Source organism: Equus quagga, chromosome 20 (genome assembly GCF_021613505.1).
Source record: "Equus quagga isolate Etosha38 chromosome 20, UCLA_HA_Equagga_1.0, whole genome shotgun sequence".
Lineage (NCBI taxonomy): Eukaryota > Metazoa > Chordata > Mammalia > Perissodactyla > Equidae > Equus > Equus quagga.
Genome location: NC_060286.1, coordinates 14,559,589 through 14,703,767, shown reverse-complemented (window position 1 = coordinate 14,703,767; position 144,179 = coordinate 14,559,589). Strand labels below are relative to the sequence as shown.

At 45.1% G+C, this 144,179-nt stretch overlaps 4 protein-coding genes across 4 annotated transcripts in view; 2 read left to right on the top strand and 2 right to left on the bottom strand.

Annotated features, from left to right (window-relative positions):
* The window catches only part of LOC124230831 (coiled-coil domain-containing protein 177), a 2,109-nt gene extending 1,193 nt beyond the window's left edge, over nt 1-916 (top strand). Inside the window, exon 1 of the mRNA XM_046647224.1 lies at nt 1-916. This exon is cut by the window's left edge and continues 1,193 nt beyond it. Within this exon, the coding sequence (XP_046503180.1) occupies nt 1-916 (916 nt within the window).
* Nucleotides 917-33,421: 32,505 nt separating this feature from the next.
* Nucleotides 33,422-60,341, bottom strand: LOC124230679 (pleckstrin homology domain-containing family D member 1). The gene is made up of 13 exons (XM_046646936.1): nt 60,009-60,341; nt 49,856-49,949; nt 49,420-49,509; nt 49,114-49,190; nt 48,195-48,286; nt 47,141-47,193; nt 41,108-41,202; nt 39,295-39,388; nt 37,655-37,833; nt 36,975-37,107; nt 36,450-36,594; nt 35,957-36,106; nt 33,422-35,645 (listed from the first exon to the last, which is right to left on the bottom strand). Exons 1-13 carry the CDS (start codon nt 60,155-60,157, stop codon nt 35,476-35,478), a joined length of 1,521 nt encoding a protein of 506 aa, XP_046502892.1. The 5' UTR covers nt 60,158-60,341; the 3' UTR covers nt 33,422-35,475.
* A 10,067-nt stretch (nt 60,342-70,408) lies between these two features.
* LOC124230917 (zinc transporter ZIP9) lies at nt 70,409-120,642 on the bottom strand. The gene is made up of 7 exons (XM_046647452.1): nt 119,854-120,642; nt 101,337-101,445; nt 84,751-84,948; nt 77,976-78,044; nt 76,928-77,013; nt 76,278-76,412; nt 70,409-74,416 (listed from the first exon to the last, which is right to left on the bottom strand). The coding sequence occupies exons 1-7, from the start codon at nt 119,947-119,949 to the stop codon at nt 74,186-74,188; spliced, it is 924 nt and encodes a 307-aa protein (XP_046503408.1). The 5' UTR covers nt 119,950-120,642; the 3' UTR covers nt 70,409-74,185.
* Nucleotides 120,643-121,018: 376 nt separating this feature from the next.
* On the top strand, nt 121,019-139,374 carry LOC124230682 (enhancer of rudimentary homolog). The gene is made up of 4 exons (XM_046646941.1): nt 121,019-121,109; nt 124,649-124,736; nt 130,627-130,747; nt 138,876-139,374. Exons 1-4 carry the CDS (start codon nt 121,107-121,109, stop codon nt 138,976-138,978), a joined length of 315 nt encoding a protein of 104 aa, XP_046502897.1. The 5' UTR covers nt 121,019-121,106; the 3' UTR covers nt 138,979-139,374.
* The last annotated feature ends 4,805 nt before the right edge of the window (nt 139,375-144,179 follow it).

Here is a 144,179-nt window from a genome sequence, read left to right as displayed (position 1 = left end):
CGGCCGCCGGGGCCGCGAGGAGCGAGAGGCGGCGCGGCGGCGGCAGCGGCAGTGCGAGCGCAGCGAGGAGCGGCGGCGGGAGCTGGCTGAGCGCCAGGGCCTGCTGCGGCGCGAGCGGGCGGAGCGCGCGGCCCGGGAGGACCGGCTGCGTAAGCTGCAGCAGGAGCAGAACCTGAAGCAGCGGGAGGAGGGCCTGCAGGAAGGGCGGGAGCGCGCGGAGCAGGTCCGCAGGGAGCGCGCCCAGCGCGCAGCCCGCGCCAAGCAGCGGCAGGAGGGCCAGCTACAGCGGGAGAAGCGGGAGCTGAGCCGGGCCGAGCGGGCTCGCCACGAGGCGCTGCTGCAAGGCCGGGCCCGGCAGGAGCACGAGGAGCGAGAGGGCCTGCGGAGCTCCCTGGAGGCCAGTTTGGGCCGCGCGCAGGAGAACTACGAGCAGTTGGTGGAGCAGCGCACCCGGGAGCTGCGGGAGCGGGCCCGGCGGGAGGAGCTGCAGGGCCGGCGGGCCAAGGAGGCTGCCGAGCGCAAAGAGCGGGAGCATCAGGCACACCTGGAGGCGCTAGCCCGGGCAGGGGAGCGGCGGCTGCAGCACGCGGCGCAGGCGGCCGAGGAGGCGGTGCAGCAGAAGGCACGGCGCGTGGGCCAGAGCCGGTTGGAGAAGGAGCGGACCCAGCGTGCCAACAAGGAGAAGGTGGAGAGGGACGAAGACTGCCGCCGGCAGGAGCTGCTCCAAGCCATCGGGCGCAAGCTGGAGCGCAGCGAGCAGCTGTCGCGGGAGCGACGTAGCGCGCTGGAGAGCGCACGCTCCACAGCCCGGGCCTCCTTCCACGTGCGCGAGAAGGTGCGAGAGGAGACCAACACGCGCTCCTTTGACCGCATGGTACGCGAGGCCCAGCTGCAGGCCAGCCTGGACCGCAAATGACCGCAGCCCTGCGCTGGCCAGACAGCCGCGCTCAGCCCGGGCGCCTCCCTTGACTACTTTGCCCAGACTGTGGGAGTCCCCCGGCCCAGCACCGTGGCCCGCCAGGCTTCTAACCAATGAGGCGTTGAAAGGATGGATGTGCCAGACCTGTCAGTCCGCCGCCTTTGTTTTTAAAAACTTACTTTGTAGAAGACGTAGCACAATCTGACCACATCCCCCCTTGGTGGCTCTCGCACTGGCCCTTACCAAGCTCCCCTCTGTGTCTTTTGGGTTGGAATAGAAAAGAGCTGGGAGAAAGGGGCTGGGTCGGGAGTGGGGGGAGGGCCCCCGGAGGCTAGAGAGTGCAGAGGTGATTGTCCCCTTCTGCAGCGGTCACCCCAGTCGCCTTTCCCACCTTGGTGTCTCTGACTGTGGTCACTGCAGCTAAGGAGGCATATCCCCGGCTTACCTCGGGCTCTTAAAGCAGGGCAAGTTGCACAAGGCTTGGAGGGCTTGCAGAAAAGTACAACCCTCCCAAGGTGTTAGGCCACAAGTGACCCGAAAAGCTGTTGATCTTTGTGCGGTTGACTTTTAGTCTGCCACGTGAACAAATTCTTGTCTTAGTTCTGGTAGTTTTTCGTTCGTTCCTAGGTGTTCTAGTTAGACAATCATACGCAAATACTGATCAATTTGTATTTTTTTCTCCCTCCTTATTCTCCCATGTGACCCAAGAAACCGGTGGATTTGGTGGTGCTGTTTAGCTTTAGTGAAAGGCCCCAGCCCGGGGGAAGGTGGGTCCCTGAGGCAGCAGTGTTCCACCGGGTCACACTTTCTTACAGGGTAGTTTCAGGGGCAGTGGTGTCTGACACCCACCTTCCGGTGTGGAGCCCACTCCTCGCAGGCAGCAGCCATGCCTTAAGAAGCAGAGCTACCTGATGTGCCTGCCCGGGCCAAGCCTGCCTAGTTCTCCACCCTGGACGCCGTCCTGAGGGTGGGCCCCAGAGAGTTTGGAGTGCAGGATTCCCTCTGTGAAGGAATCGTCACCACCGCTCCCGGGGCCATTTCCTGTGGTGGCTCAAGAGCTGGAATGGCCTCTTTGCTGTTGAGAGTTGTGCTCGTTATTGTTGGTAGTGTGGCTTCTCCTCCTCCCCTCCCCCATGTGACGAAAAAGGGAGTCTCCCCCTTAAATGCCTGGTTCCCTCTCACCGATGACTGAAAGGATTTAATTGGTCTCTCCATGCCTCACCTTCCCCATTAGCCAGATGGAGCCATCAGTACTCTTCTGGTACCTTGAGGTCTCCTGGATCCAAAGCACCACCTCAGTATTATTTGCTGGTCTTCTTTGTGCCTTTCTTGACCTGGAGTTGGGAGGCAGGAGGGCTGCTGTTGGCCTAGGCTATTTCTGGGAATAAGGATTCTTAGCATTGGAAGTGTCGGTGCTTCATGAACAGATGGTCATTTAGCCTCTAGGGGAAAAGACTTACAAGGCCAGGTCACTCCCTGGTCCCAAAAGTCCTGTTCGGTTGTCTTCAGGCAACTTTAGCCCTTAGAGTGCTCCCCTTCCGTGAAGCCAAAATCAGCCCCCAGCCATATCCACCCAGTGACTCTGCCTTCAGCAAGGAAGGTGGAAGTAAGACATTACTTTTTACATTAAACCAGGATCAGGAAATAAAGGTTACCAAAAAAAAAAGAGAATCAGGGTAGACAACTACTATACGAGACGTATTTCATGTATATTCTGCTGGGCAGAATTGTTCCTAAAATGTTTGGTAATACACACACATCCACTCCATCAGCACCCCTGCTCCCCAATCACATGCCAGCAGGTACAAGCGTGTAGAAGGAAACAGTGCTTAGGTGTCACACTGCAGAGGTTGCAAAACCGGGAAGGAGCTGTGCCAGGGTTTGTTTCTTGAATGGGTGAATTTTTCCCTGGTCAGTAACCAGTTTGTCAGTGATCTGTAGTAATTGTCATTGTCTGTGAGTCAGGGGCATTTCACTGAAAAGTTAATGTGGTCCTGGTTCTTATCTTGTGGTTCCTGATTTGCTACAGGGCTTTTGAAGCCTGAATAGAAAGTTCTGCTTAAAACTACTGACCTCCAAAGTATATGCATTCATTTGAGAGGGACACAATCTGGCGTTTTGGATAAGGTGCTGTAGGTACATAGGTGACCTTCCCTGGTTCTCTGTTCGGTTTGTTTTCTGACTTCCTGAGTGAGTTTGGGTAGATCACCTCTCTGGACCTTGGTTTCGCCCCCCGTAGAAAGGCGATCGTGGTCTCCGCCCTCCCTCTCACACCAACACTGTGAGGATGAGTCAGAATCAAAGTGGTGCTCCCAGTTCCCTGACTTTGGAACTGCCGGTGCAATCGGTATAAACAGAAAGGACCCTGTGACTGTACTGTCTAGAGAGTGTAACGTACTGTCGTGACCTAGCGCAGAAAGGAATGGCCTTGAAAAGCACATTGCAGATCATAGGGTCAGATGTGATGCTAAGATTCAAGTCTGAACATCACCAAATTAGAGGTTTGTGCTTAGAGAACAGCACTATGTAAAGTAAAAAACTTTTGGATTCTTTAAAAAATCCATATAGCTAAGTGGAATTGAAACAAAAACAGAAGCGAAACCTGGTAAAGACTGGTTCCTCCAAATTTCAGATCATCCTCTAGAATATAGACCCATCTCTAAGTTCTAGGATAATTGGTCATGTTGCTTTTTGAGGAGGAGCAATTTCTAGAATCCTTTGTTGGCCCTTTTATTTATATTCTTCTCTTTGAAGTGATGCCAGAGAGGAAAAGTGTTTCTTATTCCGAAATGCAGCAAGAGAAAATTAGAGGGGTGGGGGCAGTGGGGATGACAGATGGAGAAAGCCTTGCTTCTCCTGATGTGAACATTCTCACAAGTACCTGGAATCTGCGCACCAGGCTGGAAGTTTTCTTACCGTCCAGGAGATTGCAGTCTTGAAATGGCCACAGGCATTCACGTTTGCCCTCTGGGAACCTGCTCTTGCTCAGAGAAGGGAGAAGGTGAAGTGGGGTGAGGAGGCATGGGAAGCGTTGGAAGAACTTTAGTTTGATTCATTACCAAGGAAACAAGCAGAACAAAACCGTTTCAGGGGGAATCGTCGGTGAAGCTAGCCCCGTGTCCTGCTCAGGCCATGACCAATGCCTACAGCACACCTGAACTGGAAGATGGAAGTTTCCTTTTGGAAGCACACAAACTGAGTCTTCAGTGGGAGCAGTAAGCAGGATTCGCCAAAGGTGAAGAGTCCGTGAGGTCGTGAAGGCGTATGTGAATGCAGTTTGTGTTCGGGCCATTCTGTGAAGCTCACCTCTTATCGTTCCTTCTCCTTCAAAAAGTCCATGGAAACAGAGGGGTGACCGACTCTACATAAGGGGCTCTATCTTTTTTACCATTGAATCCTCTGTAGTCCATGATTTAGCCCCTGCCATATGGTAAGCACATGAATACTGAATGGAGAAAGGGATCGACGACGGATGGATGATGGACAAATGAATGGTAACCAGAGGGAATCTGTATAGAATAGATCGGGTGGGCAGGCCTTGATTCATTTGACAAATTTGTATTGAGTGTCTGCTCTGTACCAGGCACTGCTCTTGGTCCTGGGAAGACGGAGTCTCTCTGATCATTGACCCTGGGGACCAGTTATGCTGCAATGTCATGAGCAGATGCCTTTATTTCCCCACTGGGCTTAACTACCTTCCCACGCTGGTTTCCATGCACATGCAGACCTGATGGTCCTTCAAGCACAAACTTCAAGACTTTTCAGGTTCCTGGGCACACGCCATCCTCCAACCAACCATCATTTAGTCATGTTGTTCTCTTTCCCTTGGAGGAGGCTTGACTAATCAGGTCAAACTCATAAGGTCATGTACTTAATCAGCTTTAAATTACAGTAAAAAGAGAGAGAGAGATTAATTACCTCCAAGGGCATTATTTGTCCTGCCTTTAATGGATGCAGTGTCAATAATGATTGTTGACCTAGAGAACTGAGCCTCAGGCTGTGCAGAGTCCCAGATCACCAAAACAGGGTACCCACTCCATCATTTGACTGTTCTTGCTGAGACAAGAAACTCATTTCTGAAGCATTCCCAGTTTTAAAGCCCCAACAAAAAGAGATTTGTGATCGATCCTAACTCGATGAGAAAGTTTAGTGAATCAGAATATCCCACTTCTTAAGACATCCAGGTGGTGGAGGTCACCCACAGGTGGCTATGTGGACTTGCCTTTTCTCCACCGTATGACTCCATCTCCACCCTGCACATCCCAGAGAGACGTTCGGCAGAGGAGCATAAGGAAAGCTGGCATTTCTTGACACATCTGGAAAGGGACTTTCAGGAACCTGGCAGATAACTCTCAGTTCTGGAAATGTTGTTCAGGCCTTATATGTGACACTTTGGCTTTGGGTGTCTGAGGCAGAACCTGCAGTATTACTCCTGATCACATGCTTTAGTTACATGACTCTGGACAGAAGAGCGCTTCGTCTGCTCACATATGTGCTCTGCTCCATGGAGTTCTGGTGCTCTCTCTACATGCGCCTCCTCACAGCCCCGTGCAGACCCCCACACGCCCCAGCCCTTCATACTGTCCCTGCTGCCACTTGGGCTTCACCTAGGTTAGGGCTGGGACAGAGGGTGGAGTTGGTAGAAGGGGAGGGTGGTTTTTCTCAGAGGAACACTGGTCTTCACTGTTTGCAGTATTGTTACTTCCTGATTCATGAAACACTGTCATGTCCTACGTGAGCACAGAAACCTAGTCCAAAGTGATTTTGAAGTCTTCCTGCCTGTCTTCCTCTCCACCAGTATAGTACTGACGGCATGTTTTTGTGTCAGATGCTTGCACAGTTCACGGGATTGTCAAAAAGATGATCCAGATCTACTCCTTGTTTGAGTGTGCATGTGCATACACACACACACACGTCCACATACGTGCACACACACACACGCTCCTACTGATCCCAGCATCAGCATTCTAACAGAGGGAAGGAAACTGTAGCCATCTGATTCTTCCAGGGAAGGATAAGTGCTGGGAAAATTGAGCTGCCCCTTGGTGGGGGTCCATTGATTGCATCTACCTCCAGCCCCAAGTCTGCTCCAGGCTCTGGCCTGTAAGTGTGGTGTCCATGTTTCCCAAATCCGTCATTGAGCCACGTGGATGACAGAGGGTTTTCATACTGCCACTACATTTCTCCTTCTGCCTACGTAGTGTGAGAGACTGACTGGGAAATGGAATTTGGATGCCAAAATGTTGACATTCGGAACATTTCAGTGTGACAGAATGACTGATATCTACAAAGTTTTGAAAATCAAGTCCATGTGGTTAGGCTTCAAGGCAAAGCATTTGGCAAAGGAGCAAGCGTCTTGACTTATTCAAACTATTACCTACTGTTCCACACGCCCCTCTTGCCATCTGTAAAATGGGGACAGTAAATCCTACTTGGTGGGGACTTGTGAAATGAGTTACTGCTTGGGCAGCAGCGCAGTCCCTGGTACATAGCACTCAATTTGTGGATACTGTGATTCTGAACTTGGGAGGGTGGTAAAGGAAGGGATGGGGTAGTTGGACTTCAGCCAGGTGGTCCTGGTGGACTAGGCTTGGATGGCAGCCCTTTGCGGTTGTCCGTGTCCCTTGCTGTGTGGCAATCCCTCAGCCATTCCAAGGAAGGGGCCCTGGAATTACGGTTCTCCAGGAATGTGAAATTGTCTAGGTTTGGGGGAGGGGAAGGGATTACCTTGTTCACCAAATGTTTGGCAATAAAATTGACATCTGATATCATCTTTGAAATTTTAAGACTTCCTAAATGATAACTAAAATGACAGAATGCTTTAAAATTTGTACATATTTCTTGGGGAAAAGAGAGTGTGTTTCTGTCCTGGTGAGACTTAAGTTCTACGGTAGCATCTTTAGCAGAGAACCAAGTGGGCGAGGTTGTGGGAGAAGCACTGTCCTGGGGTGCTGTGGTACTGCACCACGTGGCACCTGGCAGGAATTCTGGGCCAGGCAGCCATCTCTGCTCTGGCCACATGGGAGTGAGGAAGAAGGCCTGGGATAAGCCCAATCTGGGGGAGTGCTGATGGGCTCCCTGTAGGAACAGATTGGAGCAGGAAGGAGAGAGGAGGGTGTGCATTAGCATTGCTTCGTCCTCAACAGATGGCTTTCTCTGAGAAGGCTCAGAAAATGCCCCGATCTCCTTTCCTGCCTCCCTGGCCCTGCAGACAGCTGCACAGAGGTTAGCTGCAGGACTAGATTTAGAGAAGTCTATTCCCCACTCTGGGCATGTATCAATGCAGAGGTGCTGAGCAGGCCAACTGGCTGTGCTGGCTCCCACTCTGCACCAGGAAGTGGGGATGAAGAGGGTGGCAAGCTGCTGAGAGTTCTCCTGCCTTGTCACCTTTCTTCTGCCCTTGGATATCCTACAGGGAGGCCCCAGGGGACCTTGGAGGCCTCCTGAGCCCTCAGAAAAATAGTAGAGCAGGGAGTGTGCCTCCCAGGAACATCTGCTTGGTTGGAGAGAACCAGCAGGGTGAGCAAAATGCATAGGCAAAGGCAACATTTGCTACTGCTGAGACTGCAGGAGAGGTGACAGCTGATGCTTGCTAAGCCCTTACACGGTGCAGCCGCCTGTCTGAAGCATTTAATCCTCACAAGATCTCCATGAGGCAGGTACAGCTATCATTCCCATTTTACAGGTGATAAAATTGAGGCACTGGATTTAAGTGACTTGCCCAAGGTCACACAGCTAATGTTGGGCAGAACTGGGCTTGGACTCAGTCAGTCTGGCTGTATAGCAAATGCTGGTAACTAGTATGTTGTCGCTTCTTGAGAATCAGTGGGAAAGATATTCTTTGACAAAAGGGCCCCTCTGGAGTCTTCCAGTGCCAGCCATTTGAATCACTACCCTCTACACCCTTGTGTAAGCCCTGCGGGGAGAAAGCTCAGAACTCGTCTGGACTGGGTGGGTCCTGCGGGCACTCGGGGTGAACTTGAGGCTCACTGCCCAGAGAAAAGATGAGGGACTCTTGTCCTAACCCTAAAGCTTACCCCAGCTGGGATGGTGCATGGCCTGGAGCAGAGGTCCTCCAAGGGTAGTCCTGGGCTAGCAGGATCGGCATCAGACATTCTGGGGATGGGACCCTGTGATCTGTGTTTTTTTGTTTGTTTGTTTGTTTTTTGCTTTATCTCCCCAAATCCCCCCGGTACATAGTTGTATATCCTAGTTGCTGGTCCTTCTAGTTGTGGCATGTGGGACGCTGCCTCAACATGCCCTGATGAGTGGTGCCATGTCCGCGCCCAGGATCCGAACCAGCGAAACCCTGGGCCGCTGCAGCAGAGTGCGCGAACCTAACCGCTGGGCCACGGGGCTGGCCCCCTGATCTGTGTTTTTAACGAGCCCTCCAGGTGGTTCTGATGTGGCTTCAGTTTGAGAACCACTGCTCTAGAATTGTGCTTTCCACTTCAGCAGTCCCTAACCACATATGCCAATTTAAATTTAAATCAGTCAAATTTAAGTAAAGCTAAAAATTCGGCTCCTCGTTTACACTAGCCACATTTCAAGTGTTCAACAGCCCCATGCAGCTGGTGGCCACCGTTTTGGACAGCACAGATACAGAACATGTCCATCGTCACAGAAAGTTCCGTTGGGCAGCACTGCTCTGGAACCTTGCTTCACCAGCGTGTGGTCCACAGACCAGCAGCACTGGCATCACCTGGGGGGTGGTTAGAAATGAAGAACTCAGGCCCCGCCCCCCAGACCTTTTGATTCAGAGTCTGCTTTTTGCAAGGTCCCCAAGTGATTTGTGCTGCTCTTTAAAGTTTGAGAACCACTGCTCTAGAAGGCAGGCCCAAGTCAAGTTCATGTTGCGTGTGGTTAACACCCATTGGTAGATTCTCCCTACTGCCTTGCCTCCTTGTTCCTTGGCACTTCTTTCCTTGCTGGCAAATATGTGTCATTTGGGGCTAGGCTTGCAATTCCTAGGCCACTAGATCATGACATTTCAGAGCTCAAAGGGAAGTTAGACACCATCCATCCCTCTATCCATTTGAATCATATGAATAAGTCCCTTATCCTGACCAAAAACTAAGCTGGAGTTTCCCCCTCTCGACACTCACTCATTCTGATCTTATTGGGGTGGTTGCAGGTGTCAAAGACTTGGCTTCCCAACTCCCCCTAAGTATGTCGTTTTCTGGAAGACTACATCCTGTCGAAGGCAGGGAGAAAAAAGCTACCCATTAGAGCAGTTTAACAAAAATCTCCCCTTGCCCTCTCCATCTCCGGGCTGTCCGCTGCCTGTTTTGTTTTCTGGGTGTTGCCTGTGCTCAGTAATCCCAGTTATAACTGGCTACTCCTTCCTCATACATAGGTAAGTGCTTGTTTTCATTATCATGTGAAGCCGGGGGTTGCATGAGAAAGCCTGGTGGTTCACCTGTTTCCTTCCCGCAAAAGGGGGTCCGCTAGGGTGGACTTAACCCCACCGGATACACATATGTCCTTTACCAGACTAGCCATTCTGGCTTCTTGCCTGAGATTCACAACAGAAGGCTCTTAAGAGTGAAGCAGTTTAATTGCTTAGTATGGCCCTGCCAAAAGCTCTGGCTTTCCATTTCATAGTGTGTCTCTGTTGCCGTAGGCAGGTCAAGAATTCTGCCTGGACTGTCACTTCCACTAAAAGAAGTGGAGACAAATGACAGAGAGGGACGGAAGTGAGCTTCTTTGGGAAGGGAAAGGGTTGATTTATGAAGGGTTATTAAAATAAGTAAAAGCACCATTATGTTCAAGAAAGAAGAAAATGCAGTGACGGCATAGAAATAAAGGAAGGGAATAAGGAGAGGGAAAGGCTGGGGGATACTAGGCTGAAACTATAGACAGGAAAATTCAGGCAGGATATATATCTTGTGAGTCTGAGCACAGCTACATAAGTCAATGCTCAACAGAGGAATAAGAGGCCCCTCACCGGAGCCATCTTAAGGCAGCTGAAGCAAGATGCAGGGAGGAGAAAGGAGAGAGCAGCCTTCTTAGAAACTGATAGTTGCTATTAAGGTCCTGACTCAAAATATGTTCATAGTCTCTAGATGTCAGATCTACATACACAAGGGTAGGCAAGTTGACTTGAAGGGGCTTTCCAAAAGTCGCCAAAACTCCCAGCAAAAAGAATGTACAAGTAACGAAAACATAAAGTTTCTTATGCTCACGATTAAACCAGTTAACGAATCCTTGGAATCCACTGGAAGGTACTTTGGGATATCTCTTCTTTCTGTGGGCACTAGAATGGATCTAGTTTCGACCTTAAGCAGCAGAAAAAGTGTACAAAGCTGAGGGGAAAGGCAGCAGGCTTTGTAACTCTGAGCGCGCGACTGGTAGCAGGTACGTCATTGGGAAGGTGAAGACTTGAAATGTACAAGAGTGCTAGAATTTAAAATGATTTAGAAGGTAATGGATTCCATTTATTGGGCAAGAGAAAATCTGTTACTGGTTTTCTTTACTGTTATCATCTAATCCTGAAGTAAGGTGCCAGATTGCACTGAAGCTTTCAATGAGGCTGAACGATATGGAATTGTTGGTACTCAACTGTTTTTTGACCTACAAAGCAGCAGACAACAGGGTGACTGGTGCCCTAAATGGGCTGTCTGAAGCCCCTGAAGGAACTGGGGGTGGGACTAGGAGGGAGGTGCCCAGATGGCTGAGCATCCAAGTCTCATGAGGAAGGAGATGTCCTTTAAGGAGCTGGCACAGATAGGTCAAGGGCAGCCTGCCAGTGTGTGCGGGCAAAGGGCAGCTTTTCTGACTGCATAAAGCGTAAATTTATGTGAGTGCTTCTAAATGGGAGTCCACTTGGCCTTCCCCCATAGATTGGGCTGCACGGCAGTTCATTTCCGTAGAATCTGCAAACTTTTCTGCAGAGGCTGTGGCCCTCTGTCTGATGCACACTCCTGGGAGTCCTGCAGCGAGCAAGTTGATCAGCACACTGCTGCCTGCCCAGAATACCAAACAGCAGACGGCAGTGCAGGCTCCCGTCCCTCTGCCACAGCCAGCTACCCTGGCACCAGCTCTGCCCTCCAAGAGCCCTTTCTCTCCCTCCACTGTGGCTTTTGTACAAACCCACTTGTTTCCAGGTGGCAGAAATACACCCGCAATCCAACAATATGTTCCTAAAACCTTCTCCATGACAACCCAGGGCCATGAGCAGGCTGCCAGCTCCAAGCTAGCCAGAGAACGGCTCTAGGGGCAGACGGCATAGAGACAGAGCACAAGGCAGCTGGGGATGCCAAAATTCTGCTTTGCTGTAAGGCAGTTTGGGGGCTAACGCCCCAAATTCTGGGGAAGCCATAAGCACGTGTCCGCAGGTGCCCAACCAACTGTGACCATTCTTGAACCCTGACTTCAGCACAGAAGCCAAATAGTCCAGCGCAGCTTGAACTTCCTTTTTTTGTAAGATCTTTTGCAGCTGAACAAGAGGACAGGCATCGTGAGAATCCAGCAAAGAAGGACCTGGGTTTCTATATGGGCTGCTGGTGCTTTGTGATTGGACAAATTCTTTCTAAATCTCAAGCGCTGTCCAGATGGTGTGTCTCACTGATGTCACCTCCCCCTACCCGCCCATATCACCCTCAGCCCCAGCTGTTCTCACTGTGGCCAGAGCCTAAGACCCAGGGCCTCTACTTTCCTCGCTAATATTTAATGACAATGTGAACCTTGGGGCAGAATGACGGGCACAGCGGAGGTGGCTGCTGGAGACCCAGCATCCACAGAGAAGCCTCCTAGGAGAAAGCTGGTTGTTGGGAGTGAGGGGGGTCATCAATAAAAATTATAAACAAGAGAGAAAGCCAAGGCAGCATGGCAGGGGTATATCTGTGATGTGGAAAGAGGGGTGAAGACCGGAGGCAAACCAGATGGCACTGATTCCCCTGCCCAACTCTGTCCTTTGCTTTAGCTTCTTTTTTTTTTTTTTTTTTGAGGAAGATTAATCCTGAGCTAACTACTGCCAATCCTCCTCTTTTTGCTGAGGAAGACTGGCCCTGAGCTAACATCCATGCCCATCTTCCTCTACTTTATATGTGGGATGCCCACCATAGCACGGCTTTTGCCAAGTGGTGCCATGTCCGCACCTGGGATCTGAACCAGCAAACCCCAGGCCGCCGAAGCGGAACGTGCGCACTTAACTGCTGCACCACCGGGCCGACCCCTGCTTTAGTTTCTTTATGGCTAATCCACGGGCGGGACCTCCAGCCTCCGGGCAGCCTTACGTGGGGAGCCAGGTGCTTCCCCTGCCTTGCTCACACGGCACCCCTCCCCAGCCTTCAGCCCACCCTTCAGCCCACCTGTTTACACAGAGCCCTCTCCACTGCTGTGGTGGTTCAATGGTTTGGTTTCAAAACAAGGAGTACTCAAGGCTCTGAACGCTGACCTGGGATCAGAAGGACACATGTGTTAGAGGCATTGAAATCAGACCATTTTCCACCAGTCAGAGCATCAAACAAACCCAAAATCAGGGAACCTTGAGCCCTGATCCCCATTCTCCTGGAGTTTTCAAATAGGGTCAGGGCTCCCTCCCTCTCCATTCAACCCTACTCTTTTGATGGGGCCAGTGCTGAGGCTCCTGCTCTGACGTCAACACCAGCCCTTGCTGCAGGGTTGAGGCGGGGAGGGGGCATCTCCTTTGGATTGCTTCCTGTGGTCACTTACTTTCCACACAAAGAGAGTGAGTTGACAAGGGGGTGCCACACGCACGTCAGCTTTGGCTCTGGGGTAGTGTATGGCTGCGGCTACTCTATGTCATAGTGCGTTCCTTTTATCTCCTAACTTACAGGACTGGCTACGTAACTCGCAGGTGCCCAGTGCAAAATGAAAATGCATGACCTCTCATTCAAATGTTATTAGCAATTTCGAGACAGCTACCAAGAAAGCATGGAGCCAAGCATAGGACCCTTCTAAGTGCAGGACCCATGTGACCACACAGGTTGCACCCCATGAAGCCAGCTCTGCCAAACACCAGGAGAGAGGGTTTCTGGAGTTTTTAACTTTGAGTGATTAGGACTTTTACAGTTGCCAAACCAGACTCATATTAGACAAAAGAAAGAAACTTAGGCCCCCTATTTTGTTGTTTTTCTTTTTCTAATTCTCTTTCAGATCCTTCCTTGCCCGTGAGTACAAGGGTTGGGAAGTGTATTTTGATGACCATCAGACACGGGCGGTGGGACCCAGCCTTTCCCAAAGTGGGAGAACCGGGCTTCTGCCCATTTCACTGAGGATCAGCCCTCTTGCAAAATTCGTGTGGTGGTTAAACCTGCAGAGTCAGACACACGTGGCCTTTGGGTCTCCTTGGGCAAATTACATAATTTCTCTGAGACTCAGTTTCCTCCCCTGTAAGGTGGGGACAATCATGGTACCTACGTCACAGGTCGTTGTGAGGATTAAATGAAATAAACTATGCAGAGAGGCTGGCACAGTGCCTGGCACCTACCATATACTCAATAAATAGCTTTTATTATTAATCTCATTGTTATTTCTTTTTAAGTAGATGGTTCTAAAAGTTGAGCTCTGTTGAAACAGAGGTAACCATGAGCTGAACTATTTCTCTTAATTTTACTCTCAGAGAGAAAGTGCTGGAAGGGATGTGGAGAGCCTGACTGGAGGTATCCATGTTCAACCCAAATCACAGACCCTAACAGTCCTTAAGGATGGGGTCTCTGACCCTTGACTGGGCTCCTGAGGTGTCCCCCCCAAAGCTGAATAAAGGCAGTTCTCTTCCCAATTCTCAGACAAAATTAAGTCAAAGCATAAAACTGCTAGTCTTAGATTTCCCCGGTGATGTTTTTCTTAAGACCCTGGTGCGTGCTTCTGGATGTCTTTGCTGGAATGTTGTATGCTATGATGACCATATAAAACCAACAATTATTGAGTAAAGTTTAAGACCACAAAGATTCATGACTTCCATGTGCTTCGTCACCTGAACACATGTGAGTAAGGTGAACATGAACTTTGGAACAGTGACTATGCATTCACATTAGCTACCGTGAACCCACGAGGGGTGAGCAGAGGGGACAAGTGGCCTCAGACGACTCCCCTGTTTGAGGCTTATTTGAGGGGGGCCTCCCCTCCTACCCCACCTCCCAGTGCTCCACCAGGAAGGAAATCTGAGCAAGGCCCTTCAGAGTCTGGGCCCTAGGAAGCTCAGCCCTTTAGGATGAAATATAAAAGGTGGGTGGTGTATCCCCAAATGCACAGGACTCTGGTTCAAACCCCAGGGACAGTTAAGCCACCATAATCTCTTGGTCACGGGAGAGGACATGCCTGAGACAAACGTGGGGTCTGAATCCCCCGATCTGAGGTGGTAGGCTCCTTCTCCAAAGCACCAGTCTCATTCTTTTTAGGCTAAAGGCTACAGCCCCCTGCTCTGGGCCAAACTCAGCCCCTAAAGACCTGCTTACACCCCGGGCTGAGGGGCACCGGGAGTTTTTAATTTTGAGAGCGGCTCCTGTGAGCCCTCAGGAGAGCTGATGCAGTTTCTGAGCCTCCTGGGCAGGGGGGTCACAACTGTCACATTTGGAAGCTGGCTTGGGAATGTGGATGATGCTGTGCATTCGGTCCACAGAGCCAAGGCTGATGGATGGGGAGGCAGGCAGACCATGCTCTTCTGAACCCTCAGGCTGCGATGAGAGCCGCTGTCTGCACAAAGAACCCCAAGGAAGGGTCTGGCAAAAGAGAAGGAAGCGCTCATAAAAAGCAGCAGCATCTAACTGCTGCCAAGGCCAATGGTCTTGAGAAGTGTCTTCAAGGAATGGCTGGCGGGGGGCCCGAGCCCAGCTTCCAGAGTCGGCTGCCAAGGCCTCGGTCCACTGCACAGTGCATTGTCGCCGCTACGGAGTGACCAGAGAAATCCAGCAGGACTGCCTGTCCCAGATTTGTAAACAGACCTCTATAATTGTATATAAGTTGAAAACAAATTATAAAAGAGTTTGCACACCTTTTCCAATTAAATTTAATGTATGGGTTTTCTCCCCCCCTTTATCAAGAGACTCTATTTTTACCCAAGTTTTCAAGGCAAAAATAATCTAGTGAGGGTAACTCCTGCTACACTTCACAGACCTAATCAAAACACTGCCGGGTCTCATGCTGGGGTGGAGCTCTCCTGATAACAGGGGTCTTATGGAAATATACTCCCACCCCGTGGCATCTGGCATTGGGCTGTGCTTTGGCCATAGTCAACAAGCCCCCTTAGGGAGCACTTGTTTCCAGGGTGTGGCCTGGCCGACGGGAGGTGGAAGAAAGCCCTGGGTGTGTCTGGAGAAGAACGGGAGCTGTTCTTCAGCTCTTGCTTGGGATTAAGCCCATGGTGCTTAAGATCCCTTTAGGCAAGAATCGGGCAGTTTGCAAGCATATGGCACTACCACTGATTTATTCAGCATTTGCTAAGTGCCTGCTGTATTCCAGATGCTGAGAGAACAAGGGCAGATGAGCTGATGGTCCATGTGGCAAGGTGCTCCCAGTCTGCTGGGCTTGCAGTCTTTGTAGGACACTATGATGCGTGCTTCAGAGAGGACATGGGAGGGTCAGAGACACTTCCTAGGGGAAGTGACCTGTAAGCCGAGGCCCAAGGGATGAGCAGAAGGCTGAGAAGAGGCATATTTTTCTCTTGCATAATAGTTCATGGGCAGGGAGGTGGTCCAGGCTGGGTAGATGGTCCCACGTCAAAGGTTGTCCAGGGTCCAGCTTCCTTCTATCTTACCTTGCCATCTCCTAGGGTGTTTTCCTCATTTGCATGATCAAAGCTAACCCACCAGCACCACTGCCACATTCCAAGAAAAAAGAGGACACGGAAGGCAAACAATTTCCTTTTGTAGAAGTTGCATTCATCCCTTTTCTTTACATCTCACTGGCTGGAACTTAGTCATATGGCCACTGCTGGCTGTAAGGGAGGCTAGAGAATGTGGTCTCTGGCTGGTAGCCATACATCAAGCTAAAACTAAGAGGGAAGAGAGGGAGAATGGGCACTAGTGGACAATTAGAAGTCTCTGTCACAGCAGGAAGAGAATGGAATAGCATATACCACAGTCAAGGGCAAAAAGCAAAAGAAATTACAATGGAGAGGGATGTGCTAAGCACTATACTAAGTACCTTATCTACGTTATTTCATTTAAACCTCACAACCCTATAAATAGGGAGTGTTATTGTTTTCATTTTACAGAAGAGGAAAGTGAAGATCAGAGAGATTAGGTGATTTTCCCAAGGTCACAGCTATAATGGTGAAGCCAAGATATTAATCTAAGTCCACTCAGCTCCAGACCCGCTGGTTCTTCCATGAGGCTACACTTCTTCTCTGTAAAGTCAGCTTGAAGGTACAGGAGGATGTGGGAGACTCCAGGAGTCACTGGCAGAATGGTGCCAACAGTGGTGCCCTGCAGGGAATGAATGAACACTTTGCAGGCAAATCCAAGAAGCAGCAGCTGATGAGATAAAGCCAACCTTTTGTGTGTGTGTGTGAGGAAGGTTGTCCCTGAGTTGACGTCTGTGCCAATCTTCCTCTGTTTTTTTTGCATGTGGGACGCCACCACAGAATGGCTTGATGAGCGATGTGTAGGTCCGCGCCCCAGATCCAAGCCTGTGAACCCCAGGCCACTGAAGCATGCAAACTTAACCACTATGCCACCAGGCCGGCACCAAAGCCAACCATTTTTTGAGACTAAGTGAATCAAAGTTCAGATTCCGCTTTGAAGCCAAATCATCCCACGTAGTTGAATCTGAGAACTTTAAGACACTCGGATGTGAGGATGATGTTGATCCCCAAACTGATCAGCAGGATGGCTACCCACAGGCATCCAGTTGGACCCCACCCAAAGCAGGAGCCCCTCCCGCAGCAGGCTGATGGTTGCTCATCGTTGCCAACTCAGACACTTCCCGCGCTGGGGAGCTCACCAGCTCCAGCCAGTGTCTCTGTCAGAAAACTCTGGCTACCCTGGTCCCCATCGGAGTGGTCCAGCTGAGAAAGAAATGGATTCCACACAGGTGTAGAGGTTGGGCGAGGCCTAGCTATCTGTTGGTGTGTTTAATCCACCAGTCCACAGATTGAAGAGTTAACAGAGACCAGGGTTCCATCCACCAAAGGCCGAGGCTATGTGAATCCCAACACAGAGCACTTCTCCTCACTGTGCTTGTCCTGGGGCCTCATGAGATGGAGCCCCTAAACTGGCTGATTTCTGACCTTCATGGATGTTAGGTGTGTTCATTAATCCTTTCACTCGTAGCCTCACAATCACAACCTTGAAGAAAAATCACTCCAAAATTTGCAATAGATTTGGTCTATGAATAATTCAGCACAGCTCATGACTCAGGGGAAGTATTTGGTTTCTGACGCTTCTCAACCTACAGGAGACAGTAGATGGCACGCTGCAGGGGTGCATCTGCTTAGTTTTGAGTGAATGGATGGGAGGAAGGAGGGGGGACGCAAGGATAAAAGGAAGCGGGAGAGAAGGCGGGAGGAAAGTTAGATATAGAACCCGTTTCCTCCTTCAAGCGATCTTAGGAGCTCTCAAGGACGTTAGCTCATGCTGGGTAACAGGCTCTGGGGAAAGAGCTGAGGTCACATTGTGGGAGCTGTCTCGGTGACAGGCCACCCTGCCCGCAAGGGCAGCTGCAGGAGGGTAACCACTGAGCGTGGAGCTTGTCCACTGTGGGGTCGTGAACCCGAGTGGGAACCCGGAACTGATGTGGATCAAGGCTCCCCAGGGAGAGAAGCCCAAGGTGTCCTGGCCTACATGCCCATCTGTAGGACCCGATTCATAGCTAAAGTTATACGACCACACAATAACCAGACCCCATCTGCACTGATACCATTTTAATGACTTTTTACCTCATCTTTCCTTTGTCTAGTAAAAATAAGTCACGTACCCACGTCTTGTAAATTTAGCCCTAACCCTCAACACCTTGCAGCTCTTCACTGCCCATGGGTCCTGTCTCCATGCTATTCTCTGAATAAAATAGCACTACTACCAGACCTTGAGAGTCCAAGAAATTTTTCTTTTGACTCCTTGGCTCGCTAAGCCAGCATCAGAACAAGTGTGCACATCTCCTCCCAGAATGCCCAAGGTTGCACCATCCCCTCATTTTGGCTTGGCATTGTCTCAAGGCTAGAAGTAGTAAAAGGAAAGAGATGGGGCTTGGGTCCAAAGGCTGAGTCCCAGCCCCAGGTCTACGTTTCGTGGGAGTGGGAATTTGGGCAGGTCACTAGTGCGTGGTGTGAGCGGAGTGAGGACAGGGTAATGGTCTCTGGCTGGAGACCCTGTATCCTCCAATCCTATCACATCCCAGGGCAGCCAAATGCAAACTCTTCATTACCGAAGTTTGTTGGCCTGGTGGTCGAAGTCGCCCCATGAAAGGGACTCCTTAATGCAGGCTGAGGGCTCACTTAAGGAGTCTATTTTTCTTCTCTCAAATCACGTAGTATCCCATAAGACACTCCCATAGTAAGGAAAAGTGAGTCCCAGGAAAAGCATGCCAAGGGAAAGTGAGCAACAATTTCTGTCCAAGACCCAGACAAAGCAGGTCCAATCCACACACCTCACGTTCACTCAGAGAGAGAAGTCAGTCTACGGACATGAAGAGCCCAAGGAAGCACATGTAGGCCTAGCATTACGTCCTTCCCCAGGCGTCGACCACTCCTGGCATCATCCTGTTCCTTAGGGATGGGAGAGGAGGGTGGACCGCGCTAGGCGGAATGAGATTGCAAGCTTCTCTTGAAGCCAAGCACTCTCTGACCTCTGTTTCTTCATCTTTAAGATGGAAATTGTAAAAGCACCAGCCTTCTTTCCTCATGGGGTGACTGGGGGGTAAACGGAGGCAATGGAGGTGAAAGTATGTAATCAACAGCAAGGAGCTGCACAACATAGGTTCTCATTGTTGGGGCCGCCAGTCCTCATTTCAGTTAAGTCCTCGCTGGACTGGAGATGGATAGTGAGCATATCCTGGCTGCAGCAGCTCCCTAGAGGGGCACACTGTGAAATACAGTCCCAGCCTACAAGCCGCCTAAATGCTCATTGGGAACAAACACACTCCTGCCACACCCTGAGGACCAATAGTTGATGGAAGACAATCCGGTTCACCGCTGCAGCCGGAGGGCTGTATGCGGGTACCATGATTGTTTTAGAAGAGTCCCACGACCTCCGATCAGGCACCTGGCATCCTCCACTCCTTGGTGGGGTCACCACAACTCCAAGCCTGGTCCTTAACTCTGCAGTTCCCAAACTCTTTCAGAAACTGATCCACCCTGAGAAAGAAGTTCATGTCAGCCAGCCCCCCGCTCCAGATGCCAATGCAGTCTTTACAATGGAAAAGCACCCTTCATTTGCTCAGAGACACATCCTTCTGAGATGGCATAAACCGATTCAGGGGACACAGTGAGAGACCAGAAGGTTTCTCTGTAAAAAGAGTGAAACCAGAGAGTGCTGGACAACCTCACAGGGCATCAACTGTTGCGTCGTGATTGCCTCCCATACACTTCTCATCCAGAGTCTGTTTCTCTTGGTTATCTTAGGAACCCTGGGGCCTCACGTGCATTGGAACAGTCACTCTCCTGACAGTCTGCCTCTCCTTTTTCTGTCTTCCATGAACCATTCCACCAGGAAAACGCACAGCAAGTTAGATGGCACTTTACCTGGTGCGGTGCACACATCAGACACTGGCATCCCTGGTAAGACTTACAGTGAGTCATCTCTCCAAGAACCACCCCACCCCAGACTTCCAGCCCCAAGGAACCGCAGTTCCTTCTGTGATGGGCCACGCTGCTGCCACTGTCCCAAGGACCAACTCTATCCTTCATGGGAAACTCCATCCCTCACACTTACCAGCAAACCATCTCTTCAACTCTGATTCCCAACATTTATAAACTCAGAGCTCACCCACAAAGATTCAGTCAAGCTGTACTACCTGTGGTTTGAATGACAAAAATGCTGGATCACGATGATGATGATGATCAGTTTAAATTATACTAGAATACTGGATGTATTTTCAAACTCGGCTCTACCCGGCCCACAGGCTGACACCCTACCCCCTCCCAGCAGAATGTTCCCTTCCACTCCCACTTTGTGGTGAATCACTGTTTGGGGGTGACCCCCTCAAACGACTCTTCTCACTTGTGCAACAGCAAATCAATTCCACAAGCATTAGGAGGGCCAGGCTCTGTGCTGATCTCACCAGCCTGCTTGTGGGTGGAGCTGGGTGGGTGAGGCAAATTTTCAGAAGAAATAATTAGCACAAAAGAGTGATTTGTTTTTTTTATTTTGTTTTCAAGTTCTGAGGGTAGATCTGGGGGTGAGGGGAGGTCCCTTACTGAATATAGGAAGATCCATTCAGCTATAGAAGGGGAGATAAGGACTCTCCATAGGGAAACTAGGGGAGGGTGCCTGCCGCCCTGTGGCTGGACCACTCGGTGCCACGAAGGGAGAGGTAAGGGGCGCCAGGCCCGGCCTCTTCGTGGCTCTGCCGCTCCAGTCTAAACAAAGAGCAGCTTTCTCTCAGCGCATATTCCTCCAGGGGACCCTTTGCGGCTTCTGCCTCACTCACAAGGCAGACAAGAGCCTGGATTCTCAAACTACTGGTGTCCCTTTCCAGCAGCATTGGGAGGACAGGTGGAGCATTTCTGGAAGTTTTCTCATTATTAATTATCCTGTGATGCCCCCAAGGCTTTGTCTCTGCTGCAAGTGAGATGAGTCGTGAGCATCACCAATGCTGCGTGATTCACGGGAAAGAGTGAGGCTGTTTGCCCGTGGGTTGTTTTCCTGTGGGTCTGCACAGAGCCACACTCTGGGACTAGTGTGGGGTGCAGGGAGCTGGGAAGGCTGAACGACGCTCCTCTGGCCTGAGTAGGTAAGGAGATAATGTCCTCAGGCAGGGACAGGCCAGGGAATGGGAGTGGGGAGGCTGACAAGCCAGGGATCGATCCACAGGGAGGGGGAGCTGCGAGGCAATGCCCCTCATGGAGTATATCAGAATGGGGCATAGTGGGGAAGGAAACCTCAGAGGCATTTGTCCTGTCCCTGCAAGCTGGAAATCAGACAATGATCAAAGCCAGAACTTTTAGCTCATGTCTCAGATGTGTGTGCATACTTTAAAAAAAGAAGTCAAAGATTTGGAAGCATTGAAAAACTCTAGGTCACAGCATAACAATCTTGGAGAGTAGGCTGGGAATTGGACCTTGTAAGGAGGTAACAATGATGAGATCACAAACTTGCCCCCAGGAACCTACAAAAGTGGTCTCCAGTTATCAATCTTTGTTTTGTCCTCCCTTGAGAATGCTGGCTCTGAGCATATGAACCTTGTTCGCAGTCTCTCTAGCAGGCTTCTCCTGTTGTTGGGGTGTCCCAGGGTCAGACCTTCGTCCTGACCCTTCTCTCACTCCCTTGATGATCTCGTCTTGTCTCATGGCTTTTAATACCATGGGATGACTCCCAAGTTTACACTTCCATCCCGGATGTCTCTCTCAACACCAGGCTTATATGTTCCATGAGCTACCTGACATTTCCACTTGGAGAGTTAGCAGACATCTCAAGCTCAACATATCCAAAACTGAAACACTTGGTCCTTTCCCCTAAACCTGCTCTACCTGCAGCCTTCCCCGTCTCAACTGATGGCAACTCCACTCTTCTCATTGCCCAAACCAAAGTCTTAGAGTCATCCTGACTCTTGTCTTGCTCTCACACTCCATGTCCAATTTGTTAGGAAATCCTGTGGGCTCTCCCTTCCAAATGATACAGACTCTGACCATTTCTCACCACCTCCGTTCTTATCACCCTGGTCCAAGCCACCATCATTCCTTAACTGGATTTCTGCAGAGCTTCCTAATAGGTCTTCCTGCGGCTACCCTTCCCCCCGTGGTCTAGTCTCAATACAGTAGCAGGTGGTCATTTTAAACAGAGCTGGATCATGGCATCCTTCTACTCACCCCCCTGCAGTGGCTCCCATGTCTCTCAGAGAAAAAGCCAAAGTCCTTACACGGCCCACGAAGCCCTGCAGGCTCTGGTCCCATCAATTCTCTAACCTTACCTCTTACACTGTCCCCTTGCTCATCCCACTCCAGCCACACTGGCCTCCCTGCCATTCCGCCAACGTGCGGGCACATTCCTGCCCCCAGGGTCTTTGCTGTAGCCATTTCGTTGCCTGGGATGCTCTTCCTCCAGATGTTCCCTCACCTCCTTTAATTTTATCCTCAAATGTCACTTTCTCAGTGAGGTTTGTTAGAGACTGAATTGTGTCCCCCCCAAATTTGCATGCTGAAGCCCTAATCCCCAACGTGATGGTATTTGGAGATGGGGCCTATAAGGAGATAATAAAGGTTAAGTGACATTATGAAGGCGGGGCCTGAATCCCATAGGGCTGCTGTCCTTTTTGGAAGAGGAAGAGACACCAGCGCTCTCTTCCTGCGCGCACACAAAGAGGTCAGGTGAGCACACAGCAAGATGGCGGCCACCTGCAAGGACAGAGAAGAGGCCTCAGAATGAAACCTACCTTTCTGGCGCCTTGAGCTTGGACTTCCCAGGCTCCAGAACTATGAGAAAGACCCCCAGTCTGTGGCATCTTGTTATGGCAGCCCGAGCAGATGGAGACAATGCCCACCTGGGGCATGACGGCCACTGCCCTGCCTTCCTGGGGCCCCCAAACTTACCTCACTCTACTTCTTCTATTTACTACAGCCCTTAGAGCCTTTTAATGTATTATATAATTTAGTGTTTTCTTCTATTTATTGTTTACTGTCTGTCTCCCTTGGTAGAACATAAGCTCCACGAGGCCAGGGGTTTTGTTGACTAATGCATCCAAGTGCCTAGAACAGTGCCAAGTACGTTTATCAAATCTGTGTCAGATGAAGGAATGAATCACCATTCTCCAAGCTGTGAAAGGAACCAAGGAAAGGGGCTTTCATTTATCTTAGTCTGCTCGTGTCTAAGGGCAAGCAGCCCAACCTGGCAGGGATGGCCAGACGGGCTGAGCAGAGACTTGGCTGGGGCCTCAGGCACTGAGAGGCGAAAGTGTGGCTCAAGAGGCTCAAGGCAAGGCTACTCCCTTGGTACTCTCCTCGTCTGAGAGTCACACAGACAGGAGGAGTTGTCACACTGTGTTTAAAGAAAGAGCTCACATTCTCCTGTGGAAGCAGGAAGACAGTCCGAGCACAGAGCATGTGCCAAGGCACAGAGGCATGAAGCCACCGGGAACAGAGATCTGCAAGGAGGGTGAGTGGAGGAGTGACAGCTGAACAGCAAGCCCAGAGAAGGCAGGATCGTGAGGACAAGGAATGTCAAGCTAAGGTACTTGAACTTTATCAGAAGCCGCTGAGGGACTTCAGTGGGGAAGCAACCTGATGGGATTGACCTGTTGGAAGGATCACGGGGGCAGCATGGAAGAGAAGAAGCCCGAGGCTGGGAGACCATAGGGCAGGATGTTTCACCAGCCCTCTGTGCTTCATGGCAGTATATTTTCATCTTGTGCACTCTGTGAGAAACCTTAAGTGTGGAAACACACATCTTTCCGTGCACATCCCCTAAGAGCCACGCAGGCAGAGCTAGCGCCAGCGCTCCCTGCAGCCTCAGGGAGGAAAACCCAGACTCAACCCCACACCCCCCTACTCAGAATGAGATGGACCCAAATAGCTGGGCTTTGTCTTTCTTTGACTCTTAGCAAGAGAGGGACCCATCTACAGGCAAATATCGTTCAAAACATTCCAGCCCCAGTCTTTTCCTTAAGACTCGCCCGGCAGACTGTTGCCATGACAACCATTGCTGACCCATCCTTCAGGAAGCTGCCGGAGCCCAGGGAGGATGCGGTCCTGCTTCAGCCTCTGCTCCTCAACATTGCTCACACCAAGTTACAACAGTCCTGGCAGGTTGCACTTCATACACACACACACACGCACACACACACTCCCACAAACACCCTCCTCCGCAGCTATCCTCAGCACACGTTCTTCCCACCCCGCTCTGTACTGATGGATTGCCTGGGCAATGACAGATCTGCATTCTCCCCACTCACGACAGTGACACAACCAAGTGGTGGGCATATGACCTGAGCTGCAGGACCGATTCACTCCCTGGGATGAATACAAGGACCCTCAGGATAGGAGCTCTCTCTTTCCTCTAGGGTGCCACACCGGGGCTGCCGTGGCCCTATCCTCTCTCAGATGTTTGCAGGGGGAGAGGAAGGTCGACATACACAGAGAAACAAAGACAAACAGTGAGGGAGCCAGCACCCTGGTTGCAGAATCCCCAGTTCTGAGGCCTGTGGCTAATACTTGGATTCAGAATCCTTCCCAGCCTTGTAAGACAATATGTCCTGTCATCACAACCAGAAATGTCCTGGCAGGCCCTCCTTCTTTCCAAGGGAATTTTTCTCAGTTACCTGCCATCCGCCTTTTGGGCCCCACCTGAAGAAATTGCTTCCTCTCTCTGTGCCTCAAGTTGCATGCCTCTGAAATGGAGAGAATGCATCCATTCCCAACCGCTCTGCACTCTAGGATCTATTAGAGGGGCAAGAGAAGACGGCAAAGGTTTAAAGGCCCCGAAACTCAGGGATATGCCGCAGGATTCAGCAAATGACAGACGTGGTTCATGCTGAAGAGGTGTGGAGCCACAGAAAGGAGCCAGTCCACAAAGGAAACAACCCTGGCCTGAGCAGGGGAGACAAAGCTGCATGGCCCTGGCATACGGGCTCCTCCTGGTACTCCCAGCCAAGGTTGGGCGCTGCCAACGAAGTACGCATTCACTTGCCACACAGGATGAGAGAGCAGCTACGGCCCCAGATTTCCCCCCTTTCTCAAGGATTTTCCACTAATATTAGGCCTGTTCCTCACCATGACTTAAAGGCTTTACCCCGAATACCAAATGGAACAAGCCCCACTGTGTGTCTGTATATGTGTGTGTGTGTGTGTGTGTGTGTGTGTGTGTGTCTGGGGAGGAGAAGGAGAGGCTTTCAAACAAGTGGCTTAGAAATGTCAAATCAGATGTAGTGAGCGTGAGCAAGACCACCCTTGTTCACTCAAGGAGCATTCGGGGGTCCCTCCCAGCTGCAGACTCCGTACTCTCCTCATCAACACAACCTAGTGTTTGTATAAAGCTTTACAATCACAAAGCTCTCCCCTTACTTCCGTTCCCTGGACCCTCTCAACAGCCTGTGAGGTAGTGAGGGCAGATGTTAGGGCTACGTTGACATTTGAGGAATGTCCATTTACAACTGAGGAATCCGATGCCCAGAAACGTTAAGTGATTTGCCCAAGGTCACACAGCTTGTAATTGGTGAAACACCAGTTCCTCTGCGGGCCTTCCGTTGCTCTGTCCTGTATCCTGGAAGCTGGAGCCCCGCATTCCGAGTCACCAGCACATACTCTACCGAGAAAACCACTCCCTTCTGGCCCCTCAGAGCGGGCAGATTGGTGGCGTCAGCAGTGCTGTGTGATGGGGCTGTTCAGGGCCTCCTGACAAATATCTTCTGCCCCACAATAGCTCAAGTAGAGATTCATGGTTTAGGATAAGCACCATAGACTCCACCAACCCATTAAAACTAGGTCTATTAGTGACACATGGAGCTAATATTCTGAGCCAAGAACACCTTCCTATTCAGCGATGTGTCTGGTATTGGGACTGCATCCCCAGACAGACTGGGGTGGGATGAGCAGGTTGGTGTTTTTGTTTCCTTTTCTTTGGGGAGGCCCTGGGCTGCTGGACTCTCCCCTACTTCCACCTGTTGCTTACAGTGTGTGGCACAGACTGCTGGCTGCTCATCAACATCCATATTCACCTTTTTTCCTGGGTGCTCAGCCAGACTACATTTCCCAGATTCCCCTGCCAGGGATGTGGCCATGTGACTGAGTTTCAACCAATTAGATGAGAACAGAGGTGCTCTGGGCCACTTCCAAGCACAATGAAAAGGGGAAATCCTTGTGAATGGCTGGAGACTATGACCTCAGAGCAACTTTGGAAGCTTTCAGTTGATAAAAAGTGGCCGTCATATAGGTCCCTGAATGACATGCATAGGACTCTCCACAGTGAACCTGTGCAAACAACCAGGGTTTTGTCTTGTTCACTGTCATCTCCACAGCAGAACAGTCTTGGCACATAGTACATATCATTTAACTTAAGACATCACTGAGTATAAGGCATACCATTGTTTTATGGACTACTAAGAAATAAAACATGCTGCCAATTAAACTAGGCCACTACACTTTCACCCAGAATTTTTATTTTACACTTACAGAAAGAGCTCTTTTAGATTCAGTTAGTCATAGGTTTTCATCATAAATCACTCGTGCATAATAAAATGGGAAGGAGAAGTGAAATAAGTGGGCTAAGGTATTTACAGAACTTCCTCTCATTCCGAATCTGACTCCTCTCCCTTTGACTGAGAGTGACAATGACCATCTTTTTCACACACTGCCATCCTTTGAGGCATCAAGAATGTTGATGATGTGGCATTTCTCAAAAGGATCCATAGAAGAGCCAAGTGTCATACATGCTGGGCTCTTAGCAAGCTTCACAATTTTGTGGATCCAGGCATAGCACAAGTGATGCCAAACCTGTCTGATCCACCACCTCCCCCACAACCATTTCGGTCTTACTTGTTAAGAGCATGCTCCATAAGTATTTTGGGATTTTTTTTGTTTTTTGCCAAGCTATTGACACTCATTCTATACATTTTGATACCGGGATTTTGGATGTCTGCAAAGGCGATGACAACCCCATCAAGATTGCCATATAGGGGGCTGGCCCTGTGGCCAAGTGGTTAAGTTCACCCCCTCCGCTTCAGTAGCCCAGGATTTCACTGGTTTGGATCCTGGGTGCAGACATGGCACTGCTCATCAAGCCATGCTGAGGCAGCGTCCCACATGAATATACACTATCCCACTAGAATATACAACTATGTCCTGGGGGGCTTTGGGGAGAAGGAAAAAAAAAAGATTGGCAACAGATGTTAGCTCAGGGCCAATCTTTAAAAAAAGATTGCTGTGTGGCCAGCAGAAATCAAAACATGCCATCAATTTAAGACACATCCCAATTTCAGAGATTTTGAGTTGTAGGGGAGAAAATGTGTCACAGAGTTTTTAAAAATATGATTCTAGGTTCTCGATAAATATTTGTTGAATGAATGAGTAGATGAATTCCAGTTCCCAGTCTGCAATTGAAAAATGCTTTGACTTCCTTAGGAAAAGGCCTGCAGACTTTGGGGATCACACAACTCTGAAAAAGCAAAGGTGACTATCGATTAGGTAGCTCTTATTTGAAAATAACAGAAAACCCAATCAAAATGGCCTAAACAATAAGGAAAGATAAATTAGTTCACATAACAAGAAGTCCTAAAATAGGGAAGAGCTCATGCTGGTCAACTCAGTGAGGACCAAGGCTTCTCGCCATCTTTCTGTCAGTGACCCTAGGCACAGCGACTCGGTCCTCAGGCCAGCTGCCCTCACGGCCACAAGGTGGCTGCCTTAGTGCTAGGTGTCATATCCAGACATGAAATGTCCAGTGGAGGTAAAGGGCCTGTACCCTCTATGACTCTTTTTAAAAGTGAGAAACCCTGTCCCAGAAGTGCCCCGCAGACTTCTCACCTCACTGGCCAGCCTGGGTTGCATGCCCACCCCTCAAGCAATCTCCTGCAGAGCAATGTGATCACCAGAACTGGAGGAGGGTGTTGAGAGCGCCTAGTTCCACACTCTCCTTTTACAAAAGCTGCCTGTCTCTCAGGATTAACCCCTGGCTCTGCAGGACCACCCAGATTCCCAGCCCAGGGCTTCCCATTGGCTGCCTCCTCTCTGAGAGGACACTTCTGTTCCGGGGACACTGGACTGGCAGAGCATGGGGAAGGGCAAGGCAATATGAAGGTCAAGTGACTGCCAGCCTAGAAGTGGTTGGAGGCAGCGAGAAAAGGCCTGGTTGCTTTGCAAAGTCCTTAGGATGAGAAGCTCTAACCCTCAGGCCCTGCTACTTTAAACTAGCCAGCCTTTCAGAAAGGAAGAATTCTTGAATTCTTGGGAGACTGCCAGTTACCAAGCAGCTGAGTCAATCTCTTGGGAACCCATAATAGAAAAGATCTGAGTGGAGATTCTTGGGGCCTAGAACATGGAGGAGCTCAACATATTTGTGAAAGGGAGGAAGGAAGGGAGGGAGGAATGAAGGAAGAAAACTCAATAAAAATAATTTACATGTTTACTATGATTATTTACATATTTACATATACATATTTACATATTTACATATGCTAGAAAGAAGACTGGCCTTGAGCTCAAATTCCTGAACCTCCACTTAGAAGCTGTGTGACCTTGGGCAAGTCCCTTAACCTCTGTGGGTTTCACTTTTCTGTAAAACAGGAAGAGGGATGTTGTGAAGACAAAAAAGAGAAATCAACGTGCAAGCTCACGGTAGATAACAGAATCTTAATATATGATGGTTGAAGTGGAGATTTTTGTTTCATATCTTAAAGGAGAAAACAACTGGGAGATTCAACACCAAAAATGCAGAATCTCGGCAGTGCCACAAAGCCCTCCCTTTTGTCTGGAGCCTCCGCTGACTTTCTCAGACAGATTAGCTGGCCCCACTCAGAGTGTGCTGCCATCTGCTGGGAAGAAGGAGAAAGTGACACCAAAGCATTCCTTAACCATCAAGAGGAGCGGCCTGAACTTCCCCTCAGCCGTGGCTCTCTCATCCTTTACTACCACAGGCCGGGCCCTCCCCACTGGCCAACAGAAAAATTAGATTTCAACCAGTCTTTCCTTTTCTTTTTCTTTTTTCGTGTGTTGAGGAAGATTTGCCCTGAGCTAACATCTGTGCCAATCTTCCTCTATTTTAAATGTGGGTTTCCAACACAGCATGGCTGACAAGAGACGTAGGTTTACACCTGGGATCCGAATCCATGAACCCAGGCCACCGAAGCAGAGCACACCAAACTTAACCACTACACCACAGGGCCAGCCCCCAACCAATTTTTCTTTTTAAAAGTAAGTGATAGGATATTACTACATTCAGTCTTAAAAAGGAAGGAAATTCAGAAGTAGGCCCCTGCTCGCCCACTGCCCAGGATCCGCAAGCTGCGCAACCACGAGCTCCACCATCCCATTAGAAGAAAAGTTGCTGTTCAGTCCACAAAGGCGTGTGCCATAAAAGAGTAGGAGACACTCCCAGGGAGTGGCAGTGCCCATTTGGACTTTCACAGTCAGAGATGGCGGCAAAGGATGGAGGAGACCGAAGAAATACATCAGAAACCTAAAAGTAAAAGCACCACTGAGTGTGTTGCTAGCCATCCTTTGTCGCAGGCACTGACGAGTGGGCCAAGCCAGCAGGCAGTATCATCGAAAGCTGCTGAGCCTTGGTCTGCTCATCCAGTATATGCAAGATACTGGCAACATTATCAGCAAGCGATGGCTTGGATGCACAGCCACCAGAACGCCTATAGGAAAGCCATAGAATCTTATTTCAGTTCCCCATGGTACTTCCCTTCGGCAGCTCTTTCCCAAAGCTCTCATGCTAACGAGGGTGGATCTCCTCAGTCCTTCTATGACCATCATTCAGCATCCCAGGGCTCCGGATGCAATTATTCACATTCTAGAAGGTCTGGGCAGCATCCGCATGACAGCACAAGAGAAGACCAAACTTGGTCCGCAGAGGAGGAGGTGGAGACCGAGTCAGATGGGGGTGTGGAATGCGACGTGAGCAACATGGAGATCACGGAGGAGCTCCGCCAGTACTTCGCAGAGACCGAGAGGCACAGGGAAGAGCGCTGTCTCTGCGTGCTTCCTTTCCTTGCCCCGCCTTCCACGTTGTTTTCTTCCCTAATCTCTAACATTATTTTAGAACTCCTCAGCAATGTTCCAGATCCAATCGTAAGACTGGAAAAGGTATGGTGATATTGCACCTCAATTATATTGGTTTCCAGAGTAGTTTTAATACAGGACTTATTTTTAGTTCTAGAACAAAGCTTATCCTAATACTGCCTCTGCCATTTACTGAAGGTTAGACACCACCAGATGGGGTGTGTGCATGCGTGCATGAGTTCCCTAATCTACACAGCAGTCCCTCGAGGTATTAAATCCATTTTACAGATGTGGAAAGTGAGCCTTCAGAAAGTGAATTGACTGGTTCCGTGGTACACAACTAGTAATTTCCTCTTAGGGTTCAAACCAAAGTCTGTCTGACTCCAATTCCTGTGCTTGTTCCTCTAGCACAAACTCAGGGATTAGGTTTTGTCCCTAAGACTGCTAGGTTCCTAAAATCCTGCTGCCAGCTCACCGGTCCACAGCTCGGAGACTGCACGGCGCTCTAGAGCTACCAGATCGTGAATATCAAGCTCCCTTCTGAGTAGAGAGCCCCGCGAACCTAAACAGAATAACAAAATGCCTGGTATTCAAACCTTTCCAGTTCGATCCCGCATTGAAACTCTGTCCCCGGACGTAGAGAATTGTGAGAATGGTCTTCTGTCTGCAGTGGGAAAGCAGTTTTCTTCTTGTACTGTCTTACTAACTTGCTATGAAGAACTAGAACTGCTTTGTGTGCTCTCCTTGCTATTAAGATTCACCAGCCCCTTTACACTGTCAGAGTCTCTAACAGATATGCCTTTCTCCTTCTTACAACCAGTATCCAGTCTCCATGCTGTTTTTATTGAGCTCTAATTATATGATATTTTACCTAGAATTTTCTAATAAACAGAAACATAGACTCCTGGGGAAAAAAAAAAAAAAAACGGAAGGAAATTCTGACATAGGCTACAACATGGATGAGACTTGGGGACATTCTGCTCAGTAAAATAAGCCAGTCACTAAAAAGACAAATGTTGCATGATACCACATTTATGAGTTATCTAAAATAGGCAAATTCACAGAGACGGAAGGTAGAACGGGGGTTGCCAGGGGCTGGGAGGAGCAGTTTAACGGGTGTAGAGCTTCAGTTTTGCAGGATGGGGAGTTCTGGAGACTGGCTGCACAGCAATGCGAACATACTCAACGCTGCTGAACTCTGCACTCAAAAATGGTGACTTTTATATTGTGCACACTTTACCACGATGAAAAAACAACAGTAAGTGATAGGGTAATAAGCACACGATAGGTGCTTGACTTCATGCAATAGAATCACAATAAATATGTGTTGAATGAAGATGGAAAGAAGTGGTGCTGACCGATGGTCTCAGACGCCAGGGTGGACATGAGAATGGACGTCTCTGCTTCCCCAGGAAAGCCTTCCAAGCGGCCATAATTAGTCGCAGTTATCTTTTCCTTACAGTGATAAACTCAGTTATTTCTCCTGTTCTCATCTCAAAACTAAAATTTTCCCTTTTCATCCCATGTGACAACGGCATGGCACCGAGTTCAACCTGAGCCCGAATGTTCTCCCTGGGAACTGTGTCTTCTCCATCAGCACTGGCAGCCGCAGCCACATTTCTGTTGATTCCAGGGCCACGAGTTCCACACAGAACTTCAGAACTGCACAGGCTTTGAGCAGCCTCCTGAGAGGCTCATAAGAGATGTATCTCCTACCTAGTAAAAAAATATATAAAACATTTTAAATAGTGACTTTCCAAAAGCCACAGAGCTGGTCAGCAGCAAAGCTGAGGCCTGTGCTTTCCCCTTAGGGCCCCCTCTCTGACCCCGGGCAGCAGCAGGAGGGCGTGGGGCCACCTCCTCCCCTGAGCTTCTTGTCGACAGGTCCCTGCTCTGCTGGAGGAAAGGCTCTCCTTGTGGTCAGCGACCCTCAAGGCCCGGCAGCCATAGTTTCTGCCAGGACAGAAGGGCAGGTTGAGTCTGTTCACTGCAGGACTCCCTGGCCCGAGGCAGGTGTCAGAGCCTGCAGGGGAAGCACAGCAGGGCGCAAAGAGAGCACGAGTCCCAAAGGCACCATCACCGGCAGCCGGCTCTGCCACTGCCCGGAAACTCCCAGAACCCCCAAGGCGCAGCCTTCTGCTCACCCCAACTTCCTCACCTCATCATTGAGTCTCACCCAGAGGCAAACCAGAGGGACACAGAGAGCCAAACCGTATTTAAACATTGGATGACAGCTGCAGGTAGAATTCACCACAAGGGGGTTTCGTTTAGTGAGACCCCCAACCCCCAGGATTCCTGGGCTTGGAGTGCTTCCGACACTTCCGCTGGAGGCCTTTACCCAACAGGGTGGAGAGGGAAGTTGTTTCTGGGTCAGAGGAGCTGGTAGCCATGAGTGGAAGCCCAAGTCTAGGGAGGGGAAGGGGAGATGGGGTGTGCAAGGAGTCAGAACGGAACCTGGAACACTGCACCCATCCACACCCACTTAGAAGTTTGGACAACCAGTTTCTCCCAGTTGCTTTGGATGCTGGGAGCGGGTCTGTTTTTAAGCAGCAAAAACAACCCCTGGATCCACTCCCAAAGCCTTGCTAAGCACACGACTTCACCCTTGCTCACCAGGGGGTGAGATAAGAGAAGTCAGCAGCTTCCCCCTGAGTCAAAGCCACCGGGGTTCTGACTTTTGGGAGCCCTTGAGGAGCCCTTGCAGTGGCCTAGAGTCTCAGTAGCTTCACCCTGGCTGTCGCAGAAGCACAAGGTTCCCAAGGGGCTGCTGGCCTTTATCTGAGGGCTCCAGAGCGCTCCTTTGTCTGGTGGGTTTAATAACTACCTTCCAGTCATGCCGAATCTGACCCCCCTGGGCTGGCTCCCTGAGACTTGAGTGAGTTTCTGTTCCTCCATCATCATCATCATTCCTTGTGGACTCTGAATTTCACCCGGACACCTGCTGTCTAGCATGCGGAGCCAGGTGGGATAGGATGAGTGGGGGGCAAGAATTACATCCCCCAGAGACAAATACAGGCAGTGGCTCCTTCCCAGGGGCTGGGAGCTTGGGAGTGGGTCAGAACCCGAGTGTTTCACAGATCTCGTGCTTCATCCATTAGCATGTCATTGGGGAAAAGCATTTCAACCCGGATGACCACGGAGCTATCATCCAAACTGGGACACTTATGACAGCAAAAGGGGGAGCCATTAATAATGTTGCTGAGAACCAGCACAAACCAGGACAGTCCTGGGCATGATATAGATCATCCATCCCATGAGGAAACAAACAAACCAAATAGGAGGGGAATCCAGTCATTACCACTTCTCGCCCTCCCTTCTATGATTATGAAACAAAAGCATAAACCTCTCCTCATCAGGGCAGGTCAAACTGTCAATTTCCGGTGGGGATGCTGACATTAAATGGCCATAAAACCAGGCATCCTTTGTCTCCCTGAGGATATTCCAGTCGGCTCTGTCCCTTGGGTCAGCGCTCAAATCAGAAGAAAATCCAGCTGATAGTCCTTGTCACATGGGGACAGCGAGGACCTCAGGGCCAGAACAGATTTTTCAGTTAATTATTAAGAAGCCGCTCCCAGGAGGGGCAGCAGCGGGGAGCGCTTCCTGGTGTGTAGAGAAAGGCAGGCGCACGTGAGAATACAGGCGGGCAATTCTGTAATTCCACGTTTTGCCTGCAGAGGGCAACATCTCTCTAGCAATGACCACACCACAAGCGAGACTGCAGGAAAGAGATTTAATTGGCCAAGAAACAAGGGTTTTGTTTAAAAAAAAAATCAGATCAATATATTTCCAGTAAGCAATTTCCACCCCTTCATTTTTATATAGAGATGTTGCTTTTTTCTATTTACAGTGTACATAGTGAGTTTTTAACAAATAAATACTTACAGATTGGTCAACTGGTTAAAGATAACCTGACTTGGCTGAGGCATGGAAAATACAGGATGAAATAGGAGAAAAGGAACCAGGGATTGGTGAATGCACATGGAAAAGCACTTTCCTTTCTGGTTAATAGCTTGCTCAGGAAAAAAAAATGCATTTGAAAATTTCCAAAAGATCTTTCTCCAAGAGCAAACTATTATTAATCTAATTCTTTAAAAAGAAACAAAAAATAAAACAGTAATTGGTTTTATAAATCTTCCCCTTCATTTCAAAGTCCATCCTACACACATTAGATCAACGAGTTCCGGCTTTACGCAGATTTCTACATGTTTAAAGCTTTTAGATTTAGATTCATCCCTCTCAGATGCATTGATTCTGAGGCGCCTCCCCCCTTGCCCCTCCTAGACTCCGCAGAGACTGGCTGAAGCCAGCAAAGTTCACCCACCACTGAGAAGGGACCGTGGAGATTAGTGTCACCAGGCAGCCCTGAGCCCACAGGCGGGCAGCCCCGCATGGTGGCTGGCCCCGCAGTAGACACGCACGCGCTTTAAGTCAGCAACACTCCTCTTCCCACAGAACAGGCGGCAGGCCCCCAGGGGCCTCTGCTGGGACTTGCCCTGCAGCCATCTGTCCAGCTCTCAGACTGGGCTCCTCGCTCAGCTTTCCAAGCAGCAGAGAATCAGCACCTTTAATACCACCAGTGTCCCTGAGCACCCTGATCCCAGGTAGACCCCTTTTCTGGGGAGACAAACAGACTCAGGCAGCTTCAGAGGGAGGAATTCAAGGGAGAAGAGCAGGGCTGTCTGTCCGTTCACAGGTGGGGAACACCCCCTTGCCCTCAGCCTCCCACAGGGTGGTCTTCCACACAAGCTGCACAGAGGCGTTTCAGCTTCCCCCTGAAGACATGGAGCCAACCAATGGCTACTGGTCTTGTCACAGGTCCAGGCCCCCATCTTCCAGGTTCATGGTCACACTGCCTCCCTGGGTAAAGCCTCTTCAGGGAGAGGGGGCAGCAAGGCAATGGAAGCAGGGGCAGCTGAGAGGGAGACATCTGTGAGCCCACGGACCAGCAGGGCCACTATAGCCAAAGGGAGTTGCCTTGCTGCCTAACCAGAGGATGATGCAGGAGCCAGGAGCACCTTCGTCCACTCCCTGACTTGCTACGTGTCCTCTGGGGGAGCCCTCAGCATCGCTGCTGGCCCCAGCTCCCATCCAGGGCCCTAGGTACATATGCAGGAGGGATGCGGGGTTGGGGGGGGTCACACCACCCCCATAGGGTGCTGAGGCTGCAGGTGGGTGAGCTCACCCGAGGAGGGGAGTGAGCAGGTGGTCCCACGCCAAGGCCCAACCTCAGGAAAGGTGGTACCCTGGTGAGTGTGGTGTGCAGAGAGCCCAGAAGCTGCTGTGCTAGTTCCCTTCTTCCCTGCCCCACGATGTGGTCAAGGTGAGGGGCCTTGGCTGAGGGATGTCCATGGGTCTCTGAAGCAAAGAGAGGGTTAGGAACCCCAGGGGATGCAGGGGTCAAGGTGGGGAGGGGAGGCCTTCACACATGAGGATGGGCAGTGTCAGAGTGACAGAGAGGTACAGTGGGCTCCGCTCCACAGAGGGCCATGGACCCTGCCCACCCCACTTGCCAACCAGAAAAAGTCCCACATACAGCTAGGCCCCTTCCTCTCCTCACCGTGACAACCAGGCAGCACCCAGCTTGGGCCGACACAGGCCCAGTGTAGACCCAAGGGTAGGGTCTGGGGTGGGGATGAGGGAGGTGGCCTCCCTGTCCTTTGAGGGTGAGGCTGGCCCCCAGGTGGCGCTCTGGCCCAGAAGAGAGCGGAGAGGAGCCAGGTAAGAGTCAGGCCTGCCCCTCCCCGGCCCCCACGGTGGAAAGACTTTGGATGCAGGGGAGGAGAGCCCCTCACTTCCCGCCCCGGGGAAGCACTGAGGCTGGTCCAGGCTGCGTGGCCATGATATGGTAGATGGATTCCCGGAAGCGCTGGTCTCGGCTGAGCCGCTTGGCTACCTCCTTCAGCTCCTCTATGTTGTTGGCTTCCAGCTGGGAGGTCATGAAGGACTGGGACGGCTTCACTGGGGAGACAGTGGCCCCACTGGCCCATGAACAGCCCTCCCTCCACTAAGGCGTGGGCCTGTCCCCAACTCCCGCCCACCTCCCTCGCTCCCCCATCCTACATACTGCTGAGCTTCTCCCAGCCCCTTCCCATCCATGGGCTCCCATAACTCAGGGAGAAGCCCAAGGCTGGTGGAGCCAGGTTCAAGGCCGCGCTGTGGGCCTCAGAGCTGGGCCAGCCCTTCCCACTCCCCACCCTGCCCTCTTCCTGCCTTGTCACCAATGGCCTGTGACCATCCCCACCCCCCAGGGCACGCGAACAGCCACTCACTGTCATTCCAGGAGGTGCTGGACCGGCGCCGGTGGAAGCGGCAGCTCTTGATGCGACGAGTGGCGGCCTTGTGGATGTACACGGAGTTCTTCATGATGACAGGCATCTTGGCCTCCAGCTCCGCGTTCCGGATGCACTCCTCGAAGAACCCTGCAGCCGAAGGTTGACTGCATCCTCCCCTCCAGCCCCTCGTGCCCGCCCCTCCCAAGGACACTTGTAGGGTTGAGTGGGAAAGAGCTGAGCCCATCCCTCGGGAGAGCAGAGCCGCCTGCTGAAGGGGGCAGAACAACAGGCTTCCCCCCCACGCCCACCCCAGCTCAACAGCCAAAAGGAAGCCGTGCCAAGGAGATGCCTGCGGGCAAGAGTCTGGAGAAGAAACGCCATCTCGGCGGATCACCTATTGCACACCAGGCCCTGTGTGGGGCTCCAGAGCCTGGACCCTGGCAAGGCTGAGCTCCAGGGCTGAGGGCCAGGCACAGAGGGCAGGGCTTACTTTTCAGATGGCTCACATCAGCCCGCATCCTCTCCTCCTTCTCCTTGTTCCGCACCTTGGAGTTGAGCCCTTGTTCCAGGCTCCGCAAGGCGCCCTCTGCCTCCCGCAGACGCCTCTCCAGGTCCATGCGGACCTTCACCTCAGCCTGAGGAGAGAGGACAGGAGAGGGACGTGGGTCCTGGGGTGCAGTTGCCATCTTCCCTGGAAACCTTCCCTGGTCACCCCTGGCTCGAACGGGCTTTCTGGCCTCTAGACTTGGATGGAAGTTACCACATCCTGCCTCGTGTCTTATGCCCTCAACCAGATGGCCTGGACGCTGCCCTGCACCGGGCAGGTGTCTAGCAATGATGCCCCACCAAAGTGGCAGGCAGTGAGCTTCCCCTTGTGGGGGCTCCATCGCCTGCACCTGGCTGGTCGGATTGGCAGAGATAATTCAGGTAGCTGCCCAGGAAAGTGCAGGGATGTGAGGGACGACTCCAGGTGAGGGGAGGTCCCTGAGCACAAGCTGCTTCCAGGAGCCAGCACCTTGAGCTCCCGCTCGGCCTGCTGCTTCTGCGCCGTCAGCTCCTGCAGCGAGTTCTGCAGTGCCTGGGACTGGCTGGAGTAGAACTCGCGCTCCTCCTCCAGGGCCCGCGAGCGCTCCTCGTTCTCCTTCATCCTGCCCGGGCAGAAGAGGCCCTCACTCAGTGAGGGGATTTCCAGTGGGAGGGCAGCCCCTCGTAGAGACCTGGCTGGAGAAATCCTGAGACCAGGCTTCAGAAGCCCCGGAACTTCCTGGGTCCTGGCATCCAGGTGATGAGAGGGGTGGTGTGGCCAGTGAGGGGAGCCCCAAGGGTACAGTCAGAAGACCAGAGTCCTGGGCTCAGATCTTGCTAGTCCTGTGACTGCAGGAAAGCCCTGAAACCCATGCAAGGCTCAGTTTCCTTGTGTGTAAAGAGGGGCTAAGAGGACCTGCCCGTGTGCCAAAAGGCATTGTTAGATGGACCCAATGTCTGTATGGCTCACACCATTGCAAGAGAGGATTATCAAGTCAGCTTTGGGTAGTGAAAGTTCTCTTCCCGTTTGCCTAGTGAGGAAACTGAATCCTAGGCAAAAGGAAGTGAGTGACCTATCTGGTCAATGCCAACTCAAACCCAAGAGTCCAGTTCAAGGAAAGTGACCAAACCCCAAAGCCGATCATGGACTCAGGTTCCAGGCAACCTCACCGCTTCTCTGCCAGGAGCTTCTCCTCCAAGAGCTGCTGCATCTTCTCCTCGATCTGCTTCAGGTTGCTATGGAGACCCCCCCTGGGAGGGGGCTGCTCGTTCTGATTGGCCAGTGTCTGCAGCTGGTTCTCATTCTCCTCCAGCATTTCCAGAGTTTTCTTCTTCTCTATGGAGAGCTCCTGGCATAGAGAGAGGGAAAGAACGGAGAGAAGGAAGAAAAAGCCTAATTACTTCACCATGGCTGCCCTCACTTCCTTTCAGTTCTAGAAAATGATGCCCTCCTCTCCCAGTTCTCTATGAGGGACACCTGAAATGTCTGCATTCTTCCCTTGAGGTAAAAGGCCGACTAAGGTCTCCTTCCTCACAAGGAGGCAAGGTTACTCCTCCATCGAGGGAGTCAGGGAGGAGCCCAGCGCAGCTTCCAGTGGAGGTGGTACATATCACAACCGGAGCCCAAGGGCCCAGGGCACCATGACCTTCTGGGGTCCTTGTTCCTCCAGGGGTGAGTGAGGTAGTGTGTTGGGCTTGTGTGAAAAGCACCCAACAGGAAGCAGCCTGAGAGCAGATTCAGACATTCTCCCCACTTATCAGACTGGGATCTTGCACTACCCAGAAGCCCTGGAGTTGAAACTATCCATGAGAACCACCTCCCATGATGTGAGACAGGAAAAAAATAAACAAATAAAGGCACCAGGAACAAAGCGCCAGTCAGTCGAGGGAGAAGAGAGACCCTTGCAGTTTGCAAGGCAGCTCATGAATTCAGTAAGCATCACTCATCCCCTACGACGTGCCAGGCTGGCTGTGGGTGCTGGGCTGGGAGAGACCTTAAGACAGTTTAGTGAAGTCCAGTGTGGGAACCACAACCTAGTGCGTTAAGTGCCAAACATACATAGAGGGTGCCACGGGAGCCCAGGGCTCAGAGCAAATCCTGCCTAGAAGAGTCAGGGAAGCTTGACCAAGGTGATGCTCGAGCTGTCTCGAAAGGATGGAAGTTCTCCAGGCAGAGAAGAGGAGGAAGGACATTCTGTGTAGAAGGAACAGCGTGGGTAAAGGCGCGGAGGAGAAAGAGCTTGGCTCCCTCGGCCTGTGAGCTCTGCGGTTGGAGGAGGGGTTGGGTGTCTGTGTCAGGACAGAGGGGCAGCAGAGGGTGAGAGGGTGCGAGGAGAGGAGAGGCTGGGGCCCGAGTTTGCCCTTGCCTGCCATACTAAGGAGTTTGCACTGTGTCCTGGACACACGCCACCTCCTCCTCCCCCTCGCAGTCTGGGTGGTTTCAAATGGAGGTGACCTGGAATTGATTTCCCCTCATGCTCAGTTTCAACCACACGCAGCTAAGTGAATGAGCCACAGGAAGGACGTGGTAGGTGGCCCTGACTCCCCCAGTCAGTATTCTATCTGGTATAAAAATATAAGCACTGAAGAAGGTGGGTTTCCTGAGGCCAAAACTTGAATTTGCCCTTCTGGGTCCCTCATGTGTCGGCTGGAATTCCCAACGGTCCACAGAGAAGAGACCCTTCAGATCAGTGCCCCTTGGTGTCCCGTTCCCCTTCAGGTATCCTTCTGGGGAAACACTGTTGGAAAAAAGTGTCACGTGCCCCAACCAACCAGTGCCCCCGCCGACCAGCCCGCCAGCAGCCCCTCACCTCCAGCGTCTGCTGCAAGGACTCCGTGAGGTGCCTCAGCTCCTTTTTCTCTTGCTCTACACCCTTGAGGCATCTTGCAGTTAGTTCCAGCTCCCTGTGGGGACAGAGGGTTGGGTATGGCAGTGCCCACCCCTCTCAGTCCCCTTTGAACACAGAATATCTTCTGCTTCGCCTCCTGATCTGGCTCAGAGGGGTCCAAAGAAGCCCAGCCCCACCACATGGCTGGGTCCTGACAGCAGCTCTAAGGGCCTGGGGCTGACAGAAGGAGATCCCAGCCAAGTGGGTTTGAAGTCACTTGCTCCAGGCACACATGCATCTGTCAGTCGGGATAAAGCCAGGATCCCCCCCAGGCAGAGAGAAGCACTGAGAAACAAAGGGGCCCAGGCCTCACCCCATCTTCCCTGGACAGCCCCTGCTAGAACCCACACTCACTGACGAAGGCCACAGCTGAGGCCCTTCTCTGGGCTGACAGCCTCCATGCTGCATTCTCACCAAGCCTGGGCCACCTCAGGACTTTACACTCGGTTTCCCCTCCTCCTGCCTTTCCCTTCTCCTGCCATTTCTTCCAACTCCTACCTATCCTTCAAGGCCCAGCTCAAGATAGCCTCTGTTCAAGCCCACAAGGATCACGCATATATCTTAACTCCTGTAACACAGGGAGTCTGCACTATGCCTCCTAGCACGTGATTATATGTTACTGTGTTGATGTTTCCTGGGTGTGAGTCCGGTTTTCCTCACCAGATCCTCAAGGGGAGGGCTTATCTTCTATTCCAGTCTCTGGCACAATTCTGGAAGTGAGCAGGAGCTTGGCTATTTACTTGGTAAGATCCACTGAGCTTCCCCTCCCCCAAAACACATGTCTAATGACTTCCTTCTATAAGGTTGTTGCAAGAAAACTCTTTCTGGGCCATCACTACTGATCAGTAGTGATGACAATGATGATGATGACGATGACAACCACCACTACCAGCAGTACGCAGAGCGGTGGCCTCCAAATTCCTGGATAGGCTGTATCAGAATGTCCAGGGGTGCTTTTTTTTTCTTAAAGATTGGCACCTGAGCTGACATCTGTTGCCAATCTTTTTTTTTTTTTCTTCTTCTTCTCCCCAAAGCCCCCCAGTACCTAGTTGTATATTCTAGTTGTAGGTCCTTCTGGCTCTGCTATGTGGGATGCCACCTGAGCATGGTCTGACAAGCAATGCTAGGTGCACGCCCAGGACCTGAACCAGCAAAACCCTGGGCCTCTGAAGTGCAGCGCATGAACCTAACTACCTGGCCATACGGCCGGCCCCAGAACTTTTTAAAATATAGATTTCTGGGCCCTACCTTCAGGAGATTTTAATTCTGTTAGATGAATATAATGTGCAACTGGGTTTGCAAACCATACATGGGACCAAAGATCCCAAGGGACTTCATTAGCCAGAGTGGGAAGGGCCTGTGCAGGAAAGACAGGGAATGTTGGGGGCTTGGCTAACGGCACCTGCCGAGCAGCTGGGTCCTGTCTGCCCAGGTAAGGAAGGTTTGATGGAGGCACGAGGTGCTTGCTGCTTGGGGGGATGTCTGGCTGCACCTGCCATGCCTTGTGCTCCAGTGGGCAGAAGTGGCCCATTTGTGTGGGGTCTACAGCTTTTTCTGGGCAGACCCCAAGGCCTGGAGCATTGGGAAGATAGACCCAAACCAAGTCTTCAAGCAGTGAACATCTCCCGGGCAGAGGCCTCTCCAGACCTGACCCGGACTGTGGATGTATGGCAGTATGCTACTGCCCTAACTAGGTGACCTTTCTCACACTCCCCTTCCGGGGCACCACCACCACCTCTTGATCTGCTCCTGCTCCACTCTCAGCTCCTGCACGACCTCCTCGAACTGCTGCTTCTCAGCCTCCAGCACCTGGTTAAGGCGCTCAAGCTCCTGAAGAGAATCAGAGAGGAAGAGAAGAGTCAAAGGCAGCAGAGGGTCCCTGAGGTCAGGAACCCCCACTCCAACCCAGGGGATCCTCTGGGATCCAGTCTGGGGCACATGCTGGACCAGACTTGGAATTAAATCCTGAGGAGCCCTGGCCCCAATGACACACAGTCTCAACAAAACTGAAGTCTGTGATGAACTGGGCTCATTTAAAATACACTTATCAGGCTGAAGCCAAGACTTAGAATTGATCCTATTATTTCCTTCAGCTGGATGTGATGATAATTCTGAATGTCTACTCCGCTGGGTGACTCCAGTCCCTCATACCCTAAGGCGTGTTGGCTGGCCCTCAAGCCCTGGGGGAAAAAGTGGTGCGTGTGTATTTCCATTAAAGAGCCCTGGAGTGACATCTGTTAGAAGTGGCAAAGAAAAGCCATTCCCAACCCCAAAGTCAGGGTATAAGGACTCTTTGTTCTTAAGGCATCTGGGAAGCAAAGAACCACTGGCTGTAGCTTCCCCTGGGCTTGGCCCCAAGGGAACAGGAGATCCAGAAAAGCCAGGACGGGCTGGCCCAGGGGACCAGATCAGTCCCTTCAGGAATGCTGGCAAGCACAAATGTTTTCCCAGCAGGTATGTGACCTCCAGGGCTCCTGTTTGGGTTCAGTAGCAGCTGGTGTTGGGGGTACTCTTCAAGTGAAGCTTGGCTAGAAGCTTTTTGGTGACAACTGCTTTGTCCCTCCACATTTTATACTGGGGGAGGATATTATTTCTAGATCCACTTTCTTTCTCATCTTCTAGCTCCAAATTGCACTCTCGTTTTTCACCCAGGGGCTTTGTTCTCAAGGATAATGGAAACCCTGCCAGGGAGCGGGGCTGCCTGTAGGGAGAAGTTGCCACTGGCTTTGAGGTGACACAGAGAAGGGATGAAACCCAAAGGAAACGAGAGTCTGGTTTCAAACCCCATGCCCTCCATCCCTAAACTTCTTACCCCCAAAGCTGCTATCTCTTTTCCTTCTAATCCTTATTGGCACTTGTGGCGTGGCTCACTAACGGTCGCCACTAGCGCTGTTGGCATTCTGATGCACCTCCTGGCACACAGTGTACCTGCGAAAGCTGGGTGGGCCCATGGGACTGGCTAAGGCCAATGGATTGTGAGCAGAAGGGTGTCACTTCCAGGCACACATCTTTAACAGACAGGGAGTGGCATGTTACATCCCTTTCCCCTACCATGGCAGCTCGTGTTGCTGCGAACAGTGGAGGCCGTGTCAGCCTGATCTCTGAGGAAGGAGACGTGGAGCAGAGCCCCCAGCTGACCTATGTAGCTAAGGGACAAATAGACCTTTGCTGTTCAAAGTCACTAGTACTTTGGGGTTGTGTGTTATTGCAGTAGGCATAGCAGTATATAGACATAATATAAATATAATTAAAATTTTATTCTGATAGACCTCCCCCTTCTTAATGAAAGAAAAGTTCAGAGCTTCAAAAAGTTTGAAAACCTCTATTTTAATACATTCTCAACACACGGTATTGCTGCTGCTGATAAACCTCTCTGTGGCCTCAGATTTGAGAAACCTGACTTATTTCCTCCCTCTGGTGGCCTCTGCCTGCTGTGGCAGGGCTGTTCAGGGGACTGGGGAATTAGGAGCTGCAGCCACCCCTGGGCTTAGATTGAAAAATCACAAGGGCACCTGGCTCTTTAGGCACCTGGCTTCCGCTGCTTCAGAACAGATCACTCAAGACCCAGTCGAGGACACCATCCCACAACCTTGGCTTCTCCACCTTGGAGAGCCCCTTTCTCCAACACTCCAACTTGCAAATATTTCCCTTTGCTTGCTGTTCCACTGGGATTATATTTTTGCAATTGAAAATGGGAGAAAGTAAATGACTAAACCCCTGGAAATGTCCATACGCTGCTGGTGGGAGTGTAAACAGGTAGGAACTTTCTGGAAAGCAATTTGGCAATAGGCATCAGGAGTCTTAAAAGTTCTTGACCTTTGAGTCAGTAATTCCGTGTACAGGAATCTATCTACAGAAAAGATTAGAAAAGTAGCCCAAGATTTATGTAGCCCAAGATTTATGTACGAGGACATTCACTGTGGCATAATTTATAATAATGAAAACAGCCTAGATGTCCAAAAATAGAAAATTAGTTAAAGGAAACATCACATATGATGAATCAGTACATGGTCATTAAAACTGATGTTTTCGAAGAACATTGAATGACATGGAAAATTGCTGAAGGTACAATGTTAATGAAGATATAATAAAAAAGGCTGTAAAACTGGATATCTGATACAATCCTATTAGGTTTATAATATATATAAGAATAATACATATTTTTTAAAGACTGAAAAGAAAAACAACACATAGTTGACAGTAGTTGTCCGTCAATTGTGGAATTAAGGACAAAGTTTGGTTTCTAGGTTTTCTACAAAGAGCATGATTTCTTCCATTAGTAAAAAGGTTATATATTAGAGGAAAAAGAAAGAGACTCTCTCTCCTCGTTGCTCACTTCTTTTCCTCCTTTCATTTCACCTGTGTGACTCTTAAATAGGCTGATGTCCAGGTGCAGCCTGAGAGTATGCATTAGAGTGGAATCCACAACCCATAAAGCTGGAGCAGCTAGAACCTTCTGTTCCTCCAGCCCAGGGTGGTATAAGCGTTTGTTAGCAACCCCGCCACAGACCGAGGTCAGCCCAGACCTGCTGCAGCTGAAGCCTTTCTCCGCCATAGGCGCTGGTTCTTCTGACTCTTGGACCATTGCGGGAGTATAAGGTTGGAAAGAAGTCACTAGAAGGCAAATTCCAGCTCAACAAAAGGGCTTTCAAATAATGGAGCAGTAACGCATAGGATACCTCTGGAGGGAGTGAGTGCCTATCCCAGAATCAGGATCAACGTCTGTCAGAGAGGTCAGCAAAGAGCCTCACCTCGAAGAGGAAGGTGCTTTCCAACTCCAGGCATCTGTGTTCTGACCGGGAGCACCCTAGGTGGCAAGGGTCCTGGCTGGCTGGCCCTGGGCGTTTCTGATTTCCCAAGTGCCTGGCCACGTGCAAGGCTGAGCTGTCACAATTCAGCCAGAAAGGGAAAGGTAGGCAGGCTGTCCTCCTTCAGGGCATGAGAGAGCTGAGGCCCCAGGGAGCCAGGCATACCTGAGGGAGCTGCACCCAAGGACGGGCAGGGTCTGCTGGCACCAGGCAAATGAGCCCAGGGTGGCTCTCCCTGCACTCTGCTTGTGCCCTAGGAGTCCCAGGCCCTTTCTGCCATATGGAGGACGTCAGGGCTGCACCCTCCCAGAGTGCATATCTGCATGGGCCTTGCCCATCCACAAACACTCCCCTGCATTCTATTTCAGTGAGCCTCACAGTGACCCAGGCGCTCAGCAGGCACAGCCGGTATTGTTATCAGAGCATCACAGATGGAGAAGCTGAAGCTCAAGAGGTTAACTCGCCCAAGGCCACACATCAGTGATTAGACTCCAGTGTGGGTCTCTGGGTCCCAGACCCCGAGTCTTCCTTTAGGCCAGGCTGCCTCTTAGAGAGCAGAGAATCTTCATCTTATCGCTGGGCCATTGCAGCAAGTGCCTTTCCAAGTGGCCCAAGGCACACCCAGACAATATCTGTGACCTGGGGTGAAGAGGGAAAAGGCGCAGGAAACATACAGACCCATACTATGGATGAGCAAGTTAAGGAAGGAGAAACCTGGACAGAATGACTCAGTGAGTTCTCTTCCTGGTCTAGAGCAGGCAGCTGACACAGGAATGTGAACCGGGGCACCATCCTCTCCCTCCTGCCCGCCCAGAGCAGCCTTCACCGCTGGTACCAGCCGGGCCCGAGTGAGTCTCTCTCTCACATCTCGTACCCGAAATACCAGGGAGTTCACAGCTGACAGGACTGCCCCTTCAACGTGCTACGGCTTTAAGCAAGGTCTCCTCTGTCCTCATTTCCTGGCTAAAGACCTAGATAGAGTGTCTAAATTTTCCTCCAGCTGACTGCTGCCCCAGATTTAGCCTCTCTGATGGATAAGTCTGTCTCTCTCCCTGCCCGTGGCGGTGTCTGTCACTCCATGCCATCCCCTGGCTTCCTGAATTATCCGTCTTTAAGTTGCTGACAACCCACCAGAAGTCTCACTTCTCAAAATGTACAGAACCATACGAAGAAAATGCCAAAACTCTACCGTGGGACCTAGAATTCTAGCCTGGAGTCACGGGGGCCCTACACGGCTAGGTGGAAGACGGCTCAGAGCTGGCATCACGCAAATCCTCAAATCCACGCAATCCTAATGCAAACCCTCAATAGGTTTTGGGTTTTGTTTTCTGTTTGTTTTGGTTTGGGATTTTTGTTGTTGTTAATTGACAAAATGATTCTGAAGTCCAGCTGGAAGAATAAATGGGCAAGAATATCTGATAACATTTTGGGAGAAGAAAAATGAGGGTGGATTGTCCTATTGGATTAAAATCAAAATGGGATATAAAATTACAAGAATCAAAAATGTTCGTTCGGGTCCAGCCCTATGGCCAAGTGGTTAAGTTCGTGTGCTCCACTTTGGCGGCCGGGGGTTTCACCGGTTCCAATTCTGCTCGTCAGGCCACGCTGAGGCGGCACCCCACACAGCACAGCCACAAAGACCTACAACTAGAATCTACAGCTATGTACTGGGGGGCTTTGGGGAGAACAAACAAACAAACGACTGGCAGCAGATGTTAGCTCAGGGTCAATCTTTAAAAAAAAAATGTTCACTCCTTGAGTCCTTCCACAAACGTTTATCAAGCACTCCTACTGGGCCAGGCACTGGGAATGTGGGGTACTACGGGCACACGCCGCTTTTTGACTGGAGGGCCTGTTTCAGAGCCCTGAGAGGGCGGTTGGGAGGGTGAGGAACTAGCAAGAGCCAAGTGGGAGAGGCTGGCTGAGGCAAGGCTGATGGGCCAGGCCTGTGCCTCACGGGGGAGAGGACAAGGAAAAGCAACTGGGCAGAGAGAAGGGGCCTCCCTCTGAGGGCACCTCTGGGCAAGCCACTCTGCAGCTTTGGGCCTCAGGCAGTTCACAGGCAGGATGGGTCCATAATCAATAACATGATGGTAATACTAACAAATGCAGATACTCATTAATCACGTGCTGTGTGCCAAGCACTTTCTATGTAACATCTCACTTAATCCTCACAATATCCCTAACAAGATGGGTTCTATTCTTATCCTCTTTGTTCATGTGAGACTATTGATGTTCAGAGAGGTTACGTAACTTGCCCAATGTCACACAGCTAGAAGTAGTGATGCTCCAATACAAACAGGCAACCTGGCTCCAGAGTCCATACCACTAACCCCTACCCTACCCTGCCCTTCAGGGGAGGTAATGACTCACAACAGGCAAGGTGCAAATGCTGCATGGAGATTCCAAATGAAGTAGACTGCAGAGGCTCCCCACCCTCAAATGAGGCAAGGTCTCCTTTACCCCACGGGCTGCCTCAGGCCAAAGCTCGGCCCCCTTGGGACTTGTATTATTGGTATTTAGAGAATAAATGAACCCTGGAGATCATCCAACCCCATCACCCTTATGGATCAGAAGCCCCTCTGGGGATAATAGAGGCCATCACAGCCTCCTGTGAACTTCACCAGCGGCAAGCAGCTCATTGCCTACTGACACAGCTTCTAAGATTTTTGGATGGCTCGCTCTCTAGAAAGTGGTCACCTACCCCTTTTACTTTCCCCCCCAAGGACTGGCAAGGAGAAATACACTTCTTGCCAAGAAGCTACAGCAAGTCCTAAGTACTATCACCTCATTGGCCTGCATGCTCAGCCCATCTGATTTTCCGGCACATTCTCTGGGTGCCCAGCTTTCCTACATCATTCCCTAATGCCAGAAACACAAGCCAGTGCACCCTGGCTGTGAAGGGGCCCACAGCGCGGGGCTGGGGGACAGCAATTCTGAGCGGCCCCAGTGGCACCTACCTCTCTCTGCTCCCTCTGAAGGCAGAGTTCTTCGGTCTCTTCCATCAGTTTGTCTGCCAAAGCGAGCACACACACACTCTCTCACGAAAAGCTCTCTCCAGATCCAGTCCTGAGGGGGTTGGTGCCGCGGTAACTGCTGTCACCCTCAGCATCTCCCAAGGAAGAGGTCGGCACTGCCAGGCCCAGGCCATCCCCGGGCTTCCTGGGGATGGAAGCTGCCATGCTGGCCTGAGCTGCCACTCTCCTTTTCCAGCCCTGTCCCTGCTTTGAGCATTCACAAGGCAAAGACAGCCTCACCCTTGGGAGCTCAAGTGCATCTCTGCACCACCCAGGGGTGCTGGTAGCCTCTGCACTGGTCTGGCTAGTGTAGCAGGGGGCAGGTCCTGGGGGGAGCAAGGTGTCTGGAGCAGGTAGAGGGGAACCAGTTGTGGGTCCCCGAGTGTCTAAGGAGGCAGCAGGGAGAGGGTCCTGGCAAAACAACAGACCCCCAGACTCCCCTTCTTCTTTCCCACACAGCACATTTCCCGGCCAGTCAGGGGCCCAGGGGCCTGGAACCTTGTGGTCAGGTTTAAAGTGGACTGGGGGTGGTAGCTGGGGGCAAGTCCAAAATCTGGGGGCTCAGGGCAGGACAACAAGATCAACTCCATCTAAGGAACCCTTACTGCATGCCTGACACCAGTGCTGACAGGCATTGTCTCATTTAACCTGGTCCCACACCACCTCTAAAAGCAGGGACTAGTTTTGGCTCCATTTTAAGGATGAAGAAATTGAGGCTTAGAGATGCCCAGCTGGGAGAAGACATAGGCAGCCGACAGGGAAGTGGCAAAGCTGGGTCAGAGCCCAGGCTGCTAACAACCAGGCTCTCCTGCCGCAGGTCGCACTGGCCCAAAGGACATTTATCATACCACAAAGCCCTCCGGGCTCCAAGCTGGTGTCTGGCTCTCGTAGCCTGGTAAGCCCAACCCGAGACACCCCCACCCGTGCTCCAACAAGCCCCTGGCCTGCCATGCTACCCTCAGGGAATCTCAGCCTCCAGCCCATCTCTCCTGCCAACCTAAGTACTCCTGCTTCTCCTTGGCCAACTGCAGCCCCTGGGCCTCCAGGCTTTTGATCATGGCTTCTCCCAGCTGGGCGTTCTTCCAGGTCCTGCGGAGGGAGGGCAGATGGGAAGAGGAGAGAAGAGGAAGAAACACAAAATCATTAAAACAGAAGGGCAGAGGAGAAAGAAGGTGCATGTTTGGTATTCGCCATCCTTTCTCCTCCAGAATCCCAGCTTGCACTCGCTCTGGCACCCATGGCTCCAGGCACCCCACCAGCATCGCTCAGTTACAGCCCCTGTAGGCCAGCTCTGGCCACAAAGTGGGCCACTGCGGGCTGGGCCCACAGCGCTTTTGGAGCAGCGAAGAGACTGCTTCCCGGGCTGCTTTCTACACCACCGAATGCCCACCACCTGGCGCAAGGCCTGGCTTGGGTCGCGCATTCAGTGTTATTTGTTGAACTATAAGCACAACCCAGCTTGAATAGGCAGGCGCCAGGCCAGGGGTTTACGTGCAGGACTGTGTCGGGCTGGAGGTGTCTGTGATCGGGACCCTGACTTACAAAGCACTACTCTGGTCTGTGCTGGGATTAATTATGGGCCTGGGGAGGTGAGACGGGTGTCATCAGGCAGCCAAATCCTACTAGTGATGCTGGATTCACTCCCACAAGTTGGAGACAAATGGTGTCAACGTCTGCCACCTGTGACCCTAGGCAAGCGAAGCTCACTTAGGAGACCCCCCACAGGTGCTCTAAACCTGGCCTATCTCCTCTTGCCCACCCTAACCGACTCCCCCCACCCCCGCCCCCACCTTTTCTTGGAGTCCTCAGTGCCCGCCGGGCTTCCAGCAGAGGGGCAGGGATGGCAGGGTTGGCCCAGCCCACACTCCGTTCCCCTCTGGACCCGCAGGCTGCCCCTCCTGCCTGTGGGCACTTACACCTTCCCAGACTCCTGCAGCATCTCCAGCCACTGGGTCTGCTCGAACTCCGACTCAGCAGCCAGCAAGATGTTCCCCTGCCAGGAAGAGGAGGCACGGGTGTACCTGAGAGGAGGCCACTTCAAGGATGACAGAGGCGGTCCCAGGCCTCTGCAGGCCCAGCTTTGCTCTCCCACCCCACATCCCTAAAGCACTGACACCCCTCCCAGGCCAGGCCACTGAAGGGGTTGCCCCCAGGGACCTGGGTGTCCCAGAGAAGCTAGTCTGCCCCTGCTGAGCCCAGGCTGAGGGGAGAGGCTTACTCACGTGGAAGTCCTGGTGGGAGATTTTCATGGCGTAGGGCATGCTGGGCTCTTCTTTGGCCTCCACCAGGCAGCCCCCCAGAGGGATGACACCCTAAGAAAGAACCAGAATGGGCAGCCCCCACCCAACCCAGCCCAGGTTACTGAAGGCCTCTGGGAGCCCTCAGCCAAAGCCACGTCCTGCCAAGGGCCCCGGGCTGTAAGCCAGGCCAGAACGGACTCCCAGAGGGGAGAGGCAGGGCTGGGGCAGGACCTGCGGCCCAGGAGGATGGGCGCCCAGCCCAGAGGGGCAGGGAGTCTTGTGCCCCAAGAGGGATTTGTTCTCCAGATTCCCTTCTAGACCAGAGCAATAAGAGACGGCCCCCTGCCCTCACAGGATACCATCCCCCTTGTCCCCACTAGGCCCTTCCCCACTGTGGCCCTGGGAGAGGTCGCCTCACCTTAGGATGTATATTGAAGTATTTATTGGTTTCAAAGCTCTTTTTTTCACTCTCAGAGTAGTAAAGAAGAAAGCTCTCTTTGATGATGAAAAACCTACAGCAGGTGGTGGGGAAGGAGGGCAACCAGGAGAGAAGGGTTAGGCTTCTCAGGGCAACAAGAGGACCTGGGGGGGCCCTGCACTCACTGGGGAGCCCAAGGGGATGCCAGCTCAGACTCCTCACCAACACACATGCCACATCTGGGCAAAGGCCTCAGCTGGCCAGCTGCCAGGCAGCCCAACCCTCGCATGAGTGGGCAGCTGAAGTGGGAGGCCCACAAGTGGCTTCCAGGTCTGGCTGCCTCCATTGCCCTGAACTGCCACCCTCGGCCAAAAAGGGCATCTGTGGTCCTTCCCCACAGGTGTCTTCAGCCCCTTGAGACATTATCTCCAGTCCATTAGAGTCTACGCCAGGAGGCATGGAAGCAGGGAAAGAAGACATGAGATTCCAAGATGGGACTTCTGACAAGTAATCACAAAGGCTAGTAACTGAGTGATATTTGGGTACCAGGCTGGTGAGGCCGGGCCTGCAGCCTGCATGTGACACCTGCATTCCCTTTTGTCTCAGACTGCCCCCAGCCTCCTTCTGGGACTCAGGTCTAACTTAGGATTTCTGGGACATTGGTACTTTCTGTTGGGGAGACGACAGCCTTGATGCCAACATGTGGAACACCTGGACCCACCCTGGGGACCCTCACAGGACTAATGATTGGAGCTGACTAGGATATGACACCGGGTGCATCTCCAGGGGAAGAGCCAATTGGGCCTCAAAGCCCCAAGGCTCAGGGACACCCAGGGTGGCTGGCTCCTTCCTCCCAGTGCCCTGCTAATGCCACTGTCATAGCGATGGGACTGGGGGAGTGGAAGCAGTGGTGCGCTGGAGCTGACTCAGATGGGCTCACAGGAGCCCACAGTGTGACTCTCTCCTCTGCTCTGTATTCAGCGACCTCGTGTTGGTAACTCGATCAGTCGTAGTGGGAGTATTTACACCATGAAAAGCATCAAAGGCTGCAAAACACTGCTCCCCTCCTCACCAAGGGAGCCGGTTGTTAGCCATTTACCAGCACACCATTGGTTAGATGTGGCCTCTTGTAAGGGGCTTGAAAAGTTGTTGGTGGGCATCACAAAGTCAGTGAATCTCTGAAGGTTTCACAAGCCATGTGACATTTCCTGAGGCCACAGCTGCTGCGGGGAGGGTCCCAGGGACTGCTGACAGCTGCTGTCTCTCCCCAAGAAAGTGAAGCTCAGCTTTGTGTTTGGTGTGAGCCCCATGCCAACCCACACTCTTCATTTGCACCCACCCTCTCGGCCCAGATACGGAATGGAGCGGTGGACCTCACAGGTGACTTCCTGCTAATGCCACCTCTTCCCACAGGCCTTTCTGCCCCCCATGGAGGAAGAGCACATGAATACCACCTTCTACAGAACTGTGGGGACAGTCTGGGCCCCCTGGCACCTGACCTCTGTCCACCTTCTCAGCTTTCCTGCCACCTCTGTCCTCCAGCCTCTCCGCTCCTGGTGAACACTGAGCTCCCTGCCTCCCACCTCACCACGTTTCCAGGATCCTGCAAAGGAGATGGTCTAGTTCTCCGTGGAAGGCCCTCCTCCTCGCTCCTCATCTGCCTGAACCCTTCTCGCATGGTGACCAGCCCAGCATACACTGCCCTCTGAGCCCCTCCTGCACTTGTTGACTGGGCCATGCACTCGGCACTTAGTGTCACTGTCACAGCCCATGGGCTTATCTTGTCCCAAAGGGCTCCTAGGCTCCTGGAGGGGGGGAACAACCCCTTAGTCCTGTGGGCGAGGGAGATTTCCCCTACCTGTTTCAGGGGACCATCACAGAGTAGTTGAGAGCACAAGCTTTGGCATCAGAGAGGCCCACCATAACCCAGCTGGGGGGCCATGGGCAAGTAAGCTCACCTCTCTGAGCCTCGGTTTATTTGTCTGTAGAATGGGGGTGATAGCACCGACTTCACGGGGTCATTGTGAGGCTGAAATGAGATTGTGCTCATCCCTCCACCAGTTTGCAGAGCACCAAGGACAGGGTGAGCAGTGCGGCCCCGTGGTCTGAGTACGACACATCACCCCAGGGAACTGTGAGACGGGCTGCCTCCCGGGCCTCCTCCTCCTCTTCCAGTGGTTTCTGAGATCTGCTATGGACTTAACTGTGTCCCCCAAATTCATATGTTGAAGCCTTAACCCCCCCATGTAACTGTGTCTGGAGATAGGATCTTTAGGAAATAATTATAAGGTTAAATGAGGTCAAAAGAATGGGGCCCTAACCCAATAGGACTATGGCCTTGTAAGAAGAGGAAGCACTCTCTCGTGCTCTCTCTCTCACTCTCTCGTGCTCTCTCTCTCTCTGCCATGTGAGGACACAAGGAGAAGGCAGCTGTCTGCAAACCAGGCTGAGAGCCCTTGACAGAACCTGACCACGCCGGCACCCTGATCTCAGACTGCCAGCCTCCAGAACAGTGAGGAATGAATTTCCACTGTTTAAGCCACCCGGTTTGTGGCGCTTTGTCATGGGAGCCCGAGCTGACTCAGACAAACCCCTCCTTGCCTTCCTGACACCTCTGGAGGCCCCTCCCCATTCAGGGCAAAGCACTGTGCCCGGGCCTGGGGGTGGGGGGAGTCTGCCATTGACTCTGGGGTCAAACAACCCCTGCCTCAAGACACAGCCTCACGCGAGCTCCCAGCCTGGCTGAGCCTCCCTTGCCAAGCCCCTCTATAAAATGGGGGTGCAAATATCTGTCTCTGGGGGCTGCTGTGAGAATCCATTCACTGACTCCACAAATAATTGCTGCCCTTCTGCTCTGTGCCAGATCACGTTCTAGGTGCTGAGGACAGAGTGTGGACAGGAGACACAAATGCTATCCTCACAGAGCTTACACTCAAGTGAACCTGTGTACTGGGGAGGTGGATGGTAAATAAACACCATTTACCAGAGGCTGATCAATGCCATGGAAGGTGAGTGATGGGTGAGGGGCAGGTGGGGAGATTTTGATGTTAAACAGGGTGGCCATGGACAGTCTGATTAAGAAGTCGACAATTTGAGGAGACGGAAGGTGTTCCAGGCAGAGGAGGTGCAGGTGCAAAGGCCCTGGGGTGGGAAATGTGACTGGCTCTGGTGGCTGTGGCAGAGGGAACCAGGCAGAAAGCAGCTGGGCCAGGCTGTGGAAGGCCCTGTGGGATCCTGTAATAATAGTAATGATAAAGCTAATGTTTAGTTAGCACTTACCTCAACCCATGCCTTATTCCAAGCAGTTAATGCATTTAACACTCACAATTATCCTGTGAGGCAGGTGCTGTCTGCATTTTATATGGGCAGAAATGAAGCAGAAAGTGACATGAGTGGCTGAAAGTCATACTGCTAGTTGACAGAGGCTGGTTTTTCTCTGAGTAAGAGAGACAGCTACTAGAGGGTTTTTAGCAGGAGCGACCTGATCCGACTCACATGGCAAAAGGCTCAGCTGGCTGCTGTGCTGAGAACAGACTGTCGGCAGCAAAGGCGGGGGATCCTTTAGGGGCTGTGACCACAAAACAGGGCAAGAGAAGATCTGGTGGGTCAAGGCATATAAAGTCCTCAGCACTTGTCTGGCACACGGATGTGTCCCCATATGTCACGCCCTTCCTCCTCTTGCCCTCTGAAGGAGGGCAGCCTTTGCTCCCTGCCGGCTAGGCTTCAGCAGCCCTCGGGGCCCCGTGGGCTGCAGGGATCCTGAGGTCCCACACGCCATGCATGCCAAGACCGGCCCAGCTCCTGCTGTTCTCAGCTTGGTCTGGGCGGGGGTGGGGGTCCAGGGAGGGGAGCTGCACAGACCTGGAGGAGGAGAGCAACTCCCTAGGCTGGCAGGGATGAGCATCCCCCCACAAAGGGCACACTTCTAGGACCCAGAAGGCCGGCGGTGCATAGGAATCTGTCTCGGGGACCTTCCACTGCTCCAGCTGACAATATCAGCTTCTCCACAGATGGGGGCGCAGGACCTGAGTGCCCCCACAGAGAAGGTCACTTCCTCTTCCTGCCCCTTCCTGCAAAGTCCCCGTGCTCCCAGCAGCTCTCGTTCTGACTGCAGGTCAGGGGCCATCTCCTTCCGGGCCCTGCGGGGTTGGGCTGGCTGTGCAGGGGCTGGAGAGTCACGGTTTCCTTGGCTGTTCTTGGGTGTCGTGCTAAGTGCTCACCATGTATTAGAGTATTTGATCCATGTAGCTATCCTGGCAGGTAGGGCTTTCTGCTCCCATTTAAAGATGGGGAAACTGAGGCTTAGAGGGGAAGCAGTGTGTGCCAGGTCACCCAGCTAGGGCAGAGATGGAGCTGGGATTGGGACCCATGGGCTTTGAAGAATGAATAGGAGAATCTTAGGAATCTGGGAGGAAGTGGAAGGGGGAGATGCATGCCAGAGAGAAGGAACAGGATATGCAAAGAATAGTGTGTTCAAGGCAAAGGGGCAAATTAGAGTTACTGGTGATAATAGAGTCATCGGTTATTGCTGATAAAAACCAGCAGGGCTTCCTGAATAATTAGACAAGGAAGGGGGAGCAGAGTCCAGGATGACATGAAGGCCAGGACTCCAGCTTAGGTGACAAGGTGGACACAGGTGCCATCCAACAGGAACTAGGGATGGGTTTTCCTACGCTTTGCCTGCACGTTTACGGCCCTCCTCAGAGCCCTGGAGGCAACAAGGGCTCCACCAGAGCTTAAGGGTCAACACCGGCCTCACAATCGGTCCAGCTGGAAGGAAGGGAAAATGCTCCTGAACCCCACAGGAACCTTCTAAGGTGGGTGGGTCCTGTTAAAGAAAGGCGCATGCCCTCTGCTGAGCTCCTTCAGGTTTGGAGATGCAAAAGCCAAGTTTGGGAGTCAGGGCTGGAAAGGGCCTCGCATCAGAGTGAGAGAAATTTAGAGCTGGGGAAATCCTGGAGGGCAGTGGGGAGGAGGGGGTTGGGAGAGTGCAGAGGACAGAGGATCCAGGGAAGGTGCAAGAGTCTGGGTCCTACAGTGTCGAGACAGTGGTGAAGAATCCCACCCCTGGTGGTGGCAGGATGGGGTGCCTGGAAGGCGTGAGAAACGGAGGCCACACTTAGTTAGCAGGTGTTTGCACTTCCGGGATCTCAATGCCTCCTCCATGCTCCTCTTCGCCAAATCTTCCCTTCACACAGTCTACTAGACTCACAAATACCTTGCGTGAGAGGCTGCTATGTCTACATATGTGGCAGTGGGGAAGGGTCGGGAGGAGACAGGAACGAGCTGAGTTCCCCATCTGGTTGTACAACAAGGACCGCCTACGGTGGACAGCAAGTTGATCCATCAACAAGGAAACAAGAGCGTAGAGCCTCTTGGGGATGAGCAGAAACCCTGGGGCAGGTTTCAGACTTCCTAGGGATGTGGGATTCGACCTTGGGCCAAACTTACCTCACTCTGAAGAGGGCATGAGGACCAGGGGGGACGTGGGAGCTATACACGGGTTACATTTCGTAGAAGGGTGGGACACCCAGCCTGGCTGCCCCTTCTTCCCCTGCACAAACTTCCCGAATAGGACCAGCACCTGGTCTCGCTGATCCCTGAGCCCCTTGGGTACTGAGAAGGGGGGTGGGGGCAAGTCCTGGAGCCAGGGAAGGACAGGCATCAGGAGTGGCTTTTTCAGAAGTGGCAGAAGGAAGGCTGAAATGACACAGCCCCCAGTGTGTCCCTTTCTGTGCATTCTGAGTGGTCTGATATGCTCAGGGAATGCTCATCCTGCCATTTGCCACTTGTCTGGCATTACATCTGAGAGGGTCAGACCCCAGGAATCTGACCTGTGACGTGTAGGAGTGATGACAAGTTAGAGTTTATGCAGAGATCCTCAAGTCCAAAGGAGTGAAAAAATATGTTAGAATTCTTCAAACAATATAGCAAAGATAAGCTGAATATGTAAAACAGATAAGAGTGCAGAGGCTCTGGGTGAAGTGGGTGCCCTGCTGGGAGCCCCCCCACTCCCTAACCCTTCAGTAGAGTCAGGGCACCTCAAGAATCACCCATGGAACACTGTTTAAATACCACCATCTGATCACTCCTGCTTTGTAGGGGACACACTGCCAGTCAGCAAGATGAGACTGCCACGCCTGGCCTGGGTCCTGCAGCTGGTCAGTGGCAGAGCAGGACCAGAGAACTCAGAGCACCTGCCTCTAAGCCCAGGTCCACTTTCCACCACAGCCACAGCTGCTCTCAAAAGAAGCGGCTTTATTATTCCCGAGTCCTGGATAAAAGGAGGCTGAACCACCAGCAGGGGCTTTGCTTGAGGTGTGGTCCCCTGGAGGGGAGACTCGTTTTCAAACAGGACAGCAACAGCCGCTGAGGACAGTTCCCGGGGTGCTGGAAGAGTGGCTTGTTTGCACAATTAACTCACTCAACTTCAGCTGGTTGGTCCAGGTGACTCATCCTATGATCCCAGTGAAGCCTGCATTCCTGAGTGTTGTTTCATTGTATGGCTGTGATCCAGAGATTCTGGCCATGTCCTCAACCTCAGGACTCAGTGTAAGCTCGATGCCACCACCTCAGGAGGGGCAGGGGGTGATGGACAGAGGGATCTGGGGAGAACCCTCAGCTGCCACCCATCCACCACCTACCAGCAAATGCTGTCACTCTAAAAGAAGTTGGAGAACACAAGGTGATTATAAAAAGGGGCCTGCAGGCATCCGCCGGCAGTGATAAAGCAAGTAGCAACGCTTATAAAGCAAGTAGCTACTTGCTACTTGCTGTGCTGGGGGCTCACGTTACACAGCCAGCTGTGGGGAATGCTATGTGAGCCAGAAAGTGAGACCAAATCCCGGGGTCACCAGGTGAGGTGCCTGCAGGTGACATGCTAGGCTCTTCCCCTTGGCCCTCTAGGATAGCTGGATGTTGCAGTGTCACCTCTAGGAAACGGTGCTCAGGGCCAAAGATGAAACTCCCAGACCCAAATCCCTGGGGAAAGAATGTCTCCCCAAATCTTTTTGGTAAGGTGGCCACCAAACTGCTCAGACCGTCTCTCCACATGGGCGCCGGTTGCAGCCTGAGACTTGGGAAATGCAGTCAGTCACTGTCTCCACGGCTCCCTGGCACTTAGTGGACACTGAATCTTATCTCCCTGACGCAGGGACCCACCGGTGTTCCATGAGAGTGAACTGCTGCTGGGCTGGGCTCAGGCCCCACTGGCCACCTTATGGGGAGTGGGACAAGGAGTGTAGAAGTCCCTGGCTGGGTGCCCCTCATCAGCGGCTCTGGCTTTGGGAGTTGTTCAGAAGGGACCTGGGAGAGGGACGAGAATGCTGGAGGAAGAATTAAACCCTGGGAAAGCGTTGGTCTGGCTGCCAGACCAGCCCCACCATGGGGCAGACACGGCCGAGGCTGAGACACTCTGCTCCTCGCCTCCTTGTCTCCAAGCTGCCCAGGTCTTTGCCCACAGCACCTGGGTCTCCACTGCTCACAGGCTCCAGGGAGGGCGGAGTCACCAACCTCACCCTCTAGACACCTCTCCCACATCCTCTCATCTCTGCCAAGTAATGTTTCTGATTTCTTTCCCCTTTTGTTGCCCCTGGAGAAAAAGCTGACCCTTTAAGCTCAAGGTCACCTTCCCGCCCCAGGACAGCAGGGTTGGAGGCGGACACTCTGAGACAGACCCCGAGTGGAAGAGGTTTTATAGAACCCCAGCGGCCACAGCCGGTTCCATCCGGCCATTCATCATTTATGCAGCACAGGGCGTCTTTCCCGGCCCCTCTCCTAAGCACCCCGGCCAGGGCATCGATCGCACTAATGGCAAGGCTCCGCAGTGGCGGGCCTGAGCTGCCCCCTCCCCAAGCCTTCCTGGGGCCGCCAATTAGCTGAGGTCCAGAGACTGCATTTCACAAATGGGGAACTGGGGCCCAGGGGGCCTTGCTGGAAAGTGAGAGGAGGCTAAGCTTAGCATCATGCCCCCCTAACCCCCAGACCCTCTCTGGCTGGCTTTGTCACTGACCCAAGGCTAAATCGTGTGTGTGTGTGTGTGTGTGTGTGTGTATTCCCAGAACTGTGAACATGGACAGTGGCCCAGAGTGGGCCAGTGGGACGTTAGTACTTTCCTGAGCCCAGGGGAGGGTGAGTCTTTGAACAGCGGCGGCTCCAGAATTCTTGTAAAGGAAGGGAACAGAGGTGACCCTCTCCTGGGAAGCAGACTGTGTATTGCAGAGCATGTACACTGTTCTTAGATTGGATGTTGTTTTGAGTGGCTGTGGGGGCTACTGAGGGAGATTCTTGGGGTGGGGGGTGCTAGCTCTCCAAGCTCCCCCCACCAGCCCCACACCAGCCCCACACCCACTGTGCTGTCCCCTGGGAGCCTTTGCCCCCGACACCTCCCAGCCTGGAATCAACTGTCCATGCAGGGGCCAGGTCCTCACAACTGTGGGTGAGGAGGGCTAGGGGACAAACTCTGGGGGTCACAAGCCTGTCACATTTACTAGGGATGCAGTCAGGTGAAGAAGCCTGGCAGAAGTCTTGGATGACAAGACCCAGAGGCGATACCCAGGACAGCAGCAAGACCCAACGGAGAAGGAGCGTCTGCCTGGAGCAGTTAAGGCATAAGTGGTGGCGGGGGAAGAAGGACATCCTCCTAACGGCACTCAAACTTACAAGCAGCCTTCCCACCTGACTCGAGGGCCCTGGTAGAGCTGAGGCTGCTCCTGAGGCTGCAGTTCAGACAGCACCACCCTGGAAGCACCTCGAAAGATGCTCTCCACACTGCCGCAGGCTTCCATCTAGGGGGTCAGAGATAAGCCTACCTTTGGAGGAAATCGAGGAACCTATATCCCATTAAATCCCAGAAAGAAACCAGGCAGAACTAAGAAAAATATGTGTTATGTCAACAGCTATGTAAAATGTGACACACCCTCCACAGCTCCATTTGTCTTGGGGCCTTGTAGAAATATTAAATTATTCATCAGAACACAACATCGGAACCAACCAGTACCACATCCCTGTGATCTGTGGTCTGGGAACATTTGAGGCCCCCTGCTCAGGGGCAGACTTACAGGGAGGGATGGGAGGGATGGGCAGGGGCGCCCCTCCGGGGAGAGAACGGATCAGGCTCTGAGTTCTACCGGCCATTCCAGTAGCAAATCTCAGAACCGAGATTGGCTTAAAGGTGAAAATTGTCCAGAAGGTGGCCCATAGCACCTGAACCAGCAGTGGGAGCTTCCTGCAAGTTTCTGGTTTGAGTTCCCTCTTCCTCCAATAGCTTCCAAGCCCACTTAGAGGCCAGAAGTGGCTACTGACGTCTGGGGAGTTGCCTTTGAGTTGGGGACCAGGAAGTTGGTGCTGAAAGAGGGGCTCAGGCTGCTGTGACCCTCCCCACCAGCCCCTCCAACGGATCACTCCTGGGTCCGGACCATTTGTCCCCTCCCCAACTGCCCTCAGTCTCTGCCCGGTCCCCACCCAGCTTAGTCCCTTCATTCCTTTCCGGCTTCTCTGCCTGAAGCACTTCTTCCGGCACAGATTTTTCTAAAAGTATTTCAAGGGACAGTTGGAGGAGTTGCCAACATCACTCTGCCAAGGTTGGGCACAGACCTTTCCTGGCCCTCCCTCCCCTGGCCTGAGCCTTTCAGGAGGGCCAGAGGCCCAGCAGGCTCAGTGTACCGGTTGGGGGGCGGGTAGGACACCCGAGCCCTGCCTCTAAGCCCGCTCCTCGTGGCCTGGGGGAGGGGGGGCTCGTGTAGACGATGGAATTGGCAATAGGGGTCCCAGGAGAACGTCTTTGGCTGGAGACGGGGCTTCTCCCCCCGCGGCAGTCTGGCCCAACCTGCCCTAGCTGGTCTCCCACCACGGCCACGATCTCTTCAGCCCACACCCAACCTCCTCACTGGGACTTAGGTCCATTCCCCAGAGTATTCACCACCACCCCTAGGCCAGTGGTCCCGCCCCAGCTCAACCAGCCCTCTGGCAGAGATGCCCCCAGCCCAGGATGGGATCCACATCTTCCAGGGGACGTCAGCGGAGAGTGAAATGGGGCGAGGCCAAGGTCACAAAGGAAGGCAGAGGCAGCACGGTGACTGAAGGGGTGTTAGGGGGTCCTTAGGCCCTGGGCTCCCTCCCTGGGGTCCTCACCCGGCGCGGGAGGCGCACTCACCGCCGCGACCACTTGGCGGACGGCCTCCCGAAGGGCCGCTTCCACAGCACGCCGTAGAGCTGCACTTTGGTGCTGATGTCCAGCGCGTCCGAGTCAGCCTGCTCCAGGGACGGCGAAGGCGACACTGAGTTGGACTTGGACGTGAACATCGTGCCTCAGCGGAGCTGCACCCGGCCCGGCCCACCCGCCCCCCGGGGCCGGCACGGACGCGGGGCTCCGGGGGAGGCTGCGGGAGGCGGCGGCGGCTCGGGGCGCCGTCGGGGCGCGTCCCAGCCGGCGGAGACGCGGGGAGGCCGGGGCCGGGAGCGCGGCGCCGAGGGGGCGCGGGGCGCGCAGCCTGCGGCTCGGGCCGGGATTGAGACGGGCCCAGGGGGAACTCGGCCGGGAGGGCGGCTCAGCCTGCAGCCGGCAGCATCTCCCCCCCTCCCCGCGACAGCCCCAATTCTGGTGGCCCCGATTGGCTGGGAGGGGCAGGTGAGCCAGCGGAGGCCGGCCGCGAACGCCAATCAGTGCAGGCGCCGGCTGGAGGGCCGGGCTCCGTGCGTCCGGAAGGCCCCGGCGGGTCGCCCTGCCCCGGGTTGCGGCCACAGCACTTCCCCACCCCCACCCTCGCGTCCATCTCTCCCCCGGGTTCCCCCGCGTCTGCCGCGCCTACAGCGATACTGGGGACACGTCTGCTTTGTGATGGGCTTGGAGTCTCTCCTGCAGATCCCTTTGGGTGGGGGAGAGCAAGGAGCAAGTGTTTGGTGTCAGACAGCCGGGCTTCGAGTCCCACCTCAGTCCTGACATAGCTCCATGAGGCTGCGGTGAGCCTCTCACCTGTCAAGCGGAGATGTCTGCACCTCCTTGGGCGAGGGGGTGGCCCGGTGAGACTTCGGTAAGTCCCGGAGCGCCCGCCCCGAGAGGAGGCTGCGCCGGGGCCGGCGGCCGCTGCCCGCCCCTCCCCGCCCCCTCAGGTGGGTTTCACTTTGCGCCGCCGCTGCCTCGCCCGGATCGGATTTCTTTCCCCAGAACTTGGCCGTCTGCGTCGGCATTTGGCGCTGGGTGCCAACCCCGAGCTGTCAGCGCAGTGCGCGGCTGTGATTTATCTCGTGCTCCCTGGGGCCGGGCGCTCCATCCGCTTCCGCTCCTCTCGAAGGCTCCAGGTGACCCGCTCACTTCAGGCGGGAGCAGATGTCTGTCCAGCCCCTGGGGACCGCCCGCCGAAAGGCTCTTAGCACGGCTGCCCACCGGCACCGCTCCAAAGGCGAGAAAGTGAGTTGGCGCAGAAAGAGGCAGCCGGCCGGACCGGCCGCAGTCACCCTTTCGCAGGCTGAGGAGCCGCCGGGCATCCCCGGGCGGTCAGGGTTCAGCTGCGCCCCCGGGAAAACCGCTGTAACACAGCGTCTCTGATTCCTCACGTGTAAGATGAAGTCGAATGGAAACAGTAGTTTGCAAATGGGTAGCCTGAGAACCAGATCAGTTTATATACCTCATTAACTTGCCCAAGTGAAAACATGAGGCGTAATTAATATATAATAAAATGCACAGATGTTAAGTATGTATTTATTTGATGAGTGTATACACAAGCAAGATGCAGAACGTTTCCATTGCCCCAGAGAGTTCCCTCATGCTCCTGTCTGGTCAGCTCTCCATCCCCATCTCTCCCAGACAACCACTTTCTAACTCTTCTCAGCATTTGCATGCCTTTTTAAAATTTTAAATTTTAATGCCGAAATGGCATTCTCCACAGAGTCACCTCACTCACTTACTACCTGCCTGGCTCCTCTTTGTAGGATTTGATCCTCACTAGATGCTTCCCCAGGCCTTCCTAGGTCTAACATTTTAGGAGTCTAGGGGCCTCCCAAGGGGCTCTCAAACTCTGGCACACTTCCACTAAACGACTCTGGGCTTCCCAAATCCAGGCACATCTCCTCGGTACTCTCCGTCCAAAGGGACCCATCTGAATTCCCTCGCGCTCCCCATGACTCACGTGCCCCTGCAGAACCTCTCAGGCCCACCTTCACACAGGGCCCGGGGTCCGCCAGGTGGGAGGAGACAGGACTAGGAGGATGCACTCATGGGTAGAGTGCAAAGTGGACATTTCACTCATTGTTTGGTTATTTTTGACACATGTTCTAATGCTTGGAAAATTTCCCACTTTAGGAGTCCTGTTTTTCCCAGATGGAAGCTAGAAAACTGGTGTTAGAAGCCTGTGATGTGGAGTTCTCTGGTCAGGGGTACCAGGAAAGAGTTGCAGGTGACAACATGTAAGGAAAACGAGTGCACAGGCATCAGTTTCTCAAGGGAAGGTGGTGGTACCAAAGGCATCTGACGCGTTTTGGGGGGCAGCTGTGGCTGCGAGCTTGCGTTCCCAATGCAGCAAGCAGGGCTTGCATGGCTGCAGTGGCAGGAACAGGCAGATGGCTCCTGGCAGCACACAAATGGCAGCATTGAGTGCTCTGTGGCAGCAGCGCCCTCTCCAGGTCGCTTCTGCAGCCTGGTTTTGGATTGCATTCCTGGAAGCTTCACCTCGGGTCAGGCCTGGCTCTTTGGCCCTGCCAATATCCTTTTAATAAATTAATTCCTCTTTTGCTTAATCAGGTCAGTACCAGCTTTGGTTGCTTGTGATGAAGAACTAGTGATGAGCTCGCGAGCCAGAGGTGGGAGAAAGGCAGGGCACCTACAATAGTTTTTAAGGATGGCCTCGCCAAGGAGAAGGGCTGTGTGAGCCCAGATGGTTCCTGGGAAAAGTTCGGTGTCTTCACTGGAAGAAATACAGCTCACATTTTGTCAGTGGTAAGGAGTAACCAATCTTTGCCCATTCCCCCTGCATGCAGGACATCTGAACAGGCCTTAGCTAATGATGGCTAAGGCTGGGTGGAAAGACTGCCTTCAGACAACCAGCGTGAGTTTGATGGCTTTCTGGAGACCTAACTGGCTTCTGCTTCCCTCCACTAACCAGTCCAGATCATGCCAAGTCAGCCTTGGAGAAGCCGTTTCTGCTTCCATTGTGTTCTCTGCCCCAGCTGTTGGGAGTGCTGAATGCCTGGCAGACAGTTCTGCGGAAGACAAAACAAGCCGGCTGCCGATCCAGTGCCCTAGACCGAGTATGGGCCAGGGCCGCCCAGTCTTATCAGGAGTGAAGGGAGACCAGTCGGGGTGGAAACTCAAGGTCCTGAGGGCCCTACATGCTCAGACACAGAGCTGATATTCCAAATATCTAGTTTACATCTTATCTATTTCATTTAATGTTTGAGACAGCCCCAACGAGGTACATATTATTTTTAGTTTTCCAGATGAGAAAAATGAAGTTCAAAAAAGTTGTCTCCTTAAGATCACTCAGCCGGTCATTTCCTGGAACAGGATAGGCCCTCAAGTATGTGTTGAATGAGGGAAAGTGGCAGGATTGAGATACTTGATTTGATCCGATCCCTGAGCTCATACCCAGCACACTGCCAGGTGACGTGTAGTCTGGGAAAATGCAGATCTTTCTTTCAGTCTTTCCCTTTTTTTTTCTAGTAATTTCTCTCAATTGCCAACTCACCCAAGGCTCAAAGTCCCTACAGAACTGAAGATGCAATTCTACTTGCAATATAAAATTCCAGCCTCTCAGCTGTGTTCAGGAATACACTTCTAATAATGAGCATACATTTTCTTTTTCTTACAGTTTTTTTGAGGAAGATTAGCCCTGAGCTAACATCTGCTGCCAATCCTCCTCTTTTTGCTGAGGAAGACTGACCCTGAGCTAACATCCGTGCCTATCTTCCTCTACCTTATATAGGGGATGCCTGCCACAGCATAGCTTGACAAGTGGTGCATAGGTCCACACCTGGGATCTGAACTGAACCCAGGGCCGCTGAAGCAGAACATGCGAACTTAAACACTCCTCCACCAGGCCGGCCACCTTCTTCTTACAGTTTTTTTTTTCTCCAGCTTTATCGAGGTATGATTGACAAGTAAAAATTATATATATGTATTTAGGCTGTACAACATGTTTTTTTTAAGGTTACAGTGTGATGATTTAATATATGTACATTGGGAAATGCTTACCATAATCAAGCTGGTTACCACATCCATCACCTCACATAGCTTTTTTTTGTCTGTTGTGAGAATACTTAAGATCTGCTCTCTTAGCAAATTTCAAGTGTACAATACAGTATTGTTAACTGTACATTAGATCCCCAGAAGTTATTCATCTTACAACTGAAAGTTTGTCCCCTTTGACCAGCGTGTCCCCAATTCCCCCACCTCCCTGCCCCTGGGAACCACCATTCTACTTTCTGGTTCTATGAATTTGACTGTTTAGATTCCGCATTTATAAGTGAGATCACACAGTGTTTGTCTTTCTGTGTCTGGCTTATTTCACTTAGCACAATGTCCTCCAGGTTCATCCATGTTGTTGCGAATGGCAGAATTTCCTTCTTTTTTATGGTTAAATAATATTGCATTGTGTGTGTGTATATATATATACAGCACATTTTCTTTATCCATTCATCCATCAATGGGCACTTAGGTTGTTTCCATGTGTTAGCTATTGTAAATAATGCTGCAATGATCATAGGAGTGCATACATCTCTTCAAGATATTGGTTTCATTTCCTTTGGATAAATACCCAGAAGTGGAGTTGCTGAATCATATGGTAGTTCTACTTTTAATTTTTTGAGGAACCTCCATGCTGTTTTCCATAGTAGCTGCACCAATTTACATTCCCAACAGTGCACAAGGGCTCCCTTTTCTCCACATCCTTGTCAGCACTTATCTCTTGTCTTTGTCCTGATAGCCGTCCTAACAGGTGTGAAGTGATATTTCACTGTGGTTTTGATTTGCATTTCCCTGGTTAATGATGCCAAGCACCTTTTCATGTACCTGTTGGCCATTTGTATGTCGTCTTTGGAAATATGTCTATTCAGGTCATTTGCCCATTTTCTAATCAGGTTACTTGTGTTTTTATTATTGAGTTGTATGAGTTCCTTATATATTTTGGATATTAACCCCTTATCAGATAAATGGTTTGCAAATATTTTCTCCCATTTTGTAGGTCTTTTCATTTTGTTGATTGTTTCCTTTTCTGTACAAAAGAACATACATTTCCATAATATTGCTTTTATCCATAGTCCACAGGCTCATGTGGTCACCATGGTCCCATGAAACAAGTATCAGCATGGCCATCTTATGACTAGCCTATGGTAGTCAAATGTGTGAGTAATGACCGGGGTCCAGCTCTCTGATCCTACACTTCAGCTAGAGTGAGCCAGATACAGAGTCTTACTTAACTCTCTCCTCTTCCTCAGCCAGGAATGGGCAGGAAGACATTCTTAGATAGGAAACAGTGACAAGGGTCTCCCTGGAGTCACACCCTGATTGGGCCTCAATAGCTCCCAGCAACCTGGACGAGAGTGGCTCTTCCCACAGTGCCATCTCCTCAGCCCCCAGCCCTCTCTGTCCCTGACCCCACTCTCAGGCAGGCTGGCCATGCTGGTGCCAAGTGAAGGAGCCAGGAACACTCCTGCTGTAGGTTCCCTGAGCTGTCCTGACACCTGGATCAGTCTGGTGGCTGGGCCCAGCACATGTATCCCTATAGGGCCAAGCAGCAGAAGAGGCAGACAGATCTGGGCTCCAGGCCAGGCCATGCTGCAGCATCAAATCTCTTCCACAGAACCTCTCTCTCTCCTCCAACTCTAATTCCATCACTCAGACTCCAGGATTCCACAGGCTATGGTCCCAATTCAGCCGCAACTGCACACTCCTCTTCGTCCATCTGGACATTTGCCATCCTTCCACTCTGGCACGTGTCTGCCTTGTTTGGAGTTTTTCTCTATTTGTTTATGTCCCTTCCAGACTGTGAGCTCCTTGAGGACGGACTCCAGGGCATACAGGAGGAGCTCGACAAATGCTCACTGTCTTGATGTGTCTTCACTCAGTTTCTTCTTTGAGTCTGACACTCAAACGGAGACTGACCTCTTAGGCCCTCAGCTTCCCCTCATCTATAAAACAGAATCTGGGGGCTGGCTGAGAATGTACGTGAAAGCAATCTTTAGAGGCGGACTTGTCACCCGCTCTTTGTGTTAAGATGGCTTACATCCAGGCTCTGCCATTAGCTGTGTGAACTAAGGACAATCACTGGACTTCTCTGGGCCTCCCGACTTGCTTCATGTAGTCCTCTCCCACTTGGACTATGCAGCAGCCTTTTTAGATGGCTCTCTCCGCCTACAGCAGGATCCCCCACAGAATCTCAGCTTGCCACCATCACTCGTGTGACCTTTCCAAGGCCCAAAGCTGATCACGTGAGCTTCCTATTTCAAACCCTTGGTAGGGTCTCCATTCCTTTGACGCCAGTTCCCAACTCCTGATCTTTGACTCTAACACTCTCCACAACCTGGTCCTGGATTTGACCGGGCCCACCCTGTTGCTTTCCCACACACTCTCTACTCAGCCACACTGGTTCTAATATTCTGAGAAGCCAGCGGGCGTTTTCATATCTTCTTTTTACTTGTTGCTCCCACAGTCTAGAATGCTTTCCTTCTTATCTTTCCAAAGTTCTTCAAGATTCAGTCAAATGACTCTTCTTTTGTGAAGGCTTTTCTGATGCCACTCCCTCCTCTTCTGAGGACTGAAACACTTACCTCTGTTTACTGAATGGTATTCCACTTTGACTGCATTTCTCAAGGCCAGGGGTGGGTCTTGGGCTCCTTTACCAGTTGCAGGGCTTGGCTGCTCCCAGGGAACCCGAGAAGGAGGGGAGGTGGAGTAGAGGGCACTGCAGGTAGGTTCAAAGCCAGTAGGCCAAAGGACTATGGGGATGGGGGAGCCAAGGGAGAGCATGTGCTGGCACAGACCAACTGCCCTATCTCAGGCAGTCCCACATTTGAGATGTCCTGAGACAGGGAGTCCCTTGCACTAGACTAGATAATTCTGTTACCAGCAGCGTCAACCTCTTGCTAGGCTTCTGCTCTCTCTCTGCCCAATAACTGCTTACACCCAAGGTTGCCAATGGAGAAGTGTTTCTGGGGGTGGCCCAAGGACCTTGCTGCCCTGCCAGCCTGCCAGCCACTTCACAGCACTAACACGGGCTCTTGGCATCCAAGGGCATCGCTGTGGGCAGCACACTGCTCAGAAATACTGAAGGTGTTCGGTGCTCCCCCTTGTGGGTGATGTGTGGATTAAAATGTAGACACCAATTTGGCTTCTAAGAGCAAGTATAATATTTCATTGGGGGCAGGGGGTTGTGCTCAGTCTAGCCAACAAGCCCATAGCGATTTGTTGTTACAATCTCACACACTCTCTTAGAACATCTGAATGACAGACATGGTGCTGGTTTCTCATCTAGAACAGAATTAGCAATTCATTGGACCAGTTGCCAGGGGCTCCGGCTTTACTCAATGAAAAGATGTTGGGCAAGTTACTCTGAAACCCTTGTGGCTTCATATATTAAAAAGGGTCCCTCCTAACTCCCAGCATCAAGATATCCTTGGAGTATTTTATCCAGATCCAACAGCATGTTCTTTTCTGGTTTATCAAAACACGGAAGGCAGGGACAGAAGAAAACATATCACAGGTTCTACTCACATTCCTGCCTGCCCCACCCCCCACCCTCTGCACAGGGGAAGACCCAATTCACACAGGGGCTGGAGGGTTGGAAGGAAACAAGAGGTGGAGGGTGGAGGTTTTGGTGAGACAGTGATAATAGAGGTCTGAGCACACAGAGGAAGATAGAGAACGGGGACACTTCCTGTTCCAGGGCATGTCCCCTTAAATAAACCAGAAAGCAGAGGGTACAGGAGTGTTGGGGAGGGAGAACCAAAGGATAGAAGGAAGACTGGGCATCCCTCCCAGGCCAGGTCAGGTGCTCTGTATGTAACTGTAACACAGATGTTCAGAAGAGGAAAGAAGGGTGTCCTTGGGCCCCAGCCAGGAAGCGGGGGAGACAAGCAGGGATGAGGGAGGGAGGAAGTCACCAAGCTCCACCTTGAGGTGCGAGAGGAGCCACTAGATGTGGAAACTGCAGACTGTCACATGCATGAGTCATCATGTGGTAACAGGAACTCAGAGGCCAGGCCAGGACTACACCTGGGAAGGGACCTTGGTTGAGGCAAGGCCAAATTCTCTGTAGAATTTTAAATCTGGAAACTTAGACGTCATCTAGGGAACCAACATGTCTTGCACACCACCTGTTGCCTCCCCTCTCCTTCAGCCAGTGGCACCTTCTGTGCAGAGTTCATTCTGTGGTCCACCAAGCCTTTGCCCACATAGGTCCTTCTGCTCAGAGAACCCTTCCCACCTTCTTCACTAGCTCATTCTGCTCTGCCTTTGAATTCAGTGCAGGTCCCATCTCCTTCTAGATGCTCTCCCTGAGCCCTACTCTGCATCCTTGCCCCTAAGTGTTTTCTAAGCACCCTGCACTTGTCTCCCAGTATTTTCCTCACTACTGGCAATTGTGTTTTCTTGTTTGCATCCCTCACTGAACCACAAGCTCTTTAAGGACTGGAATTGACCCTTACTCCCTTGTACACTCAGCACCTAGGAGTACCAGGTACATAGGCAGAGCTCAGCTGCTGAATGAAGAGATGAGTGGAGAAGCGGGGCTCAGCTTACTTCCAGTTCCCCCCTCTGGAGAACATAGGATCTATACTGTCCTGCACCAGACAGCCCTTTAAGTATCTGATGATGGTTATCAATTCTGCCCCCAAGAGCATCCCAGACATAGATAAACAACCCAGTGCCTTCCAAGCATCCTCAAATGTCCTGGCTTCCCATCCCTCTCCACCGGGCTCCCTCCTCTGATGGCTTTTGAATGTCCCGATCCCTTATAAAGGAGGCAATCAGAGGGGGACATGTGATTTCACTCACATTCCTATCCCAAATTGATAGAACGGGGCAATGGCCAACACTGCAAAGGAAATGGGGCCCAGACTTTCAGATCCCTAAATCAGTCTCATAGTACCTTACTACTGTTAGTTAGTCCTGGATTAGTAACCTGAACCCAGTTAACTTCCCACCTGCACACTTAGTCCCATGCCCAGACTCCCAACCTCTTCGTTGACTCCCAAGCAGCCCTCACCTCAGGGTGAGACAAAGGTGGAGCCACACAAAGGTAGCAGCTGGTTCTGCCAGGGATCAGGGCAGCCACTGGGGACAGTGCAGATGAGAAAAAAGAGCCCCTTCAGGGCAGACCAATTCCTTTAACATATATTTATTGAGGACCTTGCTTCCTGGAACTTATATTTTATCAGGGAAGAGGGAAAAAGTAAAGACATCTATTATAAAGCAGATGAAAACGTGATCAGTGTACAGAAAGAGAAAGAGAACAGGGTAACAAGCATTGGGGTGGGGGTGGGGCAGATTACAATTTTAAATGAGGTGATCACAAGAGGCCTAGTTGAAGGAGACCGGACCAGACCTGAAGGAAGGGAGGAAACTGGGAGAAGGGCATTCTAGACCTAAGGACAAGATACAAGGTTGCTTATTTCTCACATTATAAAAACTACACTGTAGGATGCAGCTCTAGTGTATAAGAATCAGAAACAAAACTAAACAGAATAAGGATTACTGGCTTTTTCGGTTAAACCTACTTATCCACATTTTGATTTATATACATTTTGATCTCAGGGCAGCAGGATGAAAGGGCTGTTAATACCGCTGGCTTCCTAAGACTTCACAGTCCACTGCTCAAGGCAAAGGAGGGAGGAGGCGCTCACCGGAAGGCTTGTGGAAGAGGTGCAGGATCATAAACACCATGTCCTTTTGGCCTATTTTCTTCTTTACGAGAGAGGTTTTCAGGAAACATGTAACACTCCAGGCACAATCTTTGTAACTGGCTATATCCCATGTGATACACATTGAAAACAAGCACAAAGTGGACCAGGAATAAATAATGAAATCTAATGACTAAACATACAAACTATACATTTAAGTGATATACCACAGTATATAACACTTAACTGCAGAGAAGTCAAAAATGGGCTCCAGTACTAAAGTCCACAGAGGGTGAAAACATTCATTAAATTTAGATTGCATTTCTATTGAAATCTCTATTCCAGGGTCAGTTGTTTATAACCTCTATATACTCATAGAGCAGTTCTGCCCTTTGAAATGAATCCACTGTGATTGGGATCTGTTGCCTGCTCGCCTCTTTTCTGGGAGCAGAGCGACCTTCACAAATAACATTTGCTAACAATGGCAATGCAAAAATCCCATCAATGAATTGGTATCCTTTGGGGCAGACGGTGTATGAGTCCTGAGTCTCCCCTTCTCCTTTCCTTCCCTCCTTCCCTAAAGGATGTGCATATAGTGGGTACATCGTTCCTCTGCCCTTCAAAGCTTTTCCTTACCTTTTCTGATATTCAAACGTGGGTCAAGTCTGGTCGTCTAACAGAAGAATGAACTGCCGAGAGGGTAAGTAATGAGCCACCAACACAAGGTATGCACTAATAAAAATTTAATATCAGAAAACAAATCAGAAAACAGCAAAAACATTTTTTAACCGTTCACAATTAAAGTGGAAAGAGACAAAATTATAAGGCAGCCATCCATGGAATGATTTCATGTGTTTACAAAGGATCCAGGAAAAGAGACATTTAAAATCACTGTTCAGGCTACTGAACCAGGGGAACTGCAGTGTTATCCCACAAAACTTCCAACTTGCTAGAAGATGCTATCAGAAAAAAAAAATCAAAGCCAATCTCCTTCTGTTAGGCTGGGCCTATCTAGAGAATTCCTTATGGTTGTCTTGTCCTTTCCTACGAGTCACAAATTTCTCTCAGGTCTCCTGAGGTGAATTGAGATGTCTCAGGTACAAAGGGGTTCCATCATTGGTCTTAATTTCACAGCATCTCCAACAGTGCTCTTTGGGTGATGTGGACCACTCTGTATCAGCAGAAATTTTCTAATGCAAGGAAGGTTCCCCTGTGGAACACCTACAGAGGTTCTCACCTCGCCCTGCAGCAGTTCTGGGATGAATCTGGTCATTATTCTTAGTCCCCCAAGAGGCCCAGGGGCCCCACAGGCAGGAACATTCTTTGAGGGCTTGTGCCCTTGACAATACAGTTCCCATGTTCAGTTCCTAGCTACCATGTGTCTGAGGGGCTTAATACACTCCAATGCTGGTGTGTCCTCCTAGTTCTAATCCTTGAAAAAGAGAAAAACCAGGCAGCGACACTTAGAAATAGGCTGGTAAGAACATACAATTACCTTTCCTCCTTTCTACAAAGAACTGACCACTCAACACGGCCACCTCTCTCTTTTTTCTTATGATTCAAAATACAGGAACAGGGCCAATGGGGTTGTTTTGAATAGGGAAATAAAAAGGTGAGGGGAAGAGAAAACACATGGCCTCTACAGGTGGCACCTTTTCCAACTTGCTCCACTCCAGTGCAGAACCTTTGCCAAAGAAAGAAATTTGGCAGCAGCGCACCCAGAAAAGCCATCGGATCTGGAACATGGCTGCTTCAGGGAAATGGGGACTGATAAGCAATGTGCTGGAGAATGTGAGGGCAATGGATCAGGAGTTTTTTTCAACTTAATTTGCCACTTAAGAGAATACTCAGACTCTGAAGAAAGTCTATCCCTACCAAGGAAAGAGAGTCAAATTGCAATTAAGATTAACTTTGGTATGAGGAAGGAAGGACCATGCTTTTCATCATCAACTGCATCTCTTTGGTAGCCAATAATTCCATTTGTAATCACGGCAGCAACTTAAGTATTGCCAATGTTTTCAAAGGTGTGAGAGCATTAAGGCATCCACATCTAAGAAGGTGCTTTTAAACAAGAGGAAAAGGGAACTGAACTGTGTCAGTAACTGACCACCAATGTGGCCTGTCCTGGAACACTGCCCACCATGCCCAAGCTCTTCCCCCATGAAGGAGGCCTCTGCCATGCTGCTCGGGTGCCTCCTGCCTGAAGATGCATTTGAGCCCTATGAGATTAGATGAGTATGGCTATTTCTGCCTGCTGACCAGGAGAGGAGTGAGTAGTTCCTGAGGCAGCAGTTTTAAAATCAGGGAAAGCCCACAGTTTCGGAGAGCTGATAGGTCTTGAAAGTTTTGCTTGTTAATATGAGGTTGAGAGGGGAAGGCAAATTTGGAAATTAGATGGTTCAATCCTCGCCAGAGTTCAAGGCCCTACCCAGCAAGATATTCTAGCCAAACTCTTAAGGGATGGCAAGGCACTGCTGAAAGAGGCTTTGGCCAGTAGAACAAATGTCTGATCACTGCACACACGATATGATAGAAAGTGCTACTATCCAAACTAAACCAGACACTAAGATGTGCTGTTTATTTAACAAAGTCAATTTCCAGGGAGAATCAAGGCAATCCTGTCATTCTGAAGGACCAGATGAAACCTCATGACTGTCCTCAGGGCTGTTAATGGGAAAGTCACTTAGACTTTCCACCCTGTACCTTCCCTTGGTCTTCCTACTGTATGCCGTGGGTGCCAGCCACTACACAAAACCGTGCCCTATTGATGCTACTTTGGTCTACAGCCAGCAGAGGGCTTGTGAGTTCTACTTCCATAGCTGCTGACTTGGTGACAAATCTAGGAAGGAAATAAATCGTAGGCATGCTGGCTTATGCGTCACATGAAACCTTTTACAAACTCCTAAATGCTCTGCTCTGAAGAAAATAGTCCTGGTTCCCTCTTTATGTAACGTGTTTTGAAATGGTACAGAAAATCAAAATAAATTAATAATACAATATTACACGCATTTGATAACACAAAGTTTACGGGGATTTTGGCAAATATGGAAAAATTATCTTAGTTTGTTTAACACTTTTACTATCTCAATTGTTTAAATTACCAGAATATTAGTGATTGTGTCATCTCACACATGAGGAAGTGATGTTTTAAGGGCTGAACAAAGCTGCATTTGACACAAAGATAACTTCATTGAAGGGAATAAAGAATAGAGACAATATCATCTTCACCATCACAGTTCAAGAAGTGGTTGTCCTTATGAGAATTCAACTCACACAAATATTAACATCGCCCCCAGCAGTAAGCAGCAAATTGTAGGGAGGTGGGGCTAGAGGGAAAAGTTAGGAGATAAGCATGGAAAAGAAAAGATGAAGACACGAGACATGATTTCAATAAGCTTTAAATCAGCAGGCAAACACTTCCCGTTTGTGATATATCTTGACTTTCTTTACTGCTACAGGTGCTTACGTGACGCTGACCTAGCACTCCCCAACGGACACCACATATTTTGCCAGAGGGACTGCTGATCTGCTAAGATAAATACTTAAAAAGAAAAAAAGGACAACATAGGTTTTGGTAATCTTACCTTCAAAAATGTTACTACAAAGATGGCATTAACTATCGAAATTCATTTAAAATTTAACACCCCTTAATTTCCAAAGATACTTTGGGATCTGACTGTTCTGGAAGGAAAGCCTAGGCCTGAACCTACTAGAACTTGGCTCCACTGTAAGAATGTGTTGGAGGCAGGTATTCTGCCAAGGAAAACTTAAAAAGAAATGCTACAAAATACCAGTCACCTCTTTAGAAGCTAGTCCCCCTCTGTGGCTCCACGTGATGGAATTGCAGGCTCCCTTTAGAGAGGTGCGTGCAGAAGGAGGTGTTTAAGTCTCTCGAGACATGCCTCGTCAATGGACATCTCACTCAAGTATAAAGTCAGTTTTCAATGTGTCTTGCCGTCATTTTCTTGACTCTAGCCCCAAATTTACCACAATTATCTTTAGCATCTAAGATAGTAGGCATTATGACCTTCTATCAAGGGATGTGGCATAGATGCTAAAGCACCGGTCTTACATGGTGAGAACCACATTAAAATCAAGAAAGAAAGTGGCAAAGCCTCTAAACTACGAAAGAGATTGAGCTTAATAACAGAACACTGTATTTTCATAATTACTATTTCATTGTGAGTATGAAGTTCTCCACTTTTCCTTAAACTAAATTCCATCTTCCCTGAGAATAGGGTTAAGAGAAACATCAAAACTCAAAATGCCAAGGGCCTTTTAAAAGACAATACAACGGAATGTCTGTATCCAATCTCAACGTGTTGCTTCTACTCTAAAACCTTTCCATTACTCCAGGTTTTAATCTCACCTCCCTCCGGACTCCAGGAATACAGGTGAGACGGGCAAGGCGAGCCAAGAGACTGAGGATGTGAGCAGCTATCACGTGCCAGCTGTTCTCACTGGATGGCAAACGGCCATGGACTGAGGCTGGAACCTGAACGTTTAATGCTGGTGTCCTACTGACAGGATGAGTGGGATGAGGCAACCCAGAACCAGAGCTGCCACCTCCAGGCGGCTGAGGCCTCTCCCTCCAGTGGCGTCGGGTTTGTGGCTGTGCCCGATTCCGCCCACCTCAGGGAGGACGTGTACTGTGGCAACATAAAGAAATGTCCCGGCAGAGAAAAGCATGGCCACTCCAGTGGCATTGACCTCTGAAAGCGCTTCTTTACTGCTCTGTGAATTAAGAGAGAGAGAGAGAGAGAAAGAAAGAAGAAAAATTAAGTCAAGTAAAATTCAGGGTCAGGAAGAAGTCCCAATAAAAACCACTCGATATTCACAACTGGAGCCATCTGGGACACTGGGGACATCTTGAAATCAGAGCAATTTTGTTATTCATGGGAAGTTTCCAAATAAGTTTCAGACTATTGGTGATGTACACAATTGCTTTTTCAAACAAACTTCGAGTCTGGTTTAACAGGTTTGGTCTGTATTATTCTTAAGATGGAATCAACAGCATTATTAATGCAGGTATTAAATTTCACACATTCATTTACTTAGTCTACTAATATTTAACAAACATTGTCTAAGTACTAGGCTCTAAGCCAGTGCTTGAGATACATGGTAATGATGATGCAGTACCTGCCCTCACAGAGCTTAGAAATATCTCATAAGCTAATCTTTAAACAACTAATTTCAACTTTTTCTATTTAAAAAGTGGACCTATGGACTAACACAATTAGTTAATATTTGAAGAAAAGAATATGCCATAAATGTACCATGTAACTGTATGCCTCCAGAATTATCATGCCTTCCTGCTAAAAGTTCTAAAAACTTACACTGATCCATGGAGTGCTAAATAGAGTAATACTTAAAAAGGACTACATAATGCTCACTGACTGAAAGAAGATAAGGCTTTTCAGGTGAACAGAAAGGGTTTTATAACACCCCATTTGTTAGCAATCCAGATCAACACACCCTTGACGGAAAGGAGCTTAACCATTAACCATGTCATTTCTCATCTGTTCCTTTAAATACAAGTCTTACTAGATCAAATATGAATCGAATGACACTCAGAAGAATCAATGACCTTGAGAGAGGGTATGGGGGAAAGCAGTTCCCACAAACTAGCCCTGAAACAGAGGGGTTCTAAGATTTTCCTCCTGTCACCTGTCAGTTGACATTTAAGTACAACGGGGATGGTTGTTGCCAGGAGCTGCAGCCTTAATAGACAGAATTGCAAGGCAGGGAATGGTCCAGCATGAAGAACAGGGAAGAATGCCCAGGCTCTGAGCTGACAGATGACACTGCTGTCTCAGGTGTGAAGCCATGTTCCGTGCAATGATAAAGAACTGGATATTTAATGTTCAGTGATATGAGAGCTGGGAGCAGAATCTGAGTCTGAGCTGAATACAGACACCTCTGCTCATCCTTTACTCCTCTCAAAGCTGCTGCATGCTTGTCACCCATGCTGCATGTGCCTATTTAAACATTACAGACGTATTATTATGACTTAGTATGCATCTGTCAAAATTAGCATGTCTGGTTAGGTTTAAGTTACATTATTTTAAAGATCACATATTTGTGGAAATATTTTTGGAACTGATGGGGAAGTTCTTGAATTAAATGAATAACGAAATGCTTTAAATTTATGAAGGGAATTGACCTGGAACTAAGACATTTACCTTGTGATGGGTTTTTACTCCAAATTTTATTTTGAGTTTTGTTTTTCTCTGAAGGGCAAGATTCAGCCTGAGCTAACATCCGTTGCCAGTCTTCCTCTTTTTTTTCTCCTTCCCCAAAGCCCCAGTGCATGGTTGTACATCCTAGTTGTAAGTCTTTCTAGTTCTTCTACGTGAGCCACCGCCATAGCACGGCAACTGACAGACAGGTGGTGTGGTTCTGCAATGGTGAAGTGAACCTGGGCCGCCGAAGTAGTAAGCAGTGAACTTTAACCACTAGGCCATCAGGGCTGGCTCTTGAGTTCGAGGGGGTAATTTAATTGAAAAATTCAACACAAGAAGCCATAAGATGTAGGAGATCACAAAAGAATGAGTGAGACATTTGTCTAGATAAGCTAGGAATGAGTCAGACTTACCTTACTTAGTCCTAAGTATGTCACCATGGACATAACTGGTGCTGCCAGGGCAAAGACCAGTAAGTGCTTTCTGATTCGATTCCGCTCCAGGCCAGCATGCATTAAGAAGGAAACCAGCCCAAAAGCAGCTGGTGCCTAGAAAAGAATAATTAGCCCTTATTATTACTCCAGAAGTATGGATTGCTTCTATACTACGAAGTACATGTCATTTGACTGAATTCTTATATAAAAAAGCCAGGCATAGTACCCAGACTGAGTTCTGCCTTTTAGGAATTGATGTTCTAAGCTAAGAAAATATCCTACTTGTATGTGTGTGTTTTTTGGATAGTAGGAAAAGAAAAGTAGACAAGAAAAGAGTGTAAGAAAAGAGAAATGTTTATGAACAAAAATTACTATGAAATAGAGAAATCTGTAGAGAATTTAACAGTTTGAGTATATGACCATAAAAAAATAAAACCTCTTCAAGTAAAAGTTTAAGAAAATGGTAGCAAAAAACCCAGCTATGAACAGATTTATTCAACTGTCTAAAATGAAGAGCAATTATGAAAATAACTAAAAAAATTTTCCCATTCTAGAAAAATGTTAATGACCAGGGCAATTTTAATTATGAATATATTCAGTATCAAATCTTACACGGAAATTTTGCTTACCTTATGTAGCATTATTGCTACAAACACAATTAACTGGACGCTGGTCTGTGAAGTAGAAGCTGCTGCTCCCAAAGCAACACCGTCAGCTAAATTTGGAAAAAGAGAAACATGAGACTATAAATAATAACAACTATAACTGTAGTGGTGGAGTGCGTGTGCTTTAAAGTCGGGTGGAGCTGGATTTGACTTTGGGAAGGTTATTTGACCTCTCTGAACCTTGGCCTTCTCATCTCTAAAATGGGTTCAATAAAGCATGTATTCTTAGGGTTTTCATGAAGGTTAAATGAGATAACGTATGTAAAGAGTTTACCACCTGGCCCAGAATATTCAATATGTCAAATATTATTGTTGTTGTTGGTACTGGAAAAAGTATGATGCTCAAAAATCCACTGATTAATCAAATTATAACAACAGAAATATCAAAGAATTTCCAAGGAAACATCTCTGAATCTTGCAGATGAAAAAACAAAATCAGGACACCAGGACTCTGTGTAACCAGGTTATGATCTAAGGCATACCCAATCAGCAATGAGGAGACTCCCGCTGTCTGCCGCCTACCTCTGCACTTGGAGCGCACACTGGGCACCAGGGCTCCTCCAGATGGAGCTCCAGGGCAGAGGTGAGCAAACTGCTTCTTAAAGGGCCAGATAGGAAATATTCTAGGCTTTGCAGGCCATTTGGTCTCTTGCAACTACTCAACTCTGCCATTATTGTGCAAAAGCAGCCACGGATAATAGTTAAACAAGTGGGCATGGCTGTGTTCCAGTAAAACTTAATGGATGCTGAAATTTGAATTTCATGTAATTTTCATGTGCCACAACACAGCCTTTTTTTTCCATCCATTAACAAATACAAAAATCATTCTTAGCTTGCAAACCCGTGATACTGAGTAGGCCAGGGCTTATACTTGTGCCAGAGCACTTCATTAAGCAAGCCTTTCCCCCAGGCCGGCCTGAGAGCATTTCATCTGGATGGTCCCTGTGATGTGAACACTAAGCCTCCCACTGTGCGACAGAAAAGAAAGGGTTCCACTGCCATACAACCCTACCTGCAGCATGGACGACCAGACCCAGCGTGGTGGTGATTTTGGAATTGCTAGGCCTTGCTGTTTCTGGATCTGAAGTGAAAATAAGCAAGTCAGTCATTAAGTAATGTGAAACAGAAACTGTCAGAGCACTGACCTGGAGGGGGAAGAATTCTTTGAAAGCTCTCAAAGGAGCAGATTATTATTTTCCTCCCTATTGTCTTTTTTTTCTTCTGCTTCAAACACTTAGAAGATTCCCCTGTCCTAAAGAGTGGGCAAGAGGGAACTCCTCATTTGACCCAGCCTTCCCTGAACAGACAATATGTAACCCCAACTGCCTCAGAGCCCTTAACCCTCGACCTCTCCATGGAAAGTGCTCTCTGGCCTCTGATCCCTTCTCTCCAGACCAATCTAATTGTCATTGCCTACCTGCTCCTCTTCCCCAGCATCCTGCAACTTTATCTTTAGTCTAACATCAAAATGTCGGTCACGTTTGCCCTTCTCCATTTTATTGCCACCTTTCTAACCCACATTTTCATCAACTCAAACCTTAATTAGCAATTGGCTCACAACTCCTTTCCCTTTACTCTCTTTTCTCCCTACTCTAACTCACCTTTCATGGCCTTGTCTCAGTCATCTTTCTGAACTGCCACCCTTCTGTTGTGTCAGTTAACTAGTTAAGAATCTGCTGCTTTTCAAATTCAGTCCAAACTCCTCTATTCGGTAGGTTCCTAAGTGCCTTATCAACTGGTATCATCATTTTTCTCACTAGCCAATCCAGTTAAACTAGTTTCTTTAACATCCTCTAACAAAACATTCTCACTCTCCTCAAATCTCCTCACCCCTAAATCTTGGCATGTACTGAACTCCTCAGCTCATCAATCCAAAACCTAGACATTTTGTTCAAAGTCTAATTCTAGGATCACTCCTCTCAAGAAAGAATCAAAGATTAATTCCAGGTCAAAACAATTCTTCCCTTGGCAAGAAACGAAGAGCTCTCTGTGCAGCCTCTACATGCTGCTTCAAGCTTTCTTCTGCAGCACCACTTTACAGAGATAAAACTCTTTTCACTTAAACGTCTTATACCTCCCAATTGACTGTAAACTATACAGAATTACACTTTCTACTTCTACTCGTTTTTCACATGTCTTACAGAATGTAGCACAGCACTGGGCACCCTAATAGTTGCTTAATAAATTCTTGTCAGAGAGTGAAAAAAGCTATTATTTGTTTGTATTATATGACTGTTACAGCTATTAGAGGAAATACACAAGCAATAAATAACGTCCAAACAATGTAAAGTTAAAAGATGTGGACATCAAAATGCCAGGTGAAATGACAGATGGACGTCAGTCAAGTAAATTCTGAAGGTTTTCATCTTCTTGAGGAGCCCAGAACACAGAAGGAATGGTTTACAATGGAAAAAGCATATACAAGTAAAGTAACATTATCTTTTTACTAATAAAATTTATCTTCTAATTAAAACACTGCAAGGAAGGGATGCTAAAGCCCCTAAGTGCGCTGAGACAACAAATATTTCAGTATCACCCCAAACTGGGAAGAACAATCCTATTACACTGTGTGACAAGCTCGTTTTGGCTTTTCTGCATACACAGCCTTGTGGTCTAGTTACAAGTAGCACCTTAAGTAAAAATTAGAGGTTTTAAAATTAAAGTACAGTTTTTATAAATGTATAGGAAAAGATTATACTTTGGAATAAATTTAATAAATGAATTAACTTTACTGATATTTAATAATACATAAAAACCTGCAGATAACAGGTAAAGCCAGGTCATCCGATACATGAAAGTCAGCAAAAACAGTGACCTCAGAGACAAAAGAGGAGGAAGAATAAAGGAACACATGCTACATTTAAGTCTTTGTGTAGGATTACAGGACACTAACGGGCCTATAAATGCATTTTAAATGGAAACTGAGAAGAATCGCAAGAAAAATGTCATCGAGGCCACTGTGGGCAACTATGTAATGCAGCTGTAGTCAGATACCATCCAACAGAGAGTGCTTCTTATTCGCTATTTGGAATAAAGCACAAAAATTGAAGCTTTTACTTCTAAATCAGTTTTCTAAGATAAGACTTTGTTAGTAAAAACAAAAACTGTCTACGGAAAAAAATGGAAAAGAAATAGTAAATGAAAGGAGATTAAAAACCTTTCTAGACCAAGGGTATTTTTTGTTTTGTTTAAGCTTAATTCCACGATTTTTAAAAAACCTTTTATTTGGAAGGAATTTCAAATTTTCAGAAAAGTTGCAAGAATAGTTCAAAAAACATTCATATACCCTTTTCTCAGAATGACCTAGTGTATATAACATTTTGCCCCATTTGCTTTATCATTTGTACTCATGTTCTCTCCTTCTCCATCCACACCACACAAACGCACATACATAGATACTTTTTCTCATACTTAGAAGAAATTGCCTACGTCATAATTCTTTATCCCTAGATACCTCAGTGTGTATTTCCTATGAGAAAGGATCTTTCCCTACATAATCACACTACAGTGATCAACTTCAGTAAATTTGACACCGATGCTTTTTTTCTAATCTCTCTTGCATATTCTAATCTTCTCAATGGCCAAGAATGTCTTTCAGAGCAGTCTTCCTATCCAGCAAGGATCCAGTCTAGGACCCTATATTCCACTTAGTTGTACCTCTTCAGTCTCCTTTAATCTGGAACGTTTTCTCTGCCTTTGACTTTTGTGACATTGGGATCTCTGAAGAACATATCGCTCTCCCTGCGCCTTTCTTGTCTTTTAATAGAATGATCCTTCCTTTTGGGTTTGTCTGATGTGTCGCGTTCTTAGACGGAATATCACACAGGCGATGCCTCTCAGATCTCACATCCAGGAGGCACAGCATGCACATCTGCTGCTCACTAGTAGTGTGAATTTTGGATTATATCCTGGACACTGTGAATGTTATCTTACAGATACTCTGGATTCTATTATATTCCTCCAAAGAGTGGTGATTTTTTGTTTTGCTTTAAGTAACCTGGTTCGGCTTAAATGGGAAACTGTTTTTTGGGCAGCTGCTCAAATCTCTTTGGTTCTTTTATCTTTAGCTGAGCTGCCTGGAGCCTGCCCACGAAAGCATGGTTTGGGACTCAGCCAGAGACGTCTGCAGTTTATACACAGAATTTGGGGCTGAGTCTTCCTGCCTCTCTCCTTTCTAAGATTCTCCCTTCACTTTCCGGTAGTTACTCTGAACTCTGTCTTCTGGTTCCTCAGGCCAGAAAGACTGGGTTTTCTATCAGAGTTTTTGCTACTCCACAGGCCACTGACTGCTAAAAGCAGTAACAATAGGAAACTCATCCTGTTCCATGTATTGACTCCCCTCCCGAATTTGCCTGCTTTAGGCCACTCTCCAGTATCTTTAGGTAGTGGTTTTTAAATTTTGTCCAGAGTTTATAGTTATCTGTAAGGAGGTTGGTCTGACAGGAACTTACTTTCCCACACCAAAAGTTGAGGGCCAATGACATTAATTTTGACCAAGGTACTGTCTAATTTCTTCATTTAGTTACTTCTCTTCCTTTGCAACTAACAAGCAAATAAAATTTACCCCTAGATTTAACATTTATTGATCATTCTTGCCTGAGCCAATTTTTACTATGAATGTTGCTAAAATGATTTTCCAACTCCAGAATTCTTTCCACATTTGCCAGCCGGCATGTAGCATTCTACTGTAAGCAAGTGCCCTCCTGTTTTCTTTTATCTTTCTCTCTCTCTCATATGGATGTGCTCATTGATTCCCATTTTTTCAATGGTTTACACTTCATTACTAGTCTTAATTATTTTGGTGCTCAAATTGTCCTAGACCTGGTCAGTGGGAACCCCTTCAAGCTGGTTCTTGTATCCTGTGACATGTTTCCATCTTCTTCCTTCCTTCCTACTTTTTTTTGAGCACTAGATGTTCCAAGCTCATTTTGTACTTACCCTGCCCCTGTCCTGGAATCAGCCGTTTCTCTGAAGAGCCCTGGTATGATCATTGCTAATGGGGCGTCTTTGCTTCTAGACCCTTTCTGCAGTCAGAGCTAGGACATACATACACAGATATATAAACACATATGTACACATATACATTTTAGAAATCATGTGTCCAATAGCTCCAATTCCAAACCATCCCTACAAGGGATCTTTCTTGTCCTCTCCCATTCCATATCTGCATGTCCCTCATTCCACAGTGAGAACTGTGGTTCTACCAACATCAACACACTGACTCACTGCTCAATCCTACAGTACATCTAAAAATCTAAAAAAGAATTGCTCTGCCCATACCAGTACAAAAAGCAAAGCCTGCTATAAAGAGCTCAGTATTTGTTTATTCTTCCACAATCCCACCCAAGACTAAAGGTACACAGTCAAATACTACATTCATAAGTTACTTGAATTAGTTGTTTTTATAAATCCCCTTCAGTGTGATTGTGTTATATTTTTGAAATATAGTTCTTCTGTTTTAGCTATTTCCCCCATTCTTGTCTATTTCATTTTATTTTTTGATTATGGAGAAGATTAATGTGTTTCTAAAAGTCAAAACTATATCATCAAAAAGGCATCCCAGGAAGTGTCATGCCGTCCTAAAACCCTTCTGCCCTATCATACCCTCAGCTCTCCCCCACTGCTTACAGGTAACCAATTTTTTTTTCCAGCTGATCCTTCTTATGTTTCTTTTTTGTAAAGATAAGCAGTATACACACACACACACACACACGTTTTCTTATTTCTCCTTCTTTCTTACACAAAATATAGTATACGACAGATGCTTATTTATATTTTTGCTCTTTTTCACCTAACAATATCTCCTGAACATCTCTCCCTCTCAGTTCACAGAGATGTGAATCCTGATTCTTTTTCATAGCCACATAGAACTCCACTATATGTACACACTACAGTTCATTCAAGCAATCTCCACGACTGGACATTTAAGTGGTTTTACAATGATAAATAATGCTGCACTGAAAAATCTTGTGCATACGTATTTTCATGTTGGAGCCATATTATCAGAATACATTCCTAGAAGTGGGATTTTTGGGTCAAAGGGTAAACACATATGTAGTTTTGTCAGCTATTATCAAATTCTCCTCCACAGGGGCTCTACCATTTTGCATTCCCAGAGCAATATAAGAGAGTGTCTGGTTCACCACAGCTTTGCCAATAGAAGGTATTGTCAAGCTTTTGAATTTTTGCCTATCTGACAGGTGAGAAATGGCATCTCAGAGGAATTTTGATTGGCATTCTTCTTATTTTAAATGCAAGTGAACATCTTTTCATAAGTTTAAGGACCATTTTTATATCTTTTTATGAACTATCTGTTCATGTCTTTTGACTACTTTTCTACAGATTTTTTTCCGAACATCAAGGATTCCTAATCTGGGGTCCACCAGGAGAACACAGGTAGAGTGCAGGGGTATGTAACCTTAACTTGAACAAAAAATGCATTTTTATTTTTACTAACCTCTAGCTGAAATTTAGCATTTCCTTTAATTATGAATGCAGACAATAAACCACAGGTAATATTAGCACAACCTATACTTTACTGCTGATAGAAACCAGAAAATTTCATATTATTTTACAGTTGTTATGGCTATCTTGAGAGAGATAGATTATTGCTGTCACTCATCACTACTTTAAATTAAGGGCTTACAGAACCGCTGCCAAACTGCATGATTAGTCTTCCTGTCTGTAGATGCTCATCTGATGGAGTTGGGAAACTATCAGGCAACTCTGCACCTCACAATCATTCAGCCACCAAACAGTATAAGTCATGGGATCTCCCACTGGGACCAAGATATCTATGCTGTTTTCCAGTAGTTCCTATCTGCAAAATTCTCTGTCAATGTATTTGAAAAGAGACACCTACAAACCCCTACGTCTAGTAGAATTCTTTAAAATTTGTTTCTATCACGATGACATCAAAGTTATATCATGGATCAGAATCCTTTTTTATTTACCATAAACCATATCAAAGATGTTAATTAACCTGGCCAAAGATGAATTCATCGATCTGAAGACAAAAAAGTTACTATGACTAGAGTTAAATTCAAAAAGTCTTGGAGAATTCTAGTTGTCCTTGGGAGAAGCTTATCTTTCCTTGGAAAACAAGCCATGAATGTGTTTAAGTATACTTGTAAGAAAATATCTTTGTGAATCAGAATTTTCTACACTAGTTACCATCAAAACAAAAATCCAAATCAACCGAATGTTCAACTTGACCCTCTGTTACCTTGTTAAAGCCAATTTACTATTTAATATTCTTAGCAGTCAAGCTAAGCAACAACAGCTGTCATAGTGATGTCCTAAAAAATAAAATTTAACTCTACCTTGCTTATGATTTAAAAATATTATCTCATTATTTAATTCACTGATAAAGAAGATATACACTACTATATCACAACTTTGTTTTAATGTTTTGGTAACTCTCTTTCATAACTGGTATTCTCTGTAATCGTAAATACTATGCATTACTTATTTAAAAACATTATTCCAATAAAAGGTCCATAGGCTACCTACCTAAGGGCTCCATGGCACAAACAGGGTTAAGAACTTCTGCTCTAGGCTCTCAATCAAATGCTAACAGCTTTAAGATAACCGGGCAATAACCCAATTAACATTCTCTTGTGCCACATGTCACTAGTTCCCCCAACAGAACAGAATGTCAGAACCTGAGAAAGACAAGAGTTGTAGCACTAAATAAGGCCATTGATAAATACTGAATTATTTAATCATTTGTGACTTTATAAACTGCAAATTTATTGTACTGCCCAGAAAGGCTTGGAACCACTTACCATCAGTAGAATGCACATGGGAGCTGCCAATCTGGTCCACCAGCAACATGAAAACGAAGCCCAGTACGAGGGAAACACCGATGTAGGCATGCAGTTGTGTGTGGTCATGGCTGTGCTCAAGTTCATGGGAAACTGGTATTTCTGCTACTTTCTCTGATGCAATCACTTTCTGTGTTTCACTTGCTTGGTGATGTTTTCCTAGAGTAGAATGAACCATAAAGAGAAAATGTGCTTTCCCCCTTAAAACATCTTCATGTAGAAGCTTCCATTCCTTTGTATTGCAAGCTCTATTCACTTCACTGCAAAATCATCCACTTCATATATTGTAATCCAGTCAATCATAAACTCCTTCAACTTAAAGTTCATGATGGAAAAATTCCCAAGTGCCTTCTAGTTTTGGCATGAAGACCTTTTAACTGCCTGTTATTCCTAAAACCTAGGAAGTGGAAGCAAATCACCAAGCAAGTCATATTCCCAGGGGATATTATCCCCAGATCCCCCTTTCTATATAGAAATTGCAAATAAAGAGCAAACTGAGCATAAAATTGTTAGTTTTAAAAAATACCAGGGGGCAATCACTAACTAGAAACCAAAAGGGTAGTGCAGTTTAAAAGAGGCATATCCTTCAGTCTAAATTCAGTTCTAGAAATATCATGACTGTTGGGAAATTCTGAATAACAGTAAACGATACCTGGCCAGGTAATACTACTAGTTTATATTCACATATTTGACACTCAAAGCGTAAATGCTTCAAGGCCAGAATTCTTATCTTTGCTGTCTTTCATGAATAATGTACTACACATTTAACATTTATAATTAGATTAAGCTATTTTTTTAAAAAAACCTTTGACCAAAGAAATTGCACAAGCCTGTTGTAATATTGTAGACTCTGCCTTAAGTCTTTAAAAGTCATCTTTGAGGGGCACAAAGCACATGCCATCTGAAGATAATAACAACTCATATATTTTTCTAATTGCTGAAAGATTTTTTTGGTTTGTTTCCATAGCTTTTTTTTTAAAACCTATTTTTAACGTGGTAAAATATACATAAAATTCACCTACCATTTTAACCATTTTAAGTGTATGGTTCTGTGGCATTAAGTACTTTCACATTGTTCTGCAACCATCACCACCATTCATCTCCAGAATTTTTCATCATCCCAAAGGAATTTGTTAATCTGAAGATTTTTTTCTAATAGTGATTTCACTTGTTTTTTTAGCTAAATGTCTAAATCGCTCTTTAAAAAAAAACAACTTTATTGAGGTATAATTTACATACAATAAAACACAATGAGTTTTCACAAATGTAAAAACTCTAGTAAATACCACTAAGGTCAAGATATAGTATATTTAAATATTCCAGAAAAGTTCTCCTGGGTTCCTCTGAAGTCAACATGTCACTCCTGGTCCCAGGCAAGCACTGATGTGCTTTTTGTCCCCAGAAACTTTTCCTTTGTCTAAGATTTCGTATAAATGGAACCATACAGTACAGACTCTTTTGTGTCAGGCTTCTTTTGCTCAGCATAATGTTCTGAGATATCTATGCTTTGCATGTACCAGTAGTTTGTTCCTCTTTTTTGCTGAGGAGTGTTCCATTGTATGGATATATTACAATTTGTTTATCCTTTCATCTGCTGATGGACATTTGGGTTATTTCCAATTTTGGTCTATTATAAATAAAGCTGCTGGGAACATTTAGGTCCATGTCTTTCTGTGGATATATGTTTTCTTTTCCCTCAGGTAAATAAATATCTAGGATCAGAGTTGATGAGTTGTGTATATGTGCAACTTTATAAAAAACTCTCAAACTGTTTTCCAAAGTGGTTGTACCATTTTACATATCCAACAGCAATGTATGAGAGTGCCGGGTGCTCCATACCATTGTCAACATTTGATATTATGAGGCTTTTAAATTTTAACCATTTTTACATACTTGATCGTGTCATCTGTAAACAGTTTTATTTCTTTCCAATCTTTATGCCTTTTCTTTCTTTTTCTGGCCTTACTGCAGGCTGGAATCTGGCTGGGGACCCCAAGGGCGATGGTAACTACAAGAGGCTGAGAGGAGACAGACAGGCTTTTTTCCCAAGGTTAGGCATCTTACTTGTAGGTTTTTCAAATATGCCCTTTCTCAGAATGGAAGTTTCCTTCCTTCCTAATTTGCTGAGAATTTTTTAATGAATGGGAATTCAATTTCGTCGAATGCTTTTCTGTACCTGCTAAGGATGATAAAATGGTTTTTCTACTTTATTTGATCAATCCAATAAATTAAATTGGGTTTTGGATATTAATCCAACCCCTGCTTTGCACTTCTGGGATATGCCATTTGGTCAAAATGTATTATCCTTTTTACGTATTGCTGGATTCAATTTGCTAACATTTGGTAAAGAACTGTTATATCTACATTCATGAGGGATATGTGCCTATAACTTTTTTCTCGTAATATCTCTGAGTTACACCGGCATCTTAAAATGAGATGGAGTGCTCCTCCAAGAGATAGAAAAGACCTCCTCTAGCCAATTAATTTTCATTTTATTAATTTAAACAAGGTCTATGAATATCAGCAGTTATTTTGATGTTAATGGTAATATAAGTAGTTTATGAAATTGCTGAAATGAGATTTATGACAATGTTTTTTAAACTTTTAAAACCATGACTCATAGTAAAAAAATAAATTTTATATGATGATCTAGTAAACACACATACATATGAAAAACTAAATTAAAAATTTCACAAAATAGTCCTTGACCTTACAACGGTTACAATGCACTCTTCTATTTCTTTCTCTCTTTCCCCCTCCCTCGCACTCTTTTTAAATGCTGGTCACAAGTCCAACTCACTACATTTATTTCAAGACCCACTGAGTTGCTACCTCCAATGTGAGAGCACTACTGGAGGTAAAGAGAGACTCAGAGGAAGAAATGGATGATTTTGGAATAAGGGGCATATTCTGGAGCCTAGGCTGCAGTGGTCAACTGAAGAGAGGTGAATGCTAGACAGGCCAAGGAGAAAAAAGTGGGCAGGTTGTATGTGCCCACCCTGTCCCGCATGCAAGCAAAATTGTCAGCAGTAAGGATTTACAGCCAAAGAACTGAGTGAAAGCTCAGAGATGAAAAATAATTGCTTAAGAGAGAAGCAGTCTAAGAATCTTGAATCAGTAATGTTGGACAATTAAAATGTAACCTCACGGTACCATGAATGTGTTTATAGTTTGGAAAAATCATTGAGCTATACACTGCCAATATATGTACTTTTCTGTGTGTATGACATATACTTTCAATAAAAATCAATAAACTCAAAATGCAGTACTCTGATGCTCAATACTGAGATGGTAGAACTCATCATTTTTCCAGTAGGTCTTCTTTGTGCACTGGGAGAAGAGTTTAGCATAGCCTTAAGAATATGAAATAAATGAAGTAAAATATGTGATTTTCTCTAGAGAAAAGGCAATTTTGGGTGTGCTTCCATAATATACAGAACCACAATTTAATTTTTCACATTTATAGATGTTAAGAAGCTATCCATGTGAAGTAAATCAGAATTTTGGTAGCTACAATTTTCAACACTATTGAGAAAGATGCTACTGGAGAGGATTTGAATCATTACCTTTTCATAAGGTACCCCCTTAACATTTAACAAACTGGGCTCCTGTCTCTGCCTCTGCCTACACTCAGTATGAGTTAATGAATCCATGGGCCTTCCATGCTGCTTCTCCTAGATAACACCTTGTCCTTCGAGACTCAGCTCATAAGTCCCCTCCTCCTTGAGATTTTCTGTGTCCTCATCCCCTCATGCATACACAGCACATGGGATGTTTCTCTATCATAGGTCTTATCTCTCTACATTATAATTCAGACATCAGAAAACAACAATACATGGGTCGGTGGCTGCTTTTGTAAATAAAAGCTGCATGGGAACACAGCCATGCTCATCTGTTCATGGACTGTCTATGGCTGCTTTCATGCTACAGAGTCGAGTAATTGCAACAGAAACCATACTGCCCACAAAGCCTAAAATATTTACTATCTGGCCCTTTACAGAAAAAAATTGCCAACCCTTGCTGTCATTGATTGTCAATTTATTCATTTTCCATTGGCTGTGAATTCTTGAAGGCAGGGGCTATATCTTAGATCTCTGAACTGCTAAAAATCAATATTAATACACCCACTCTTCCTTCTACTCTGGACATAAAACTCAACCTAGCAAAAACTAGGATCTCAAAAACCAGCTATTTAATTAAAATACATTAAGTTGTGCATGCATGTATGTTACTCATGCACGACAGAGCTTTCAGGTTATTAGGGCTGTTTCACTCAGGGCACTGGTTGGTAATTCACCAGCTGAGACATGTTCCATGTCACACTCCCTGCTGCAAAGCACACAAACCAGTGATGTTATCATTGGACATCGCACATCAGACATATATTTCTCACACCACTAACAGAGTGTTCAGATCATCATTATGAACTTGATGCTTTCCCTAGACAGTCATACAGGAGTCTTTCCAGTAAGTTCTATCAGTATGGTAGGTGGCCTTCCCGTCACAGACACATATGTTAAATTAAATGAAACAGAATCAGTTTACCCCTTGAAGAGATTCTTTGGAGCTCTTCCTTCAGATAAATACATACTTCTATAAAGGAATCAAACCTTCAGGTAATCTGACTTTGTTTTGAGGTGATCTTCCAGCTTTGATTTTTATGTTTTTGGCTTTTGTTGATTGTTTTTAATTTCTTAACTTCTACTCAAAGCTTATAACCTTTATAGCTCTCTATCATATACTTTTTTTTTTCTGGCAAAGACCAACAGTTCTTTACACTTGACACGTGTTTTCAGTAATAATTATGAAAACTTCTACTTAATTATGATATATTCTGTTTCTCACATAAAAAAGAAAACTTGATCATAGTCAAATGCACAAAGCTGACATTTTGAAGAAATGTTAACAAATCTTTGATCAAAATATTACTGTGTTTCTGAAAGAAAAAAATCTATTATAAGTTAGGAAACTAGATTTCTTTAGCAGATAAACAGTGCGTTGGTGATGTTAAATTCCTGACAGTGTACACCATGTAGCAGAGTCTCATTAAGAGTGTAGCTTCAGAATAAGACTGCCTGTGTTCAAACTCTGGTCCTGACACACTGGCTGAGTACCTTGGACAAGTTATTCAACCTCTTTGTGGCTCAATTTCCTCATGGACAAAATGGTGCCTGCCTCAGAAGGTTGTTGTGATGATTAGAGAACATATGTGAAGAGTTTCACGTAATACCTGGTATATGGTAAGTGCTCACCAAATGTTCAAGAACATAGTTATATATTAAATAGAATTAACCTGGTAGATCCATTTTCAAACCTCTTACGTTAAATATTTGACCTGACTATCTGGTCAGATACAATACTGCGCAATAAAACAATGCTGGGAGAAAGGGAGAGGAGGGAGCAGGGAAAAAGCAGAGACCAGACATTTTAGCAGACAAAATAAGTAGAAGAGATAGGCCTTACTAGTCCACGATCGTTCATGTTTCAGAATCCTGAGAATAAAGTATAACAAGAGTTTTAAAGAGCTCTGCTTTTATTAATGAATGACAGGACAAGTGTTAAAAATAACAGCAGATTTAACCCTCTCCTTTTACTTAGATGTAGAGCAAAAAATGAGAGAGAAAGACGTAAGATTCTTCTCTAAAGAATCTGATACATGGCATTCTCAGACAAATTAGTAGGATAATCTATATTGAATCATTCTTGATGACAGTTTTGATGATTACCCCAACAGATATGAATATATCACATTTATATTTAGGTCTTTGACCCAATAGCCTGCCTTCCTAAACATACCAATTCTCATGTTCCAGAGAATTATGGTGCTTTCAAATTTTAGTTCCATGGTAAACAAGGACTGTAGTACTCAATAAACTATGTTCTTAAAACTTGTTTCTATAGAAAGACAGTTTTCTCATATGAATGCTGATAATCATCTAATTCCAGTGATTTTAGAACTATAATTAAGGAGAGTATGTGAGAGGTTCCCTTTTACATGAATTAGTATTTAATAACGCTCATTAAAGTGTCAGGGCACTCACCATGGTATACTGAGCTCTAAAAAAAAAATCTGTTAATTATCATAATTATAAAGTCCATAGAAGAACTAAAACATAGGCTGTAACATGTAAACAAACTCCTTTCTTGAAGTTTAGAGAAAAGTTGGTATGATTTACAATAAAGAAAGAGAGGGAAAGGGTGAGGGGAGAAAAAGATAACGTAGCAGAAACTAAAGGGAAGTGTCTAAGCTCACTGGTAGGAAGAGAGATGTGGAAAATCTAGAGACAGCTTAGTTTAAAGCTAATATCACGGCTGAGCTACCTCAAAAAATTTTTAATAAAGTGGGTATTAACACTTTACTTTATAAAAAGAATAATGGGACTTCTGGTGCTGGCCAAGATGGAGTAAACCCACTATAGCCTCAATCACACACTAATTACAACAAGAACTCTGGAGGAAACACACAAAGAACCACCACCTGAGCATACAAAGAGTAAACAATAGCAAAAGGAGAGAGGGCAGCAAAAACTTCAAAAGAAAGCCTGTCCTTCTGGCCAGAAGACCAGGAAGAGGGCTGCTGAGAGGTGTTGGTACAGAAGGAAGCTTCCTCTTTTTTCTTTTTCTTTCCTGCTCTTTTTTCTTTCCCAGCCCTGCCTTGAAGGCAGTCTCAGTTGCAGAACAACACAGGCAGTTAAAATCCCAAGAGAAACTCCATCTTTCTGGCCAGAGTAACTGGAAAATGGGCCCCAGTGGTCTGAAAAGTATGAGGGGAAATGAGGATATTCTGTTCTTTTCTCCTGTCACTTTGCCCTCAAGGCAGCCCAAGTTACACAGAACTATGCAGTGACAGCACAGGCAGATAAAACTCCTAGAGAAACTCCACCTTTCTGGCCAGTGGACCAGGTAAAGGGTCCCCTGGAAGCCAGAGAGTGTGAGAGGAATACTGGAGAGGAAAGAGCCAAGTGGGGTTCCCCTAATCTTGTGTATCAATGGCACAAGTCCCAGATTCATCCCTGAACTCTACAGGGACAGGACATACCCAAAGCAGCATTGCAGAGGCTTTGAAAACTAAACTAAAATTGGAACCATCACCCAAAAAAGGCAACACAGAATTGTCAGTCTGAACCCAACCTGGTTAACTGCCTGCTAAAACAAAACAAATAAACATTCTCCAGAGGATTTTGAGAGGACCCAAAGTCCCAAATTATAACACTAAAAATACCCAATAAACAATTCAAAATTACTTGCCACACAAAGAAACAGGAAAACCTGACCAACTATCAAGAGAAAAGACAATCAACCCAAACCCAAGAAAACTCAGATACTGGAATACTCAAAAGACTTTCAAGCAGCTATTATAACTATGTTCTCTGGAGTAAAGGTAAATACACTTGAAATGAATGGATGTCATCTGAAGAAGCAGAAACTATAAAAAGGAACCAAGTGGAAATTTTAGAACTGAAAAATATAATATCTGAAACAGTACGTTCACTGGATGGGCTCAATAGCAGAATAAAGATGACAGAGGAAAGAAACAATGAACTTAGTTACAATGGCAGAGTTGAACAGTACCAACAGAGATCACATGGCTCACAAAGTCTAAAATATTTAGTATCTGACTCTTTACGGAAAATGTTTGCTGACCCCTGGTCTAAACATACCAATTAGAAGACAGATCAGATTTTAAAAACATGATCTAATCGTAGGCTGTTTACAAGAAATCCATATTAAATGTAACAAATGACATATGTAGGTTAAAAGTAAATGGATGGAAAAAGATATACCATGTAAACACTGATCAAAAGAAAACTGGTGTGGCTATGTGAATATGAGATAAAGAAGACTTGGGAACAAGGAACGTTACCAGGGATAAAGAGAGACATTATACAATGATGAAAAGGATCTGTTCATCAACACGACACAGCAATCCTAAATGTGTAGGCAACTAGCCAAAGAGCTTCAATATGCATAAAGCAAAAGAGAAATCAATGAAATAGAAAGGAGAAAAATCAATAGAAAAAAAAGTCAATGAAATCAAACATGGTTCTTTGAAAAAAATAAAAAGGCATTGCTACAAACATTAAACGGATAATAAAAGTTTACTACGAACAAACTTATGCCCTATCAGGCTTTCAGTGGATTTCTCAGCAGAAACCTTACAGGCTAGGAGAGAGTGGAATGATACATTCAAAATTCTCAAAGATAAAAACTTTCAGCGAAGAATACTCTATCCAGTGACAATATCCTTCAGATACGATGGAGAAATAAAAACTTTCCCAGATAAACAAAAGCTGAGGGAGTTCATCACCACAAGATTCCCCAGCCCTCACACGAAGTGATTAAGATGGTTTTCATACCTGAAAAAAAAAGAGAAAGGGTTTACACCACCTTGATCAAGGAGATAAATAGGCAGACAAAATCAGAAAATTGCAGCTCTCTATCAGAATAGGTGAGCAAACAATTATAACATTAAAGATAAAGGGAAGGAAAATATAAAAAATAAATATAATCTCATCATTTTAACCACAAATTCACAACACAAGATGAAATAAGTTGTGATAACAACAACGTAGAAGGGGAAGAGGAAAGGGAGGGAAACTGTTTAGGCTAAGGAGATAAGAGGCTATCAGAAAATGGACTATCTCCTCTGCGAGATTTTTTATATAAACCTCATGGTAACCACCAAACAAATAATCAGAACAGATACACAAACGATAAATAAAGAGAAAACTGAGAAAACCATCACAGAGAACTACCAAACTGAATTGGTAGTCCAAAATACATGGGACGAGAAACAAAGGGAAATACAGAACAACCAAAAATTGAGTCATAAAACAGCAGCATTAAGCCCTCATATATCAATGATCACTCTAAATGTAAATGGATTGGATTCTCCAACCAAAAGACATAGAGCAGCAGGATGGATTAAAAAACAAGACCCAACAATACGCTGCCTCCAGGTATCTTGCCATCGTAAAGATACGATGTGTCTTTAGAGCACATCTCAGCTCTAAAGACAAACACAGGCTCAGAGTTAAGTGATGGAAGATGATACTCCAAGCTAATAGCAAAGAAGAGAAAACAGGTGTTGCTATACTTATATCAGGCAAAGCAGATTTCAAGATAGAACAGGCAATCAGAGACAAAGAGAGGCAGTATATAATGATAAAAGGGACACTCCACCAAGAAGACATAACACTTATAAACATATATGCACCCAACACAGGAGCACCAAAGTACATAAAGCACCTATTAACAAACCTAAAAGGAGATATGAGCAACAACACAATAACAGTAGTGGATCTTAACATTCCAGTTAAGTCAATGGATAGATCAACCAGACAGAAAGTCAACAAGGAAATAGTGGATTTAAATGAAAACCTAGACCAGGTGAACTTAATAGATATATACAGAAACACTCCATCCAAAAAGAGCATAATACACATTCTTCTCAAGTGCACGTGGAACATTCTGAAGGATAGAGCATAGGATGGGAAACAAGGCAAGCCTCAATAAGTTTAAGAAGATTGAAATCCTATCAAGCATCTTTTCCGATCATAATGCTATGAAACTAGAAATCAACTACAAGAAAACAGCTGGGAAAGTGACAAATATAGGAGACTAAACAACATGCTACTGAACAAGCAATGGATCATAGAAGAAATTAAAGGAGAAATCAAAAAATATCTGGAGACAAATGAAAATGAAAATACATCATACCAACTCATATGGGATGCAGTAAAGCAGTCCTAAGAGGGAAATTCATAGCAATACAGGCCCACTTTAAAAAACAAGAAAAATCTCAAATAAGCAATCTTAAACTACACCTAACAGAATTAGAAAAAGAACAAAGCCCAAAGACAGCAGAAGGAGGGAAATAATAAAAATTAGAGCAGAAAAAAATGAAATTGAAACAAAGAAAAAAAAACAGTAGAAAGGGTCAATGAAACTAAGAGTTGGTTCTCTGAGAATATAAACAAACTTGACAAATCCTTAGCCAGACTAAGAAAAAGAGAGAGAAGACTCAAATAAGTAAAATTAGAAATGAAAGAGGAGAACTTACAACAGATACCACAGAAACATAAAGGATTATAAGAGAAAACAGTGAAAAACTATATGCCAACAAATTGGACAATCTAGAAGAAATGGATAAATTCTTAGACCCATACAACCTCATAAAACTGAATCAAGAAGAAATAGAGAATCTGAATAGACCAATCACAAGTAAAGAGATTGAAACAGTAATCAAAAACTTCCCCAAAAATAAAAGTCCAGGACCAGATGGCTTCTCTGGAGAATTCTACCAAACATTTAAAGAAGTTATTTTAATATCTACCCTTCTCAAACTATTCCAAAAAACTGAGGAAGGCAGAACACTTCCTAACACATTCTATGAGGTCAACATCATCCTGATCCCAAAGCCAGACAAGGACAACACAAGGAAAATTACAGGCCAATACCACAGAAGAACATAGATGCAAAAATCCTCAAGAAAATATTGGCAAACCAAACACAGCAATACACTAAAAAGATCACACATCATGATCAATGGGATTTATACCAGGGACACAGGGATGGTTCAACACCAGCAAATCAATCAATGTGATACACCACATTAACAAAAGGATGAATAAAAACCACATGATTATCTCAATAGATGCAGAGAAAGCATTTGACAGGATCCAACACCCATTTATGATAAAAACTCTTAATAAAATGGGTAAAGAAGGAAAGTACCTCAACATAATAAAGGCCATATATGACAAACCCACAGCCAACATCATACTCAATGAGGGAAAACTGAAAGCCATCCCTCTGAGAACAGGAACAAGACAAGGGTGTTCACTCTCGTCACTCTTATTCAACATAGTACTGGAGGTTTTGGCCAGAGCATTAGGCAAGAAAAAGAAATAAAAGGAATCCAAATAGGCAATCAAGAAGTGAAACTCTCGCTGTTTGCAGACAACATGATCTTATATATAGAAAACCCTAAAGAACCCATCAGAAAACTATTAGAAATAATCAACAAATACGGCAAAGTGGCAGGGTACGAAATCAACTAACAAAAGTCCACTGCATTTCTATGCTCTAATAATGAACTAAAAGAAAGAGAACTCAAGAATACAATCCCATTTACAACCACAACAAAAAGAATATAATATCTAGGAATAAATTTAACCAAGGAAGTGACAGACCTATACAATGAAAACTATAAGACATTATTGAAAGAAATGGATGATGACCTAAAGAAATGGAAAGATATTCCACGCACATAGATCAGGAGAATAAATATAGTTAAAATGTCCATATTACATAAAGCAATCTACAGATTCAGTGCAATCCTAATCAGAATCCCAATGACATTCTTCACAGAAATAGAACAAAAATGCTAAAATTCATAATGGGGAAATGAAAGACCCTGAATAGCTAAAACAATCCTGAGAAAAAAGAATAAAGCCGGAGGCATCACAATCCCTGACTTCAAAATATATTACAAAGCTATAGTAATCAAAACAGTATGGTACCGGTACAAAAACAGACACAGAGATCAATGGAACAGAACTGAAAGCCCAGAAATAAGACCACACATCTATGGACAGCTAATCTTTGACAAAGGAGCTAAGAACATACAATGGAGAAAGGAAAGTCTCTTCAATAAACAGTGTTTGGGAAACTGGACAGCCACATGCAACAGAATGAAAGTACACCATTATCTTTCGCCATACACAAAAGTTAACTCAAAATGGACCAAAGAGTTGAAGGTAAGACCTGAAACCATAACACTCCTAGAAGAAAATATAGGCAATACACTCTTTGACATCAGTCTTAGAAGGATCTTTTAAAATATCATGTCTACTTAGATGAGGAAAATAAAAGAAAAAATAAACAAGTGGGAGTTCATCAGACTAAAGAGCTTCCAAAAGGCAAAGAAAACCAGGACAAAATGAAAAGACAACCAACCAACCGGGAGAAAATATTTGTAAAATCATACATCCGACAAGGGGTTAATTTCCAAAATATATAAAGAACTCAAGTCAACAACAAAAAAACAAACTATATGATAAAAAAACGGGCAGACGATATGAGTAGACATTTTTCTAAAGAAGATATGCAGATGGCCAATAGGCACATGAAAAGATGCTCAACATCACTAATCATCAGGGAAATGCAAATCGAAACTATCCTGAGATATCACTGTACATCTGTTAGAATGGCTATAATCACCAAGACAAAAACTAAATGTTGGAGAGGATGTGGAGAAAAGGGAACCCTCATACACTGCTGGTGGAAATGCAAACTGGTGCAGCCACTGTGGAAAACAGTATGGAGATTTCCCAAAAAATTAAAAATAGAAACACCATATGACCCAGCTATCCCACTACTGGGTATTTATCCAAAGAACCTGAAATCAACAATTCAAAGAGACTTATACACCGCTTTGTTTATTGCAGCATTATTCACAATAGCCAAGACGTGGAAGCAACCCAAGTGCCCATCGACTGGTGAATGGATAAAGAAGATGTGGTATATATATAAAATGGAATACTACTCAGCCATAAACAAGGACAAAATCATCCCATTTGCAATAACATGGATGGACTTTGAGGGCATTATGTTAAGCAAAATAAGCGAGACAGAAAAAGACAAATATCATATGATTTCACTCATATGTGGAAGACAATACATGGATAAAGAGAACAGTTCAGTGGTTACCAGAAGGGAAGGGGGTTGAGTGGTGGGCATAGGGGTAAAGGGGCACATATATATGGTGATTGACAAATAATGATGTACAACTGTAATCTCACAATGTTATAAACTATTATGATCTCAATAAAAAAAAAAAAAAGGCAGACGTGAAATAGAGAATAAAAGCCCAGTGATGGTAAACATGAAGTTACAAAACTTAAATTACCTTAATACCCAGAGTTAGAAAACTTCTAATACAGGATAAAGAAGTGCACTTAAAATTATTTGACTTAAGATACTTGAAAGCTGCGAGAATCCATCTCAAAAACATGAACAGTATTGTACTATCTGGAATTTTATGTTTTACTTCATGTTACTTTATGTAAAAGAAACTTTTAGAAATTACAATTTAATAAAATGTGAAAAAAAATTAAAAACTACTCTGTGAAAGACACTGTTAAGAGAATAAAAAGACAAGCCACAGACTAGATGAAAATATTTGCAGGTCACATATCTGATAAAGGACTTGTATCCAGAATATATAAAGAACTCTCCAAACTCAATAATAAGAAAACTCAATTTAAAAAATGGTAGGGGCTGGTCCCGTGGCCGAGTGGTTAAGTTTTCGTGCTCTACTTCGGCGGCCCAGGGTTTTGCTGGTTCGGATCCTGTGTGCGGATATGGCACCGCTCATTAGGCCATGCTGAAGCAGCGTCCCACGTATCACAACTAGAAGGACCCACAACTAAAAACATACAACTATGTACCATGGGGTTTGGGGACAAAAAGCAGGGAAAAAAAAAGAAAGAAGATTGGCAACAGTTGTTAGCTCAGGTGCCAATCTTTAAAAAAAAAGGGGGGTAAAATATCTGGTTTCACCAAACAACATACAACAATGGCAGTCAAATGCAGGAAAAGATGTTCAACATCATTAGCCATTAGGAAACTGCAAATTAAAATCACACTGAGATACCACTACTCACCTATTAGAATGACTGAAATAAAAAACTAGCAAAACAGACAACACCAAGTGCTGTCTCAAGGAAGAGAAATCAACTAGAATTCTCATATATTACTGATGGGAATGCAAAATGGTACAGCCAGTATGCAAACAAGTTTGGCAATCTCTTATGAAGTGAAACACACACTTACCTATATGACCCAGCAATTCTACTTACAGGTATGCAAAAGAAATAAAAACTCATGTTCACACAAAAACCTGTACACAAATGTTTATAGTAACTTTATTCATAACCACCAAAACTGGAAACAACCCATACGTCTTTTTAACTAGTGAAGGAATAAAGAAACTGTGGTTCATCCAAACAAGGGAAGACTACTCAGAGCTATAAAGGTACAAACCATTGACACACAGAACCATATGATTACTCTCAAATGCATCATGCTAAGCGAAGAAGCCAGACCCAAAGGCTACAAGATTACATTTACATGACATTCAGAAAAGGCAAAACTATGGGGACAGAGAAGAGACGAGTGGTTGACAAAGGCTGGAGTGGAGGAAACGTCTGACTACAAAGGGGCAGCATGAGGGAACGTTTTTGGTGTGACGGAACTGTTCCGTATTTGAATTGCAGTGCTGATAACATGACTATGCATTTGTCAAAACCTGCAGATGTGTATACCAAAAAGAGTTAGTGTAAGATATATACATGAAAATAATAAAAAATTTAAATAATGGCTTAGAACTGGAGACTAATCTATGATGAAAGGTTAAAGAGACTGTAACGCTTATTTTTAGAAAAGCAGGTTGTTGTTTTTTTTCTGCTTTATCTCCCCAAACCCCCCCTGTACACAGTTGTATATCTTAGTTGCATGTCCTTCTAGTTGTGGGATGTGGGACGCCATCTCAACGTGGCCTGATGAGCCGTGCTATGTCCGCACCCAGGATCTGAACCCTGGGCCGCCGCAGCAGAGCGCGCGAACTTAACCACTCAGCCACGGAGCCGGCCCCGAAAAGCAAGCTTATAAAGCACACTGTATCTGTTTTCAAATGAGTCTGCAAAATTATTTTGGGCCAAAACCAAGAAAACTGAAAATAAAGGAACGCAATCCAACATACAGTAGCTAAATTTAACCTTAAAATTATACCTGAGATATATGTGAATTATATCTCAGTAAAACTTATTAAAAGAAAAAACAAAACAATACTTGAAGCACTTCTTCCTTCTACCTCAGTGTTTCTCAAACTTGTCTGATAAGCATCGTTTGACAACTTGTTGAAAATAGATACTCCCAGGCCTCTTCCCCGAGACTCTGATTCCAGTAGTCTAGGTTGGGAGCCAGGAAATTATACTTTTAAAATGCACCCCGCCCTCAAGGAACTTTTATTATCAGACAAGTTTAGAAAACAATTGCTACCCATAGTTCTTTCTTAGCTACAATGCCAAGAAAACAATTTTAATTGTCTATTTAGTCTCGGTGTGAATGTTTTCTAGTATACCAGGATAGTGATCTCTACAGTGGAATAATCACACCCAGAAAAATTCAGGACAATCCACCGAGATCTGAAAGAAAATACTAACCTATATACGTTTACGTTAAATCTCATAATTCAAAAGTTTCTATTTTAGGAGTGTGTTTTATAATATACACAGTAAACCAGTACAATAGTGCATGTATGTCTTTTTTCCCCCAACAGGATGTGTGATCAAAAAAGAGTGGAAACTACTGCTTTAAAGGATCCTGATTTATTATTTTTTCCCATTAAAGCTGATCAATCCTCAGCCTCTGTCCTATTTTGCAATGAGACCCTGACAATCCTCAAATATAACATCTGCCACCACTCTCTGCCTACCAAACTCCATTATGCTCATATTCACACCCAAGCACAGGCGCATCATCACTCTGGATAAAGGACACAGTTCCTTTCCCCTACTGAGATCTGAAAATCTATTTACAGCCATGTGTCGCTTGACGAGGACAAGTCCCGAGAAATGCATCATTAGGCAATTTCGTCATTGTGTGTACACCACAGAGGGTACTTACATAAACCTAGACGGTATAGCCTACTACACACCTAGGCTGTATGGTACTAATCCTATAGGACCACCTCTATACGCAGTCCTTCGCTAACAGAAATGTTCTTATGCAGCACGTGACTGTATTACATTGTAGCTAGTAAGAAATTTGGAAAGTGCCTACCTCTTTATACTATTCTTAAAGTCCAGTAGACTCTTGGCATTTGAAGATTCAGCTCACCAATTTAAGAGCTGCGGTTTCAATCCTTCACAGGTATCTGTGAAGTTTCATGAGAAGGAATAATCTGATTTTGCTGAGTCACAAATTTGAATCAAGTATGCTTTTAAGCTGGTGTGAAGGATCAAATTATTTCACAGGTGAGTGAACCAAGCTGATAGCCCAGCATCTACCCTCACACAGCTACACTGTTCTCCACTTGTTTTTATTAGGGTCAGGAGAGGCCTCTTTAATTTTTTAGTTATCCTTTACTGTAGGGGTCCTCACAAAGTTTACTATAAAGAATCCATATGTATCTATCTATTTTTTCAATTAAACAATACTAAAAACATAATCACTATAGTGTAGGATCTGGGCAGTTTTTGAGTGGGCAACAAAAAAGGACTATCATACATAGAAAGACTGGAATTCATGCATTATTGCAAATAAATCTTAAGTTGTATTCATGACTTGGGGCATTCAATTCACAAACTGCTAAGGATGTGTTCAATGTCAAAGATGCCAAGAGATATGTTTTAAGAACTTTTCTCTGGGTAGAATTCTATGGCAAACATAAGCCGTGTTCAGAAAAAACACCACCAAGTTTGTCCTTTCAACCCTCCATGTCAATAACATATCTCAAAGAAGGCCCTTCTCTCTCTCACCCTCGAGAATATCTTCATAAAGTGCATGTACTCCTTCCGGCACAATGACAGCCAGTGCAGTTCCACAGAGAAGGCCGGCACCCAAAACAGTCACCAGCTTTAGTCGCTCCTGGAATGAAAACATAAGAAGCTGTTGAGAAAATTGATGAATGAATGGGAAAAAGTTTCTGAAGTATCTGTAATCAAGATTGTGAGCTGCATCATTTGTGAAACCAAAATCTACAATGGCCAGTGAAGTTGAAAAAGGGTCAGCTTCATGAATAATTAATGCCAATTAAAAAGAGGAGATGCCATTTTTAAATTTACCAGATTGGCAATGATGTGGGAAAACTTGTCTCCTATGCATGATAGGGAAGAAATGAGCACACTTGTCTAACACTGGAAGGAATGTGAGTTGTTGCAACCTATCGGGACCACAATTTGGCAATTCAGATTTAAAGCCTCAAAAATGTGAATTCTTTGATCCAGCAATTTCACTTGTAGAAATTCATCCTAAGAAAAAAAGAAAGAACTATGCAAAGATGACCACTGCATTTATTAAGAGTGCAAACCTGAAAATAACCTAAAGGTCCAAGAAAGGGGATTGGCTAAATAACTTATAATCCTTCATCACAGTACCACAACTCTCAGCCATTAAAAATTATGATATAGGTCTATTCACGGATTTAGAAAGCCATGATGTATTGCTATGAGGAAAAAGCTGGTGGTAAACAATATATATTGATAGTCTCATATTTGTAATAAAAACTATACACATAAGTAGAAGTATAAATTAAACATTATCAAATTTTGTACTTTATAAATTATAAACATAATTTGTAATATGTAATTTATAACAATTTATAAAACACTTAAAACTGATCTACAATGAACATGTATTACTTATACAATTTGAAAAAAGCAACATGTTGAGTTCACTAGTAAAATGTTCTACGAGGTTCTTTTAAGCCACTTTATTGAGGCAGGTTGACATCCAAAAAGCTGAAGATAGTTAATGTATACAACTTGATGTGTTTGGAGATAAGTATACATCTGTGAAACCATCATCACAATCGGTGCCATAAATGATCTGTAGTTTTAATCTAACTTCATCTCAATTACTTATTTTTACCCAGACTTCTTTGAGAGATTGCCTCCTGACATATAAGATATAAAAGATTATGTTTGAAAATGTCTTGAAGCAGTGGTGTACTCTATCTATATGGCTTCCTGGAGTCTTAGCAGTATGAAAAATGATCTTAAAAACTACAAGGGGGTAATTATGTATGTTGCTTATCAAAAAGTTTCAATAATTTAATGGTGTATCATGTACTTCAGTTTTCTGTTTTACTTTCTTTTATGAGGTTAGCAAAAATAATAGTGGCTATATTACCTCTGATATACTACTGAAAGTATGACTGTGAGGCTGGAGGGATATATATATATATATATATATATATATATATATATATATATATACTGTCTCTATAGGAAATGGGTTCTTAGCTGAAAGGCTGGTTGAAACTTTACCCTTTCCTTGTTTGGGAGGAAGGAAGCGATCTCTGCCTCAGTGTCTCTCTAGTGCAAACAGGGAACTACAGCGGCAACATCAGCACCTCATACTTGCTGTATATCAAGAGGGGGGTTCCCCTCACCCCTAGCACACAGGTCAGGTCAACGTTCAGGATGGCCATTATTAGCTACTCACAAACTGAGTATTCTGAAAGCAGCCAGTGGTTGGGGAACTGGCTCAGGAGACAGAACTGACTCCATGTCCAAACTGGTTAACAACTCAGTACCTCAACTTTTCTTCTGTAAAATAAAACTATTGCTATATATCTTGTGAGTATAAATAGGAGGTAATAGGAGAAAGTGATTGAAGCACTTCAGAAAAATGACACCAAACAACTGACGTTACTATTTTAATATTTAATACTGAGCTATTCTAAGAGTCTTTGTCTTTTCCAAGTTACTAAGCTCACTAAAGCACTGCTAATCACAGCACTCATTTGAGACAAACTGTCAGAGCACGGAGAACACAAAGGGAAACTGCTCTACTCTGTGTAAGGTGACACGGTAATTAATTATCTTTTCATCATTCTCTCTAGCCAATTCATAAAAGTCACCTTTGATTTTTTAAAATAATTCATAAATGTTAAGTTTTTCTCCTGAAGAAGGACAAAAATAACAGTAAAACTGAACTAGAGTGGGCACACCATTCATTTTAGGGATTTGGTTTCAAAACTCCATAATTCAAACTACTGAATAAATTGCTAGGGAAGAAAATTGTCCTGTCAGCATTTTGACTATGTTCTACTCTGGGAAATGGAAATGAAAGATGCCCCTGCTTTGCTAATTAGGGGAAGATTAGAAGTGATGAAGGGATGTACCTCAAGGAGAAAGAGCTGATTGCCCTCAAGAATTATATGGGTGGTAGCTCACATCATACACAAAAATTAATTCCTGATGGATTATACACCTAAATATAAAACCTAAAACTCAAAAGCTTCTAGAAGAAAATGTAGTATATCTTTGCAAGGCTGGGGTTGGCAAAATTTCCCAGTGAGGACACAAAAACACAAACCATAAGAGAAAAAAACTTCAACATGAGAATTTAAAACGTTTGCTGATCCATTAAGAAAATGAATAGACGTGCTGCAAACTGGAAGAAAATATCTACAATACATGTATCTGTGGAGGATGCTGTGGCAACACTGTCCACATCAGCCCCCTTCAGGTCAGGGACACCTGTTCCCCCAGCAGCTGGGAGTGTTGCCTTCTGATGACTCACAGCTGAGTCCCTCTGAGGACTAGACCGTGGGCCAAAGGGAAATGACTAACCTAAGGTTATATTCGCTCTCCCAGGGCAGTCCACACCCAATGACTAATCCACTAGGTTGTGTGAATGGAGGTACAAAGCCCAATCCTCTTGCCTCAATTCAAGATATCTCTGAAGGGCAATCCAGTTTCAGAGCCTGCTGTGGGGTAAGCTGAGGCCTCTATTGCAACTGAATTACAGTTCAACTTCTCCATCTGCTTAATCCTGCTCATTCTTTCACAGCGTTATTCCCAAGAGCACTCTTCAATAAACCTTCTGCATGCAAACCTCCTTCTCAGAGTCTTTTTTCTGGGGAACCCAACCTAAGACACTGACAAAGGGCCTGTATTTGAAATATAAAAGAACTTCTACAACTCAAAGAGAGACACACACATACACACACACACACACAAAAAAAATAAAAAATGGATAAAACATTAAACAGATACTTCACAAAAGATATATGAATGGCCAATAATCCATGAATAGGTGTTCAACATCATTTAATCAAAAGGAAAATGCAAATTAAAACTATGATGAGATACCTCATCACACCCACTAGAATAGCTCAAATTAAAAAGATTGACAACACTAAGTGATGGCAAGGATATAGAGCAACTGAAACTCTCATGCATTCCTGGTGGGAGCATAAAATGGTACAACCACATTGGAAAACTGGCAGTCAATCATAAACTTAAACCAGAGATTCCACTTTTGGGTATTTACCAAGAGAAATGAAAATGTATGTCCACAAAAAAACTTGCACAAGAATGTTCACAGAAGCTTTATGAATAATAGCCACCATCTGGATCAGATGTCCATCAACAAGAGAATGGATAAACAATGTCCATCAACAAGAGAATGGATAAACAAATTGTCGTATACTTATACAATGGAATACTACTCAGTAACAAAAAAGAATAAACTACTGCTACATTCCGCAACACGAATGAATTTCAAAAACATTATCCTGGTGTTTGAATGAAAGAACCCTCACACAAAAAGAGTACGTAGTGTATGAATCCATTTATGTAAGTTTAAAAGCAGGCCAAACTAATCTCTGGCAATAGAAATCAGAAGAGTGGCTGTCTCTGGCAGGAGGAGTCAGCGGGGGCATGCAGTGGCAGGGGTGATTAACTGGAAAATGGTATCAGGTTATTTTTTAGGATGATGGAAATGTTCTAAATCTAGATTGGGATGTCAGTTACATTTGTATACATTTGTCAAAATTCATCAAACTGTATTAAGATCTGTACTTTTACTCTTTAAAATTACATATTTATAAAAAAGTTACCTAGGCAGTAATTTACTCAGCCAGGTCCTTTGAAAAGATTCATTTTAGAACTATTCAATTTTAACAAAGCTTTTTCATGGCAGCCCTTTGAAACCAAGGTCAGAGGTCTATGTAAAATACTAAAAGGCATTTCTAAAATTTTTCTTAAATTATCTCTTCTATCATTCAGATATTCCTTAAAAATCAATCATCACAATTTTATGTCAATAATTGCATGGAGAAACCAGTGGTGTTCACAATTCTGGATCAATCAACAAATTCACTAGGCATTTACCAAGTGCTTTATAATATTCTACACTGGAGTCACATGAGGCACTACACTGAGACAAGTTTTAAAGGCAGGAGCAGAGGTGAGTTTTTGAGGCTGGTATACCACAAAATTAAGACAAAGGTGAAGTAGCAGCATTTAAGATAACCGAGGGATGCAGACCATCCACAATAACTTAGACATCTATGGGTACTTCAATCAAAAACTTCAAATCCATAAAGAAAGTAAAAAATAATTCTCCTACGCTGCCTTTTAAAATTTAATTAATTGTTAAAAATCTAATATTTTTAGACAGTCCTGCTTCCAAATGAAATTAACTATAATTCCATTCACTTACTTACATGGACCAATGAATATTATCTATTGCAATAAATTTTACAAGAATTTCCCAAAGGCTCTAGCAAGCTAGGAAACAGCTGACTCTCCATGTGCAGCTAATGCCATTGCAAAGAGATCATGGTAAGTCTTTAAAGTATAGTCAGGAAATTCCATCTCTTTGTTAATCATGTATGAACAATTAAATGCTCTTAGCTGAAACAAGAATAGGAGCTTGGTCCAAATTTTTAGAAAGACACAGTAAAAATTTTTATTGATCTTTAGACACATACTGTAACAAGGATACTAGCTACCAAGGTTATCAACAGAGAATCCAAGTGTAAGAACTGCAAGGGGCTCGCCCAGTGGTGCAGTGGTTAAGTTAATGCACTCCTCTTTGGCAGCCCAGGGTTCACAGGTTCGGATCCCAGGCATGGACCTACACACTGCTTATCAAGCCATGCTCTGGCAGCATCCCACACACAAAATAGAAGAAGACTGGCAGAGACGTTAGCTCAGGGCCAATCTTCCTAAAAAAAAAACTGGAAGAAAATGTAAAAAATGATCCTCTCTCAATATAGATGGAGAATCAAAGGCCAAAGATGAGAAATGATTTGCCCAAGATCACACGGCTAGGCTAGTTAGTGGCAGAAGCATGATTAAACCTGACATTGCAGTCTGCTACCCTGCACATTCCAAGACAATGTCCATCACATGACACAATACATACAATCCATCATATAAAATTTACTTCTGAAAAAAAGATAACTGTCATACATCCTCTTTAAATAGTGTGAGTCAACAGAATTCCTCAGCAACATCAAGAGGAAAACCAAAATTTACGATTAGTTATAATTGTTCTCTATTGATAATTTCTAAAGGTCAGATGGCAAAATAAGAGAAATGACAATGTAATGAGCTTGCCTAAGGTTTTATTTCTTCAAGGAGAGGCCTATTTTTTATTCTGAGAATAAGTCCTACCTATGTCTTAGTCTTAAAATGTCCTTTCTTTTAAGAAAGTGTTGGTGATGATAGTTTTTGTTTTTATTTTTAGTGTCCTTACTTGGCAAAATTAAAAGCAGACAATCCTGTACCAATTCTCCCTAATTTCAAAAATATTACTGCCCTGTGAAACCCAAAAGCCTGGAAAACCCAGATCTACAGTGTAAGCGTGAGATCTGTACATGCCATTAAAAAATACAGAAACAAAGAATTTGAGAATTTGTAGGAAGAGATCATCAAGGTAAATCTGAGTGAGTCACCTAGCTGTGCAATATTTCCTTGGAGGAAAGGCAATGTGAGCTAAAATTACTATATGATGTTTTCAGGTCATTTCGAAATTAAGTAAAGCACATTTATTTACCAATGAAGTTAAACATCTGCAGAACACTATGTTTGCTTGTCCCTGTAACCTTCCTCCAAAACTAAGTTCTGTGAGGGCAAATTTTTGTTCTTAATTTATTGCTCAACCTTCAATTTATAAGACAGTATCTGTCCCATAACAAATTCTCTCTGAATACTTACTGAAAGGATGAATTAAATGCCCGGCAATGCAAGACATGAGGGACTTGGTACCCACTGCTTCACTGGCCCTAACGTCAACAAATATACGAATGTAGTGAAAGCTCTTTAGAATACTTGTGCTGGGAAACAGACCTAACACATGCCTTATAAGTGTAACTAGATCAAGAATTTTCAGTGGTTAATTGATTTGGAATTTACGCTTTGGCTCAAGGGATGTTCAAGTACATATAATAAAGAACCATAACAGGATTCCATCATAGAAAATGTGAGGAAATGCTGTCATTTGTCTCATTAATGCAAATATCTTAAATCATACCTATATTTTTCCAAGAAGCTCAAAACCGTGTTCACCGTTTCAATCTCCAGCAAAGTGATATAAAGATTATTTATCCCAAATAACTTTTATCAGCTTGGTAAATGTCTCCTAACCTTCTCATGGTGACCAATACTACAGAGGCAACACTTCCGAGGAAAAGAAGACTCAGTAGTCAAAAAAATGAGCATCATTGCCATGGACTGTAGTTTCAATTTTTGCTTCTTAAAAATTTCTTAACTACCTAAATCATTTTAGACACAACCTGATTTATCTCAAGCACTAGAGATGTGTTATTTGTATAGCTGTATTCTTTCATACAACTTCACAACTTGGAATTCAATCTCAAAACTCTAAATGTCAAAGTTAAAATGCTGACAGGTTCTTTCCTTTGCTTACGGTAAATCACTTAAATGAAGAACTACAAATTCCAAGCGTAGTTCGAGATGAAAAGAGAGTTCCCACAGCAATAGTTTCTGTAGAGAAATAAAATATCTGCTCAAGAGAGGCATGAACTGTGCAATGCCATTGGTTTTATGTTCTCTCATTTTACAGTTTCACAGCTGTAGCCTGACTGAGCCGAAAGATTGACCAGATGTATTAATTAAAACAACAGCTTGTACTCAATGCCATTAACTATCAAGCGCAAAGCTTTGAAGTCAGTTTAATTTTCTTGGCAGACACTAAGGTAGTTAAATGGTTTTTCTTTTCTTGCTCCTACAAACAGTCAATAAACTGTTTGGTTCAACTAAATATAAGCCACTAATTTTAAAAGCTTTTAATATTGAAAATAGTTTATTTCAATTCCCCTTGTATCATGCTTTCTTTAGTACTGAAAGCATCAACTATAGTTTCCTAAAAAATTAAAGATATATCTCTTGTTATAAGACTGATTCCTTCAAAGCTCTAGGAACCGAAGAGATGAAATATCGTCAGGCACAGAGGAATTCCTGTTCAGGCAACAAAGACTTTCTCCATCTTCTTACGAACAAACCTGCTTCAAGAAGGAGATACTTTTTTTTTTCTTTTTTAAAGATTGGCACATGAGCTAACAACCGTTGCTAATCTTCTTTTTTTTTTTCCTGCTTTTTCTCTCCAAATCCCCCCAGTACACAGTTGTATATTTTTAGTTGTGGGTCCTTCTAGTTGTGGCACGTGGGATGCCACCTCAGCATGTCCTCGCCCAGGATCTGAACCAGCAAAATCCCGGGCCGCCTGAAGCGGAGTGCATGAACTCAACCACTCGGCCACGAGGCCCGCCCCCCGAGATACTTCCTAATGTTATTTAACTACTACATTATCTACTGCTGAGTGTCAGTAACAGGTAATGAAGAAAATTTAAACAGGAACTTTGTTCTTGAAGTCCTTGCAACTGAGACAAGATGCTGAAAAGCCTCCTGCCTCTAAGTATCAGCTGTGCGAGCCTGAGCAAGTTGAGTGTCCTCCTAAGAAGGGGCTGCGACTCCTGTTATCACGTAGGAGTACAATTTAGCACACTCAGCACAGAGTATTGTCGTTATTATCCTCAACATCACTAGCAGCACGCAGAAACTGGTTCTCAGCCCTCCCCTGCAAAAACAACAAAACAAAACCCAGAGACTCGGGTAAAGTTCCAATGAACAGTGCTACGATTTTTGCCATTTTGCCAGGGGCATAAAGGCTTCCCCTTTCCCAATTCATTTGACACGGAGGTAACAACAAGCAATACCTTATGAACTCTACTTCCTCCAATCTTGGAAAACAAAACTAATTTGTTTTTCTTTTTGTATAAGTCTTTCCTCAACATAAAAGAATTGAACACCAGTGGAAATCCCACAGGATTGTTTGTTGTGACTACAAAACAAAAGCAAACAAAAACCCACTGGGAAAGAACCTAGAAAAGCACTGGCCATAAATATCATATTATTAATATATAAGAAGGTCAATTGAACTGAGAAAAATCACAATAATAAAAACACACTTTTCCCTATCAAATTAGCAAAGTTTTAAAAATTAACAATGATAGCATTCAATGTTTGTGAGAATACAGTGTCATTTGAATTTACTGGGAAAAAATGCATTAAAAAAACAGGTAATATAGATTGAGAACCTTCTTAAGAACATTTATGCCCTTTGATCCTGTCATTCTACCCATGAGGAAATAATCTGATATATATGGTCATAGCATTAGACACAAAAATATTCATTCAACACTATTACCATGACAAAAACTTAAAAACAAATTAAATGCATAAGAATTTCTGTACATAAAATAACTGAATGAAGACATTAAAACAATGCCAAGAACACGTTTTTAGTAACAAAAGAAGATGCTTATTTTATAGTATCAGGTCAAAGAAGAGAAAATGTAAAATTACACATATGCCACATAATCAACCATGTTAAAAATCAAAGAAAAAACAGAACAGAAAGAAAAAAAATGTTGCTAGTGATTCTCACTGGACAGAGGCATAAGAGATCATTTTATTTTCCTTTTATAAATCATTTTCTAAATTTTCTATATATTTTCTAAATTTTCCACAAAGAGCCTCTACTATTCGGCCAGGTTTTAAAAATTGCTTTTTCATTTAATTAGAGGTTACATAAATAGTGGCTTTGCACTTAAGTAAACGTTCAGGCTCAGTCTCCTCACCTATAAACAGGACAAGAATTCCTTTTTTTTTTTCTGCTTTATCTCCCCCAGAAGCCCCCTGGTACATAGTTGTATATCTTAGTTGCAGGTCCTTCTAGTTGTGTAAACAGGACAAGAATTCTTTCCTTTCAAGGTTACTGTTAAAATGAACACAGAACTTGACACATACGTTGACACTGTAGCTGTCATTATTCATTATTGTACTGTGGACGGATGAGAGAGCACAATGCCTTTAACATAAACATAGAGATGTTTTCCCCTTTATTAAGTGGTTCTAAACAACTGCACTTTGAGGTTTTGTAATAATTTGAAATGTTTTCCAGTCTCCCCCGTTGTTGTCATGCTGTGACCTATTTCCTATAGATAGAGCTTCCCCTATCCCTTCTAGTTTCCTGTTTCTAGTTTTCAAAGAGCTTAGAAATCAGATAGTCCAGTCCAGAGGTTCTAGATTGGCAACTCACAAACATGGGCTGTTGACCCACACAGTAATGTACCAATATTTGAATTAGTAGCCAAAATGTAAAATTCAGAAGATTTCATATAAAAACACAGATTTCCAGCTTTTGAAAAGTAGGAAGATTTGGCAACACCAGGGCTGGTGTCATCAAACGGCACATGCTCTTCAGTCGACCACAGTTCTCGTTACTCCCTAATGACTCCCAAGCACTGACACAGAAGGTCAGCTGCCCTGTATCAGGACACTTGAACTGTTTTATCTTACTCCAGGCCTGATGCACTGTTCAGCCTCAATAGTTATTTGATTTTATGAACCATTACCCAGTTGTATTAGTCAGGGTCCCATCAAGACAGAAAAATTATAAAATAATTTAAACAGGGAAAGTTTAATATAAAGAATAACGGGGTTGGGGTACAGCCATGTGCCGCATAATGTTTCAGTCAGTGATGGACCGCATATACTATGGTGGTCCCAGAAGATTAGTGCCATATAGCCTAGCTGTGTGGTAGGTGGGACCATCTAGGTTTGCGGAAGTATACTCTATGATGTTCGCACAATGAGAAACTTGCCTAATGACACATTTCTCAGAACTTATCCAATCGTTAACCATGCATGACTGTAATAAGAAAACAGCTAGTATGAGAGAACTCTAAATATAAAAGTAGCAGATAAAAGGAGCAGTGATTACTCTATGACCGAGATAAGAGTGCTCAAAGGTCCCACGAGGGCTGAGATCCAAATCCTGCTGGAGAGGGCATGGCTGGGGCTCAAGGAATGGCTGTAAAAAGTTCGGGGACTGGTTCTGACTTGGGCAGGGCTAGGCTCCTCACACCAAGCAAATGCTGGGACACCAGCTGGGCATCCTACAATTTAACTCAATTCTAACACTATCTACCTAGAGACAGTGTCCGATCCCACAGGTTAAGGGCTCAGTCCTACAAGAAGCCAGTGCTTCTGACCGACTTGCTAGATTGGAGGTTCCAATGACCCCCTTTTCTTGTGTTTGATTAATTTGCTAAAGGGGCTCACAGGACTCAGAGAATCATTTTACTTACTAGATTACTGGGTTATTGTAAAAAGATATAACTCAGGAACAGACAGATGGAAGAGATGCATAGGGCAGTGTATGGGGAAAAGGCGCAGAGCTTCTATGTCCTCTCTGAGCTCGAAACTCTCCCAGCACTTCCACGTGCTCACCAACCCGGAAGCTCTCGGAACTCTGTCCTTTTGGTTTATGAAGGCTTCATTATATAGGCAAGATTGATTAAACCCTTGGACATTGGCGATTGATTTAACCTCCAGCTCCTCTCCCGTCCCTGGTGGGACTGAAAGTTTCAACCCTCCAATCACAAGATTGGTTCTCCGGGCAACCTGCCCCCATCCTTAGGTTACCTAGGGGCATTCCAAAAGTCACCTCATTCACATAACAAAAAACACCTTTAGGGCTCTCAACACTTGGGAAATTCCAAAGGTTTTAGGACCTCCATGCCAGAAACAAGAATGAAGACCAAATATATATTTCTTATTATAAATCACAGTATTACAGCAGAGAGGTTTCTGTGGTGCCACACTGGTGGAACTTGCTGGAAATCCGCACTCTAGGGTGTCAGGGAAAGCTGCTCATGGCAGAGTCTTACTGTAGAGAGACTCCTATAAAACTGCCTCAGGGGGTGCCAGTGGGAACTACTGACTGCTGGGTGCTGTGTGTTCAGCAGGAGTCTGGGGCTTGAGAAGCTGCTTGCAGTGCAGGAGACGGGCACTGGAGTAGCCTCGCTGGAGGCTAGAGAAGCCACACACGCTGCAGGAGGCTGCACCAGGGAAGCTGGACACTGGGGAGGCTGCCTGTGCTACAGGAATTCGTGCCAGAGAAGTCACCTAGGAGCCTGCTGAGCAAGCATGCCAGAACCAAGAAGGAAAACCTCCTCCTCTTACAATTTCTCTCCAGTATCCTCTATTGACAAAACTCGACATCGTGCCAGCTGGCAGCGGAAAAATATTTAAAGGGTCCATATCCATTTTTGCAGAGTGAAGATTTGGAGTCGAGAGGCAACAAATTGATAACTGGCATACTAGCCTACTAGAATTACATAAAAAGGCACCGAGTGAGAGCCAGGACAACAGGGAGCAAGTAAAATGCTTGCTCTTCAGGCTATTTAGCTAATCAGACTTTTCTGGTCCTTTAGATTAATGAGGTTTCTGGATGGACAAGTTCTACACAAGAAAGGTGCTACCAATATTCTTCTCCTTCATCTCCCTTATTACTAATATTTATTAAGTACTTAATATGCCAAGCATGTTCTATTATAATCATGTTACAGATATTAACCCACCTAGTCCTCACAACAACCCTATGAGGTAGGTACTTCTATTATCTCTACTTTATATACAATTCAGGTATAAAAAGTTCAAGTAATTTCCCTAGGCTCACATAGCAGCAAATGGCAGAGCCAGGATCTGAACCCACACAGTCTAGGTCCAGAATCTATACTCTTAAGAATTATGCTAAACTGCTTCTCTATAAAACCCATCTCACTGTTTCATTTTATGCTTTTAGCACCTGTTTTCTTCTGCCAATTTGCCTTTGTCAAATGCATAAAGAATTAATAAAAGGCACATACAACAAGGTGCAGAAGCCAGGGTACAATTTTTTGGCTAATAGAAAAATGACCCCCAGATAACTAATGGGTTTGCGATAGATACTTGATTCAATTATCTGGTAGTTAACCCCAAGACCCCATCACTTAAAAATCCGTATAATTGAGGTAGAAGAATTTCCAAACCAAGTGACACCTATTTCTATTTTATTTCAATAAAGTTAAGACATCGTGGGGCTGGCCCCGTGGCCGAGTGGTTAAGTTCGCGCGCTCCGCTGCAGGCGGCCCAGTGTTTCGTTAGTTCGAATCCTGGGCGCGGGCATGGCACTGCTCATCAAACCACGCTGAGGCAGCGTCCCACATGCCACAACTAGAAGGACCCACAATGAAGAATATACAACTATGTACCAGGGGGCTTTGGGGAGAAAAAGGAAAAAAAAATAAAATAAAAATCTAAAGTTAAGACATCGAATATTAGAGCAGATTCAAGGAGGATTGAGATTTCCATAATCCCATGATAAATTTAAAGAAATACCTGTACTCAAACGTAGCATTACTATTTGTTACCTGGAGTTCCAAACTGAGCTACAGAGGATCTTAAACCTTGTTATCATTCAACAAAGACACATCTAAATTCTTCATTTAAAGGAGAAGTTAAGACTGTCACATACAAAAGCATTCTGAATCCATTTCAGGTCTTCTTCCCTCAAAAAGGATGTCAATTCTTCTTTTTTTTTTAAAGATTTTATTTTTTTTTCCTTTTTCTCCTCAAAGCCCCATGGTACATAGTTGTATATTTTTAGTTGTGGGTCCTTCTAGTTGTGGTATGTGGGATGCCGCCTCAGCATGGCTTGATGAGTGGCGCCATGTCTGTGCCCAGGATCCGAACCGGCGAAACCCTGGGCCGCAGAAGCGGAGGGCGCGAACTTAACCACTTGGCCATGGGGCTGGCCCCCAGGATGTCAATTCTTGAACAGGACAATTTATTATTGACTAAATTATGAAGATATCAAGTGTGAAATTAATCTTGGATAATTAAAATAGCAACTGCTTCAGATTCCCATTTGGCAGGTGTTAATTTAAAGGGCATCTAAGACATAGTTCTTTCTTATAGGTTTCAATGGTATTTGGAAATTGATTACCTCTGTAGTTGCAATTCTGCTACACTGTCTAAGCATAAGGCATGAGACGTACTGTGGAAGGGAAATGTTAGTGATGTTAAAGATATTCTATTCCTTACTTGGGGAGCTTAAGGGATAAAATGTTAGTGGTGTTAAGATGTTCCTAATTTGGGGAGCTAAAGGTGTCAATTTAGATTCATGATATTTTCACTTCTTTGTTACACAGTGTTCATCAGGAAAAGAAATATCTAATGGTCAAGTGCTTTAGACTGGTAATTAAACTGACTTAGTTTCAAATTCCACCTCTACCAGTATTTGTGACCTAAGCCTGAGAATGCTCATGTGTAAAGTGAGGTTTAACAGCATCCCCCTCACAGTGTTGTCCGGAGGATTTACTAAGATAATGCACATCAGGGCCTGAGACACAGAAGGCGCTCAATAAGCTTAACTATTATTAGTATTATTATACAAATAAGTCTCAATGATGTTTATCCACATAATACCCTACAGAAAAAAAAGTTTTTCAGGAAAATAATATTGAATCAGATTGTAATTGATCCAAATTTAGTTTTATCAAGCAAAGATACTTATGAGACAATAACCTTATCAGACAATAATCTAAGGAAAGACAAAATTACTGATTGCTTTCCATATATGGGTAAATTACAGAGAATGCAAAGTTTAAAACGTTAAAGTTTAGAAACGAAACTCCAAAGAGGTGTAAAATCTTTTGTATTATCATAAGAGAATAAAAGGTTAATATCCCAGACAATGCAGAAGTCCTAAAAAATGCAACTTTGTCAAATCTATTTCAAAAAGAACCAATTGTGGAAGAAACAGCATACTGATCAAATTTGTTCTTTAGATACAAACCTTTGATTTGGTCAAAGCCGCAAAGACATTTATTATGAATGAGTCAGTTACAGACACAAAACAAAACTTTAACACATGAAAAACAAAGTAAAGTTTAAAATGAGAACAAGGATAATGAAGAAAAGAAAGATACTCTAAGGCAGAGAGACTAGAGGAAAAGCCCTGGCCTCTCCAAACGGGACACTCATGGCAAACAGCACTGCCAACCCCAAACAAGACCTTTCCGATTCCAAACAAACTACTGAGATGTTTTCGAGATTAGAGGGGGCGTAGGGGGAGGGGAGGAGTTTACCCATTATCAGAAGTCTGTTCCATAATAAAAAGTTTAAAAATTATAATTCAGAATAATGAAAGTGAAAATCTTAAAAAGTTTTAGTAATCAGTAGTGGAAATAACCCTCAACGTTTTCTAAGGTTCTCATTATGTTCTAGATACAGCATTAAGCCCTGTGCTTTTGTTATTTCATGACATCCTCACAAAGATCCTATAAGGTCATTTAACAGAAGACACTTGGATGTTAAACAGCTCGCTCAAGTAGTGACACTGATTTTGAACTACACTACCTGCCTCAGACAGTTCCTTTGGAAATTAGCACATTACTCATTACCTTAAATTCTTTATGGAAGAGTAGTAGCACTACTTTCGTCTGCATACTTACGGATTTATACTGTTTTAACATATGAAAAAAAGTAGCATTATAATCCAAACTGGTCTGCGACAAGAAAAACACGAAACTGAGATTTTCAAAAAAATTTATAGCAATACAATTATTATAATTCTAGCCTGTTAAATCTAATAACACTACATTTCAGCTTGTATTTTGTGTATCTTTTTTCCACTTCATGTTCTTAGTATTTCATTTTCACAAATATATTGGTCTGCAATGGAATAGAAATTAAACAAAAAGAAAAAGTGGTCATTTACCAGATAGTGTGAGGAGCACCACCCTAGGGCTCTGGTGCAAACATAGCTTGCTCTCTGTTACCAGCTCTGTGACAAAGAGGAGACATGCTCAGGTAAACAACAATCCTCAGATAATCAATCTAAAACCCGACTTTGGCCACCGTTTATATTTTAACCCATTCATCAATCAGAGCACCTCTAAACTGGGTTTATACCAGGTAATGTCAACTTGTAGGCTCCTTACCTACTTATGTAACACTTTCATTTAGAGCCAAAGAAAACTGCTCATGAACAAGTGAATCTAAAAAACATAAGACGGTGCTAAACTAGTGTGTCCAACTGCTTTCCAGACAGGACCTCATTCGTGTAAACCAAGCTTTGGCCTCCCTTACAAGTTTACTTTTTCTCCTTCCCATATAGTGAAGAAGAGTGCATCTTGATTATCACAGTGGCTTAAAAATACATTTGAGAAACAGAGATTTTTTTCCTTTGTTTTAGAAATCATTTAGGCAGGAAGGTAGTTACCTGGTCACAGGGCAAGGAAGTTTCAAAAGCACCAAGAAAGCTGGTGTGGGGGCAATAAAAGATGGAGAAAGTGACAGAGAAATCAATGTCACATAAACTTCTTGAGGGTCAGATATGGCAGGTAGACACCACTGCCACAGCAATTTCAGACTACTCGATTTCAACTCATTTATAAATACCAATCCTGACATAATTAATGGCTTTATTGATCTTTTATTCCTGCTGTGAGAAATTCTGAAGAAAAAAGTGCTGAATGACAAAGCAGCAGCTAGATTAATAACATGAATAAAAAGCATCTTTTCACCTAAATAAAAATGAACCGTAAGATAAATTAGGTTTATCAGTCCTTTTATTTATAGTAACTCCAGTCCCTAAGAAAAGCTAGACTTCCTTAAAAAGGAAAATTGTTTAGCCAATGTAGGAGTCTGGGGAGCTATTTCCTGAGGGAGAAACTGGGCTTCCCAGCCTCCAAGAATGAAGTTTATTTTTTACAAATGTATCATCTTAATAGTGGTACAATACATTGGTGTATAATAACAGTATAATCTCTCTAAAGAGAAACGCTTAATTCCTAGAAGATAGAAACCACGAGCTGAATTCTAAAATGTCTTTGACTAAATTACACATAACTTTCATTTTTATTCTAACATCTCAAAATGCATTGTTTCTGCTGGAGTAATAAACAGATACTATGAATACTGACTAATAGCATTTTAAGATTTACTGGAAAAGACCACTTGATCATGAATTTAGAAAGCCATAAATGACATGTCATACTAATTATCTTTATTAATGGCCTGGTTAATTACACCTCTCATTTCACTGAAAGGAAATGTACACGTGGACAAAAAGAAAATAAGTATGCACTTGCATCACTTATTATTGAGTGATTGCAAAAATCACTCAAGATAGTTTGAGAAAATACTGAAATTGGAAGAGTTCTAAGCATTTTATAAAAATAAAAAGTTTTGACAGTTTCTTATTTGAATTAATTATAATTCTTGATAAATGTTCTCAATAAGTTTGTAAATACACAAACCAACTTAAACCTCACAAATGTCAGCCCTAACAATGTCAATAATTTTGATGTAGTTATAAGAAAATATGGTTTAGGGGCCTGCCTGGTGGCGCAGTGGTTAAGTTCCCGTGTTCTGCTTAGGCAGCCCCAGGTTTACCAGTTCGGATCCCAGGCCCAGACCTATGTACTGCTTATCAAGCCATGCTATGGCAGGCATCCCACATAAAATAGAGGAAGATGGGCACAGATGTTGGCTCAGAGCCAATCTTCCTGGAAGAGGGCAGAGGAGTATTGGTAGCGGATGTTAGCTCAGAGCTAATCTTCCTCAAAAGAAAGAAAGAAAGAAAGAAAATACAGTTTATGTCAGAGGACAGACAGCAGGCTCACAAGGTAATGGGAAGTCAAGTGGCCCAGATGATGGAAGGAGGCTTCACAGCCAGGAGGACCGCGACAATCTACAGCTCTCAGCTCTAGCCAACTGATGCCCTGAGGGAATACAGATGACAAATAGTAACAATAATAAAACTAAACACTCTGCTAACCTCACAAAGCAAGTCTGTGGCCGAGATGTGCTACGTGGGCTACTAGTTTGCTACCTTTGCCACAATGGACAGTGGGCTAAGAAGTGCTCTAAATTGGAAAAACCTAGATTCAAAAAACAGCTGATTCTAACACATTTCATAAAGTTGTCCAGGTTACATAATCTGAGTCTCAGTTTCCTCATCTATACCTCACTGACTTTTAAAAATGAAGTTAGGTAATGTACATGCTCAATAAAACTTAGTTCCATGTTATCCTTAGATGCTGATGGGTACGGGTAAAAAAAGGAATCAGAAAGGGAGCAGCAAGAACTCAAGCCTCCCTTCCACCAGGTGGTGGCTTTACTATTTCTCAAACTCACAATACCTGGTCCCATCTTCTTTCCCACCCACAGGCTATTTTCTTTACCAGCGATGCCTCCTCTTGGCTCAGGTTTCCTCAAGGCCTCCCTCACACCTCACCCATACCTCCTTCCTACTTCAGGCCAATCTCCTCTCCCTCCTTCCTTTGAAAGCACTTGCAGGCCCGGCAGGACTACTTTACTGCTGAGCCCCAGGGCCTACTCATGAAGCCCGTTCCCTCTGAAAGCAGAACTTTTCTCCCAAATCTCTGAGCACTGTGCATGCTGTGAACTCTGTGTGACAACCTGAAGAAACTATTTGCATTTTCCTTGAGCAAGGCTTTCATCTATCTTTCTTCCCCATTAGTTTATGTTTGTTCAAGTAACGAGAAATAACCAAATTAACTCAAATGTCAAAACATTAACAAAAATTCATTTCTAAGCAAGAATTGAAAACAACTTCGAATACCTACCCCAATGCTCTTTCTTTAAAAGGAAACATGAGTTAAGAACAACCTAATTTAGGTTTTCTTACCTTCATTCTAACACAGGTATCCAAAAAAACCACCTTTCCTCCAAAACACTATGCTTGATTTTCTCAAAAAGAGAAGTTATATTGATTTCAACTCATATGGACAAATAGCACTGTCCATTTATATTTCTTGATAGCAGCCTGGAACCTTGATTCCTTACAACTTCTGGGAATCAAAAGAATGTTATGGTGCCTCTTTCTAGGAAAACGCACAGAGCCCCAAATTTTTGTACGCAATTTCAGGGGGTTCACAGTTCTCCAGATCTTCAGTGGATCTACCCACCCCGTTAACTCCAGTACTGAATATGAGGTTTGTTTCTATTATTAAACGTCATAGATCTTTTTAAAACATAGGCTTCCTTAATAAGATCTTTAGCTCTGAGATCAACTGGGGAAGCAGCTTCCCTCTACAACCGTCACTACTTCTTAGCAGCCATCCTGACAGCTGACAAAAAATGGAGAATTTCTTACCTCCGAGAAATTAACAGCCAAGGGAATGATTCCAGCCACGTAACATCCCACCAACATAGCCAGAGACAGCAGACTAATGGAGATGAAATCATCCATTCTGCCCTCCTTTATTCACCCACCACCACCAGTCTACAAAATTTCAATGGCTTCAAAGGACGCTTGGGTTCTTAAACGCGTGTGGTGATTCCAAGAGAACAAGCGGACTTTCCAGTTCTTTCGTCCTCCCCACTAGCAGCTGGGTTCACGAGACACCTTTGTCTTGAACGTTCCTGGGAACAGCCCCTTTTTGCTGATATTAGCACCAGAGAGAACTTTCAGTAATCTTAGGTCCCAGCCCCTGGGTTTTCAGATGCCTGTCACTGGATTCCCGTGGGTTAAGAGAGATGGGAAAAGTCAATGGGGAAAATATGCGAATGAGCGATTTCCTCACTTGTCGGAACGAAGGTGGCCACAGTGGGCCCACTCTCTCCACAAACAACGTCGCGGGTGGCAGCAGGAAAATCCCAGCGAACTTGTTCGTTCTCCCGAAGCCCCTATCTCCCGGGGACCCCCACACCGGCGATCCCCCCCAAGGCTGGGACCAGCCCACCAGCCCCGACAAACTCTCCTCCGAGTCTAGAATGGGAAAAGGAGTCCTGCCGGTCTCTAACAATGGGTCTTAGCGGTTCAGCAGCGAAGCTGATACAAAGCTGTCTGCCCTATACCCGGTGCTGCCCATATTACTCCACTCCGCTGGGCCTTGACCCGGAGCCACCGATACTACAGCTGCCATGGCCGCCAACTGGCACCTCTTCTTTACATCCACTTCCGGATTGCTTCACTACCCCCTCCTTTATAAGGGTACTTCCGGGTTACAACCGACCTATGGCCCGTGAGTCTTCTACTACCGCCATTTTTGAGTAGGGCTAGTGAAAGATGACTCGTGTCGCTGCCTATGTCTGTGATCACCCTGGCCGTATGTCTAATAACGAGAGTACAGGAGGCAGCGTCTTGGAAAAAAACGATTCTTTTACAAGTTCCGAAACATACCCTGTGCGGCTCATCGCCCTTATCCAAGATGGCTGAGGCAGAGTCGGTAGCTGCTCTAGCTGCCGGAAATGTGTGCGCCTCTATGATCCGACAGGCTCTTTCGCGGTGCGCCTCTGACGACTTCCGGCGGCTGCTCTCGCGGGGATTGGCTGTTGGCGGCGTTGCGGCTCAGCTCGTGTGCGGCGGTGGTGTCGGCAGCGGCTGCAGCGAAAGAGTTTGGCGCGATGGTGAGAAAAGCCTGAGCGGCTCCCCGATCCCTTTGCCTCCCGGGCGATCCCGGCCCGGTCCATCTTCTAGCCATCGCATCCAGCGCGAGCGTGCTGCTCCCCGGCCCTCCAGTTTGCGGGTCGACCCTTCCCCTTCCCGCCGCGGAAACGCTGGGCCTGGCGGTAGGCCCCGGAGCCCGGGTCCGCCCTCCGGCTGCGCGCCCGCGTGCTGGCCCGGGCTAGGCGCGCAGTGCGGAGGATGCTCTTTCTCCCGTTGGCTGCTTGGGAGATGCGGGCGCGAGGATGCTACTCTTTCCCTCCAAAAGCTCTAGCCTGTACTGTAGGAACAATGGCCAGGGATGTCAGACAAACCTGTTCCCAAAGCTGACATTCGATTTACTGCATCCAGCGTGTGGGCCAGGAGGGGTCGTCTTTGCTTTGTAGTGTGCTTCCCTTTTGTTTTGCTCTGGTCCGTCTTTTTAATCATATGTAGGTGTAACGGTTTTTCTCTTTTCTAAGATCTCTAGAAGTCTGGTTTGGGATCTATCCTGTTCTTCAATCCTATTCTTACCCTTGTTTATATTCTTTTAGGGCTGGAGGCTGAAAAGATAGGCTCAGCTGAGGGTCCAGGTTCCTTAGAATCTGACCGGGGTGGTAGTGGAATGGGTGTTTTTTTTGTTGGTTTTTTTAATCCACAAAAAGGAGATGCTCTCAGGGATTATGGGGAATCATGGTTACTTTCACACTTCAACTTTCGTTTTCTGTTTGCGGCAGTTATTATTAACAAATTAGGCAGCTGTTGTTAACAAGGAACTTTCTCAGGTTGTACTTTTCTGAAGTGAGATATTTCAATGTTTGACCTCACATAGTCTCCCAAAAGGACTAGGAATTAGAAGACTGGGTTTCCAGTTCCTGATTTGTCATAACTAGCAGTGTGACCTTAGGCAAGTCATTTTATCTGAATTTCCTTCTTTCTCTGACTTTTATGTCACTAGTTGGTATTGTGTTAAAATGCTTAGATTAAAATCTGAGAAGGTGACAGCAGTTAATATCAGCAACCCGTTCTCGTGGGACAAATGTCAGTGATAATTCCTTATCAGTCCAAGTAGTATTAAAAATTAGAAATTTAAAGCAAACAATATATTGGCTCAAAAGTCTTAAGTACTTTTACTTTACTGGAGATAAGGCTTCAATTTCTTTCTTTTCTTTCCTTTTTTTTACTAGTTTGGGGGAAGCATTTGAGGCTAATGGACAAATTCTATGTATTGTAATATTTCTGAAACAGTAGAATGACTATTCTTAGAGTTCGTGTTTGTGAGACTTTCACAAAGTTAAAGCCAGATTAAGTATTCATTAGGGTGAATCTCAGGTGCTTGGTAATCAGAATAAAGATTTTATTAAGGTAATTCTGCATAACTTTTTTTCCTAATTTAGGTTTCGCAATCTTATTTTCCTCTTGTGGCAAATATAAACATATGTATATTTGCCTATATGTACTTATATTTTGAATTTATATAGAGAGAGTCTCATCATTCCCCCAAGAAAGACCACCACAAGGAAGGCAAGGACCACATTTGTCCAGAAGAAGGAGAAAACTGTTAAGACAAATATATTTGGATTTTTAATAAAACCAAAGGATTTTGAAAATAGCTCCAATAAGAAAAAAGTGACAAAAACTGGTTTGGGAGGCATTGTGATCTTAAGCTGATAACAGAAAAGAACTGCCACTTAAAAATAACCATTTTGACTACAGTTTTGTAAATTTGGTCATTTTTTGGTTCTTAGTTTTTAATCCTTGTCTTTGGGCATAAGTATTGAAAATAGTGAACCTTACCACAGGTTCACTTTAAGATTAGATATAAAAAGCAGCATACTGTATAGCCATTTCCATATGTTTACTCTCTTAAGTAAATTAGTCCTTAAATTTGCATTAGAATAAGAACAAAATTAATATAGTAGCAACTGGTATGACCAGTGTACAGGGCAAGCCCTATTGCAGGAATGCTAGTGTAGTTTCTGTAAAATCATTTTCTTCTCAATGTATGACCTGTTGAATCTACTTTTTTGAGTAGGTGGCTTACAAAAACTTTTATATGACAGATAATATAATGCTTTCTCTGGCTTTTAATCAATATTTAACAAAGACCTTGACTGTGTTTGGGTCACTATAGGTGAGAATTACCCTTCATTTCATGTCACTAAGTTTTATTTTTATCTCAGATCCTCTTAAACTTTTAATCAGAATGAGTCAGTTCTTGATGTGGAGGGAGGAGTGTGATAAATTCCTCTGCTTTTCATAGTGTGTTCAAAGTACTGCTTTTTGGTGCTTATTTAGAACTTCTAGGCATTAGCTATTTCAGTTCCAATTTGTTGATGGTTAAAAATTGTGATCGTTTCAAAACAGTTTGGGGATCTTGTCATTGAGAGACTTTTTTTTTTTTGGTTTTGGACTCAAAAATAGTAGTACAGCAAAAGAGTAGAAAAGAATGTGAATAGTTTGATTTAGAATTGGGTTTACAGTGAGGTTGCAACTTACTTGTATTTAATTAATCAACTTTACATGCTCAGCAGAAATTGGAAGGGGGCATAGTTTCAGTAAACCACTGTCTGGAAACCTTTTTGGTTGTCACAACTTTGCCTGGGAGGGACAGGGTGGGGGAGGTGTGGGTGCTAATGGTATTCAGGGATGCTGTGAACATCCTACAATGGAGACACAGGACAGCCTCCACGACAAGGAATCTTCTAGCCCAAAATGTAGTGGTGCTGAGGTTGAGAAGCCCTGAAATAGACACACTAGCAGAAAACATGCCCCCCTGGGGAGCGTGAGGTGAAAGACCCAGGTCTCTCTGCTGTTCTTCAGCATATTCACATTTCTTTTAGTGTGATTAGCTATTTTATGTGATGCTAGTGTTTAAAAATGCATGGTTTTGGTATAGTATAGCTCCTTAGGATATCACCTATGACTAGATAGTAGTTTAATGGATTTTCTAGGGTAATGTTAACTGTATATATTAATTTTATATCACCAATTTATCTTATGCCTTGATGTTTGAGTCTCACCCCTGGATAAGGTGTGACTCCACTGTTGTGCTAAGGCTGGAAAAAGAACGTAGATTGATATGGTGCTTGCAATCACTTTTTTCTCCTTTCATCAGCCCATATCTGAGTTTTTATTAGGGACTCAGAAAGGCTAGAGAGTGAAAGTGACCAATGGAGATTGACAACCTGAGCAGGTTTATCATCTAGTTAGGAAGAAAGATACAAAAGTAAAAACAGTACAGAGTAGTTTATGTTGAGTACTCAGTAAGTGTAAAAGGAGTTTGAGAAAGCAGCCGTTAAGGACTGGGAGACTAAGAGAGACCTTACAGACAAGTTGTGAATCCGGCTTCTGTGACCACACTTGGGCAAGAGCATAGATATTGTAGAAAGAGCACCCTAGTTAACAGGGCTTTAATCACCAACTATCATTTGTGTCATGAATGGGGATTTTAATGTCATACTCTGAATTTCTCAGAAATGAGTCAGAAACTTACATTGAAATCACTTTTTTCCCGCTGCAGTCTCACACCATTTTGCTGGTACAGCCTACCAAGAGGCCAGAAGGCCGCACTTATGCTGACTATGAGTCTGTGAATGAATGCATGGAAGGTGAGTTTAAACGCTAATCCACGGGTAGACATCTTGGAGTTATTTTTTTTCCTGACATCCACTATTAGCATATGTCTCATTTAGGAACTGGGTTTGTTTTTTACTCTAGATTTCTTGAAATTGTTAATTTGAGCAGAGAAAGTAGATATTTAGGACCATATTTGTTGAATATTTGGAATATTAATTATGTATACTGTCTTCCTACTGCGAATATTACTTTACTTTTTTTTATCAAGCTCATGTGTATAATGAATGGCTTTCCAAAGCCTCCCATTGTTATATGAATAACAATGGTTCTGGTTTTACTTATCATGTTATGTAAGTATTTTCAGGTGTCCTTATATATTCTGGTTAAACTCGAGCCTTGCAGCATTGTTAAGGCAGGCTCTAGGGCACCTTCAGAAACTAATGGTCTGCTCATTAAACAAACATTAAAAGCTGTTGAGGTTTAATTATAGTCCATCAGAGTATTGTTAGAAAATAAAAATTAGCTCAGAGAATAAAGGCAGATGGGACCAAATCAGTATAAATTTTTATGTATTTGATAAGCTGACACCACCGTGAAGGGGACTCTTAGCCCTTAATGTTTCTTACTAGGTAAACCATTAGATGAGAGCACATGGATTGGATTGTCACAAATTAGATTCATTCTTACATTTAATCATTACATCAAGTAAACCGGTTATGCACATCCTGCACCCTTTCTAGGATGTTGTCCATTCTTCGCTTCTTCCTATAAAGATTTTATAGTCACTCTTTTTGCTGCTGGACATGTCCCTGAATTTGTTGATTATCCAAAGCTAACTGGGCTAAACTTAAAATCTGTCCATTTAAAACCAACAATGAGTAAACCTGTGAAAAAAGCTGCTTGTACCAATTTAGAGACAGCTTCTAGGTAGCTGGCACCATGCCTTCCTGGTGGCCATCAAATTCTGCTGTTTTTTTTTTCCTTGGCTGAGGAAGTTTCGCCCTGAGCTAACATCCGGGCCAATCTTCCTCTATTTTTTAGTATGTGGGCCACCAGCACAGCAAGGCCGCTAACAGAGTGAGGTAGGTCTGCACCTGGGAACCAAACCCGGGCCACCGAAGTGGAGCATTTGGAACTTAACCACTAGGCCACCTGGGCTTGCCTTCTGCTCTAATTTTTAAAAACGAGCAAGGCTCGTGTTCTTTTTTTCTTTTCAGCTCCATTTCTCTGCTGACATCATTACTTGCCATTAAGATCAACTTTGTGTACACACTTCCTTAGCAGATCGTTGCCTTACCTATATTGTCATGTTTGGTCTTTGATTTGCAATGCTGTTTACTAACCTTGCAGATTTTGGTGAAGCCTAATTTCTTTTTTTTTAATAATACAGTTTATTTTTAGAGCAGTTTTAGGTTTACATAAAAATTGGAGAGAAATTACAGAGTTCCTGTATTCTCCTTCTCCCCACCACCACACAGTGTCCCTTATTAATAACACCTTGCATTGGTGTGGTATATTTGTTACAGTTGATGAACCAGCATTTATACATTGATACATTATTATTAACTACAGTCTCTAGTTTACCTTAGGGTTCGTTCTTTCTGTTGGACAGTTCTGTGGGTTTTGCCAAACGCATACTGTTATGAGTCCAACATTACAGTATCAGAGGGAATAGTTTCACTGCCCTAAAAATGCCCTGTTCCACCTATTCATCCCTGCCCCCTGACAACCATTGGTCATCTTGCTACCTCCATAATTTTGCCTTTTTCCAGAACATCAGAGTTGAAATCATTACCATTTCAAATCATTACCTTTCAAACTGACTTCTTTTACTTAACAAGATGCATTAAGGTTCTTCCGTGTCCTTTTGTGGTTTGATAGCTCTTTTCTTTTTAAATTAGAAATGATGATTTATTTTCCATTTGAAAAGTTAAAGTTAAAATGGAAGTACTGAATCAGTTCTCACACAGTGGTTGCCAGATGGTAATTTTCTTATTTTTCTTGTAGTAGTTAATATTCCTCTGGAAAGCAGAGCTTTCCCTCCCTTCCTCCCCTTTTTTTAAATTAATGGGGTTAATTTTTTAGAGTAGTTTTAGGTTTCTAGGGAAATTGGTTAGAAAGTACAGTTCCATCATATCTCTTCTTCCTTCCCTGCCCGCTCCCAGTTTCCCCTATTATTTACCTGCTGTGTTAGTGTGATACATGCGTTACAATTGTGGAACCAATACTGATACATTGTTATTAACTAAAGTCTATAGTTTACATTAGTGTTCACTTTGCTTTGAACATTCTTTGGGGTTTTGACATATGCATGATGACATGTATCTATCATTTACTGCTCTAAGAACTCTTGTGCTCCACCTACTCCTCCCTCCCTCCCACCAAGCCTCTGGCAACCACTGAGCTTTTTAATGTCTCCATAGTTTTGCCTTTTCCAGAATGTCATATTTTTGGAATTATACAGTATGTAGCTTTTTCAGATTGACTCTTTCACCTAGCAGTATACTTTTAAGATTCCTCCATGTCTTTTCATTGCCTGCTAGCTCATTTCTTTTTATTGCTGAATAATATTCCATTGTATAGATGTACCGCAGTTTGTTTATCCATTCACCTGTTGGAGGATATCTCGGTTACTTTCAAGTTTTGGCAGTTATGAATACAGCTGCTCTCAACTTTCATGTGCAGGTTTGTGTGGACCTAAGTTTCCAACTCCTTTGGGTGAATACTGAGGTGTGTGATTGTTGGAACAAATGCTAAGACTATGTTTAGCTTTGTAAGACACTGACAAACTGTCTTTAGACATGACTATCAGTTTGCACTCCCACTAGTGAAGAGTGACTTCCTGCTGCTCCACATGCTCGGCAGTACATGGTGCTGTCGGTGTTGTGGATTTTTGCCATTCTAATAGGCGTGTAGTGATTCCTCATTGTTTTAATTTGCAGTTTCCTAATGACATGATGTTGAGCATCTTTTCATAATGCTTGTTTGCCGTCTGTGTATCTTCTTTGGTGAGGTGTCTTTTCAGATCTTTTGCCCGCCTTTTAATTATTTTCTTAATTGTTGAGTTTTAGGAGTCCTTTGTATATCTTGGTTAAGAGTCTTTTATCAGATATATGTTTTGCAAAGATATTCTCCCAGTCTGTGTCTGGTGTTGTCACTGTCTTGATAGTGTTCTTTCAAACACAAAAGGTTTAAATTTTGATGAAGTCCAGTTGATGTATTTTTTCTTCTGTTGCCTATGGTTTCGGTGTCATATTTAAGAAGCTTTTGCCTTACCCAAAGTCCTGAAGATTTGTGCCTATATTTTATTCCAAGGGCTTTATAGTTTTGGCTCTCATATTTAAGTCTCTAGGCCATTTTGAGTGAATGTTATATATGGTGTCAGATATGTGTCCAGCTTCAGTTTTTTGCATGTGAATGTACAGTTCTCCCAGCACCGTTTGTGGAAAAGACTTTTCTTTCTCTATTAACTTGTCTCGTATCCTTGTAGGAAAGTGATTGACCATAAATGTGAGCTTTATTTGTGTACTCGTTTCTGTTCCATTGATTCATATGCCTATCCTTCTACAAAAGCAATACCACATTGTCTTGATTACTGTAGTTTTTTGTTCTACTTTTTCTCCCCAAATCCCCCAGTGCATAGTTGTATGTTTTAGTTGTGGGTCCTTCTAGTTGTGGCATGTGGGATGCCGCCTCAGCATGGCCTGACGAGTGATGCCATGTCCGCACCCAGGATCTGAACCAGTGCAACCCTGGGCCACCAAAGCGGAGCACAAGAACTTAACCACTCGGCCGCGGGACCAGCCCCCTGATGACTGTAGTTTTGTAGTAAGTTTTGGAATCCGAAGTGTGAGTCTTTCAGCTTTGTTCTTTTTCAAGATTGTTTTGGCTCTCCTGGGTTTCTTGTATTTCCCTGTCAAATTTAGGATCAGCTTGTCAGTATCTGCAAAAGTAGCTCAGATTTTGATAGAGATTGTGTTGAATCTATAGATCATTCTGAGGAATAGTACCATCTTAATATTAAGTCTCCCAATCCATGAACAAGAGATATTGTTCCATTTATTTAAATCTTTGCTTTCAGTGATGTTTGTAGTTTTCAGTGTACATTTTATGCTGCTTTTATTAAACTTATTTCTAAGAATTTTATTCTTTTTTTGATGTTATTGTACTCGAAGCTGTTTGCTTAATTTCATTTGCAGATTGTTTATTGTTGGGGTATAGAAATACAGTTGAATATTGTATGTTGATCTTATATCCTGCATCTTGTTGCACTCCTTTGTTAGTTCTAATAGTTCGTGTGTGGGGGGTTTCCTTAGGATGTTCTGTATACAAATCCTGTCATCTGTGAATAGAGATAGTTGCACCTCTTCCTTTCCAATCTGAATGCCTACGATTTCTTTTTGTTGCCAAATCACCCTGGCTAGAACCTCCAGTACAGTGTTGACTGCAAGTGGCGGGAGCAGATGTGCCAGTGTTCTTCCTGGTCTGAGTGGGAAGGCGTCAAGTCTTTCACCATTAAGCATGATGGTAGCTGCGGGTCAAGGCCTTTTTAAGATAAACAATGAGGGGCCAGCCTGGTGGCATAGTCATTAAATTCACATGTTCCGCTTCGGCAGCCTGGGGTTCACCAGTTCTGATCCCGGGTGCAGACCTACACACCACTTGTCAAGCCATGCTGTGGCAGGCATCCCACATATAAAGTAGAGCAAGATGGGCATGTAGGTTGGCTCAGGGCCAGTCTTCCTCAGCAAAAAAAGAGGAGGATGGGCAGCAGATGTTACCTCAGGGCTAATCTTCTCAAAAAACAAAAAAGATAAACAATGAATTTATTTTCCTAGTTTTTATTTCCTTTTCATTTCTACCTTTCTATTCAGTAACTCGTGAGCAATATTCTCTGATCACAGTGTAGTGTACTAGTCCCAATCAAAAACCCTAAGATAGCTTTTCATAACTCTGTGGTTGAATATTACTTTTTACTAGGAAATTTATGAAGTCAATTTAGAGGTACCTGAAGAACCTGTGCATACAGGATGGGACATGTTTTTCCCAGATAACTAACTTTTATTCACTTGTCCATTCATCATAGTAGCTTAAAAGTATTTGATAGTGGGAATGGACTGAAAAGGTTACATTTCTGTTGTGGGAACAAGAGAGGAGTGTGTCACTGAATACAAATTAAATAATGTGCTCTTTAGATGATGAAAGGGTGGGCTTGCTATGAGTGGTTTTGCTCATTTTATTATCTTTTTTATTACTTATATTTGAGTACTTATGCTTATTACATGTACTAATGCTTTATACGTGTTATTTCACATAATCTTCACAACAGCTCCATGAAGAGATACTGTTGTTATCTCTGACATAGGGTTCAGGGGATGGAGTCATTAGTAAAGGACAGAGCTGGAGTTCAAGTCTCTGAATTCAGAGTTCAGGATCTTAAGTTCTCTGTTATGATAATCTCTTCCTCGTTGCCATTTTTATTTTTATTTTTTCTTTGCATTCTATCGAAATTTGAAAGCAGAATAGAAAAGCATGCATTTGTCATCCATCATTCCCAAGTGTGGTGTTTTTCTTTATTTACTCTGAGGCTTTAGGAATACTTATTTATTGAAAAACTGATAAGACCCACAACGTCAGTACTTATTTGAACCAGCATATGACAAGTCTTTAAAGTCTTTTTAGATCCAATGGCTTGAAGTAATCATTTTATTGTTGGGGCACAAAATACTTACCAACATTCTGGTGAGTTTATAAAATTTTAAAAAATTTACTAATGGCCACAATTAAAACAAGCTATCAATTTACTGTGCCTTTTCCCAGCCCAACCTTATAAAAATAAATATTATGATATCAACATATAGCACTACTCATGTCTAAAGTTTATGCAATTGTAAGATTTTGGGTTTTTCTCCCCTCTTTTAGGCGTTTGTAAAATGTATGAAGAACATCTGAAGAGAATGAACCCCAACAGCCCCTCTATCACATACGATATCAGTCAGTTGTTTGATTTTATCGATGATCTGGCAGACCTCAGCTGCCTTGTGTAAGTATTAGCCACCATATCTCTTGAGTTGTATTTTTCTATTGTTTATCCATCTGTCTGAGGCAATTAATGGTATTGGGAGTTCACTGTGTGCCTCACACTGATCTTTGCATTTTGATTACTATGTTGTAGTTAATATTTCATGTACATATGGCTCGTAAATTAAGTTGACAACATAAAGCTAAAGGCACAGGACAATCAAGAACTTTGCTAAATGATGCAGTTAGTAAGCAGATGGGATGTGTACTAAGATACTAGGAGGATCGTCACTAAGAGTTCAAAGTCGTGATTCCTTGTTCCTTAAATCGAATAATCTTTTCCTTAGTTTTTTCCCCTTATAGTCTTTGTCCTAAAGCAACTGACTGTGGAGTAAAACTAAGATTATTCTGGGGCTGGCCCAGTGGTATAGCAGTTAAGTTCCAGTGCTCTGCAGCACAGGTTTGCCGGTTCGGATCCCAGGCACAGACCTACACACCGCTTATCAAGCCATGCTGTGGTAGGCGTCCCACATGTAAAGTAGAGGAAGATGGGCACAGATGTTAGCTCAGGGCCAGTCTTCCTCAAAAAAAAAAAATGGTTATTCTGTTTTCATGACATTGTTTTAAAATGTAAATATATGTAGGACTGAAATGGAATTTAATTTTAATTCCACCTAGTGTTAACCATGTATATTTTGGTATGCTAGAGTGAGACTTTTTTAGACCCTTCTGTTTTCTATTCTCCAAGATTTGTCAAATTAAAGTGTTTTTCCGAGGCCAGCCTGGTGGCACAGCAGTTAAGTATGCACGTTCCGCTGCGGCAGCCCAGGGTTCACCAGTTCGGATCCTGGGTGTGAATGTGGCACTGCTTGGCAAGCCATGCTGCGGCAGGCATCCCACATATAAAGTAGAGGAAGATGGGCGTGAATGTTAGCTCAGGGCCAGTCTTCCTCAGCAAAAAGAGGAGGATTGGCAGCAGATGTTAGCTCAGGGCTAATCTTCCTTAAAAAAAAAATTTTTTTTCTAACATATTATGTTTGTTATAATAATTTGTATTGATAATCTACTTATCATCGCTATTCCAAGGAGCAAATAAGTCTTTAATACTTCCCAATATTTTGGAGCAAGAGAATAAGTAATGTATAGCTGATTTTACAGAGGAAAATGGAAGCACCTTATAATGAGATGATCTTCAGTCATCAGCTACTTGAGTATTTGTTACATGCCAGACACTGTGCTAGAAGTAAGTATGCTTTTCAGTGGTGAAAAACAGTCCTACTCACACCCCTTCCTGGGTGACCACTGGAGCCAGGCCTGCACTTGGCATCTCGCAAAGGTTCCTGGTGAAGACAAGCATGGTTTGGAATTTTTTAAGTTCTATTTTCTTCACCTCTTCATTGTGTTTCCATTATAGCCGTTTCACTTCGCTCACTCAAAACATTCAGGTGGTCCAGTTCTGGTCTTTAATGAAATGTATTAATAGGAAAGTTTTTATTATAATTTTTTTAATGTAAAAAGCTCAAAACTATAAGAGGCCAACAGAGCTGCAGGTATTATGCTATGTTGGTTTGTAATGACTATAGTTGATCTGCTTATAGTCTGACACACATGCAGAAAGACTCACGCATAGATATTCATTTAGCAAATATTTATCGAGTGCTGGCTATGTACCATGTGTGTTCTAGACACTGGGAATTGAGCAGTGAGTAAAACAGGTTGAAAGTAAGCCTGTGAAACTGCAGAGGAGTGGGTGCATGAGGGGCAGAGTAGGAGGAGATGAAACTGGAGGCACAGGGAGCGTTGATACCCTAGAAGCCAATTCAAAAGTAGTTGATGTTATTGATAAGTCAGATAAATGTGGATTCAGAATTGACCCCTGGGTTAGCACTGTGGAAGTCTTTGGTGACTTCCAAAGCAGTTTTGGTAGAGTGACAGGGGTAGTAAAATCTTCATAGATTTCAGTGAATCTAACGTAATGGGAAGAGGAATTGTAGACAGACAACTTTTTTGAATAATTTAGCTGGAAAAGAGAACAGAGAAGTGGGGTTATAGCTGGAGGAGGAAAGAGCTTTTTTCTTTGTCTTTTTTTTTAATTTTATTTTTTAAGGTGAAAGAAATAATGGTAAATTTGCAGGCTCATGAGATCATCTAGCAGAGAGGGAGAAATTGATGGCTTTACATAGGATCTTTGACAGTTCACTAATAGTAAAGGAAGGAAAGCAGGAAGATGTGGTGGAAGCTTGGAGAAACTACTTTCTGATTGTTTCAGTTATCTCAGAAAAATGGGAGGAAGGACACCATTTGAAATTAAAGGTGAGGGAGGAGGTATCGGAAGTTTGTGAAGAGAGATGAATAATCTAGGAGGGTGAAGGGATTAGGGAAATGGGTGATTTATGAGGTACCTGGTAATGAATTTATAATGAAATTAGTCGTCGTGATGATGGTTTTTTGCCCCTACTCTTACCTGGGTGGTTACAGTTGAGTCTACAGGTAGAGAATTAACAAAGATTTTGCTAAAAATTGAGGGTGTATCCAGGGTAGTGTTGTGCAGGGCACTGAATCGCCTGAAATGTAAGTGGGGGGTAGTGGTGGGGTGGAGACAGAGGTAGGATCAATTAATTAATAAGTCCTACTGGGGTCAAAGGATTGTTGAAGTTGTGGTATTAGGAATTAGTGATCAAAGAATGAGATGCTTGAGATTGGGAGATTGAAGTGCTGGTGATGCTAAGGGATAGGGATCTGGCCAAGGAAGCGCAGGAGACGAGCTCATTGGAGGAGAGGGGTCCAGGAACTGAGCGGCCCAGCTGTTGGCAGAATCATCTACTCAATTTGAAATCACCAATAATGTGTATATTTACTTTCTAGAATCTAATCTGAGAACAGGGAGCTCTGTTTTTATTCACTGCTGGATCCCAAGTGCCTAGAATAGCTTTTGGCACGTAATTGATACTGAGTAAATGTTGGTTGTACAGATGCATGTCACTCATAGGATGTGATTCCAGGCATAGCTTTTTAAAATTATTGGTAATCTTTTCCTTTGTTTATATTACAGAGCTATATTCTGAATTGATATGATCTATTTTTTTAAATATATTTTTGTAGTAAGTGTATTTGTTTTAAGAAGTTTTCACACTTAAACACTAGATGTTTCAGTTGGAACTTAAGATTTTTACAGAGCTCATATACATACCCTCACTTCATTCTTTAAATGAATGATTTTATTTTAAAAATTAATGACTGCCTTTCTGATTTCATAAAAATCACTTACTGAGACATCAGGTATCTAATCCTGATGCTTTGGGATGTGGCACTCATTCTCAACAGCTGGGGCGTTAGTTTCTTAAAGCCGAGGCTCATGTTTTACTAACGACACAGGCTGGTTAAGAGCTAACTGGAGGTGCAGAATTAGACGTAGCTGAGTTTGAATCCTGGCTCTGTCATTGGCTAACTCCTTTGGGCAAATTAGCTAAATATGGCTAAACCTCAGTTTGCTCATTTGTAAAATTTAGATAAACCTGCCTCGCAGGACCCCTTGTGAGGAGCCTGTGCTTGATGAGCACAGCAGTATCGGGGGGATAGCAGGGACTCCACGTTCAACTAGATTGACAGAGTCAGGGCAGGGTTTATTTTTATTTACAATGTGTGGTTGGTTCTTTAAATTTTGCCATATCATATCAAGTAGAATGATATGAATTTTAAATTCGACGAGTGAGTTCAGTTGTACTGTTAACTAATAAAGGGATGTTTTGTTGACTTTTTGACAGTGAAAATTATGCAAAGTAGAATAGTGATTTTTTTTTTAAGGACATACTACAAGTATGTCATTAATGACAGAACATAACATTTCTAACTTTGTGCCATTAACTATAACCAGAAACTACATCTAGTGTGCTAAAATGATTTCTAATATTTGCATTATTAAAGCAAAATAGAGGAAAGACTTCAGTTTTTTCCTAGGTAATTCTTTTCAGCTACAGTAGGTCAGGTAGAATAGAAGAGAGAGTAATGGTAATGTCTAGTTTTTAATTGTCTGGAAAACTGTAAACTGTAGCTATTTATGTTTCTATCTCTAATGCTGAAACTTTTTTGGTCTCTGAAAACTTTCAGAATCAAATGTAGGATTTAGAACCATTTTGTCCATATGACTTTGTTATGTCCCTTTTGTTATTTGAATATTCAGGAGAAATAAGGTATTGTTTCCAAAGAGGTCACCTATTGCCATGGCATTTCCTGTAACAGCACATCCTGCTCCTCTCTTTAATCAAGAATCGTGACTTGGGGGGCTGGCCCTGTGGCTGAGTGGTTGGGTTCGTGTGCTCCGCTGCAGGTGGCCCAGTGTTTTGTTGGTTCGGGTCCTGGGTGCGGACATGGCGCCGCTCATCAGGCCACGCTGAGGCGGCGTCCCGCGTGCCACAACTAGAAGGACCCACAACTAAAAATATACAACTATGTACCAGGGGACTTTGGGGAGAAAAAAGAAAAGAATAAAATCTTTAAAAAAAAAAAGAATCGTGACTTGGGCTGTTACTCCTCAGACCAAGACTTGACTCCATTTTTGGTTTGTGAATTGTTGTGTACTCATTGCTTCTGTTAAATTTACACGACAGTGATACAGGACATTAAAAAAAATTTTTTTAAACCAATATAGGAGAAAATGGAATAAGTAAGATTATACTTTGTGACATAATTAAGCCCAGGGCAAACCAACCATGCTTTAATAGTAAGATTCAGGCACAGAGGATTTGTATTTCATATATTTGAAGTCAGAATACAGATTTCTTCACTATTCTCTGATCTGTAAGGTTTTTTTTTTTAATAAGCTTTTTATGAGATTAAGATAACAGTCTTTTGAATATGCAAGCTTTCTTTGTTTACTTAGAGACGAAAGGGACATTTTCCTCCTTGGTTATTGTTATGAGGGGGTACTTTTTTTTTTCTTTCTGCTTTTTCTCCCCAAATCCCCCTGGTACATAGTTGTATATTTTAGTTGTGGGTCCTTCTAGTTGTGGCAAGTGGGACGCCGCCTCAGCGTGACCTCATGAGCCATGCCATGTCCGCGCCCAGGATCCAAACCAGTGAAACCCTGGGTCACCAAAGCGGTGTGCGCTGAACTTAACCGCTCGGCCACGGGGCCGGCCCTAGGAGGTACCCCTAATCAGGAAGACAACTTGGTACCAGTGAAGACACTGGCTGATTTCACTGCTCATACCCAAGCTTCTGTTCTTGTACCAACCTATAGTGACCATAACACTAGGCTAACAGATTAATCTGTGCCAACAGCTAGGGGTTTTATTAACATACTTAACATTTAATTGTCTCGTTTTCAATTGCCAGTTAACAGCCATCAACACACAGCTTTCCATAAAGAAGGCATTGTTATTATTCCTCGTGTTGGAAAACAGCATACAAGTTGATGGATTCCTGCATGTTCACAAACCCAAGTGATCTTATTGGGGGGAATGGTCTAAATAAGGCTGTCCCATCCAGATATTATAGTTCTAAAAAACTCTCTTGTTTTTTTAGTTCTTTTCCAATGTTAATATAAATATTGTCTATTCTGTTATACCCTGAAGTAGACTAAATTAGCACTTATTTAATAGGAAGTATGAACAAAGGATAGTCAAAGAAAATTGTTTTATTTTTTAGAGTATTTCTCATTGTAACAGAAGTACATTAGTGGGGCTGGCCTGGTGACGTAGTGGTTAAGTTCACACATTCCACTTCGGTGGCCTGGGGTTCACAGATTCAGATCCCAGGCCTGGACCTGGCACCACTCATCAGGCCACGCTGTAGTGGCATCCCACACAAAATAGACGAAGATTGGCACAGATGTTAGCTCAGGGCCAGTCTTACTAAGACACACAAACTCTCTACTTTTTTTTTTTTCTTTTGAGGAAGACTGGCCCTGAGCTAACATTCATGCCCATCTTCCTCCACTTTATATGTGGGATGCCTGCCACAGCATGGCTGCCAAGCAGTGTCATGTCCGCACCCGGGATCCGAACTGGCAAACCCCGGGCCGCCAAAGCGGAATGTGCGCACTTAACCGCTGCGCCACCAGGCCAGCCCCAACAAACTCTCTACTTTTGTAAAACGCTTAACAAAAAAAAAAGAATTTGGCTTTTCACTAATGTTCTTTTTATTTTTTTGGTGAGGAACACTGGCGTTGAGCTAACATCCATGCCCGTCTTCCTCTGCTTTATACGTGGGATGCCTGCCACAGTATGGCCTGACAGGCGGTGCATAAATCCACACCTGGAATCCGAAGCGGCGAACCCTGGGCCGCCAAAGCAGAGCGTGTGAACTTAACTGCTGTGCCACTGGGCGGGCCCCGAGAGAGAGAGTGTGTGTGTTTTTAATAAACCAGGTTCTGACGTTACCATTCCGGGGAAGAATATGATAATGGTCTAAAGCATTCCTACTCTGGAGTTGATTTCTCTTGCCAAAAATTGGAGTGTAGGTTTCTAGCTTAGTATTTAACAGTGAGGACTCTGGTCAGGGGTGTTTACTCCTCTACCACTTGCCCAAAGTCAGTTAGCTAATAAGTTGCTGTCCTTTGAGCCTTGGTTTCTTCCTTTATAAAAAAGAGATTATAATTGTTACCTACTGACAGGGTGGTAAAAAGGATTGAGTTGATTGATTGAGATAAAGCACTTAAAGCAATACCTAGCAGTTGGTAACTTCTTACTAGGTATTTATTATTATCATTTGTATTTATATGTATTTTTTTTTGCTGAAAGGTTAAAAAATGAAACAATAATTGATAAATTGCATATTTTGTTTTTCTAGGGTATCCCTAAGGTAATTTTTTTCTTTAGGCAAACTGCATTTTTGCCTCTCTTGGATGCTGAGCAGTGTTTTCACCACATGGTGCACATGGCTTTGAAACACTGTGATGTGCTTTGTATTTGTGCAATCTCTGATTACGTATTGTCTGGGTTTTTTTATACTATAGCTTTACTTTTTTTACTCAAAAATTGAGTTTAGTGTTTAACCAGCTAGATTTCACTTGTAGGTCAGCTGGAATGTTTCTTTTTTCTTTTTTCTTTTTTTTTTTGGTGAGGAAGATTGTCTCTGAGGTAACATCTTTGCCAGTGTTTCTCTATTTTGTATGTGGGACCCGCCACAGCATGGTTTGATGAGCGGTGTGTAGATCCACACCCAGGATCCAAACCCACACACTCTGGGCTGCCAGAAGCGGAGTACGCAAACTTAACCACTATACTACTGGCCCAGCCCCTGTAATGTTTCTATTTTTTGAGTCCTCTAAAGATACCTTGTGTGGTTGGCTGTTAAATGATACCTTGGACTCTAAAAACCCTCGAATTTCATTGCTAATGCTGGTCCTTGTACTCCTGACCCTTCTCTTCTGACAAGGGCCATTTTGGAGCCCATTATGTCTTCTAATAATTCTCCATCAGCCTCTAGCATTATTTATTTTAAAAAGCAATTTCTAAAATATAGGTTTAAAGATTTCCTCCTGTGGGCTGGCCCCGTGGCCAAGTGGTTAAGCTCACGTGCTCTGCTGTGGTGGCCCAGGGTTTCACCAGTTCGGATCCTGGGCACAGACATGGCACTGCTCATCAAGCCATGCTGAGGTAGCATCCCACATGCCACAACTAGAAGGACCCGCAACTAAAAATACACAACTATGTACCAGGGGGCTTTGGGGAGAAAAAGGAAAAATAAAATCTTTAAAAAAAAGATTTCTTCCTATTAATACTTTTCAGGAAAGTAATCTTTATGACAGTAACATATTTTTAAAGATTAATTAAATTAATTCAAAATAAATTTAGCAAATTTGAAGTTTGTACTAGTGTTTGGTTTTTTCTTTAATCACTAAAGAAACCATAAAAATAGTAACTGTGTAGGAGAAAACAGTTTCTGGTCATACTGTGTCGAGAAGTACACGTGTAACACATTGAGCATTTAACTTAAGGTCTCTAGGCCTTGGTTTCTTTTTCTGCTATAAGATTTTACTACGTGATCTAAAATTCAACAATTATGTAATCAGAACTTTTACGTTTTCGTTAAGTTCATGTACGAACATGTGCATATCTGTGCCATCATTGGGCAGTTGTAATTTGGGGTTTTAAAAATATGACAGTAACTGACCATTATAACTTTGCTTATTACTTTCTGTTCCTCAGTTACCGAGCTGATACCCAGACATACCAGCCTTATAACAAAGACTGGATTAAAGAGAAGATCTACGTGCTCCTTCGTCGGCAGGCCCAACAGGCCGGGAAATAGTTGAGTTGGAAGCATCAGGGGGATGGGGGTGGGCTTGGAACACAGATGTGTACAGCGCGCAGTAGTGGAAGTTTGTATTATAGTAATCCTGTTTCCATTTTGGTACACTCTAGCCAGGATTGAATGTATTAGATGAAATGTGAGGATCTTGTTCAATCTGAAACCCCCATTCCCCCCCTTTTTTTTACTTAAACATTTTTATGATGATTTAGATGGAAGTTGTTCTTTGTCAGTTAATGTTGGTTCCAGTCCTTCAAACTGTTCCTATCTGCTTTCTAACATTCACTGTACTAACCCTTCTTCAAGTTGGGGTGGGGGGTGGTGACACAATTTAGTTATGTCCTCAAGGTAAAGTCTTAGTGAAAAACAAAATAAATTTTCTTTAGTTATATTTTCCCCCTGAGTGATTTTTTTTTTTTTTTTGGTCTCTGAACGTTGAATTTTCTTGCAAAGCCTTATCATTTTCAAAACCAGTAGGCTGCTACACAAAGAAGTTGAAGAAAGCTTATCTATGTGCTGAATACATTTTGCTATGGTTTCTGTGAAGCTAACAAGATTTTACCTCATTTTTCCAGTAAGTGACTCTCAATTGCAGCTCCAAAGTTTGTACCTACTGTTGGCGCAGACATTATGACAGACTTTCTGGGGACACAGCTTGTCTGCAGCAGCAGCCAGGTTAGTTCCTTAGCTTTGGTCATGTACGTTCTCTGGGAGCTCCTTGTGCCCTCCTCACAGCCTTCAGCAGTTGAATGCAAGTGGTCACATTGTGACTTGACCATCACACTGTCTTGTACCTCCAGTTATCAAGTGTGTGGGTGTTCCTTGATTCTGCCCTTATCACACTTTACCAGTAGCCAGTAATATCTTTACACACTGTAAGATTGGCAGGTTTTTTGGAGCCTCAGGACTAGCCATATGTTCCCCTTGTCCCTGCCCCCACTTTCACATTAGGGCCTTAACTATTTTTCTTGTTTTATGCAGAACCAAATTCTGAGTATTCGTATGTGCTCACTTTTTCTATAGAATAATAATTATTGTAATTAAATGATTAGAATAATTAATGACTATAATTAAATAATTAGAATTATTATTAATTATTCTAATTATAGAATAATTATTCTATTGATGGCATCACTCTGTCAAAGGATTATTAAAATTAGAGGGCCTTGCCAAAATTATGTATGGCTGTAGTTTGACTGTGAATCGACCAAATTTTAAAGCTAAAATGTTCTCACAGAAAAAGAAATAGATCCAAAAGTAAGTCAGGTTGCCCTGCTTTTCACTTGGCCTGTCCTGCTGATACAGTTTTATTTCTCTAACAGATATGACCTTGGCTTCATTTTTTGGAAAATCCTCTAGAACACATCTGGAGGGAATGGGATCCCTTGAGTCTCAGATATAATGCAATTTCTGACGTTGGGCTCCCTGGGGAAAATAAGATTTTCTAAGGAATGTGAGAAAACATCTGGGTCCTAGATGTTGGTGGTGAGAGCAAAAGGAAGGGAGTAGTATTTTAAATCATATTTTAGAAGGCTTAAGGAAGCATGGGACAGAATAAATATGGAGAAATATACACTTAACTATGTCCGGTGTTACACAGAAGAGGAGCAGAAGTAGCGTTTTCATTGTTCAGGCGAAGTCTGTGATGAAACTCTCTTAGTGGTTTGGCCGAGTTACAGCCCCTGACCCTGTGTTGTTAGAGAGTTGGAGTATTGATTGTGTGGCCTTTCCTCAACCACAGTGCAACAGGTTAGATTTCTGCTTATAAAGTGATATTTTATGCTGCTACCTAAAGGTGAAACCTGCCAGACAAATTACGAAATTCCTGATTCTCTAATCCACCTTATTCTATGTACCTGAGAGTTTTGAAAATATTTAACAGTGCTGCTTCTGTCTTCTAGTGTTTGATCTAAGAGCTCCCAGGAGTATGAAAGGAAGATTTTAACTATCTCACCTCACTTACAGTTCTCAGGCTTAAAATATTTCCAGCAGCTCACTAAATGCCTTGGGCATTGTTTGGACAAGTTATGTATCTCACTCCTGTTGTTGGGGTGGGAATGAGGGTGAACTGTTTTACTTCCAGCAAGGGATGAGCAGACAAGTTTTTACTGACCTAGAAACAGACTAGACTTTGAGTTGGAGGAAAGAGGGTAGGATAGTTCTTAGAGTGACATCAGCTTCATATCAGTATGGCCCCCTCCTTGATAAATTGTTTTACTAATTTTCTGAAGATTGGATGAAAATCAGTTTTGATCTATGAACTGTTTAATAAATATTATTATACTTGTAGGGATACTTTTTAGAAAAAGGAATATTAATTTATGTGTTAGAATAATGATACTAGTATTACCACTTAGGCCGTAGCATTTACTGTTTAGGAAACATTTTTACATATATCTTACTTAATCATCACAGCAACCCCTTTAAGGTAGGAAATAATTATTCGTCTATTAATGGTGACAAAATAGGTTCAGATTGTTCAAGTTACTCACCTAGATCACACAGCAATACCATAAAGACTTTGCTAGATGAAAAAGACATGGTCCTAACCTCAAAGATCTTGAGTGGGGGAGGGAGTCCTACAGAATGAGTAGCTGTGTTCTAAATAATGAACCTCTGATGCCTATCAAAGGGGCCTTTTTATAGACTCAAATATTTGGGTTCTCAAGACCTGAATAGGTCACATTTGTCACCAGTTCACTCAAAAGCATATAGGATACACAAAACAGTTTGCCAACCCAGCATCATCAAGTGTTCCTCTTGCATGGGAGTGAGTAGTCCTCATGGCAGTTCACACAGTCATCCAAGAATTATTCTCTGCACACACAAACAAATGATAACTCAGGTGCAAGAGGTCAGACAGGAAGTGCAAGAGCTACCCTGGCTTAGAAGCCTCATGTACGACAGGAGCCACTATCTCTCTTAATAACTCAGTAGACATGGCTTCTAGGTCACTGTAAGAGACGTGCCCAGTTATAAGAGTCACTGCTTTCAGAGAACCACAAAGCTGTATCTTCCCACCAGGTGGTTATAGTTTTCACCCAGTCTAGGTATAAATTGCCAATCAGAGGTAATTTTTAGCATAAACAATCTTTAGAGCAGAAGGAGTTTTGTTAATCCTTTGTCCACAGATGTTTTAGAAGTATGAGGTGGCACATCTAGCTGGCTTCACAAAGGAGGTAACCTTTGAGCTGGGCCTTGAAGAATGGCTAAACTTTGAAAACAGAAAAACAGGACAGAAGTAATGAGGTTCTAAAGCACTGGGAGTGTTTGAGGAACAGCAAGTAAGCCATCGTGGCCGGAGTAAGGTCAATATTTAGGAGAGAATGGTGATATAAAGCCAGGAAAGCTAGTGTTGGAGTGCCCTGAACATGAAGCTACAGAGTTTTAATTTCATAGGCTGTGGATAGTCTTTAAAGATTTTTAAGGCATGACCCGTCAAATCTTTGCATTAGGAGGATTAAGCCCACTGCTTTGTGTAGACTGGATTGGAAAAGTGGAGAGTATAATGTCCCAGAAGCCAAGTCAAGAGAATTTTTCAGTGAGACAGGTAAGATGAGGAATTATAGACAGGCTTTGGATTTGGGGTTTAGGAAGTCTTTTCAATAGTCTAATATTAAGACAAAAATTAAATTTGTAGGTAAAGAGTGAGGGAAATGGTGAGGTATAGACAGAGAAGGCAAAGTTTATTGGAAACTTGAAAGAAAAGTGGTAATACAGAAGGCTAAATTAGAAGGACAGATTTTCTTTTAATAAAGGCAATTTTTTCACATGTATAAGTAGAGGAAGAGTCTAAGATACAAAACGTATCACAATTAGATATTCGATGGTGAAAGATTGCAGTGCCAGTTGAAGATCCATGTTTAGGTGTGCTGATGGAGTGATTAAGCTCAGAAGAGAAAGTGAGATGGAAAGTTGAGAGGGTTTGTGTCAGAAGCTCTCAATCCACTAAATGGGTGAAAGAGATCAAAATCTTGGAGAAAAGGAAGAGTTAAATCTATCAGGGGCCTGGAAGATGGTGGGAAAAGTTCGGAACAGATGGGGTGGGAAATGTGGGAAGGTTAACACATTTTTAGTGGAACTAGTAAGGACAATATATGACTTTCACTTGAAGCATTCAACCAATGAGAGAAAGGAGAGAGTTAGGTATTGAGTGCTTTTTGTTCAGTCAAAAAAAACCCATTTATGGTGGCCTATGCTATACTACACAGAGGTACTTTACCTGAATACCTTATCTCTCATTTTCATTCCTGCATATCAATTGTTATCATTTTATAACTGTAGAAATGGAGACTTAAGGCGGTTATCTAAGGTCAAGAAGTAAAACCCAGGTCTTTCTGGCTCTAAAGATCACATTCTTTCCACCACAGTAATGTCTTCCAAGTACTGGGTAACCAACTGGTTTGAGGTGGCTATCATACAATCACTTTGGGAGCTTTTTAAAAATCTGGTTCCCAGACACTTCCTCTGGATGAGGGGTCAGCAAACAGTTTCTATAAAGGGCCAATAGTAAATATTTTAGACTTCATGGGCCACATGTAATCTCTGTTGCACATTATTCTTTGTATTTTTTTTTACAACCCATCAAAGATGTAAAAACCATTTTTAGCTTGCCAGCCATACAAAAATAGACTTGGCTGGATTTGGCCTGCGGGCTGTAGTTTGCCACCCCATGCTCTGGGGAATTTGATTTAGCCAGTCTGGATTAGGACCTGGGAAAATGAGAATTTTTTAAAAGTTGCCCAGGACTTCCACTTGTAGCCATAATAGAGTAAAGGGCAGACTTAACTGGAAAACAGGACAAAATAAGTGAAGGGGCTGTTTTTCAGACATTGGACAACAGGTAGCACAGGACTGTGAACCAGAGAGAAGGAAAACAAAAGAGTTGAGCCCTACACTCATGCCGGGATTCTGCCTGGAGGCATTTTTCTGGAAGGAAGGGCAACCCAAACAGGGACCAGCTGCCTTGCAGAACTGAGGAGACAGATTGGAGTTTGAGGGAGCCTGAGACAGCTGGGAGTTGCAGGGCAAAGTTCTGGAGAGCAGGAAGCTACACAAAAATAACTCCAGAAATCTGCATGTGGGTCCCCTGACGTCTTTGCTGAGTACCAGGCAGGGCATAGAATGACTGGAGAGGCAGAAGAACAAGTCTCGCAGGATGGAGAGAGAGAGAAGTTTTGACCAGTCAGAGTAGAGTCCTG

Coding starts and splice junctions, on each gene's coding strand:
- LOC124230917 (XM_046647452.1), bottom strand. CDS start 119,949: ATGGATGATTTCATCTCCATTAGTCTGCTGTCTCTGGCTATGTTGGTG. Junction 101,446..119,853: donor TGGCTGTTAATTTCTCGGAG/GTAAGAAATTCT, acceptor TTTTCATTCCAG/GAGCGACTAAAGCTGGTGAC. Junction 74,417..76,277: donor CATACTTAGGACTAAGTAAG/GTAAGTCTGACT, acceptor CTTAATTCACAG/AGCAGTAAAGAAGCGCTTTC.
- LOC124230679 (XM_046646936.1), bottom strand. CDS start 60,157: ATGTTCACGTCCAAGTCCAACTCAGTGTCGCCTTCGCCGTCCCTGGAG. Junction 36,595..36,974: donor AGGCCGAGCGGGAGCTCAAG/GTGCTGGCTCCT, acceptor CTCTCTCCTCAG/GCTGAGGTGAAGGTCCGCAT. Junction 36,107..36,449: donor TGATGTGAGCCATCTGAAAA/GTAAGCCCTGCC, acceptor CTTCGGCTGCAG/GGTTCTTCGAGGAGTGCATC.
- LOC124230682 (XM_046646941.1), top strand. Junction 124,737..130,626: donor TGTGAATGAATGCATGGAAG/GTGAGTTTAAAC, acceptor CCCCTCTTTTAG/GCGTTTGTAAAATGTATGAA. Junction 130,748..138,875: donor GCAGACCTCAGCTGCCTTGT/GTAAGTATTAGC, acceptor TCTGTTCCTCAG/TTACCGAGCTGATACCCAGA.